Source organism: Protomyctophum parallelum, assembly GCF_964188405.1.
Source record: "Protomyctophum parallelum genome assembly, chromosome: 17".
Lineage (NCBI taxonomy): Eukaryota > Metazoa > Chordata > Actinopteri > Myctophiformes > Myctophidae > Protomyctophum > Protomyctophum parallelum.
In genome coordinates this window covers 15441281-15585459 of record NC_139719.1, presented here as the reverse complement: position 1 = coordinate 15585459, position 144179 = coordinate 15441281, and the positions used below count along the sequence as shown (strand labels likewise).

The 144179-nt window shown below is 43.8% G+C and overlaps 5 protein-coding genes and 1 pseudogene across 8 annotated transcripts; 4 read left to right on the top strand and 2 right to left on the bottom strand.

The window, feature by feature from the left end:
* Positions 1 to 33381: 33381 nt before the first annotated feature.
* hpdl (4-hydroxyphenylpyruvate dioxygenase-like) lies at positions 33382 to 37846 on the top strand (the record flags this gene model as incomplete). The annotated part of the gene is made up of 6 exons (XM_083786809.1): positions 33382 to 33808; positions 34407 to 34728; positions 35213 to 35379; positions 35610 to 35761; positions 36056 to 36189; positions 36771 to 37846. The coding sequence occupies 6 exons, from the start codon at positions 33382 to 33384 to the stop codon at positions 36973 to 36975; spliced, it is 1407 nt and encodes a 468-aa protein (XP_083642935.1). The 3' UTR covers positions 36976 to 37846.
* Positions 37847 to 44386: 6540 nt separating this feature from the next.
* Positions 44387 to 67971, top strand: fam53b (family with sequence similarity 53 member B). 2 transcript variants are annotated; one of them, XM_083786801.1, is made up of 5 exons: positions 44387 to 44643; positions 54014 to 54264; positions 55241 to 55295; positions 59876 to 60678; positions 66737 to 67971. In XM_083786801.1, the coding sequence occupies exons 2-5, from the start codon at positions 54175 to 54177 to the stop codon at positions 67121 to 67123; spliced, it is 1335 nt and encodes a 444-aa protein (XP_083642927.1). In that variant the 5' UTR covers positions 44387 to 44643; positions 54014 to 54174; the 3' UTR covers positions 67124 to 67971. The 2 variants fall into 2 exon arrangements, with proteins under 2 accessions (XP_083642927.1, XP_083642926.1); XM_083786800.1 differs by lacking the exon at positions 54014 to 54264.
* A 7198-nt stretch (positions 67972 to 75169) lies between these two features.
* lhpp (phospholysine phosphohistidine inorganic pyrophosphate phosphatase) lies at positions 75170 to 107767 on the bottom strand. Its single transcript, XM_083787152.1, has 7 exons — positions 107618 to 107767; positions 107279 to 107466; positions 104312 to 104465; positions 103414 to 103477; positions 103216 to 103308; positions 102866 to 102957; positions 75170 to 77190 (listed from the first exon to the last, which is right to left on the bottom strand). The coding sequence occupies exons 1-7, from the start codon at positions 107746 to 107748 to the stop codon at positions 77094 to 77096; spliced, it is 819 nt and encodes a 272-aa protein (XP_083643278.1). The 5' UTR covers positions 107749 to 107767; the 3' UTR covers positions 75170 to 77093.
* On the top strand, positions 90019 to 91104 carry LOC310874059 (large ribosomal subunit protein uL2m-like; annotated as a pseudogene). The gene is made up of 2 exons: positions 90019 to 90282; positions 90501 to 91104. The product of its transcript is annotated as a large ribosomal subunit protein uL2m-like (transcript).
* Positions 107768 to 109596: 1829 nt separating the features above from the next.
* oat (ornithine aminotransferase) lies at positions 109597 to 120408 on the top strand. 2 transcript variants are annotated; one of them, XR_014570580.1, is made up of 11 exons: positions 109597 to 109674; positions 114636 to 114871; positions 115618 to 115842; positions 116464 to 116559; positions 116690 to 116817; positions 116960 to 117082; positions 117233 to 117361; positions 117489 to 117602; positions 117882 to 118026; positions 118208 to 119604; positions 119982 to 120408. XR_014570580.1 is itself a non-coding variant. In XM_083787405.1 (10 exons), exons 2-10 carry the CDS (start codon positions 114655 to 114657, stop codon positions 118366 to 118368), a joined length of 1338 nt encoding a protein of 445 aa, XP_083643531.1. In that variant the 5' UTR covers positions 109597 to 109674; positions 114636 to 114654; the 3' UTR covers positions 118369 to 120408. The 2 variants fall into 2 exon arrangements, 1 of the variants encoding a protein (XP_083643531.1); XM_083787405.1 differs by having other exon boundaries at positions 118208 to 120408.
* A 1476-nt stretch (positions 120409 to 121884) lies between these two features.
* LOC310874462 (tripartite motif-containing protein 16-like) lies at positions 121885 to 123589 on the bottom strand. The gene has a single exon (XM_083787272.1). It carries the CDS (start codon positions 123472 to 123474, stop codon positions 121945 to 121947), a length of 1530 nt encoding a protein of 509 aa, XP_083643398.1. The 5' UTR covers positions 123475 to 123589; the 3' UTR covers positions 121885 to 121944.
* Positions 123590 to 144179: the final 20590 nt, after the last annotated feature.

Sequence of the window (144179 nt, the reverse complement as noted above, 5' to 3'; positions counted from 1 at the left end):
TTAGACTTATAGTTATAGCTCACTACAAGTGAGGTTTGAACTAACAACCTCAGCATTTCTCAGCAGTAAAATGCAGCATATCAGCCTTGGGAAATGCACGCTCCCTCTGTGGTTTTGAGGACAACTTGATTGGGCATAAGATCTCTGCTCCAGGTGAGGCTCAAACTCACAACCTCGGCATTGCCTAGCTGCAGGTTACTGTCATATAAATACCGCACGCTAACCGATTGCGCCACTGGAGCTTATATATACACTTTTCTAAATCAATAGACAATATTTAGACTTATAGTTATAGCTCACTACAAGTGAGGTTTGAACTAACAACCTCAGCATTTCTCAGCAGTAAAATGCAGCATATCAGCCTTGGGAAATGCACGCTCCCTCTGTGGTTTTGAGGACAACTTGATTGGGCATAAGATCTCTGCTCCAGGTGAGGCTCGAACTCACAACCTCGGCATTGCCTAGCTACAGGTTACGGTCATATAAGTACCTTGCGCTAACCGATTGCGCCACTGGAGCTTATATATACACTTTTCTAAATCAATAGACAATATTTAGACATATAGTTATAGCTCACTACAAGTGAGGTTTGAACTAACAACCTCAGCATTTCTCAGCAGTAAAATGCAGCATATCAGCCTTGGGAAATGCACGCTCCCTCTGTGGTTTTGAGGACAACTTGATTGGGCATAAGATCTCTGCTCCAGGTGAGGCTCGAACTCACAACCTCGGCATTGCCTAGCTGCAAGTTACTGTCATATAAGTACCGCGCGCTAACCGATTGCGCCACTGGAGCTTATATATAGACTTTTCTAAATCAATACACAATATTTAGACTTATAGTTATAGCTGACTACAAGAGGTTTGAACTAACAACCTCAGCCTTTCTCAGCAGTAAAATGCAGCATATCAGCCTTGGGAAATGCACGCTACCTCTGTGCATTTTGTCTGTGGTTTTGAGGACAACTTGATTGGGCATAAGATCTCTGCTCCAGGTGAGGCTCGAACTCAGAACCTCGGCATTGCCTAGCTGCAGGTTACTGTCATATAAGTACCGCGCGCTAACCGATTGCGCCACTGGAGCTTATATATAAATTTTTCTAAATCAATAGACAATATTTAGACTTATAGTTATAGCTCACTACAAGTGAGGTTTGAACTAACAACCTCAGCATTTCTCAGCAGTAAAATGCAGCATATCAGCCTTTGGAAATGCACGCTCCCTCTGTGCATTTCGTCTGTGGTTTTGAGGACAACTTGATTGGGCATAAGATCTCTGCTCCAGGTGAGGCTCGAACTCACAACCTCGGCATTGCCTAGCTGCAGGTTACTGTCATATAAGTACCGCGCGCTAACCGATTGCGCCACTGGAGCTTATATATACACTTTTCTAAATCAATAGACAATATTTAGACTTATAGTTATAGCTCACTACAAGTGAGGTTTGAACTAACAACCTCAGCATTTCTCAGCAGTAAAATGCAGCATATCAGCCTTTGGAAATGCACGCTCCCTCTGTGGTTTTGAGGACAACTTGATTGGGCATAAGATCTCTGCTCCAGGTGAGGCTCGAACTCACAACCTCGGCATTGCCTAGCTGCAGGTTACTGTCATATAAGTACCGCGCGCTAACCGATTGCGCCACTGGAGCTTATATATAAACTTTTCTAAATCAATAGACAATATTTAGACTTATAGTTATAGCTCACTACAAGTGAGGTTTGAACTAACAACCTCAGCATTTCTCAGCAGTATATCAGCCTTTGGAAATGCATGCTCCCTCTGTGCATTTCATCTGTGGTTTTGAGGACAACTTGATTGGGCATAAGATCTCTGCTCCAAGTGAGGCTCGAACTCACAACCTCGGCATTGCCTAGCTGCAGGTTACTGTCATATAAGTACCGCGCGCTAACCGATTGCGCCACTGGAGCTTATATATACACATTTCTAAATAAATAGACAATATTTTGACTTATAGTTATAGCTCACTACAAGTGAGGTTTGTACTAACAACCTCAGCATTTCTCAGCAGTAAAATGCAGCATATCAGCCTTGGGAAATGCACGCTCCCTCTTTGGTTTTGAGGACAACTTGATTGGGCATAAGAACTCTGCTCCAGGTGAGGCTCGAACTCACAACCTCGGCATTGCCTAGCTGCAGGTTACTGTCATATAAGTACCACGCGCTATCCGATTGCGCCACTGGAGCTTATATATACACTTTTCTAAATCAATAGACAATATTTAGACTTATAGTTATAGCGCACTACAAGTGAGGTTTGAACTAACAACCTCAGCATTTCTCAGCAGTAAAATGCAGCATATCAGCCTTGGGAAATGCACGCTCCCTCTGTGGTTTTGAGGACAACTTGATTGGGCATAAGATCTCTGCTCCAGGTGAGGCTCAAACTCACAACCTCGGCATTGCCTAGCTGCAGGTTACTGTCATATAAATACCGCACGCTAACCGATTGCGCCACTGGAGCTTATATATACACTTTTCTAAATCAATAGACAATATTTAGACTTATAGTTATAGCTCACTACAAGTGAGGTTTGAACTAACAACCTCAGCATTTCTCAGCAGTAAAATGCAGCATATCAGCCTTGGGAAATGCACGCTCCCTCTGTGGTTTTGAGGACAACTTGATTGGGCATAAGAACTCTGCTCCAGGTGAGGCTCGAACTCACAACCTCGGCATTGCCTAGCTGCAGGTTACTGTCATATAAGTACCACGCGCTATCCGATTGCGCCACTGGAGCTTATATATACACTTTTCTAAATCAATAGACAATATTTAGACTTATAGTTATAGCGCACTACAAGTGAGGTTTGAACTAACAACCTCAGCATTTCTCAGCAGTAAAATGCAGCATATCAGCCTTGGGAAATGCACGCTCCCTCTGTGGTTTTGAGGACAACTTGATTGGGCATAAGGCCTAAAAAAAAAAAACTTTGGTTTCCGGTTGCCGACCGACTCTATTAAATATGCGCGACTCATATTATTTTATTGGCATTTGGTGAAAAAAAAAAAAAAAAAACAGAATACGACCGAGTCAAGACCAAAAAGGTCTTTGATCATTAAAATTCTCTTTGATGAGACCATCGGGACACGCGACCTCATCCTACGTTATAAAAAATTAAATCCACGTAGGAATAGTTGTAGAACCACTATCGTTTGTAACAACACTGTCAACACAGCGCGCTGTGCGCCGCCATGTTGCTCAGCTCTGACCGGGGAGCGGAGCGCAGCCTCTAGACTAGAGCCGTTTAGAGACAGAGAGTGACGACAATGGACTGATCAATGACGCATGCAGCCCCACGAATAAGCAGTGAACGGAGATGTCGCAACTCTCTCAACTAAACCGCGCTGCCTCCGACAGAAATATTTAGGGGAACATGTTTTAACGTGACATGCAGACCCGGTTCAATGGGAAACACAAACACACATTGAATAACACACGCCGATATTGTTGTGTTTCTGTTGCGTGTGTGTTGTGGTGCCACTGCCACCGCACATTAAAATGCCACCAAAAAAAAGCCAAAAGCCAACCGCAGGGCAGCAGAAAATATCAGCAACCCTATTTTCTAAACCTGCTGCCTCTACTCCAGGTATATGTCACTGTGTAATGAAAACAATGTAAAGTTGTATTAACCATTAAAACTGCCACAGTTATTTCACATAGCCAAAATATGAAATATGTAGAAGCCTATCCATCATTGCCGTAGGATTTTTTTTTAAATCCTTGCTACCCATCCTTCCCACGAAAAAATAAATAAGTAAAATAAAATAAAATAAATTCCTTGCTACCCATCCTTCCCACGAAAAAATTAAATAAAAAATAAAATAAAATAAATTCCCTACCTACTCAGCACAAAAATGACAGCCAATCGGAAACCAACGTTTTTTTTTTTTAGGCCTAAGATCTCTGCTCCAGGTGAGGCTCAAACTCACAACCTCGGCATTGCCTAGCTGCAGGTTACTGTCATATAAATACCGCACGCTAACCGATTGCGCCACTGGAGCTTATATATACACTTTTCTAAATCAATAGACAATATTTAGACTTATAGTTATAGCTCACTACAAGTGAGGTTTGAACTAACAACCTCAGCATTTCTCAGCAGTAAAATGCAGCATATCAGCCTTGGGAAATGCACGCTCCCTCTGTGGTTTTGAGGACAACTTGATTGGGCATAAGATCTCTGCTCCAGGTGAGGCTCGAACTCACAACCTCGGCATTGCCTAGCTACAGGTTACGGTCATATAAGTACCTTGCGCTAACCGATTGCGCCACTGGAGCTTATATATACACTTTTCTAAATCAATAGACAATATTTAGACATATAGTTATAGCTCACTACAAGTGAGGTTTGAACTAACAACCTCAGCATTTCTCAGCAGTAAAATGCAGCATATCAGCCTTGGGAAATGCACGCTCCCTCTGTGGTTTTGAGGACAACTTGATTGGGCATAAGATCTCTGCTCCAGGTGAGGCTCGAACTCACAACCTCAGCATTGCCTAGCTGCAAGTTACTGTCATATAAGTACCGCGCGCTAACCGATTGCGCCACTGGAGCTTATATATAGACTTTTCTAAATCAATACACAATATTTAGACTTATAGTTATAGCTGACTACAAGAGGTTTGAACTAACAACCTCAGCCTTTCTCAGCAGTAAAATGCAGCATATCAGCCTTGGGAAATGCACGCTACCTCTGTGCATTTTGTCTGTGGTTTTGAGGACAACTTGATTGGGCATAAGATCTCTGCTCCAGGTGAGGCTCGAACTCAGAACCTCGGCATTGCCTAGCTGCAGGTTACTGTCATATAAGTACCGCGCGCTAACCGATTGCGCCACTGGAGCTTATATATAAATTTTTCTAAATCAATAGACAATATTTAGACTTATAGTTATAGCTCACTACAAGTGAGGTTTGAACTAACAACCTCAGCATTTCTCAGCAGTAAAATGCAGAATATCAGCCTTTGGAAATGCACGCTCCCTCTGTGCATTTCGTCTGTGGTTTTGAGGACAACTTGATTGGGCATAAGATCTCTGCTCCAGGTGAGGCTCGAACTCACAACCTCGGCATTGCCTAGCTGCAGGTTACTGTCATATAAGTACCGCGCGCTAACCGATTGCGCCACTGGAGCTTATATATACACTTTTCTAAATCAATAGACAATATTTAGACTTATAGTTATAGCTCACTACAAGTGAGGTTTGAACTAACAACCTCAGCATTTCTCAGCAGTAAAATGCAGCATATCAGCCTTTGGAAATGCACGCTCCCTCTGTGGTTTTGAGGACAACTTGATTGGGCATAAGATCTCTGCTCCAGGTGAGGCTCGAACTCAGAACCTCGGCATTGCCTAGCTGCAGGTTACTGTCATATAAGTACCGCGCGCTAACCGATTGCGCCACTGGAGCTTATATATAAACTTTTCTAAATCAATAGACAATATTTAGACTTATAGTTATAGCTCACTACAAGTGAGGTTTGAACTAACAACCTCAGCATTTCTCAGCAGTATATCAGCCTTTGGAAATGCATGCTCCCTCTGTGCATTTCATCTGTGGTTTTGAGGACAACTTGATTGGGCATAAGATCTCTGCTCCAGGTGAGGCTCGAACTCACAACCTCGGCATTGCCTAGCTGCAGGTTACTGTCATATAAGTACCGCGCGCTAACCGATTGCGCCACTGGAGCTTATATATACACATTTCTAAATAAATAGACAATATTTTGACTTATAGTTATAGCTCACTACAAGTGAGGTTTGTACTAACAACCTCAGCATTTCTCAGCAGTAAAATGCAGCATATCAGCCTTGGGAAATGCACGCTCCCTCTTTGGTTTTGAGGACAACTTGATTGGGCATAAGAACTCTGCTCCAGGTGAGGCTCGAACTCACAACCTCGGCATTGCCTAGCTGCAGGTTACTGTCATATAAGTACCGCGCGCTATCCGATTGCGCCACTGGAGCTTATATATACACTTTTCTAAATCAATAGACAATATTTAGACTCATAGTTATAGCTCACTACAAGTGAGGTTTGAACTAACAACCTCAGCATTTCTCAGCAGTAAAATGCAGCATATCAGCCTTGGGAAATGCACGCTCCCTCTGTGGTTTTGAGGACAACTTTATTGGGCATAAGATCTCTGCTCCAGGTGAGGCTCGAACTCACAACCTCGGCATTGCCTAGCTGCAGGTTACTGTCATATAAGTACCGCGCGCTAACCGATTGCGCCACTGGAGCTTATATATAGACTTTTCTAAATCAATACACAATATTTAGACTCATAGTTATAGCTGACTACAAGTGAGGTTTGAACTAACAACCTCAGCCTTTCTCAGCAGTAAAATGCAGCATATCAGCCTTGGGAAATGCACGCTACCTCTGTGCATTTTGTCTGTGGTTTTGAGGACAACTTGATTGGGCATAAGATCTCTGCTCCAGGTGAGGCTCGAACTCACAACCTCGGCATTGCCTAGCTGCAGGTTACTGTAATATAAGTACTGCGTGCTAACCGATTGCTCCACTGGAGCTTATATATAAACTTTTCTAAATAAATAGACAATATTTAGACTTATAGTTATAGCTCACAAAGTGAGGTTTGTACTAACAACCTCAGCCTTTCTCAGCAGTAAAATGCAGCATATCAGCCTTGGGAAATGCACGCTACCTCTGTGCATTTTGTCTGTGGTTTTGAGGACAACTTGATTGGGCATAAGATCTCTGCTCCAGGTGAGGCTCGAACTCAGAACCTCGGCATTGCCTAGCTGCAGGTTACTGTCATATAAGTACCGCGCGCTAACCGATTGCGCCACTGGAGCTTATATATAAAATTTTCTAAATCAATAGACAATATTTAGACTTATAGTTATAGCTCACTACAAGTGAGGTTTGAACTAACAACCTCAGCATTTCTCAGCAGTAAAATGCAGAATATCAGCCTTTGGAAATGCACGCTCCCTCTGTGCATTTCGTCTGTGGTTTTGAGGACAACTTGATTGGGCATAAGATCTCTGCTCCAGGTGAGGCTCGAACTCACAACCTCGGCATTGCCTAGCTGCAGGTTACTGTCATATAAGTACCGCGCGCTAACCGATTGCGCCACTGGAGCTTATATATACACTTTTCTAAATCAATAGACAATATTTAGACTCATAGTTATAGCTCACTACAAGTGAGGTTTGAACTAACAACCTCAGCATTTCTCAGCAGTAAAATGCAGCATATCAGCCTTGGGAAATGCACGCTCCCTCTGTGGTTTTGAGGACAACTTTATTGGGCATAAGATCTCTGCTCCAGGTGAGGCTCGAACTCACAACCTCGGCATTGCCTAGCTGCAGGTTACTGTCATATAAGTACCGCGCGCTAACCGATTGCGCCACTGGAGCTTATATATAGACTTTTCTAAATCAATACACAATATTTAGACTCATAGTTATAGCTGACTACAAGTGAGGTTTGAACTAACAACCTCAGCCTTTCTCAGCAGTAAAATGCAGCATATCAGCCTTGGGAAATGCACGCTACCTCTGTGCATTTTGTCTGTGGTTTTGAGGACAACTTGATTGGGCATAAGATCTCTGCTCCAGGTGAGGCTCGAACTCACAACCTCGGCATTGCCTAGCTGCAGGTTACTGTAATATAAGTACTGCGTGCTAACCGATTGCTCCACTGGAGTTTATATATAAACTTTTCTAAATAAATAGACAATATTTAGACTTATAGTTATAGCTCACAAAGTGAGGTTTGTACTAACAACCTCAGCCTTTCTCAGCAGTAAAATGCAGCATATCAGCCTTGGGAAATGCACGCTACCTCTGTGCATTTTGTCCGTGGTTTTGAGGACAACTTGATTGGGCATAAGATCTCTGCTCCAGGTGAGGCTCGAACTCAGAACCTCGGCATTGCCTAGCTGCAGGTTACTGTCATATAAGTACCGCGCGCTAACCGATTGCGCCACTGGAGCTTATATATAATTTTTTCTAAATCAATAGACAATATTTAGACTTATAGTTATAGCTCACTACAAGTGAGGTTTGAACTAACAACCTCAGCATTTCTCAGCAGTAAAATGCAGAATATCAGCCTTTGGAAATGCACGCTCCCTCTGTGCATTTCGTCTGTGGTTTTGAGGACAACTTGATTGGGCATAAGATCTCTGCTCCAGGTGAGGCTCGAACTCACAACCTCGGCATTGCCTAGCTGCAGGTTACTGTCATATAAGTACCGCGCGCTAACCGATTGCGCCACTGGAGCTTATATATACACATTTCTAAATAAATAGACAATATTTTGACTTATAGTTATAGCTCACTACAAGTGAGGTTTGTACTAACAACCTCAGCATTTCTCAGCAGTAAAATGCAGCATATCAGCCTTGGGAAATGCACGCTCCCTCTTTGGTTTTGAGGACAACTTGATTGGGCATAAGAACTCTGCTCCAGGTGAGGCTCGAACTCACAACCTCGGCATTGCCTAGCTGCAGGTTACTGTCATATAAGTACCGCGCGCTATCCGATTGCGCCACTGGAGCTTATATATACACTTTTCTAAATCAATAGACAATATTTAGACTCATAGTTATAGCTCACTACAAGTGAGGTTTGAACTAACAACCTCAGCATTTCTCAGCAGTAAAATGCAGCATATCAGCCTTGGGAAATGCACGCTCCCTCTTTGGTTTTGAGGACAACTTGATTGGGCATAAGAACTCTGCTCCAGGTGAGGCTCGAACTCACAACCTCGGCATTGCCTAGCTGCAGGTTACTGTCATATAAGTACCGCGCGCTATCCGATTGCGCCACTGGAGCTTATATATACACTTTTCTAAATCAATAGACAATATTTAGACTCATAGTTATAGCTCACTACAAGTGAGGTTTGTACTAACAACCTCAGCCTTTCTCAGCAGTAAAATGCAGCATATCAGCCTTGGGAAATGCACGCTACCTCTGTGCATTTTGTCTGTGGTTTTGAGGACAACTTGATTGGGCATAAGATCTCTGCTCCAGGTGAGGCTCGAACTCAGAACCTCGGCATTGCCTAGCTGCAGGTTACTGTCATATAAGTACCGCGCGCTAACCGATTGCGCCACTGGAGCTTATATATAATTTTTTCTAAATCAATAGACAATATTTAGACTTATAGTTATAGCTCACTACAAGTGAGGTTTGAACTAACAACCTCAGCATTTCTCAGCAGTAAAATGCAGAATATCAGCCTTTGGAAATGCACGCTCCCTCTGTGCATTTCGTCTGTGGTTTTGAGGACAACTTGATTGGGCATAAGATCTCTGCTCCAGGTGAGGCTCGAACTCACAACCTCGGCATTGCCTAGCTGCAGGTTACTGTCATATAAGTACCGCGCGCTAACCGATTGCGCCACTGGAGCTTATATATACACATTTCTAAATAAATAGACAATATTTTGACTTATAGTTATAGCTCACTACAAGTGAGGTTTGTACTAACAACCTCAGCATTTCTCAGCAGTAAAATGCAGCATATCAGCCTTGGGAAATGCACGCTCCCTCTTTGGTTTTGAGGACAACTTGATTGGGCATAAGAACTCTGCTCCAGGTGAGGCTCGAACTCACAACCTCGGCATTGCCTAGCTGCAGGTTACTGTCATATAAGTACCGCGCGCTATCCGATTGCGCCACTGGAGCTTATATATACACTTTTCTAAATCAATAGACAATATTTAGACTCATAGTTATAGCTCACTACAAGTGAGGTTTGAACTAACAACCTCAGCATTTCTCAGCAGTAAAATGCAGCATATCAGCCTTGGGAAATGCACGCTCCCTCTGTGGTTTTGAGGACAACTTTATTGGGCATAAGATCTCTGCTCCAGGTGAGGCTCGAACTCACAACCTCGGCATTGCCTAGCTGCAGGTTACTGTCATATAAGTACCGCGCGCTAACCGATTGCGCCACTGGAGCTTATATATAGACTTTTCTAAATCAATACACAATATTTAGACTCATAGTTATAGCTGACTACAAGTGAGGTTTGAACTAACAACCTCAGCCTTTCTCAGCAGTAAAATGCAGCATATCAGCCTTGGGAAATGCACGCTACCTCTGTGCATTTTGTCTGTGGTTTTGAGGACAACTTGATTGGGCATAAGATCTCTGCTCCAGGTGAGGCTCGAACTCACAACCTCGGCATTGCCTAGCTGCAGGTTACTGTAATATAAGTACTGCGCGCTAACCGATTGCGCCACTGGAGCTTATATATAAACTTTTCTAAATCAATAGACAATATTTAGACTTATAGTTATAGCTCACTAAAAGTGAGGTTTGTACTAACAACCTCAGCATTTCTCAGCAGTAAAATGCAGCATATCAGCCTTGGGAAATGCACGGTCCCTCTGTGGTTTTGAGGACAACTTTATTGGGCATAAGATCTCTGCTCCAGGTGAGGCTCGAACTCACAACCTCGGCATTGCCTAGCTGCAGGTTACTGTCATATAAGTACCGCGCACTAACCGATTGCGCCACTGGAGCTTATATATAGACTTTTCTAAATCAATACACAATATTTAGACTCATAGTTATAGCTGACTACAAGTGAGGTTTGAACTAACAACCTCAGCCTTTCTCAGCAGTAAAATGCAGCATATCAGCCTTGGGAAATGCACGCTACCTCTGTGCATTTTGTCTGTGGTTTTGAGGACAACTTGATTGGGCATAAGATCTCTGCTCCAGGTGAGGCTCGAACTCACAACCTCGGCATTGCCTAGCTGCAGGTTACTGTAATATAAGTACTGCGCGCTAACCGATTGCGCCACTGGAGCTTATATATAAACTTTTCTAAATCAATAGACAATATTTAGACTTATAGTTATAGCTCACTACAAGTGAGGTTTGAACTAACAACCTCAGCATTTCTCAGCAGTAAAATGCAGCATATCAGCCTTTGGAAATGCATGCTCCCTCTGTGCATTTCGTCTGTGGTTTTGAGGACAACTTGATTGGGCATAAGATCTCTGCTCCAGGTGAGGCTCGAACTCACAACCTCGGCATTGCCTAGCTGCAGGTTACTGTCATATAAGTACCGCGCTCTAACCGATTGCGCCACTGGAGCTTATATATACACATTTCTAAATAAATAGACAATATTTAGACTTATAGTTATAGCTCACTAAAAGTGAGGTTTGTACTAACAACCTCAGCATTTATCAGCAGTACAATGCAGCATATCAGCCTTGGGAAATGCACGCTCCCTCTGTGGTTTTGAGGACAACTTGATTGGGCATAAGATCTCTGCTCCAGGTGAGGCTCAAACTCACAACCTCGGCATTGCCTAGCTGCAGGTTACTGTCATATAAATACCGCACGCTAACCGATTGCGCCACTGGAGCTTATATATACACTTTTCTAAATCAATAGACAATATTTAGACTTATAGTTATAGCTCACTACAAGTGAGGTTTGAACTAACAACCTCAGCATTTCTCAGCAGTAAAATGCAGCATATCAGCCTTGGGAAATGCACGCTCCCTCTGTGGTTTTGAGGACAACTTGATTGGGCATAAGATCTCTGCTCCAGGTGAGGCTCGAACTCACAACCTCGGCATTGCCTAGCTACAGGTTACGGTCATATAAGTACCTTGCGCTAACCGATTGCGCCACTGGAGCTTATATATACACTTTTCTAAATCAATAGACAATATTTAGACATATAGTTATAGCTCACTACAAGTGAGGTTTGAACTAACAACCTCAGCATTTCTCAGCAGTAAAATGCAGCATATCAGCCTTGGGAAATGCACGCTCCCTCTGTGGTTTTGAGGACAACTTGATTGGGCATAAGATCTCTGCTCCAGGTGAGGCTCGAACTCACAACCTCGGCATTGCCTAGCTGCAAGTTACTGTCATATAAGTACCGCGCGCTAACCGATTGCGCCACTGGAGCTTATATATAGACTTTTCTAAATCAATACACAATATTTAGACTTATAGTTATAGCTGACTACGAGGTTTGAACTAACAACCTCAGCCTTTCTCAGCAGTAAAATGCAGCATATCAGCCTTGGGAAATGCACGCTACCTCTGTGCATTTTGTCTGTGGTTTTGAGGACAACTTGATTGGGCATAAGATCTCTGCTCCAGGTGAGGCTTGAACTCAGAACCTCGGCATTGCCTAGCTGCAGGTTACTGTCATATAAGTACCGCGCGCTAACCGATTGCGCCACTGGAGCTTATATATAAATTTTTCTAAATCAATAGACAATATTTAGACTTATAGTTATAGCTCACTACAAGTGAGGTTTGAACTAACAACCTCAGCATTTCTCAGCAGTAAAATGCAGAATATCAGCCTTTGGAAATGCACGCTCCCTCTGTGCATTTCGTCTGTGGTTTTGAGGACAACTTGATTGGGCATAAGATCTCTGCTCCAGGTGAGGCTCGAACTCACAACCTCGGCATTGCCTAGCTGCAGGTTACTGTCATATAAGTACCGCGCGCTAACCGATTGCGCCACTGGAGCTTATATATACACTTTTCTAAATCAATAGACAATATTTAGACTTATAGTTATAGCTCACTACAAGTGAGGTTTGAACTAACAACCTCAGCATTTCTCAGCAGTAAAATGCAGCATATCAGCCTTTGGAAATGCACGCTCCCTCTGTGGTTTTGAGGACAACTTGATTGGGCATAAGATCTCTGCTCCAGGTGAGGCTCGAACTCACAACCTCGGCATTGCCTAGCTGCAGGTTACTGTCATATAAGTACCGCGCGCTAACCGATTGCGCCACTGGAGCTTATATATAAACTTTTCTAAATCAATAGACAATATTTAGACTTATAGTTATAGCTCACTACAAGTGAGGTTTGAACTAACAACCTCAGCATTTCTCAGCAGTATATCAGCCTTTGGAAATGCATGCTCCCTCTGTGCATTTCATCTGTGGTTTTGAGGACAACTTGATTGGGCATAAGATCTCTGCTCCAGGTGAGGCTCGAACTCACAACCTCGGCATTGCCTAGCTGCAGGTTACTGTCATATAAGTACCGCGCGCTAACCGATTGCGCCACTGGAGCTTATATATACACATTTCTAAATAAATAGACAATATTTTGACTTATAGTTATAGCTCACTACAAGTGAGGTTTGTACTAACAACCTCAGCATTTCTCAGCAGTAAAATGCAGCATATCAGCCTTGGGAAATGCACGCTCCCTCTTTGGTTTTGAGGACAACTTGATTGGGCATAAGAACTCTGCTCCAGGTGAGGCTCGAACTCACAACCTCGGCATTGCCTAGCTGCAGGTTACTGTCATATAAGTACCGCGCGCTATCCGATTGCGCCACTGGAGCTTATATATACACTTTTCTAAATCAATAGACAATATTTAGACTCATAGTTATAGCTCACTACAAGTGAGGTTTGAACTAACAACCTCAGCATTTCTCAGCAGTAAAATGCAGCATATCAGCCTTGGGAAATGCACGGTCCCTCTGTGGTTTTGAGGACAACTTTATTGGGCATAAGATCTCTGCTCCAGGTGAGGCTCGAACTCACAACCTCGGCATTGCCTAGCTGCAGGTTACTGTCATATAAGTACCGCGCACTAACCGATTGCGCCACTGGAGCTTATATATAGACTTTTCTAAATCAATACACAATATTTAGACTCATAGTTATAGCTGACTACAAGTGAGGTTTGAACTAACAACCTCAGCCTTTCTCAGCAGTAAAATGCAGCATATCAGCCTTGGGAAATGCACGCTACCTCTGTGCATTTTGTCTGTGGTTTTGAGGACAACTTGATTGGGCATAAGATCTCTGCTCCAGGTGAGGCTCGAACTCACAACCTCGGCATTGCCTAGCTGCAGGTTACTGTAATATAAGTACTGCGCGCTAACCGATTGCGCCACTGGAGCTTATATATAAACTTTTCTAAATCAATAGACAATATTTAGACTTATAGTTATAGCTCACTACAAGTGAGGTTTGAACTAACAACCTCAGCATTTCTCAGCAGTAAAATGCAGCATATCAGCCTTTGGAAATGCATGCTCCCTCTGTGCATTTCGTCTGTGGTTTTGAGGACAACTTGATTGGGCATAAGATCTCTGCTCCAGGTGAGGCTCGAACTCACAACCTCGGCATTGCCTAGCTGCAGGTTACTGTCATATAAGTACCGCGCTCTAACCGATTGCGCCACTGGAGCTTATATATACACATTTCTAAATAAATAGACAATATTTAGACTTATAGTTATAGCTCACTAAAAGTGAGGTTTGTACTAACAACCTCAGCATTTATCAGCAGTACAATGCAGCATATCAGCCTTGGGAAATGCACGCTCCCTCTGTGGTTTTGAGGACAACTTGATTGGGCATAAGATCTCTGCTCCAGGTGAGGCTCAAACTCACAACCTCGGCATTGCCTAGCTGCAGGTTACTGTCATATAAATACCGCACGCTAACCGATTGCGCCACTGGAGCTTATATATACACTTTTCTAAATCAATAGACAATATTTAGACTTATAGTTATAGCTCACTACAAGTGAGGTTTGAACTAACAACCTCAGCATTTCTCAGCAGTAAAATGCAGCATATCAGCCTTGGGAAATGCACGCTCCCTCTGTGGTTTTGAGGACAACTTGATTGGGCATAAGATCTCTGCTCCAGGTGAGGCTCGAACTCACAACCTCGGCATTGCCTAGCTACAGGTTACGGTCATATAAGTACCTTGCGCTAACCGATTGCGCCACTGGAGCATATATATACACTTTTCTAAATCAATAGACAATATTTAGACATATAGTTATAGCTCACTACAAGTGAGGTTTGAACTAACAACCTCAGCATTTCTCAGCAGTAAAATGCAGCATATCAGCCTTGGGAAATGCACGCTCCCTCTGTGGTTTTGAGGACAACTTGATTGGGCATAAGATCTCTGCTCCAGGTGAGGCTCGAACTCACAACCTCGGCATTGCCTAGCTGCAAGTTACTGTCATATAAGTACCGCGCGCTAACCGATTGCGCCACTGGAGCTTATATATAGACTTTTCTAAATCAATACACAATATTTAGACTTATAGTTATAGCTGACTACAAGAGGTTTGAACTAACAACCTCAGCCTTTCTCAGCAGTAAAATGCAGCATATCAGCCTTGGGAAATGCACGCTACCTCTGTGCATTTTGTCTGTGGTTTTGAGGACAACTTGATTGGGCATAAGATCTCTGCTCCAGGTGAGGCTTGAACTCAGAACCTCGGCATTGCCTAGCTGCAGGTTACTGTCATATAAGTACCGCGCGCTAACCGATTGCGCCACTGGAGCTTATATATAAATTTTTCTAAATCAATAGACAATATTTAGACTTATAGTTATAGCTCACTACAAGTGAGGTTTGAACTAACAACCTCAGCATTTCTCAGCAGTAAAATGCAGAATATCAGCCTTTGGAAATGCACGCTCCCTCTGTGCATTTCGTCTGTGGTTTTGAGGACAACTTGATTGGGCATAAGATCTCTGCTCCAGGTGAGGCTCGAACTCACAACCTCGGCATTGCCTAGCTGCAGGTTACTGTCATATAAGTACCGCGCGCTAACCGATTGCGCCACTGGAGCTTATATATACACTTTTCTAAATCAATAGACAATATTTAGACTTATAGTTATAGCTCACTACAAGTGAGGTTTGAACTAACAACCTCAGCATTTCTCAGCAGTAAAATGCAGCATATCAGCCTTTGGAAATGCACGCTCCCTCTGTGGTTTTGAGGACAACTTGATTGGGCATAAGATCTCTGCTCCAGGTGAGGCTCGAACTCACAACCTCGGCATTGCCTAGCTGCAGGTTACTGTCATATAAGTACCGCGCGCTAACCGATTGCGCCACTGGAGCTTATATATAAACTTTTCTAAATCAATAGACAATATTTAGACTTATAGTTATAGCTCACTACAAGTGAGGTTTGAACTAACAACCTCAGCATTTCTCAGCAGTATATCAGCCTTTGGAAATGCATGCTCCCTCTGTGCATTTCATCTGTGGTTTTGAGGACAACTTGATTGGGCATAAGATCTCTGCTCCAGGTGAGGCTCGAACTCACAACCTCGGCATTGCCTAGCTGCAGGTTACTGTCATATAAGTACCGCGCGCTAACCGATTGCGCCACTGGAGCTTATATATACACATTTCTAAATAAATAGACAATATTTTGACTTATAGTTATAGCTCACTACAAGTGAGGTTTGTACTAACAACCTCAGCATTTCTCAGCAGTAAAATGCAGCATATCAGCCTTGGGAAATGCACGCTCCCTCTTTGGTTTTGAGGACAACTTGATTGGGCATAAGAACTCTGCTCCAGGTGAGGCTCGAACTCACAACCTCGGCATTGCCTAGCTGCAGGTTACTGTCATATAAGTACCGCGCGCTATCCGATTGCGCCACTGGAGCTTATATATACACTTTTCTAAATCAATAGACAATATTTAGACTCATAGTTATAGCTCACTACAAGTGAGGTTTGAACTAACAACCTCAGCATTTCTCAGCAGTAAAATGCAGCATATCAGCCTTGGGAAATGCACGCTCCCTCTGTGGTTTTGAGGACAACTTTATTGGGCATAAGATCTCTGCTCCAGGTGAGGCTCGAACTCACAACCTCGGCATTGCCTAGCTGCAGGTTACTGTCATATAAGTACCGCGCGCTAACCGATTGCGCCACTGGAGCTTATATATAGACTTTTCTAAATCAATACACAATATTTAGACTCATAGTTATAGCTGACTACAAGTGAGGTTTGAACTAACAACCTCAGCCTTTCTCAGCAGTAAAATGCAGCATATCAGCCTTGGGAAATGCACGCTACCTCTGTGCATTTTGTCTGTGGTTTTGAGGACAACTTGATTGGGCATAAGATCTCTGCTCCAGGTGAGGCTCGAACTCACAACCTCGGCATTGCCTAGCTGCAGGTTACTGTAATATAAGTACTGCGTGCTAACCGATTGCTCCACTGGAGCTTATATATAAACTTTTCTAAATAAATAGACAATATTTAGACTTATAGTTATAGCTCACAAAGTGAGGTTTGTACTAACAACCTCAGCCTTTCTCAGCAGTAAAATGCAGCATATCAGCCTTGGGAAATGCACGCTACCTCTGTGCATTTTGTCTGTGGTTTTGAGGACAACTTGATTGGGCATAAGATCTCTGCTCCAGGTGAGGCTCGAACTCAGAACCTCGGCATTGCCTAGCTGCAGGTTACTGTCATATAAGTACCGCGCGCTAACCGATTGCGCCACTGGAGCTTATATATAAATTTTTCTAAATCAATAGACAATATTTAGACTTATAGTTATAGCTCACTACAAGTGAGGTTTGAACTAACAACCTCAGCATTTCTCAGCAGTAAAATGCAGAATATCAGCCTTTGGAAATGCACGCTCCCTCTGTGCATTTCGTCTGTGGTTTTGAGGACAACTTGATTGGGCATAAGATCTCTGCTCCAGGTGAGGCTCGAACTCACAACCTCGGCATTGCCTAGCTGCAGGTTACTGTCATATAAGTACCGCGCGCTAACCGATTGCGCCACTGGAGCTTATATATACACTTTTCTAAATCAATAGACAATATTTAGACTCATAGTTATAGCTCACTACAAGTGAGGTTTGAACTAACAACCTCAGCATTTCTCAGCAGTAAAATGCAGCATATCAGCCTTGGGAAATGCACGCTCCCTCTGTGGTTTTGAGGACAACTTTATTGGGCATAAGATCTCTGCTCCAGGTGAGGCTCGAACTCACAACCTCGGCATTGCCTAGCTGCAGGTTACTGTCATATAAGTACCGCGCGCTAACCGATTGCGCCACTGGAGCTTATATATAGACTTTTCTAAATCAATACACAATATTTAGACTCATAGTTATAGCTGACTACAAGTGAGGTTTGAACTAACAACCTCAGCCTTTCTCAGCAGTAAAATGCAGCATATCAGCCTTGGGAAATGCACGCTACCTCTGTGCATTTTGTCTTTGGTTTTGAGGACAACTTGATTGGGCATAAGATCTCTGCTCCAGGTGAGGCTCGAACTCACAACCTCGGCATTGCCTAGCTGCAGGTTACTGTAATATAAGTACTGCGTGCTAACCGATTGCTCCACTGGAGTTTATATATAAACTTTTCTAAATAAATAGACAATATTTAGACTTATAGTTATAGCTCACAAAGTGAGGTTTGTACTAACAACCTCAGCCTTTCTCAGCAGTAAAATGCAGCATATCAGCCTTGGGAAATGCACGCTACCTCTGTGCATTTTGTCTGTGGTTTTGAGGACAACTTGATTGGGCATAAGATCTCTGCTCCAGGTGAGGCTCGAACTCAGAACCTCGGCATTGCCTAGCTGCAGGTTACTGTCATATAAGTACCGCGCGCTAACCGATTGCGCCACTGGAGCTTATATATAAATTTTTCTAAATCAATAGACAATATTTAGACTTATAGTTATAGCTCACTACAAGTGAGGTTTGAACTAACAACCTCAGCATTTCTCAGCAGTAAAATGCAGAATATCAGCCTTTGGAAATGCACGCTCCCTCTGTGCATTTCGTCTGTGGTTTTGAGGACAACTTGATTGGGCATAAGATCTCTGCTCCAGGTGAGGCTCGAACTCACAACCTCGGCATTGCCTAGCTGCAGGTTACTGTCATATAAGTACCGCGCGCTAACCGATTGCGCCACTGGAGCTTATATATACACATTTCTAAATAAATAGACAATATTTTGACTTATAGTTATAGCTCACTACAAGTGAGGTTTGTACTAACAACCTCAGCATTTCTCAGCAGTAAAATGCAGCATATCAGCCTTGGGAAATGCACGCTCCCTCTTTGGTTTTGAGGACAACTTGATTGGGCATAAGAACTCTGCTCCAGGTGAGGCTCGAACTCACAACCTCGGCATTGCCTAGCTGCAGGTTACTGTCATATAAGTACCGCGCGCTAACCGATTGCGCCACTGGAGCTTATATATAAATTTTTCTAAATCAATAGACAATATTTAGACTTATAGTTATAGCTCACTACAAGTGAGGTTTGAACTAACAACCTCAGCATTTCTCAGCAGTAAAATGCAGAATATCAGCCTTTGGAAATGCACGCTCCCTCTGTGCATTTTGTCTGTGGTTTTGAGGACAACTTGATTGGGCATAAGATCTCTGCTCCAGGTGAGGCTTGAACTCAGAACCTCGGCATTGCCTAGCTGCAGGTTACTGTCATATAAGTACCGCGCGCTAACCGATTGCGCCACTGGAGCTTATATATAAATTTTTCTAAATCAATAGACAATATTTAGACTTATAGTTATAGCTCACTACAAGTGAGGTTTGAACTAACAACCTCAGCATTTCTCAGCAGTAAAATGCAGAATATCAGCCTTTGGAAATGCACGCTCCCTCTGTGCATTTCGTCTGTGGTTTTGAGGACAACTTGATTGGGCATAAGATCTCTGCTCCAGGTGAGGCTCGAACTCACAACCTCGGCATTGCCTAGCTGCAGGTTACTGTCATATAAGTACCGCGCGCTAACCGATTGCGCCACTGGAGCTTATATATACACTTTTCTAAATCAATAGACAATATTTAGACTTATAGTTATAGCTCACTACAAGTGAGGTTTGAACTAACAACCTCAGCATTTCTCAGCAGTAAAATGCAGCATATCAGCCTTTGGAAATGCACGCTCCCTCTGTGGTTTTGAGGACAACTTGATTGGGCATAAGATCTCTGCTCCAGGTGAGGCTCGAACTCACAACCTCGGCATTGCCTAGCTGCAGGTTACTGTCATATAAGTACCGCGCGCTAACCGATTGCGCCACTGGAGCTTATATATAAACTTTTCTAAATCAATAGACAATATTTAGACTTATAGTTATAGCTCACTACAAGTGAGGTTTGAACTAACAACCTCAGCATTTCTCAGCAGTATATCAGCCTTTGGAAATGCATGCTCCCTCTGTGCATTTCATCTGTGGTTTTGAGGACAACTTGATTGGGCATAAGATCTCTGCTCCAGGTGAGGCTCGAACTCACAACCTCGGCATTGCCTAGCTGCAGGTTACTGTCATATAAGTACCGCGCGCTAACCGATTGCGCCACTGGAGCTTATATATACACATTTCTAAATAAATAGACAATATTTTGACTTATAGTTATAGCTCACTACAAGTGAGGTTTGTACTAACAACCTCAGCATTTCTCAGCAGTAAAATGCAGCATATCAGCCTTGGGAAATGCACGCTCCCTCTTTGGTTTTGAGGACAACTTGATTGGGCATAAGAACTCTGCTCCAGGTGAGGCTCGAACTCACAACCTCGGCATTGCCTAGCTGCAGGTTACTGTCATATAAGTACCGCGCGCTATCCGATTGCGCCACTGGAGCTTATATATACACTTTTCTAAATCAATAGACAATATTTAGACTCATAGTTATAGCTCACTACAAGTGAGGTTTGAACTAACAACCTCAGCATTTCTCAGCAGTAAAATGCAGCATATCAGCCTTGGGAAATGCACGCTCCCTCTGTGGTTTTGAGGACAACTTTATTGGGCATAAGATCTCTGCTCCAGGTGAGGCTCGAACTCACAACCTCGGCATTGCCTAGCTGCAGGTTACTGTCATATAAGTACCGCGCGCTAACCGATTGCGCCACTGGAGCTTATATATAGACTTTTCTAAATCAATACACAATATTTAGACTCATAGTTATAGCTGACTACAAGTGAGGTTTGAACTAACAACCTCAGCCTTTCTCAGCAGTAAAATGCAGCATATCAGCCTTGGGAAATGCACGCTACCTCTGTGCATTTTGTCTGTGGTTTTGAGGACAACTTGATTGGGCATAAGATCTCTGCTCCAGGTGAGGCTCGAACTCACAACCTCGGCATTGCCTAGCTGCAGGTTACTGTAATATAAGTACTGCGTGCTAACCGATTGCTCCACTGGAGCTTATATATAAACTTTTCTAAATAAATAGACAATATTTAGACTTATAGTTATAGCTCACAAAGTGAGGTTTGTACTAACAACCTCAGCCTTTCTCAGCAGTAAAATGCAGCATATCAGCCTTGGGAAATGCACGCTACCTCTGTGCATTTTGTCTGTGGTTTTGAGGACAACTTGATTGGGCATAAGATCTCTGCTCCAGGTGAGGCTCGAACTCAGAACCTCGGCATTGCCTAGCTGCAGGTTACTGTCATATAAGTACCGCGCGCTAACCGATTGCGCCACTGGAGCTTATATATAAATTTTTCTAAATCAATAGACAATATTTAGACTTATAGTTATAGCTCACTACAAGTGAGGTTTGAACTAACAACCTCAGCATTTCTCAGCAGTAAAATGCAGAATATCAGCCTTTGGAAATGCACGCTCCCTCTGTGCATTTCGTCTGTGGTTTTGAGGACAACTTGATTGGGCATAAGATCTCTGCTCCAGGTGAGGCTCGAACTCACAACCTCGGCATTGCCTAGCTGCAGGTTACTGTCATATAAGTACCGCGCGCTAACCGATTGCGCCACTGGAGCTTATATATACACTTTTCTAAATCAATAGACAATATTTAGACTCATAGTTATAGCTCACTACAAGTGAGGTTTGAACTAACAACCTCAGCATTTCTCAGCAGTAAAATGCAGCATATCAGCCTTGGGAAATGCACGCTCCCTCTGTGGTTTTGAGGACAACTTTATTGGGCATAAGATCTCTGCTCCAGGTGAGGCTCGAACTCACAACCTCGGCATTGCCTAGCTGCAGGTTACTGTCATATAAGTACCGCGCGCTAACCGATTGCGCCACTGGAGCTTATATATAGACTTTTCTAAATCAATACACAATATTTAGACTCATAGTTATAGCTGACTACAAGTGAGGTTTGAACTAACAACCTCAGCCTTTCTCAGCAGTAAAATGCAGCATATCAGCCTTGGGAAATGCACGCTACCTCTGTGCATTTTGTCTTTGGTTTTGAGGACAACTTGATTGGGCATAAGATCTCTGCTCCAGGTGAGGCTCGAACTCACAACCTCGGCATTGCCTAGCTGCAGGTTACTGTAATATAAGTACTGCGTGCTAACCGATTGCTCCACTGGAGTTTATATATAAACTTTTCTAAATAAATAGACAATATTTAGACTTATAGTTATAGCTCACAAAGTGAGGTTTGTACTAACAACCTCAGCCTTTCTCAGCAGTAAAATGCAGCATATCAGCCTTGGGAAATGCACGCTACCTCTGTGCATTTTGTCTGTGGTTTTGAGGACAACTTGATTGGGCATAAGATCTCTGCTCCAGGTGAGGCTCGAACTCAGAACCTCGGCATTGCCTAGCTGCAGGTTACTGTCATATAAGTACCGCGCGCTAACCGATTGCGCCACTGGAGCTTATATATAAATTTTTCTAAATCAATAGACAATATTTAGACTTATAGTTATAGCTCACTACAAGTGAGGTTTGAACTAACAACCTCAGCATTTCTCAGCAGTAAAATGCAGAATATCAGCCTTTGGAAATGCACGCTCCCTCTGTGCATTTCGTCTGTGGTTTTGAGGACAACTTGATTGGGCATAAGATCTCTGCTCCAGGTGAGGCTCGAACTCACAACCTCGGCATTGCCTAGCTGCAGGTTACTGTCATATAAGTACCGCGCGCTAACCGATTGCGCCACTGGAGCTTATATATACACATTTCTAAATAAATAGACAATATTTTGACTTATAGTTATAGCTCACTACAAGTGAGGTTTGTACTAACAACCTCAGCATTTCTCAGCAGTAAAATGCAGCATATCAGCCTTGGGAAATGCACGCTCCCTCTTTGGTTTTGAGGACAACTTGATTGGGCATAAGAACTCTGCTCCAGGTGAGGCTCGAACTCACAACCTCGGCATTGCCTAGCTGCAGGTTACTGTCATATAAGTACCGCGCGCTATCCGATTGCGCCACTGGAGCTTATATATACACTTTTCTAAATCAATAGACAATATTTAGACTCATAGTTATAGCTCACTACAAGTGAGGTTTGAACTAACAACCTCAGCATTTCTCAGCAGTAAAATGCAGCATATCAGCCTTGGGAAATGCACGCTCCCTCTGTGGTTTTGAGGACAACTTTATTGGGCATAAGATCTCTGCTCCAGGTGAGGCTCGAACTCACAACCTCGGCATTGCCTAGCTGCAGGTTACTGTCATATAAGTACCGCGCGCTAACAGATTGCGCCACTGGAGCTTATATATAGACTTTTCTAAATCAATACACAATATTTAGACTCATAGTTATAGCTGACTACAAGTGAGGTTTGAACTAACAACCTCAGCCTTTCTCAGCAGTAAAATGCAGCATATCAGCCTTGGGAAATGCACGCTACCTCTGTGCATTTTGTCTGTGGTTTTGAGGACAACTTGATTGGGCATAAGATCTCTGCTCCAGGTGAGGCTCGAACTCACAACCTCGGCATTGCCTAGCTGCAGGTTACTGTAATATAAGTACTGCGTGCTAACCGATTGCTCCACTGGAGCTTATATATAAACTTTTCTAAATAAATAGACAATATTTAGACTTATAGTTATAGCTCACAAAGTGAGGTTTGTACTAACAACCTCAGCATTTCTCAGCAGTAAAATGCAGCATATCAGCCTTGGGAAATGCACGCTCCCTCTGTGGTTTTGAGGACAACTTGATTGGGCATAAGATCTCTGCTCCAGGTGAGGCTTGAACTCACAACCTCGGCATTGCCTAGCTGCAGGTTACTGTCATATAAGTACCGCTCGCTAACCGATTGCGCCACTGGAGCTTATATATACACATTTCTAAATAAATAGACAATATTTTGACTTATAGTTATAGCTCACTACAAGTGAGGTTTGTACTAACAACCTCAGCATTTCTCAGCAGTAAAATGCAGCATATCAGCCTTGGGAAATGCACGCTCCCTCTTTGGTTTTGAGGACAACTTGATTGGGCATAAGAACTCTGCTCCAGGTGAGGCTCGAACTCACAACCTCGGCATTGCCTAGCTGCAGGTTACTGTCATATAAGTACCGCGCGCTATCCGATTGCGCCACTGGAGCTTATATATACACTTTTCTAAATCAATAGACAATATTTAGACTCATAGTTATAGCTCACTACAAGTGAGGTTTGAACTAACAACCTCAGCATTTCTCAGCAGTAAAATGCAGCATATCAGCCTTGGGAAATGCACGCTCCCTCTGTGGTTTTGAGGACAACTTTATTGGGCATAAGATCTCTGCTCCAGGTGAGGCTCGAACTCACAACCTCGGCATTGCCTAGCTGCAGGTTACTGTCATATAAGTACCGCGCGCTAACCGATTGCGCCACTGGAGCTTATATATAGACTTTTCTAAATCAATACACAATATTTAGACTCATAGTTATAGCTGACTACAAGTGAGGTTTGAACTAACAACCTCAGCCTTTCTCAGCAGTAAAATGCAGCATATCAGCCTTGGGAAATGCACGCTACCTCTGTGCATTTTGTCTGTGGTTTTGAGGACAACTTGATTGGGCATAAGATCTCTGCTCCAGGTGAGGCTCGAACTCACAACCTCGGCATTGCCTAGCTGCAGGTTACTGTAATATAAGTACTGCGCGCTAACCGATTGCGCCACTGGAGCTTATATATAAACTTTTCTAAATCAATAGACAATATTTAGACTTATAGTTATAGCTCACTAAAAGTGAGGTTTGTACTAACAACCTCAGCATTTCTCAGCAGTAAAATGCAGCATATCAGCCTTGGGAAATGCACGGTCCCTCTGTGGTTTTGAGGACAACTTTATTGGGCATAAGATCTCTGCTCCAGGTGAGGCTCGAACTCACAACCTCGGCATTGCCTAGCTGCAGGTTACTGTCATATAAGTACCGCGCACTAACCGATTGCGCCACTGGAGCTTATATATAGACTTTTCTAAATCAATACACAATATTTAGACTCATAGTTATAGCTGACTACAAGTGAGGTTTGAACTAACAACCTCAGCCTTTCTCAGCAGTAAAATGCAGCATATCAGCCTTGGGAAATGCACGCTACCTCTGTGCATTTTGTCTGTGGTTTTGAGGACAACTTGATTGGGCATAAGATCTCTGCTCCAGGTGAGGCTCGAACTCACAACCTCGGCATTGCCTAGCTGCAGGTTACTGTAATATAAGTACTGCGCGCTAACCAATTGCGCCACTGGAGCTTATATATAAACTTTTCTAAATCAATAGACAATATTTAGACTTATAGTTATAGCTCACTACAAGTGAGGTTTGAACTAACAACCTCAGCATTTCTCAGCAGTAAAATGCAGCATATCAGCCTTTGGAAATGCATGCTCCCTCTGTGCATTTCGTCTGTGGTTTTGAGGACAACTTGATTGGGCATAAGATCTCTGCTCCAGGTGAGGCTCGAACTCACAACCTCGGCATTGCCTAGCTGCAGGTTACTGTCATATAAGTACCGCGCTCTAACCGATTGCGCCACTGGAGCTTATATATACACATTTCTAAATAAATAGACAATATTTAGACTTATAGTTATAGCTCACTAAAAGTGAGGTTTGTACTAACAACCTCAGCATTTCTCAGCAGTACAATGCAGCATATCAGCCTTGGGAAATGCACGCTCCCTCTGTGGTTTTGAGGACAATTTGATTGGGCATAAGATCTCTGCTACAGGTGAGGCTCGAACTCACAACCTCGGCATTGCCTAGCTGCAGGTTACTGTCATATAAGTACCGCGCGCTAACCGATTGCGCCACTGGAGCTTATATATACACTTTTCTAAATCAATAGACAATATTTAGACTTATAGTTATAGCTCACTACAAGTGAGGTTTGAAATAACAACCTCAGCATTTCTCAGCAGTAAAATGCAGCATATCAGCCTTGGGAAATGCACGCTCCCTCTGTGGTTTTGAGGACAACTTTATTGGGCATAAGATCTCTGCTCCAGGTGAGACTCGAACTCACAACCTCGGCATTGCCTAGCTGCAGGTTACTGTCATATAAGTACCGCGCTCTAACCGATTGCGCCACTGGAGCTTATATATACACATTTCTAAATAAATAGACAATATTTAGACTTATAGTTATAGCTCACTAAAAGTGAGGTTTGTACTAACAACCTCAGCATTTCTCAGCAGTAAAATGCAGCATATCAGCCTTGGGAAATGCACGCTCCCTCTGTGGTTTTGAGGACAATTTGATTGGGCATAAGATCTCTGCTCCAGGTGAGGCTCGAACTCACAACCTCGGCATTGCCTAGCTGCAGGTTACTGTCATATAAGTACCGCGCGCTAACCGATTGCGCCACTGGAGCTTATATATACACTTTTCTAAATCAATAGACAATATTTAGACTTAAAGTTATAGCTCAGTACAAGTGAGGTTTGAACTAACAACCTCAGCATTTCTCAGCAATAAAATGCAGCATATCAGCCTTGGGAAATGCACGCTCCCTCTGTGGTTTTGAGGACAACTTTATTGGGCATAAGATCTCTGCTCCAGGTGAGGCTCGAACTCACAACCTCGGCATTGCCTAGCTGCAGGTTACTGTCATATAAGTAGCGCGCGCTAACCGATTGCGCCACTGGAGCTTATATATACACATTTCTAAATAAATAGACAATATTTAGACTTATAGTTATAGCTCACTACAAGTGAGGTTTGAAATAACAACCTCAGCATTTCTCAGCAGTAAAATGCAGCATATCGGCCTTGGGAAATGCACGCTCCCTCTGTGGTTTTGAGGACAACTTTATTGGGCATAAGATCTCTGCTCCAGGTGAGACTCGAACTCACATCCTCGGCATTGCCTAGCTGCAGGTTACTGTCATATAAGTACCGCGCTCTAACCGATTGCGCCACTGGAGCTTATATATACACATTTCTAAATAAATAGACAATATTTAGACTTATAGTTATAGCTCACTAAAAGTGAGGTTTGTACTAACAACCTCAGCATTTCTCAGCAGTACAATGCAGCATATCAGCCTTGGGAAATGCACGCTCCCTCTGTGGTTTTGAGGACAATTTGATTGGGCATAAGATCTCTGCTCCAGGTGAGGCTCGATCTCACAACCTCGGCATTGCCTAGCTGCAGGTTACTGTCATATAAGTACCGCGCGCTAACCGATTGCGCCACTGGAGCTTATATATACACATTTCTAAATAAATAGACAATATTTAGACTTATAGTTATAGCTCACTAAAAGTGAGGTTTGTACTAACAACCTCAGCATTTCTCAGCAGTACAATGCAGCATATCAGCCTTGGGAAATGCACGCTCCCTCTGTGGTTTTGAGGACAATTTGATTGGGCATAAGATCTCTGCTCCAGGTGAGGCTCGAACTCACAACCTCGGCATTGCCTAGCTGCAGGTTACTGTCATATAAGTACCGCGCGCTAACCGATTGCGCCACTGGAGCTTATATATACACTTTTCTAAATCAATGGACAATATTTAGACTTAAAGTTATAGCTCACTACAAGTGAGGTTTGAACTAACAACCTCAGCATTTCTCAGCAGTAAAATGCAGCATATCAGCCTTGGGAAATGCACGCTCCCTCTGTGGTTTTGAGGACAACTTTATTGGGCATAAGATCTCTGCTCCAGGTGAGGCTCGAACTCACAACCTCGGCATTGCCTAGCTGCAGGTTACTGTCATATAAGTACCGCGCGCTAACCGATTGCGCCACTGGAGCTTATATATACACTTTTCTAAATCAATAGACAATATTTAGACTTATAGTTATAGCTCACTAAAAGTGAGGTTTGTACTAACAACCTCAGCATTTCTCAGCAGTACAATGCAGCATATCAGCCTTGGGAAATGCACGCTCCCTCTGTGGTTTTGAGGACAATTTGATTGGGCATAAGATCTCTGCTCCAGGTGAGGCTCGAACTCACAACCTCGGCATTGCCTAGCTGCAGGTTACTGTCATATAAGTACCGCGCGCTAACCGATTGCGCCACTGGAGCTTATATATACACTTTTCTAAATCAATAGACAATATTTAGACTTATAGTTATAGCTCACTACAAGTGAGGTTTGAAATAACAACCTCAGCATTTCTCAGCAGTAAAATGCAGCATATCAGCCTTGGGAAATGCACGCTCCCTCTGTGGTTTTGAGGACAACTTTATTGGGCATAAGATCTCTGCTCCAGGTGAGACTCGAACTCACAACCTCGGCATTGCCTAGCTGCAGGTTACTGTCATATAAGTACCGCGCTCTAACCGATTGCGCCACTGGAGCTTATATATACACATTTCTAAATAAATAGACAATATTTAGACTTATAGTTATAGCTCACTAAAAGTGAGGTTTGTACTAACAACCTCAGCATTTCTCAGCAGTAAAATGCAGCATATCAGCCTTGGGAAATGCACGCTCCCTCTGTGGTTTTGAGGACAATTTGATTGGGCATAAGATCTCTGCTCCAGGTGAGGCTCGAACTCACAACCTCGGCATTGCCTAGCTGCAGGTTACTGTCATATAAGTACCGCGCGCTAACCGATTGCGCCACTGGAGCTTATATATACACTTTTCTAAATCAATAGACAATATTTAGACTTAAAGTTATAGCTCACTACAAGTGAGGTTTGAACTAACAACCTCAGCATTTCTCAGCAGTAAAATGCAGCATATCAGCCTTGGGAAATGCACGCTCCCTCTGTGGTTTTGAGGACAACTTTATTGGGCATAAGATCTCTGCTCCAGGTGAGGCTCGAACTCACAACCTCTGCATTGCCTAGCTGCAGGTTACTGTCATATAAGTACCGCGCGCTAACCGATTGCGCCACTGGAGCTTATATATACACTTTTCTAAATCAATAGACAATATTTAGACTTATAGTTATAGCTGACTACAAGTGAGGTTTGAACTAACAACCTCAGCCTTTCTCAGCAGTAAAATGCAGCATATCAGCCTTGGGAAATGCACTCTCCCTCTGTGCATTTCGTCTGTGGTTTTGAGGACAACTTGATTGGGCATAAGATCTCTGCTCCAGGTGAGGCTCGAACTCACAACCTCTGCATTGCCTATCTGCAGGTTACTGTCATATAAGTACCGCGCTCTAACCGATTGCGCCACTGGAGCTTATATATACACTTTTCTAAATCAATAGACAATATTTAGACTCATAGTTATAGCTCACTAAAAGTGAGGTTTGTACTAACAACCTCAGCATTTCTCAGCAGTAAAATGCAGCATATCAGCCTTGGGAAATGCACGCTCCCTCTGTGGTTTTGAGGACAATTTGATTGGGCATAAGACCTCTGCTCCAGGTGAGGGTCGAACTCACAACCTCGGCATTGCCTAGCTGCAGGTTACTGTCATATAAGTACCGGGGGCTAACCGATTGCGCCAATGGAGCTTATACACTTTTCTAAATCAATAGACAATATTTAGACTCATAGTTATAGCTCACTACAAGTGAGGTTTGTACTAACAACCTCAGCATTTCTCAGCAGTAAAATGCAGCATATCAGCCTTGGGAAATGCACGCTCCCTCTGTGGTTTTGAGGACAACTTGATTGGGCATAAGATCTCTGCTCCAGGTGAGGCTCGAACTCACAACCTCTGCATTGCCTAGCTGCAGGTTACTGTCATATAAGTACCGCGCGCTAACCGATTGCACCACTGGAGCTTATAGATACACTTTTCTAAATTAATAGACAATATTTAGACTTATAGTTATAGCTCACTACAAGTGAGGTTTGAACTAACAACCTCAGCATTTCTCAGCAGTAAAAAGCAGCATATCAGCCTTGGGAAATGCACGCTCCCTCTGTGCATTTTGTCTGTGGTTTTGAGGACAACTTGATTGGGCATAAGATCTCTGCTCCAGGTGAGGCTCGAACTCACAACCTCGGCATTGCCTAGCTGCAGGTTACTGTCATATAAGTACCGCGCTCAGACCGATTGCGCCACTGGAGCTTATACACTTTTATAAATTAATAGACAATATTTAGACTTATAGTTATAGCTCACTACAAGTGAGGTTTGAATTAACAACCTCAGCATTTCTCAGCAGTAAAATGCAGCAGCATATCAGCCTTGGGAAATGCACGCTCCCTCTGCAGTTTTGAGGACAACTTGATTGGGCATAAGATCTCTGCTCCAGGTGAGGCTCGAACTCACAACCTCGGCATTGCCTAGCTGCAGGTTACTGTCATATAAGTACTGCGCGCTAACCGATTGCGCCACTGGAGCTTATATATACACTTTTCTAAATCAATAGACAATATTTAGACTTGTAGTTATAGCTCACTACAAGTGAGGTTTGAACTAACAACCTCAGCATTTCTCAGCAGTAAAATGCAGCATATCAGCCTTGGGAAATGCACACTCCCTCTGTGGTTTTGAGGACAACTTTATTGGGCATAAGATCTCTGCTCCAGGTGAGGCTCGAACTCACAACCTCTGCATTGCCTAGCTGCAGGTTACTGTCATATAAGTACCGCGCGCTAACCGATTGCACCACAGGAGCTTATAGATACACTTTTCTAAATCAATAGACAATATTTAGACTTATAGTTATAGCTCACTACAAGTGAGGTTTGAACTAACAACCTCAGCATTTCTCAGCAGTAAAAAGCAGCATATCAGCCTTGGGAAATGCATGCTCCCTCTGTGCATTTTGTCTGTGGTTTTGAGGACAACTTGATTGGGCATAAGATCTCTGCTCCAGGTGAGGCTCGAACTCACAACCTCGGCATTGCCTAGCTGCAGGTTACTGTCATATAAGTACCGCGCGCTGACCAATTGCGCCACTGGAGCTTGTATATAGACTTTTCTAAATCAATAGACAATATTTAGACTTATAGTTATAGCTCACTAAAAGTGAGGTTTGAACTAACAACCTCAGCATTTCTCAGCAGTAAAATGCAGCATATCAGCCTTGGGAAATGAACGCTCCCTCTGTGCCTTTCGTCTGTGGTTTTGAGGACAACTTGATTGGGCATAAGATCTCTGCTCCAGGTGAGGCTCGAACTCACAACCTCGGCATTGCCTAGCTGCAGGTTACTGTCATATAAGTACCGCTCGCTAACCGATTGCGCCACTGGTGCTTAGCTTTTATATACACTTTTCTAAATCAATAGACAATATTTAGACTTATAGTTATAGCTGACTACAAGTGAGGTTTGAACTAACAACCTCAGCCTTTCTCAGCAGTAAAATGCAGCATATCAGCCTTGGGAAATGCACGCTCCCTCTGTGCATTTCGTCTGTGGTTTTGAGGACAACTTGATTGGGCATAAGATCTCTGCTCCAGGTGAGGCTCGAACTCACAACCTCGGCATTGCCTAGCTGCAGGTTACTGTCATATAAGTACCGTGCGCTAACCGATTGCGACACTGGAGCTTATATATATATACACTTTTCTAAATCAATAGACAATATTTAGACTTATAGTTATAGCTCACTACAAGTGAGGTTTTGAACTAACAACCTCAGCCTTTCTCAGCAGTAAAATGCAGCATATCAGCCTTGGGAAATGCACGCTCCCTCTGTGCATTTTGTCTGTGGTTTTGAGGACAACTTGATTGGGCATAAGATCTCTGCTCCAGGTGAGGCTCGAACTCACAACCTCGGCATTGCCTAGCTGCAGGTTACTGTCATATAAGTACCAGGCGCTAACCGATTGCGCCACTGGAGCTTAGATACACACTTTTTAAAGGCAATATTTACACTTATAGTTATAGCTCACTACAACTGAGGTTTGAACTAACAACCTTAGCATTGCTCAGAAATTGTAGCATAACTACACACATGAACGTTTTCACTGTCAACATTGCATGGTCATAAATGTACAGTCTGACATATTAGCAAAACAGGTAGCCTACAGGAAGCACACAAGCACGCACACACACTTAGAAGAGGACACAATTCAAACATAACATTAAAACACGAATAGTACAATATTAATAAATGTGACTAAAACATTTGGTATTTGAATAAATGTACTGGTGGTTATGCTTTTTAATAAGAAACTGAAGAAGGCATGCATAGTGTGTCTGGTTTAAATTAATGTATTTCCCAAACATTGAGCTATAGCCTACAAAGTTCATAATTGTGGCAAATGTACAGTATTGGTATACCAAAAGCCCCAATTTATAATTAGTTGTTGTTCAGGGGTCATCGCTATGCTGGTTTGTGGTGTTCATTTTTGTCAAGATTAAATGTTTGCCACAGACAATAGTAAACCAGCTCAGTGGCCTTGTGGTTGTGGTAGTGTCTGCCCTGAAACTGGGAGGTTGGGGTTCAATCCCCGGCCGACTCATAGGCTCCTGCCCTATGGGCCTCATGGCTCGGCAAGGCTACTTACAGACAATAGTCTGTAACTGAAAGTGTACACAGATGGAACCAAATGGAGTGGACCCATTTGTGCACACCATTTGAGCAGGGTTATGGCCGGGGTCATTGCAAATAAAACATTTGAGAACCACTAACAATTGTTGGACTCATAAGGTGCCACTATAGTAGTGTCATAGTCTAAGACTGATGATGTACAAACTTATTTAGTCGCCGAGAGGCTAAAGCGGGGGAAATGTTTACCTGTCAGACTCGCTGCTTGTAATGAAATCACTTCTCCAAGAAGATCCATGTGTTTCAGCGTTTTGTTCACTTTATTAAAGTTTAAAACACAACATCAGAATAAAGTGCGACGTGCAAATGACTTATAGTTAGCATAGCGTTGTATTTGCGTTCATAAAGAGATGCGGTCAACAAAGTAGGACTTCTCCCCGTTGGGGGTTCACCCCCTGCTGGTGAACAGCTGACTTTACTACCTGAACCCCAACACCACGTGACCTTATAGTGAATGACGTCACTTGACCATTAAAACCATAGCAACCCGTCGAGCTGTCTATAGGCTACCTAGTTGTCACATTCCGGCCCCTAATTATTACATAGGTGGTGTCATTCATATTTTGAAGAAAACATGGAGACAAAAAGTGACATTCAGTAACTGGGTATTTTTACTCTTTTATGATCAAAATAAGAACATCAATGTAGCTCTGGTCCACCATAGCCCTAATGCTTAACTCTGCCTTGCATTTAAGCATTAGGGCTATGGAGTATGGACCAGAGCTAAATATAATGGTGTGTAAAACAGAATCTAAAATTTGCCATGGACACATGATTTGTCATTTTGTCCGTGCACGGACAACGGACATATTGATGACCCCTGTTGTTAATTATAAGTATACAAGCAACAAACAATGTATTCAAGTTTGTTTATACACATTTTCCCCCTGGCTGTCTGTCACGTCGAGGCCCCGCCCCCATGTCAAATGACGTCACAGACAAAGATGGCAGCCTACTTGCGCCGGGTGCATCACATAGCGATCCACGTTTCAAACGTGGACAAAATAGCCCACGAGCTGGTCTCCAAGTTCAAGTTCAACTTGATCGCGGAGAGACTCACGGACGAGTCGAGGCAGCTGGCGTTCAGGAAAGGAGGCGCGGTGTTCGTGGTAAACGAGAGGTCAACGAGGCAGACTGATCATGAGAGATTGAATGAAAACATCAACACACTACTGACCACCACCGCGACCCACAGACGACACGGGACCAGACAGCAGCAGACAACAACATGCGACAGTAACAACAAGGTTGATGATGATTATATGAAATGCCACTATGATGTCACCCCGCGGTACCCCGTGGACACGGCGTGCAACGTCTGCTTCGAGGTCGAGGATGTGGAAAGGTCGTTCAGTGCTCTTCGCAATCACGGTCAGTGAAGTGGGTGTGTATTATGTATGTAACGTGAACTAAGTACATTTACTCGAGTACTACTGTCTGTGAATGCCCTCCCCGACCACCTGAGAGCACCACAGTCCGTGGACGCTTTTAGAAGGGGACTATATAAAGACCTTCCTTTTTAACAAGGCATTTGCCTAGTTGGACTTTTAAGATGCCCTGTGTTTATTTTTAACCTTTTAGCTGTTTAGGTGATCACAGATCAGATCACAGAATAAAATATTCTTTAGTTTTTGGTCCGAGAGTCTAAATCTCATCGAATGGTGGTCCGTGGCTCAAATGCAGAATAAATAATGGCCCTTGAAATAATATGTATTAACAGTTTGCAGAATTACAGTACATTTCAAGCACAAACTCAATTCTGTTAACTGTGAGTGGACGACCCAATTAAGCATTACACTTGTTTACAAGAGGGTCCACCATGTTAAATTCATCAAAACATTTAGAGACATACAAAATAAATAGACATTTCTATATATTCTTGAAGAAAAAAGTTGAAAACCACAGACTACTACTACTTTTACTTGAGTAAAACATTTGACTGATTTGAGTACTTTTCCCACCACCACAGGTTGTGATTTCCTTGTGCCCCCCACAGTAGTGCGTGATGACAAGGGGCTGGTCACCTACTCTGTGGTCAGATCCATTGTGGGGAACGTGTGTCACACTCTGATGGACAGAAGTCGCTACGACGGGGGGTTCCTGCCTGGGTTTGATGATGTTGTTGACAGCCACCACACAGAGCCCTCCTTGGGAGAGAGCAACGGAACTTCATCTTCTTGTCCAATCACACATTTTGATCACATAACCTACGCTTGTCCAAAACAGACGACTGCACAAGTCATGCGGTGGTACGAGAAGCTTTTCGGGTTTCAGAGGTTTTACATCGATCGGTAAGGAAATTGAATTAATCATTCTTATGAAATACATTAACCATTTAAATTAAATTGACATGATCTTTATTATTTCCTTGTGACATACAGTATAGAGGGTATGCACGTGACATCATCATCATACCCGGAAGTTACGCAGTTATGCAGCAAAAAACTACTTTCTGGCCTTGACAGCCCATATATCCAAACTGAAAAGTCTTATCTGATTGTATTATATGTTTAACTCACTTTGCCACTCGATTTGCCATTGACTTGATGCGAGCGCATACCCTTATTAGTTGTTACATGTTATTTTCCCCCTGAGCAGTGATGAAGACGCATACCCTCTATATTAGTTGTTACATGTTATTTTCCCCCTGAGCAGTGATGAAGAGCATACCCTCTATATTAGTTGTTACATGTTATTTTCCCCCTGAGCAGTGATGAAGACGTGTTATTTTCCCCCTGAGCAGTGATGAAGACGTGTTATTTTCCCCCTGAGCAGTGATGAAGACGTGGACGAAGGCTACGTCCTAAACGGGGATGGCATTGGACTACGCCTTACTGCAATGGAGTACTGGAAATGCAGTGAAGTGGGCATTTCACTTCCCTTCACGGATAAAAAAGAGCCAGACTGCAAGTTTGTCATGGCCGAATCGCTACCTGAACAAGGTAAATGCTAGAAGGCTTTTCCCCTCAACCTGGTCCTGGCGTCCCTATTTTGTGCATGTAAATAATAAAATGATTTTCAAAACAGTAAAAAAAAAAAAAGCCTACAAAGTTTAGGCATAAGGGGTAAGATATTGGGCCCTTACGTGTTAAATGTCTGTGCGGTTTTCCACTTCTTGCCATCATTATTTTATCTTCTCACCACCCAGTCTTATCGTTATCCTAAATCTCAGGCAGGAACCAGGTCGACACTTTCTTGGAGCAACACAGGGGTCCGGGCATCCAGCACATTGGACTGTACACGGACAACATCGTCTCCACAGCACAGACCATGGCTAACGGCGGTGTGCATTTCTTCAGTCCTCCACCCACCTACTACACAGAGGTCTGTCTGGCCCACCCTCCCACCACACGTATACGTTTTTCAGAATATACTTGTTAGGATTTAGAAGAATTTGTAGAATCGGCCTCAGGGCTTAATAGGTTAATCATGCCCAGCGTTTTTATATCATCAGTTTGTGCTATGACCTTTTGACACCCCGCAAACAAATGGTTACATTAGTTATACAACCACCCCCATACCTTGATGAATACAAGCAGTATTTGGAAAACATGTTTGTTCTGCCACCAGCCGTGTTTTAGTGACCCTGCTTACCTTATTTCCTGTGTATTGCGACAGGTGGGCAAACAGCAGGAGATTGAAGATGCAGGTTACAGCCCCCAGATGCTGGCACAGCATGGCATTCTTCTGGACACAGACCTGCGCCAACGCGGTTCATCCACAGAGGGCAACATATCCGGCGAAAACAGAAGGTGAAGGAAAACATGCATACTGAATGCTGAATGTGCATAGTAGTGTAACACCCTTGCCTATTTTTAACCTGAGCCTCTTTGTCTTGAAATCTGACACATCTCACGCTACAACTATCTATTATTTTCGTAAAAACGAATCTACGTTTTCTCCAACTTTCTCGATTCGTCGAAAAATCTAATATGTTTTTTATATAACAAGAAATTGACACGAAAGTATTATAATTGATGCTTTTCGTTCATCGATTAAATTATTCCAAATTACTGTTGCAGCCATATGACTTTATTGTCCATTTAACAACATAGGATGTATGTATATTGAATGTCATCTGTAGATGCTGTATCACAAGCCTAGAATTAATTATTTATATTCTGACACACACAAAATAAATCCCCCATATGTTTAATAATGAACAAGCACCTGAAAAAGTTAAATTTCTCCAGAAGCCATTGAATACGGCATGGAAGACCGTCAACAACATTAAGATTGGGGTTAAACATTGGTGTCAAATAAAACCACAGCTCGAGGTGCGTCTTTTGAAGACAAAACCGTTTTCTTGTTCTCTGTACCTCTTGTTTTTTAGATTCCTCCTCCAAGTTTTCACCAAGCCCATCTTCGCCGAGGAAACCTTCTTCCTTGAGCTGATCGAACGGAGAGGGGCGACGGGTTTCGGCGAGGGGAACATCAGGGCGTTGTGGAGGTCCGTACAGGCATACATGGAGATTGAGACAGGCTTGTCCCAAGGAGACAGTACCGCTGAAAAGAATCTGCAAAAAGCCCAACATTAACCCTGTTAGATTTTTTTTTTTTTTTTACCAGTCCTCAATGAAATTATTTATGGCATATTGTTGTATGTGTGGACAATCATGGCACTTCTTTTGTGTGGGACATATGCAACGTAAATATGTCTATTGAATGTTTACCTTTCACTGTGCCGCTTTCGATTCACATTGTACTATATTACTGTACTGTATTGCTGTATTGAATTTCAAAAGTTACGCATTCACGGAAAGAACAAAAAAATTTAACCCATTGGGCGGGAACCCCTTTTGGTGTTAGCATTATGTTATGCTTCTACTGAAAAATAGCAGATCTATGTCTGCTATTTTTGAAAAATCTGATCTCAGGTCAAAATGGGTTAAGGTACAGTATATACATGTATATACATATATATTATGTCGTCTTAACTGACAGAACATTCATAACCCACGTATATTAATGTGTCCAGGGCATTGAGAATGCTTTTACTGTTGGTCTAAATATTGCTGTTCAGCATGCTCTATTTATTATACACCTTTGTTAGTTTGGACATGTCAAGACAAGACTGTACATAATAAAGGTGTATTTAATATAAATGTAAGAGTTTCTTGCTATCTGTCTTGGCTTGAATATCACTTTACTAACGACTTAAGCCCTATACTCAATCAAGCAATCTACAAGCTGCATCATCCGCCATTTTCGTTTCTTTAAAACATTTTTGGGAAACAAATTAAATCTTTGAACATTTAGCCTAAAAGGGACGCCAGAATTAATGTGGTTAAGACACAATTGTTTCAGTCAACTGACCTTATTTTCTATTTCTACATTTTCTAACAAGTTGTTCATGGTTGGGTGGTACCTCTAATCTTACTACAAGAAAGTCCTTATGTCTCCATTGGATCAAAGCAAATCCTCATAATAACCAGCTGTATATCCCCAGGCCAACTGTTCTTGAATATTAATCTGTCAGTCACACTACACCCTGAAGATCATTTTATGTTTCTGTATAGAAGATCGGAGCTTGTTGATCGGCTATTTTCAGCATGTGGCCAAGTGTAAAATCAGCCATTACGATGCCATCAATTCCTGACAAAATAAATGTTTGTTCACAAAATCAACTATATTTAGTCGACTAAAATCTTATGTTTAGTCGACTGAAACAAGACTAAATCTGAAACATTTCAGATGACTAAAACTAAATGACATTCTATTCAAAAGACTAAATCAAAATGAACACGGATCTCTGTGTGTCCCTGAGTGTGGGTGGGCCTCAGCCCCGTGACCCCCTGAAAACCAGTTTGACTCCGAATCACACAAAGTTTATGTGATCCTTTATTCTGTTGTGTTGTCCATGAAGTGGTGATAAATCACTCGTATGGGAGCGTTATTGTTTCACTTGATTCCTTTTATTCTGCTCTTCGACCTCATCCTGAGAAACTGCACATTCAGGACTTGGTTGTATTGATCACGGATCTGAAGAGCATAGGAGTAGTGATCTAGGATTGATAGCCATTTCACACGTACCATACAAACGTCTCTGTGACTTATTATATGAGAAGAACTTGGTTCGGCCCGGGGTGCCCTGTGAGCTTGTAAATCTGCTTGGTGCGCGACAAAGTTGCTCCGATACCAATATCGGAAAAGCTGCCGATACTGCCTAAATTGCTGGTATCGGTGAGTATGCCAGTCTATCCCATTCCCATACTACATAATTTATCACAGGATGATGTGTCATTTACAGTCATCACTTATTCTGTATTTTGAATGCTTTCAGTTGATGTTGCACTACTGTTTTATATATTTCTTAATTTATATGTATTCCCAGATCAGTGGATCTCAAACCTTTTAATTTCAAGGACCTTCATAACTGTCAGGGTTACAGACCAGTAAGGGTCCATTTGGAACCGGATCGGTACTCGGTATCGACCGATACACCAGTTATCTGAATCTGTATCGGGAAGGGAAAGATGGTATTGGTTGTAGTGCGCGACACGTACAGCACGCAACCAAGTATAACTCAGGCTTTATAGCTTTCCTGGTCCAAAAGGCTTCGCTCGTGCGGCCTTGCTCAAACATTCTGGGATAAAGAATCACCCACAGGCTGTTATTGACGGAACAGCTGCACTTCTTTCAAATGCTTGTGAGCCATCAGGACTTAGTGATGTACACAGTTCGCCAGAAAAGATGACAATAGACCCTCTCAGAGGGGGATCTCAAAATCCACTGAGACTTGCCAGTTCAATTAACTTGGATATTAACACTATGGCCTGCGATTAGTTGGATAAATATGTGGCAATATGGTGAAATTCAGATGTCCTTTTGATGTTCTCACTACACATTAGTGTCAAAAGGCACTCCAGACAACATTGAAGTCTGATGAGTATAATTCTATTTAAATAACAGCAAGCCATGGTTTGTAAGTGTACTTCTGCATTATGTCAACTGGTGTCACTATTTGACTTAAACTTATGGATGTCAGTTCATGGCTACAACAATGAATTTAAAAGACTGGGCAGGCAAACAGTGGATGTGTGTACATTAATGAAAGGCGTGTGAATTGTATGAATAGCAAATAATGAATGGTTTTGCAAAGTGTTCACAGCACAAACAATATATTTTAAACGTTATATCAACAACCTTAACCAAAATAAAACGTATATCCATACATGCAAGACAAACATGCCAATGCTGTGTAATATTCGATTACGTTAAGGTTAGAGAGAATTAAATGTTCATGAAGTTGAAATGTGTTGGCTCCTGTAACAAAAGTCCTCTAGCCATCTGTTTGTGGCTAGTGCGAAACACAGATGGTTTACAGAATCCTGCATGGGGTCTTTGGAATTGGACTTGGAAGCTTGCTTCCTATCTACAGTTAACCATATGGTAACTGTCGACTACATTTGATCAAAGGATGAATGGCAGAAACAAGTAGACTCATTATCCCCTGAAGATACATCAATTATATATAAATCTATTACAACTTTGTGTACCTGTTTGTTTGATTGGTCAATACTGCCCTCTATGGTTTAATTAAACGCAACACAAGACAGTCATACATTCACTCTTGTCAGTAGCAATAGTATTTTTACATCCGTTTTTGAATTAGTGACAAGTCATATGTAACATGTCTTTTAGAGATAATGGAACACGCAGCAGGCAGTGTTTGCCATCTCACATTTTGTAAACGAGGTCTGCGTGGTTGGCAAACCTTTTGTGTTGGCACAGAAAACATGTCAAGACCACTCAGGGTCTTGTTTATTAACAAGCCTGTCCACCACACTGTAGCCTACTGAGTGGTGGAAAGTAACTTAGTACTAATTTACTTAAGTACTGTACGTAAGTCCAATTTTGAGGTATTTGTACTTTACTTGAGTATTTCCAATGTCCAATACTTTTACTATAATTCTCCACTACATCTCAGAGGTACTTATTGTACTTTTACTACACTAGAATTATTTGAAAACTTGAGTTACTTCCTTGTAGATTGTTATTACAAAACATATTACCCACTTCAGCTCTATACATTTAGACCATTTGATAATAGCCGATCTACAATCTCACAATCTCAAGTATAGTTTATATTCTGGACTTTCACTTGTAACGGAGTATATCTCTATATTGCAGTATTGATACTTTTACTTAAGTCAAACATGTGAGTAGCCTACTTTTTTTCACCACTGACCCCTGCCCTAGCTATACCTAGAAGGGGAGACAAATCCTGGGTGCCCTTTAACTCAAGGGGCAGACAGTCTGAACCTTTTGAGGCGGACAGTCTGCCCTGCTGGACGAGATTAGTGGCATGCAACAGATGTTACGCATTGATTAACAATAGTGCCTGTCTGCCAGGGGTGAGTCCCACCCAGCTATCCCCTCCCTGCCATAGGGCCTCACGTCGGGGGCGTTACGTATTAGCTTCAATCCTCACAAAGGTGACCGAATATTACACACGACGTGACAGTGTTGAAAATTAAATAACCACATGAAGTAAGCAAGTATAAGTACCAGTAAATGTTATTTGTGTTATAGCACTTTTCACAGAGAGAACTCACAAGGTGCTTACATACAACAGAAATAAGAAAAACATTCAAATGATTAGAAACAGCAAAACAAAAAACACACACAAACTGCAATGAATGCATCTCAGTATAACTAAATGGCAGACACATTTCACACCTGGAGGAGAAGCTCAATGACATTCCCCAAATGCTTGTTGAAACAGTAGTGTCTAGGTGGTTCTTAAAAATGTCTCTGGGGCTGACATTCAGTGAAAATAGCAGAGCCGCAATCTCACAGTTATGATGCAACGTTGTGAGCTTGTAGGTCAGCTGTTTTCAGCGAAGAGCTTTGGTGTAGAAGAGTTACGATATTGAGGGGGCAGAAACCGAGCGCTCGAGCACCGTTCATGCAGCCTGGAGAGGGACAAGCTGGAGTTTGAAATACATTGTTTTCAACGAGGGCGGCGCAAATAAGAGCAATTTTAGGCATGTGTGCAACATGCCAACTGTTTTAAGTATTGTACAGTAACAAGTCTCTGTAATGTTTATGTTGTACGATTACTACAAAACAATCTAAAATAAAGGGATTTAAGATCATTAAAGCTGGGCTGTTGCCTGGGTCCAATGCATTTCTGCCTACTTCCGGTTCAACCCATTTTGTTGTCCCCATTCTCAATAGAAGTCTATGTAGAAGAGCCGCCATTGGACTGGCCCCATGAAGTGAACAGAGTTTGCGTAACTCTGTCTTACTCTATGGCTCTGGTGTAGACAGGGGACAAAATAAAGTAGTGGACCAAGTACAGACCCATGGGAGACCCCGGTCAACAAAGTATATTGGGGTTAAGACGAGTGGTTAGAAAAAAGAAACAAGTTTGCTGTTAAACCACTTGGTTGACTGGAGTCCCCAGGGCACTCCTTGGTATAGTATGGTATGGACCTATTCTTTTACTCAAGTAAATCTTGAGCACATGACTTTTACTTGTAACTGTGTTTCTACATTGCAGTATTGCTATTTTTACGTAAGTTAAAAAAAGGTGAGTACTTCTTCTACCATTGCGTGAGAGGAATTTTACCTCCGGACCTGCCTGTCACATGTCATCAACATGCTCCCTACCCACATTTTACTGTCTCACGCCACCGTGTCATCATAATAAAGCAGAAACATGTTTTAAAGGCCTTTTTAGACATCAGCCAGACATCAGTCTGGTAAACAGCTCTCTCCCAACCGCTCATAAATCATGACCGTCTGAGCAGACATCAGCTGGGTGAAGCTGAAACAGAGTTTCCCCTTGTATTGGAGGATTAATAAGAAGGGCCTCCCTGTCCCAAGATATTAAAAACCACACAATTCAGCCTGGTTTGAAAACAGACAACCGTTTTCTTCAAGTAGCCTACACATTCGCAGTGGTGTAAACTGTAAAGTAAAACTTCATGTACTCAATTTTGTGGTATATATATATACCACTGGAGTATTTTCAATACTTTTACTTTCTACTACATCTCAGAGACAAATATTGTACTTTTTACTCCACTACAATTATTTGAAAACATTAGTGGCTATATAGTTACTTAGTTAGCCTACTTAGAACATTTCGAATATTATTACCATGCAGTAAGACACCCTGAGGGCGAGAAGCGACGTCGCGCTGAAACAACAGAGCTTCTTCATACGGCCCAGTTGAGAAGCAGGAGTTAAACTATTAATCTGGTGTTTGCTCAGACACATAAGACATAACTTATCCTTTCATTGTCAATGGCATTTAATGTTTGTGTTGACACAATAAGCCGATTTATTCAGACACATATGACGTAAATTCTGCTCTCATTGTCAATGGTAAATGTGACATGAGTTATGACGAAAAAGGAGGGGCTAGCACCCCTCAAAAACAGGTATGGCCAGGGTTCATGGCCATATATAGCGTGTCTTGAGTGTAGAGGGTTTGATTATGTCAGATCGACATCGTCATGATCTCCATATATGGAGACGATATGGTCTGGAGCGTGTTACGAGGCGTGACGGACTGACAACCCTCAGGACCACGTCACGAGGCGTCGCGATCTCCATATAGACAGCCATATATGGAGCGTGTCACGAGTTGTGATGTCACGAGGCGTGATGGATTGACAACCATATGGAGGCATGAGTGACGGAGAGACGGGCAGATTTTTCATAGTAATCTGCAACCTAAGGTCACAACAAAACAATCTAATTAACAAACTAACCACTTCAATACTGTTTACTATTTGAAAATAACCGTTCTACAAGCTCAAAATATTCAAAATATTTTTATGTTTTAGACATATGAAACGGGACATTCTGCATAATGAGTATAATTACTTAAAGTACATTTTCATGTCAATACTTTTGTATACCTTTACTCAAGTAAATTTGGAATACTGGACTTTAACTTGTAAAAGAGTATTTCTACCTGATGGTATTGACACTTTTACTTAAGTAAAAAAGTATACTTCTTACACCACTGCACCTTCGCCTGGGATCACATGTTCATCCTTATGGCCGTGCCACGGTGCTATAGGCCCGGATTGGCAACCAGTCACTGTAATAACTAAGTATGGTTCATGCAGGGTCCCAATTTGCGGAGAGTTCATCCCTAATAGTGAATAACTGCCTCGTTTTAGCAGAGGAGTCCATATGGCATCCTACAGTACGCAACACTTTCTTTATGGTCTGGGATGAAGAACATCTGTTTGTAATAAATGTGTTTATTTAGCAGCCCCTTATAATTTGAATGCTGGAATTCATTTTGTGGAGAGGAGTTATGTCTCTGACTCTCACGCACGCAGGCATGCGCACGTGTGCGCGCACGGCACGCACGCACACACACACACACACACACACACACACACACACACACACACACACACACACACACAGTTGTATATTTTGACAGGTTCCTTGTCTATACATACTTACAAAGCACAAAACTGTGATTACTTTTCAGGACTGCAGTTGGAGTCATACCATGGGGGACTATAGTGAAGTAGGCTAATGCATTTTTGTAATATTTGTAATATTTATAATTATAACTTACTCTTACTTAGCCTACTCCCTAATGAGAATAACATAAAAATAGCCTTTAAGTATCCACTAAAAACAGAAGGTATAGCTATATAAACTGTTATAAAGTATAGCCTAACTGAACTGTATAACAAATTATGCTGTTACATTACAAATTCTGAGAGTGTAGGCCTACAAATAGAACCTTAATGGACTCGTTGGTTCCAATTGAAAATTGCACACTCTCAGCAGAGTTAAATTAACAGATGATCTCTGTGTTCTTTAACCACCCCCACGTGACACAGTGGTACGTCCTCCTAATAGTCTAATGTTGTCACAGAGCGTCATTAGCGTGCAAACTTCTTGGACACTAGTAGTCGTGCACTCACTGACTCACTGGGCAGCAGACGTGCTGTAGTTGTGGAGCTGGGCTGGCTGCATGCATGCGCATGCACGCACACACAACACACACACTCATCATCACATCACTGCACACACTCACACACGTACAGCAGCGCAATAAGTTACACACAGAGGAGCGTCTGGCTCGCAGGCAGGCAGCAGCAACGCAGGCGGCTCACGCCTTGTTTTGCTTTCGTGCACAAGAATCTGAAGATGGTTACAGTGTGTCCGACAGTCGCTGCTGGATCCAGCTCCTCGAGATGTTGACCAGCCTGATGCTTGTGAGTGATTATAAGCAAGTCATGGTTCTGTTGTCGTTTACGTAGAATACGAATTATAGTGTTTATTATATCTGTGCCATTACATAGGAACTGGGCATAACTTTGTAAAGCGTGAAGCACTTATAATGTCCAGCTCTAAACTAGATTTGAGAGTGTGAACTTATAACAGCGACTATACTTGTGTGATGTTGTGAAAGTGGCGTGATTCGCGTACACATGCAACAATGCGGTTGATGATTAGTGACTGGAAATAGTGAAATAACAGACAGACATGCACGATAGTAGGGCTATAACGGGGAAAAGTGCACAGCGTTCGTTGTGATAAAGTTGTAATAGCACTCACTTTAGCTTTAGCAACTTTCACCATGTTTCCATTGCCTTTGTCCCCTTTTGTCTTGCATGGGTTAACGTTAGCTTCCTCAGTTTGCAGCATGGGAGTTTAGTTTTTCCCCTTTCTTTCTTTCTTTCTTTCTTTACTCTGTCTCATGTTTTGGATTACAGTAACATGTAGGCTAGGGTGAAATATGAATGAAGATACAGCTATTGCCAGACAGTGAAAGTAGTCTATAGCAACAATGATATGGGTGGATATAGTTTATTAACAGATAGCAACAGTATATGAATGAATGAATGAATGTACTACAGTAGTTTCTCTCTATTTGTAAAATTGTTGTCAAAATGTGTGTATTATACAGTAACACAATACAGCTGTGAAAATACGTTTTTTTACAAAAAAACAACACGAGGAGATTCTGAATATTTTAACCAGAGAGAAGTATGCCTGACTGTAAAGGCATCAGTCAAATTAGTAATAAAAGTGTGGGAGTGGTTTTTATTGTTGAGTCAACTCCATCAAACAGATAAGAGAAAACTTACATACTGTACTGTGAAAACATGAATATAATCTATAATGTACGTCTTTCGCCAGTAAGCATATGAATGAATAATAACATACAGTGAGTGCAGGTGGAAATATATGCAGTCTATCAACACTGAGTAGTATATGAATTAATGTACCGTCTATGAATGAATGAATATGAATTCCTATTTGGACAGACTATCAACAGTGACTGCAATACCGGATAATATCCATTCTATACACATATATTGTGTGTATAGTCTATTAACAGTGACTGTATGAATGAATATACTTGTGTATGCTTTCTGTTAACACTTCAGCAGTATCTGGGTGAATAGTCTCTCAACAGTTATCCTCAATATAACTTAACTTATTATGTGAAAGTAGATTATCAATTATTTTCAACATGTTGCTTCATGAGAATCCCTCCACCTTTCAGAAGCATTTCTTGTTAATGGTCTGACCTTTATAGTACAAGCTGTCTGGTCTGAACTTGGGTTGGTATAGTCCCTTTAAGTCTTGTATTACAATCCACTAGCAGCCAGATGGGTTACCACTATCAGGGTAGTCATGTTAGCTGTGGAAAAGCTATAGCCTTCCATTCATGTCTCCATACCTGACTGTACTTGACCTTGTTATTTGGGCTATTTAGTTGCTCTAGGTTTTTTTTGGTACAGTTGTTGTTGCTGCTGTTTAAAAGGAATGCTGTCATCTTATCTCCATCTAACCAGCTTTGCCTCAGGTATGAAGACAGTCAAGGCTGACATAGAATCCAACAGTTTGTTCGGTACTCACTCAAGAGCACAAAAGAAAAAGGGCTCACTAAAGGGCCCGCGGCCAGCGGCCATCATGATAATCTCTTGGTAGAAGTTTCATGAAGCTAGGTGCAGTGTTTCGGGGAAAGTAGTCTTATAGAAGGCTATACAATTAGATGCATACCGAGGTGTTTGTTGTCACATGTACACGTACAATGCAGCCAGACCAGCAGCAGCATGGCTGGCAGGCAGGCAGTGTGATTCCTGGTACATACAGTGGACATGCCAAATGAACGTACTTCTTGTGCAAGCATGGTGATTCATATTTTTGCCATCAGTGGAGTTTGTGGCCTTTTTCTTGAGTTCAAAATCCTGTTTGCTCTGTAGCCTGTGTGTAACATTCTGTGAGCTCCCGTCACACCAATTTGCTTGCCAAACTCATTTCCCTTTCATGAGGGATTTTGGAAAAGGGGTTTAAGGGACTGTTTGTACTGCAGGTTACTTGGTGCTATCTGTGTTTTCAGGGCAGCTTTATTCCAGAAACGGAGTGGCCTCCCATTTGGCAAATTAGTCAGCAAAAAAAAAGAAAGAAAAAACTGCGTAAAGGGACGCAATCAGAATACAGATGATTCTTCCCTCGTCATTCTTTCCCTCATATGATGAACATATTTAGAGAGCTTTCTTTGACTTTGAAACATGAGATCTGATGTATCGCATTGCCAAACGTATGTGGTTAATTACAAACCTTTAACCATGCTCTATTGCTCTGATATTGTTTGCGGGTTTTTATTATACATTTTTGAAAAAGTTAACCTATAATGACATGCGCAAAACAGGGATGCCAAGTTGGCAGTGATTCTTTTTTTTTGTTTGGTTTTTAGATTAGTTTTTGTAAAGTTCCTATGTGTGAGGTTAGTGGAAGCACCATGCGGGGGATGGGATGCAGTCTTTCCTCATTGAATCCTTCACGTTGATCAGATGCCAATAGGCCTATAATATCCCATCCCAGGAGGTGTCTTTATTCCTATTCTAGGCCTATTAACGTGCAACAGATATTTCTGCCGGGGACGTGTCCTCTCAGACCCCTATTGTAATTAAGAGACTTTTTGTTCGATTTTGCATTCAGCTGGACAACATTTCTCTCCTAGCTCTGAGACGGATTCACTCAAAGCACATGTTTACAGACCTCGACGGAACCTCTTGTCCCGAACAAATGTATACAGTGCAAGTGATTATGTATGAGATAATTAAACAGTGGGGCATCTTAAAAAAAAAAAAAAAAAAGGGCTCCTTGGCCGCCACGCATAGGCCTCGCTAGGCCTTTGTGTTTATGGTAAGTGGGCAGCTGCATGCCTCTGAGACTGTGGCTCCGTACCAAAACCCTCAACCCAAGCTTGGTTACCATTATTGAGCCTCCCAGCCCCATGCTCATTTTTCACTATTCACACACTGCTTTAAATGTAGAGTATGCCTTCCCTTTTGACATAGCCTCATTTTTTTTGGGTGAACTGAAAACACATGCAGCTGTGTGCCGGGGCCTACACCCACCCTATAATGAGCTTCATGCATTTCTTTTCACTTAGTCAGCCAGCCAGCCAGCCGCGGAACTCAAGATGGCGTCTGATCCCCCCCCCCCCCCCCCCTTTATGGAAGGACACTAATTGATGACACCGCTAACAAAGACATGTTCGAGTGTCAAAAAGGGAACACCTCTCACGTCTCGTCGGTTTCAGTGGCGTTGATGATGATGTGCATCTGCTCTGTGGGAGGGGGGAAAAGCAGAACCCGTTGGCTGTCTCATCTCGGTGGCTCTTCACACACCCACGCATGCAGCGTCCTGCACTTTATGATTGACTCTGTCAACAACATCAAACAACCGCCATGACGTGGGAAACAGCTTGTGTGCAGGAGTCCAGAAATGGATCATTAACCACTTTTAAAGCTTTGAAAATAGAAGATCTACAAGCTCACGATGCATCACAATGTGACACGTTGTGAGCTGGTAGAGCTGCTATTTTTATATATATGTAACGCCCGGGAATCATGTTACCTATATATATTTTGTTGAACATTTACACCTGTAACGAGATGCCTAAAATAGGGATGCAAGCTAGGTTAAAATGGTTAACATGCCTTGACTGACTACTCAAAGTATATATATATATATATATATATATACAGTATAATTATACAGTAGGCCACAAGTGCAAATAGCTTTGAGACAACTTTCCAGGAACTTTCCAGGTGCATCCCTTTTCTCGCCTGGGGATTGTTTTTTTTCCTCCTTTGTTTTGAGCATGAGTTTTCACCCGGGCATTCTTCTCTGAATCATCCCAGTGATGGAGAAGAAGAAGAGGGGTTTTGGGTTAGGCCATCTCAGGTGCATGGTCAGCAGATGGGTTTCGGGTTAGGCCATCTCAGGTGCCTGGTCAGCAGTTGGGTTAGGCCATCTCAGGTGCCTGGTCAGCAGTTGGGTTAGGCCATCTCAGGTGCCTGGTCAGCAGATGGAGTTAGGCCATCTCAGGTGCCTGGTCAGCAGATGGAGTTAGGCCATCTCAGGTGCCTGGTCAGCAGTTGGGTTAGGCCATCTCAGGTGCCTGGTCAGCAGATGGAGTTAGGCCATCTCAGGTGCCTGGTCAGCAGATGGAGTTAGGCCATCTCAGGTGCCTGGTCAGCAGTTGGGTTAGGCCATCTCAGGTGCCTGGTCAGCAGATGGAGTTAGGCCATCTCAGGTGCCTGGTCAGCAGATGGAGTTAGGCCATCTCAGGTGCCTGGTCAGCAGATGGAGTTAGGCCATCTCAGGTGCCTGGTCAGCAGATGGAGTTAGGCCATCTCAGGTGGCTGGTCAGCAGTTGGGTTAGGCCATCTCAGGTGCCTGGTCAGCAGATGGAGTTAGGCCATCTCAGGTGCCTGGTCAGCAGATGGAGTTAGGCCATCTCAGGTGCATGGTCAGCAGTTGGAGTTAGGACATCTCAGGTGCCTGGTCAGCAGATGTTAGGCTTAGGCCATCTCAGGTGCCTGGTCAGCAGATGGGTTTCGGGTTAGGCCATCTCAGGTGCCTGGTCAGCAGATGGGTTTCGGGTTAGGCCATCTCAGGTGCCTGGTCAGCAGATGTTAGGGTTAGGCCATCTCAGGTGCCTGGTCAGCAGATGGGTTTCGGCTTAGGCCATCTCAGGTGCCTGGTCAGCAGATGGGTTTCGGGTATAGGCCATCTCAGGTGCCTGGTCAGCAGATGCTCAGATTACGGAGAAGTTCACAATCCTGAGATTGTTCAGAGCCACGGAGAAAAATCCAACTGTCATACAGTTGCAGGAATGTCGATGGAGAAAAAAAATGTAAACCTTCCTTTTATGTCTCTAATCTGGAATACTGACGATGAAAGACTTATAAGGAAGGAATAAGGAATAAGTAAGTAAGCCTTGCCGAGCCATGAGGCCCATATAGGGCAGGAGCCTATCTCCTGTTTCTGTAGCGTGAGGCAGCTTGATGTACAAGTACACCCCCTGGAGATAATGTACAAGTACACCCCCTGGACATGACGCTAGTATGTCACAGGGACTTACCCCAATCCAACCCTTAATTGATGCTGAGTGCCAAGCAGGGAGGCATTGGGTCCCATCTTTCCAGTCTTTGGTATGACCCGGCCGAGGATCGAATCCCAACCTCCCAGTTACAGGGCGGACACTGTAACCACAAGACCACTGAGCTGGTCATATGGAATAAGCCAATGCATTATCTACACAAGTACAGTATGTTAGGGTGTCTTTGCAAATAGGCCTATAGTCTTTCTCGGCACCCTACTTTTGAACTTGTAGAACATGATGTCAACGTTGTTTACCACTAGCTCACATAAGTGCCATAAGATGGATTAGTATTGGCTGTAATTGTCAGAGTCAGACTCAAAGCTGCCAGAGCTTTATGTAATGTAGTCCTAACCCAAGGGATTAACAGTCTGTGCCAACGTATAGAAAAGCTGCTCTAATTGGACAATTGCATTTTAAAGCTTTTAGGGGTTGAATGCAATTTAGGAGCCTGGTGCGATGTCTAGTTTCAAAGCCTGTACACTTTCTAGACGTTGCACCTCCCCGCCTCACCATGCTGGGTCATCAAGGCTATTTGACATTACAGTGCTATACGTCTGTTGAATCGAGACGATACAGTAGGAAAAAACCCCCATCTGTTTGAATTATTGCATGTACATGTAAAGTAGGTCCTATACACTCACTGTGTTTATTCCAATCACCTCTCTGACTATCATGGCTTGCTGTTGCAACTTTTTTTACATTCCAAAACATGCATTGTAGCCTCGCAGAGGAAGCTCTGGACTAAGATGGCAGCGATGCCTCACACTCACTGTCACATCTGAGGTCACACAGCACAGGCTGTTCTTTTTCGTGTGGCGCAGCAGAGTCCCGATCTCAGAGAACGGCAGCACCACAGCCCTCTTCCCCTACGCAAAGATTAGGCTTCTCAGCTTTCACGGTGGCTGCTGCCCTGACCCAGATAAAGAGCTATCAGCCTGTAAAAGATGCACGGTTCTCACTGATTCCAGATAAGGTGCAGCGTGGTTACGGGCTGTGGCTGAATGATGTGACAGCAGAAAAGGGTGGAAATGACCCTTTGGCAGAAACAGATAATCATCTGGCGTGAGCTAGCTAGACCAGTGGTTCTGAACGTCTTCGGAGCTCTGTCTGGACAACTAGATATTTCAAACAATCCACCTCCCCTCCCTCCCTCCAACAATATATTAATTAGTTGGCATTTAATAATGCATTACACAGCCATTTCTAATTTATCAAGCCCTATCAAGACCTTAACAGTCAATATTTCAAGCTCCCCCTATTAGTTTAAGAAAATCAATGGACTTTTGAAATATTTAAACCTATGTGTTATACATAAAAAAATCACACCTGTGTGAACTGAGTGGTGCAACTCCCCTCTCCCCCTGCCCCTCTCTCTCTCTCTCTCTCTCTCTCTCTCTCTCTCTCTGTAATTAGCAGGCAACAGTGCAAAACTATCTCTCTCTCTCTGTTTCTGGCACAACAGCGCCACTTTTGCCCCTACTGGTACTCATAGTCAGATAGCCACACACAGCCACATAGTCACATAGGTTAACACAGCCATTGCTGTTCCTTGGAGTGGTTGCACCACAAAAAAAAAAACAACATTTTAACTTTTAGTCCCTTGACTACCTGTACGTAAAGTAATTAGGCCATGGGCAACTTGTGGTCTGTGGACCACTGGTTGAGAAACAGAAACAGTGAGCTAGACAGTACACTGCATGGTTAGTTGACTTGTGGGTAATTCTCCCCAGCACCATCCAACGAACTCAACAGTGTGGTATGAACTATGAAGCAAGAGCTCTGGGGTTGTAAACCACCGGGCAGCCCAAGGAGCATGTCTCGGTATGTCTCGCTCGCGTGTGTTTTTTTTGCCGTGCAGTACAGTTTCGCCCGTGTGTGCATGAGAGAGCATTAGGCCTCTGCCAAACCCCAAGGAGTGTTTCTCAACACACACAGTTTTCCATTCATAAACTGCCACGCGAGTTTGAATGGGTTTCAAAAGCATGTACGCTTATGGGGCGGCCTAGGTTAGCGGTGTGCTAATTCTGCGTTGTTTGGATTGTGTCACACAATCTGGGGAGCGTCTATAATTCATGTTCTCCTCTCAGCCTCTCTCACTGAAGCTTGTGGTTCAAGTTTGGGGAATGGTGAAAAAAAAAAGAAAGAAATGTGGTCACCTTAGATTGATGGCAATGAGAAAAATAGGTTGGACCGTCCCGGAAACAAAAGGGGGATGAAAAGAGGTCAGAGCAGAACAACAAGACTGTGCATTGTCACTGGACGGCGTGATAATGCTTTGCGTAATGCAATTGAAATAATAGTGTGTGCGTGTGGAGGGGGGGGGGGGGGGGGTCACATCTGTGTCACATCTGTGTCATTTTATATTTTTGCTTTGGTTATTCAAAAATAGCAGATATACAAGCTCACAGCACGCCACTTCCTGCCGTGCTGCGAGCTTGTACATCTGCCATTTTTGGAAATAATAATCTTGAACTACTGATTTAGAAGGAATTTGTAGAATGGGCCTCAGGTCTTAATGGGTTAAAGAGGGCTAATTTGACCATTTCCTCCACTCCAGTATGTCTATTAGTTACCCATGATTGAGAAGAACACAGTGCTGTGTTTAATGTTCACACATAGTTTAGGCTTTGCACTACCCTTTGATCTGTCGCATTGTATTCACAGAGGCCACAAGTTAGTTAAGGCACTTACTGGTGTCCCTGAACTGTATGGTCAGTCAGTCAGTCAGCCAGCCAGTCAGTCAGTCCACCAGCCAGTCAACAGCCAGTCAGTCAGTCAGCCAGCCAGTCAGTCAGTCCGCCAGCCAGTCAACAGCCAGTCAGCCAGCCAGCCAGTCAGCCAGCCAGCCAGTCAACAGCCAGTCAGTCAACCAGCCAGTCCGTACGTCCGTCACCCACTCAGGGTCTTGTGATTTTCTTTCACCCCTCTCTGATGTCACCTCTTTTGTTTCCCACGGTGTCTCATCATCTGTACACTGCACCCTTTTGTTCTGCAGACATCGTCTGTTCTTTCTAGTTCTCTCATTGTTTTCTTTTTTTTTCACTCCCCCCTCTCCCTCTCACTGCAGTTGTTCTGTCATTTAGCCCCGGACGGTCGCCAGGCAGCCCCTCCCGACTCCTCTCTGATCCTAGTTAGTACCACCCAAAAAAGAAAACGTTCCATCGTCCGCCCTGGCCCCCATGGGCTGTTCTTACCTGACCGTGTGAGCCTAATCTGTCAGGTGCTAGTGTAATCATCTACACAGCGATTATGCTCCAGAGATTCACATCTGTGGCTAATCAGCTGTTTTACTGCAATCGGCGCGGCACTAATGCGAAGAGGGTTGTTTTGATAACCGCAAGGTCACGCATGCTATTCCCAGCCAGCCCCTGAGGATTCAATTACACAACTTTGACTTTGCTCGGCTACGCGCTCCCAGCACGGGGGAGCAGCGCTTTGAGGAAACTCGGGCGGACGTTAATCCGTCCCCGAGTGGATGGGTGAGAGGAAACCCCCCCCCCAAAAAAATCCCAAGGTTTTGAGTACCACATTCGGCGACAACAACACAGGGAAGTGAGATCTCGCAGTTTATCCCAGTTCATCTTCCACGCCTATTGATGCCGCGCCGATGATGACAGCCTGCGGTCACACACTGTCACACTGACTGACTGTATATTTTTATTTATTTTTCACACTCTTGCGGGGAGCATTTTGCTCGCCCACTTGAGAATTAAAGGATCTTCTTGTCAAACCACGGACCTCCCTTGACTTTTCCACTTTCCTCTTCAGACGCACACTTTGGTAGCTGCTCAAGAGTTTAGCAAATGCTGGTGGTATAGAGGGAAGAGTAGACCTCAAATGCTCAGACACTGAGGTATCTGTGTGTGTGTGTGTGTGTGTGTGTGTGTGTGTGTGTGTGTGTGTGTGTGTGTGTGTGTGTGTGTGTGTGTGTGTGCGCGCGCGTGCGTGCGTGCGTGCATGCTGGCTGAGCCCAAGGACATAAGAGAACCTTGGTTCTCTAGGCCTGCCCTGCCTTGGCGCTGTGTTTGTGTAGCCAGACCACCCCCAGGAACCATTTCCCCCACAATGCTATGCTAGTAGACCCACGCTTTCCTTACATGGAAAACTTAAATGAATTCGACAGAAACGTCCTAAAGTATAATTTCTCTTGTCTTTTACTTTCGTCTGCGCAGGACTAGGCCTGTGGAGTGAAGCACATTCCTGGAAGAGCCAAAGGCACGCGAGCGTGTGTGTGTGTGTGTGTGTGTGTGTGTGTGTGTGTGTGAGAGAGAGTAATGCCCGTCGAGATGGCCTCCAAACTCGTTCGCCCACACTGGAATGGCTTGTGGCAAAGATGTGTGTTGCCATGGTGATCATTTACAAGAAAACACTGGAAAAGAAGGGTGTCGACGATGTAGCGTCCAAGCGGCTGGCTTTGGGCCCGGTGAGATGTTTTTTCTCTTCCTCATGTATGAACTGTGTCGGGTTTTGTGTTCAATGTCTGATTGCATGTTTACGCATCCTTCTGCCAGCAGGCCTCAACTATGTTGTCAAGGGGTTTGGGACACAACCTGCTGCTGTTTTGCATTAAGAAAAAGACACATTCATCATTCCACAGCAGTTTTATGACCGTATAATGTATTGTCCCATTTTTGGCAAAGACAGAATTTGACTACAATTACAGAAACTGCCTTTGATGGCGTACTGTAAGCCTTCCACTAATCGACTTAATTTCTCGCAAGAAGTCAAATTTGCTGGGAAACCCATATAAAGCAACGGCTTATTAAAAAAATCCCTGGAAGTCCTGTTAAGGCGAATAACATTACTTGGACATTACGTACTTGACAATGAAGATGTTTATTAGTCATGATTGCATTGTGATAGCTCCCACTTGTCATCGCTGCGGTGTGTCATCTGGTTTGAATCCTCCATGCTTTCCACACACTATGCTCAAGAAAACAACGGAGCATTTCAGAGTTTCACCAGGAACGGGCAACTATGACTCACTTTATACAATCAGGATTGCACACCGTTAGAAACCTCTGCTTAGCGTTTTGTGCAAGACCTTTTCCCCCCCAAAGTAACGTGGACTGCGTTTGCCCTCGCAGCCACGTGAAATGAAGTCACCATGCTTGGGCCTGAGAGTCAGAGGTTATTGTTCTGCTGTAGCTCTCTCTCTCTCCATGTTGTCCTAGTCCTTGGCACACATCAGCTCACAGGGCACATTTACTGTATGTATAGTCTATGACTCAATTTCAAAATGTGGTTTATAGACTCTACGTTTGTGTGACTATGTTCTTGTTAACACAGCATTGCTGGTTGACGCCAGAACCTCCGTTCCTGTATATACATTGTGTGCAAACCCTGACCGTATATATTGTGTTTTGTTGACAATGCGTGCTTTTCTGCTCTTTCCACAGTTCCAGGCACAGACCATGAGCCAGGGGACTACCCTCTTCTCCTGCGGACTCATGGGTAAGAGAGAGAGTCTATGACCCCTGATGATTCAATTATCAACCCAGAATTTCTTCCCCAGCTTTAACCCGCAACTGTTAGGACAAGTTACAGATCCGTCAGCATAAAAGCTTAATTTATAGACGGTCCATCTCGTGACATTGTTGCTTGCCAAACAGAACAGCAAGCTGTACTATAGAGTAGATCTGTTCTTTTTGTAAAGCAACACCGAACGTACTACTGACTATAAATTGGGTTAATTCATCATCATTCGGTACTTTTTTTTCCTGACTAATATACAGTATTAAAGGATGGTAATATACTATACTCGATCTCCATTTCACAGCATGGTCTTCGGGAATGTAAATTGCCTTTTTTTCCACTCTTCATGAAATGGAGATTGAGTGTTATTGCTTGAATATCCATCAACAGTGTTCATATTGTGTTTGTGATATCTGTCAGCGGTTGGCGGAGGCCTACAGAAGCCAGGCGTATGGCGAGTAGCGACAGCGCTACCCCAGTCAGTAGCGGAAGAAATACAGATATTTTGCTTAAGTAAAAGTAGAAATGCCCCAATATAAAAATACTGTTATATACTTGTAACAGTAAAGTAAAAAAAAAAAGCCTGTATTCAAACGTTTACTTAAAGGACCACTTCACCACTTTTCAACCTATCTTCATATAATAGGTCCTCACTAATAATCATGATATATATGATAATATTTAAATAATAATAAAGATTATGTCACTGGTGGACGGGTTTCTGAACTGCCCACAGCCCTCCTATGAGACACAGACTGAGTAGAGAAAAATGGTGGCATTTTATCATGATTATTAGTGAGGACCAGTTATATGAAGATAAGTTGAAAAGTGGTGAAGTGGTCCTTTAAGTAAAAGTATTGACATCAAATTATACGTACAGTACCACAGTAATAGTACTAAAATAATCTAAAATAGCGGACCAACTATTTCCAAATAGCCTAAGTATATAAAATAGGACTTAAGTGGTTAAATTTGGTTTTATAATAATAATTGAAATCTGAAAAATAAGTAGTGACTAAAGCTGTTAGTGTAGTAAAAAGTTCAAGATGTAGTGGTATAAAGTATAAGCAAAATGAATAAATACTCAAAGTAAAGCAAACGTACCTCAAACTTGCCCTTAAAAGTGCAGTACTTTTTGGGCGGGAACCCCTACTTTTATACTGTTATACTTTAGCTATTGAAAAATAGCAGATCTACAAGCTACAAGCACAGAGTGCCGCGCTACGAGCTTGTAGGTCTGCTATTTCTGAAAAATCGTGAAAATGTGGCACAAATCTTTGCATATTTATTCTTTCACAGTGAATGTTTTTAACTCAAATCTTTGCTTCTGGGAAGGTCCCTGGAACAACATATTTTCAGATGGGGGTCAGCGGCCAATTACATATAATCTTGGGGGTCCTTGACATGAAAATGTTTGAGAACCACTGACATATAGAAACATGTGTTTTTTCAGAAAACTGTCAGAATTTAGAAGACATTTGTAGAATCGTTCTCAGGTCAAAATGGGTTAAGTAAATCTATTTACTTACTCTCCACCACTGGTGGCAGTGTCACCTATTCAGACCCATTCCATTTCCTGTCTCTCCCCGCTGTGTCTGGTCCTGGGCCAGGCATGTTATTATGCCAAACATGTCTAACAGGTGCTCCCATCAAGATTAATGTGCATTATCGTATTAATTAACAGCTTAGAATTAGTCACGGCGCTCCTGCGGGAGGTGTCGGCATGTCGTCACCTTGTTACCGAATGCCCTTTTAACTGCCACGAACCCGCCGTCGCTATTTTGGGCATGTACGGTAGTTAACCCATTTACAGTAGGCCTGAGGCCAATTCTAAAATAATGTCTTTTCTGAAAAACCTGTGTTTCTGTGACAGTGGTGCTCAACCTTTTTCATCTCAAGGACCCCCAGAATCATCTGTATTCGGCTGCGGACCCCCCATCAGAAAACATGTTGTTCCAGGGACCCCCCCGGGAGCAAAGATTTTAGTTAAAAACATTAGCTCTGAAAGAATATATATTCAAAAATGTGCGCCACATTTTCACGGTTTCTCAAAAATAGCAGATCTATAAGCTCGTAGCGCGGCACTCTGTGTCGCACTATGAGCTTGTAGATCTGCTATTTTTCAGTATAAATAACATAATGCTTAAAACACCAAAAAGGGGTTCCCGTCCTGAGTGGAGAAAATGCTTGGCTACTTTCTCTATTTGTCGTATGACGTGGGGTGGAAATTTACTACAAATCGGATGAATGTTTACTTTACTGGAGTATTCCCAATTTTAAATACTGTTACTTGTACATCTCAGGGGCAAATATTGTGATTTTACTTTGTAGATTGTTATTATTACAAAACCATGCATAAACCACTTTGTCGCCATATACTTCTGCTATTTGATCAGCTATACAATTTTTTTAAAGATATTCTTTTATACATTTACTTTTATTTTTGGTACTTTAAGTACATTCTGATGCCAATACTTTTGTACTTTTACCCAAGTACATTTTGAATACCGGACCTGTACAATTTCTGCATTGCAGTATTAATTATTTTACTTAAGTGGTTAGTGAATTTAATTATTATTCCGCCTCCGCATTCTGTCAGTTGTAGACGTTTTAAGAGTCACCAATCTTAGAACTTGACACTCGTTGTGGCTCGTTGTGAGATAAATGGCGTTTTGCGTAGGCTGGACCTTGGCACGGACACTGGCAAGGTCCTCTCTCCAAGCACACACACCCCATCGTTAACACAGTAGGTGTTGATCAGACCGGCTTTGTTCTCCGCCATGCCCATGTCGATGGCATTTGGAGCCAGGGATTTTTATCACAAGGGGAGAAGAATAGACCTTTTGCATGCCAGGAGTGGGCCGTGGCCTTGTGGAGGATCTGACAACTGACAGCTGAATACAGGGGTGGTTCTTGCTAACAGGCCAGAGTGATTAATGAGTGTTTTATTTGTCTCTCACTCATATACAGCTAGGTACAAGTAGTGAAATATTTGCGTGTCAGATTGTCAGTGACCGAGTTGGTTGGCAAGAGAGACCCACGCAGGGAGACTTGAGTATTTCTTCAGTTTATCGAAACAAATTATAGGTCAACACAAAATAACTCAAACGGAAACCAACTGAATAGCACAGCCGACCTAACCAAAATGAGATATGAGTGTGACGATCACTCCACTCTTTAACACAAAGTGGGATAGACGAAGATTTAAACAAGTGACTACAGATAACATTACACACCACACCAGCAACCAATAATTAACGCATGAAAATACAATACAACTGAACTATGACAAAAACAAATTCCTTCAAAAACCTAAATATACATTTCTTTTAAACTAATAAAGCCCTGCCCCTCCTGTCGTTGTGCAGAAGGAACACGGCGCGGTCCAATTTCACCATTAGCTCTTTACGAGTATAAGCAGATCTTAAGCAGCTGGTGGACTTTACTTGGCTAACCCAACACCTCCAGCAGCACCCCACAGAACGACTTAATGTGGAGCTGCTGATGTGGCAGCACACAGATAATGATAATGCTGTTTGTAATTAGAGAGAGAGAGAGAGAGAGAGAGAGAGAGAATAAGTATTAAAAAGAATAAGATAATAAATAAGGCATGATATCCAATCCATGGTGCTGGTAGAGTGTTCGGTTACTGGCAAATAGATAACCCAGTTACCTGGAGAAGTCTCTGATAAAGGCCTTGTATAAACAGACGTACGTGCCCACTGACACCACACACACACACACACACACACACACACACACACACACACACACACACACACACACACACACACACACACACACACACACACACACACACACACACACACACACACACACACACACACACACACACACACACAGTATTTATCATTGCCATAACATAGGGCTGAAATGGAGTCCCATTCCCTCTCCCCAATCATATCAGCTGTGGTGGTGACTGTGAGACTGCTGGTCTGTAGTGTGCAGCTACTTGGTTCCAGCAGAGGAGGAGGATTTTTATTTATTCTTGTCCTGGATGCCCTCTCCTCTCCTCTCCAGGTGCAGACAGAGTGCACAATGCCACGCACGCTGTGCCAATGAAAAAGGACACCGGCGCTCTGACCGAAAACCACAGCAGTCTGTCTTTGTGTAATGGCCGTTCCGATGCCTCTATCTGCTGGAGCAGAAGTGCAGTCAGTGGGCCTTCTCCAGGTCCTGTAGCTGCAGCACAGTGGTTCTCTCACCCCCAAAACTAATCGTATTTGATAATAATCCGTATTGGAACATTAGCATGCAGGGATTTGCTGCATGTGCACCTTCATGCTCCATTGAGGATGAACCCTACTGCCTTTGGTGACCCCATTCCTCTAGAATCTCCCGGCCTTATAGGACACAATTTCCCCTTTCCACAAACTCTTAAAGCATAAAATGCTTCCGCCTTTGGTTATCTGTCAGATGTGTCCCTTAACAAAAATTGTGACTATGCAGCTTTCACTTGTAAATGAGTAAATTGAGTACTTTGTCCAGCACAGTTGTTCATTCCATTAAATGGCCTGTACGTGACTTGTTGCTTCCAGAGACGAGTCGTTGGCCTGAGGTGCGTCGAGGCTGTGCCCTGCAGCAGCAGAGGCCAGTGGGGGCCAGCCTGGAGAGTCTGTGGGACGTCCTGCCCTGTACCGAGGTCCACCACCAGAGCCCCGCCAGGGCCCACTGGGGCCTGGAGACGGCGGCTATGGTGCCACCAGGAGCCATCACCACCTTGCTGCAGGACCTCAGTCTGGCCGAGGCGGCGGCCGCGTCGCCCTCCACCGCCCCGCCCAGCAAGCGTCAGTGTCGCTCCCTGTCGTGCTCGGACGAGCTGGGCGGCTGCCGCTCCTCCGCCTGGCGGCCCCAGGGCTCGCGGGTGTGGACGGCGGTGGAGAAGAGGCGGTGTCACAGCGGCGGCAGCGTGCAGCGCGGCGGCCCCGGGGGCCCGCCGGTGGGATTCCCCGCCATGCAGCGGAGCTCCAGCTTCAGCCTGCCCGCCCGCTCCAACGCCCTGGAGCTGCCTTGCTTCGGCCAGCGTCCCTCCGCCTGCCCCGCCGCCTCCTCCTCCGCCTTCACCAGCCTGACCGCCTCCTCCATGGTGTCCCTGTTCCCCTCGGAGCCCCCCGCCGCGCAGACCCTCTACCTCTCGCACGAACAGATCTGCCTCCCGTCGCCCGCCAGCTCTCCCGACTCCACCCCGGAGCTGGAGCGCCGTGGCGGACATGAGGGAGGTTTGGCCCGGAGCCGCTCGCAGCCCTGCGTCCTCAACGACAAGAAGATCGGCATGAAGCGCAGAAGACCGGCCGACACGCACAAGCAGCGGCCGTCCCTGGACCTGGCAAAGATGACCCAGGTTGGTATTTATCTTGTGTTTGTTGCTTTTATACATCAAGCAGCAGTGGTTTTCAATCCTTTTCATATCAAGGCCCATTATTTATTCAGCACTTGAGCCACGGGCCACCATTTGATGGGACTTAGCCTTGCAGACCCGGCCAAAACTAAAGAATATATAGGCCGACACATTTCCATGCTTGATGTTGGTACCATAGGAGAGATAGCAAATTAACTTAAGTAATGCAGATGTTTTCATTTTACACTCTCCAGAGTTAAAGATCTATACAGTATAAGGGTCAATATGGACGGTTACCTATTCAATATACCTGAAGGACAACTTGAAATATCCGTGATAAACCATGAGCGAGATCAATAAACTAAACTAAACAAGTAGATGATCATGAGGCGAAATATGAATCATATCCATTCCACCATGCCACTGACTGCATGGTCATTAAGTTTAATACATGTATTTAGCCTACAGTGATGTGGATAATTGTCTCCCTCGGTTCCCTTAAAAGTTTAACAGTATATTATACTGTATTATGCTGTGAATCCCCTTTAGCATCATGTGATGAGTGATGAGTTCCGTTTGAGGCGCCACTACACTGTATTTAATGCTGTAACTTAGCAATAAGCATGTTATATAATTCACCACATGTGTCTGTCTTGACTCTTCTGGCCCACATTTCACGTGTCATTTTCCATGACATGTGATAATGTAGTCGTATAGTTCCATATCTCGTGGTCGTGGATTATCGTGTAGCCGCGGCCGGCCAGACCCATCTCGGGTCACTAGTGGCAGCTTGCAGGGAAACGTGTTGTTTTTGTCGACTAAAACTAAGGCGAAAAATGTTCCTCGACTTTTTTCACTGACTAAAACTAAATGGAAACTAAATGAAAGCTAAGCTATGGTGACTGAAACTAAGACTAAATGTATTGACAATTTCATCAACAGCTTAAAACTAGGAAGGGGACAAGAGATCTAGTGGACAAGAGATCCAGTATAAGTAATTTTACACTTGGTTGCATGCTGAAAATAGCAGATCTACAAGCTCACAGCACGTCTGTGACACGTTGTCATTACGACAACATCAAGGCACCGCCAAAATACATTTTAGTCTACTAAACTGTAGATTTAGTCGACTAAAATCTCATGACATTTAGACGACTAAAACTAGACTAACACCAACACATTCCAGGTGACTAAAATGTGACTAAAACCAAACGAAAACTATTCAAGAGACTACGAGACTACTGCCAAAAACAACACTGCGTCCATCCATGCATGTGCTGGACACGCCGGTACCTCAATCAGTCTCGCTCGCCAGAGCTGGTTTGTGGCAATTTGTTCCTTCCGTGTTGGATAAACAAACAAACGCGACAAAAGGTCACACATATTGTGTCACAACCCGCACGCATCCCACCCACCCCACCCCCCCTTTCCCACACCCTCAAAGTGTTTCTGCAGGCGCTATCATTAAATTAATGTGATCTGTCATGCAGGCCATTTCTGGGTCACATTCCTTTATGCGGGTGTGTGTGTGTGTGTGTGTGTGTGTTTACACTTGCCGAATAGGAGAGAAAGAGAGAGGGAGGGGTAAAGCATGCCCTTCAATGATTTGTGTTGCTGGAGCAACTAATGGTTTATTGAGATCCACAGTGTCAGCAGAGGGCTCGGTTAACGTTACGCGACGGATGAGTTCCGTTCACAAAGGGACGGTGCTGTGGGGATTGGCTCAGAATATTGCACTTGATCTTCCCCCTTGTACTTTTCACCAAGCCAGGGAACTTCAGTCGAGTCCGGTCCACATTTTGAAGTGAACCCCATCTTTCAAACACGGCAAACCTCAAACCTGTCCTGGCTGCACATCCTGGCAGGCTTGTGTCTGTTCTGCCTCATAAGCGCACACACACACACACACACACACCGACACAGTAATGTTTCACACGTTCACTGACTGGGTCATAAACACACGGCTGGACTTGGCCCTCCTGTTAAAGTCGCCCAGAGTTCAGCGACGTCTTAACAGTGTTGGCGTGACACATCGAGCAGCAACGCGCACGCACGCACGCACACACACACCAAAATAGGGAGGAGGTCAGCGTGAAGACACAGGCTTTTTCGATGTGGCAACGTCAATATTTTCACAGAGGAAACCTCTTTCGGGGTCTTTGAGTTTGTTAGCTCTGGTTCCATCCTGCCTGCTGTTCCACCATCACAGTGCTTCAGATCCCCGTGGCGCTGCGGCGGGCGGAGACTCCTGCCTTTGAAACCAAGATGGCGTTTGTATTTAGTAGTACATTTGAAATATTCTGATTTGCCTTTAGTTAGTAGACCTCAGGCCCCGCTTTGTATTGTCCGAAAGACCCCCCCCCATTCAATTCCCTTCAAGTGGGTCTGGTTTTGAGGCAAGCTGTGGGGAAAATGACTCGCCAAGGTCCTCCTGGCCCAAATAGTGGCCAAACCAAAGGGGGATTTCTGGCCTGACGGTTGAACGACTGTACCATGCTTGGCTTTTAGCGAGCCCAGGAAGTTTAAAAGTACAGAACTGTAAAGCATTCACCCGCAACACAGTTCAGAGGGAGCCAGCAGTGGACCAAGATCAGTGGACTACTCAAATATTAGACCACCATTTCTTTGTCCGGCAGCTGTTCGCCACCTTGAGCCAAAAATAGCCGATCTACAAGCTCACCATGTGTCGCCAACGCGACGCACTAAATGGTAAATGGTGCATTTATATAGTGCCTTTATCCAAGGCGCTTTACATAGATTGTGCATTACATTCATTCATCCATTCACACACACACATTCATACACCGATGGCGACGGAAACCATGCAAGGCACCAAGCAGAGTTGCCTGTTGGCTTATAGATCAGCTATCCTTGGCGGCACGATGCTCGCGCACAACTATACGTATATAAATGAGGCACGAGCACAAGGAAGTGCCGCATCGTGCTTCCCACTTCTCCCCCAAAGTCACCCCCTCTGTTCAAAGATTGATCACACTGCTGAGTCTCGTCTCTAAAGTGTCCTCCTGTCCACACCAATGACACGGCGAAGTGCCGATACGTTGCCCCGTGGCGGTGTACTTTTACCCAGGGACGAAACCGCTACCCTGCGTGTGGCCCGCTGTGGCTCTCTGAATGTCAGGAAGTGGAGCAGCTGTGGTGGGGGGGGGGGGAATTATGGATCGCAGCGCAGGGGGGACGGGGGGGGGGGGGATGTGTGTAGGGTAAAGAGATATTGATTTCTGTAAATTCAGCTCGCTGGGGTGGATTGCCGCCACAACTGTGGCCTCATGAGCTATTGATAAGCTTTTTATTGACGTGAGCGTCAAGGTCGTTATGGTTGAGGTGCCTTTCAGCCGGGCTCTCCGTTTCACCGTGCTACGCTAGGAGGAACACAGATCTGTAAACCTCCGTTTCACCGTGCTACACTAGGAGGAAGGGGATCAGAGGTGCCACAGATCTGTAAACCTCCGTTTCACCTTGCTAGTTGCTACACTAGGAGGAAGGGGATCATAGGTGCCACAGAGCTGTAAACCTGCAGCACTACTCCTTTAACACCCCAAACGCCCGGGGTTATTTAGGGTTAGGTTTAGTTTTAGTGAGGCTAGGCTAATGGTTAGGGTTACGTTTAGGCATAGTTAAAAAAAAAAAAAGAGAACTGTCAATCACAGCGGGGTTTGCCTAGAGCTGCAGTGGGATCCATAATGACACACCACAGACGACTGACGTCATAGATACAGTAAATTACGTCACGGGCTGGCCGACACGAAGTCACGGCGTTCCCACGAGGATCCCGTGTCCCCGACATCCACCTGATTTCATTTACGTATTCAGTTTATCCAATCCGAACACATTTTTCTGGTGACATTATTGTTTCTGTTAAAGCCAGACCATTCATGGACTTCATCAAGTTGGGGCTCCCAGGGTGTGTGTGACTCTCTCTCTCTCTCTCTCTGTGGAGGAGTCATTGGAGTGGGTGACTCTCTCTCTCTCTCTCTCTCTGTGGAGCCTAGGAGTCATTGGACTGGGTCAGCCAGTGGCGTTGGCTGTGCGCTGCTTGCACAGCGCTGATGAATGTGCCCGCTTTGCGTCGTGCCAAGGACAACAGCTGGGCTCCTTTGATCTGCAGCCCCGATGCAGAGGCCCTTTCTGACTGCTGGGGGGGGGGGGGGGGGGGGGTTGTTTCCACTGTCCCCTCTCCCCTTATCCTTGCTTATATAGTTTAGCGAGCTCTGTAGTCATCTCGGGGGTGTGTGTGGGAAAGGGTGCACATCTACAGATCAAGCCCCAAACCCCCCCCCCCCCCCCCCCCCCCCCGGTTGATGTATAGGGGGGGGGGGGCTTGATCTGTAGATGACCAATAACGCACATGTACGCTATGTTGAGTGTATCAGTGTTCCCTCAGCCCTACGTTCCTTCAACACTAACCCTGAGCTGAGTGAACACAGTGCTAGTGACCCCCCTTGAAGTAAAAGTCTGGAATTCTTACGTACTTGAGGAAAAGTGCAAACGAATTGGCATAAAAATGTACTTAAAGTGTACTTAAAAGTTAAAAAGTACTCATTATGCAAGACAAGACAAGTTTTCAAATACAGAGAAATCTTTTGAAAACAGCAAATCCACAAGCTCACAATGAGTCTATGGCCGAAATATATACTGTATACACAGGGCTATACAGTGTATGTTTTGTAATAATAATCAAAAAAGTTTCTTTGAAAAACAAGTTTCTGACACTGTCAGAAACTTTCCATTTTTTTTTCTCTTTGGGCTATAAAGAGCAACATTTTTGGCAAGTTTCTTTTTCTTTTTTAAGTATATGCTTTATTGCCCTACGCACCTGTCACTAGCCTTCTGAGGTGTGCATCGGCCTTTTGCTAAAAAGTTTGTAATAATAATCAAAATCTACAAAGTCTAAAAGTACAATATTTGCCTCTGAGATGTAGTGGAGTAGAAGAAAAAGTACTGGAAATTGAACATACTCAAGTAAAGTACAAATACCTCAAAATTGTGCTTTAACTACAGCAAAATTGTACATGCACTACTTATAGTTACTTTACACCATACTCCTGTTCATGTTGGGCTGCTGCTGCAGCCCATGTGAACTCCCATCACTCCCCCGTTACTAAGGTGTTGCATAAGAGCCGTCCATCGTGGAGGCTTTTATAGAGGCTCTATTCTCCACAGAGTGCAGCGGTCAGGCATGCATGGGTGACAGCTGCTGCTGCTGCTGCGTCTATTCCACGAATGCACGGCCCTGCTGGTCTCCGTAACACAGGCACAGCCTCATGTCCGGCCAGAGTCCAGCTGTCGCGGTTGCCTCGATTCACGCCTGCTGCTGCAGGCCGGCCGCGCCGGGCACATGTGGATTTGCCGGAGGGGGGGAGGAGGGGGGTTATACTGCTACTCGGGCTTCCCCCCAGATGTATGGCGTCCATTGTGCGGCAGGCGGTGGCCGGCCCCGGCAGGCCCGACGAGGTTTGACATGAGTGATGTTCCGTCCTCTGGATATCTGCCCACAGGGCCACTCGGGTTCCCTCTGAAGACCACGGTTATTCTGTACACTTTGTTCAGATGGCCTCTCTCGTCCTCACGACCAACAGTTGTTCCAGTGTGTAATGACAGGCTAAATTTGTACTGTTCTTCGTTCCTTCATGTGTGTGTGTGTGTGTGTGTGTGGACATGCGTGCTCTGCTGTGTATTCAGTATACTGCTTTCTCATATACAGTACTACGAGCACAGTAGAGCAATTGTATTAAAAAAAGATGGCCGTGTGGTTAGCCGTGGACTCTGTCCCAGTGAGGAGGACGTGATGTCACTGGCAACAATCTAGACGGAGGAACAAATATGTATTTTATGTCCAAATGTTTCGTCACCATGGACACCATTAGTAGAAACTGCCAACAGACACAATAGGGACTGGGAAAGGCTGCTCACTGTACTCGTGTACTTAGTGTTGGGTCATCAACGGAACGTTTCGCCCGTCTCTTCCCGGGGAAGCACGTGAAAACGCTTAAATCTGATCCGCCTGTCCTTTGTGTCTCTCTCTCTCTCTCTCTCTCCGCAGAAACTGAGGAGTTTCCACAGCCTCAGCTGTCCCGGGATCACGGACGGCGAAGACGGCGGTCTTCCATCGAGCCAGGCCACGCACACTCTCAGGAGCGCCGGCGGCCAATGCGAGACTTCGGACTTCTCGTCCGTGAGCGAGCAGGGAGCCGAGGACGTCGTCCTGCCCCCCAGCAGCGGCGGCACCAAAGACGACGACGAGGTCGCCACGGAGGACCTCACCATCGAGGAGCTGGACGACTGGGGCTCGTCCGTGGGCGACACCTCGGCCGTGTCATCGTCCAATGGGAAGGCACACGAGCCCCTGTGGGCGGGGCTGTGCAGCACCCGGAAAGAAATGTATCAGCTGGGAGGCGAGCTGGACATCGAGCAGATCGAGAGAAACTGAGCTGACCCCGTCCTCCTCCTCTCTGGTGGGGGGACGGGACGGAGGGGACTGGACTGTGAAAGTCGATCGCTATAGGGCGGTTACAGTAGGTAAAACCACGCTTAAGAGTCTGGAGGGGGGGGGGAAAAGGACAAAGCAAGTAGATAGCTAATGCGGGATTGCCCCAGCACTTGCCTCGACTTTGTCTGAAGGAGAGACTGATAAGGAGCTTTTGTGGGCCCCTCTCCCCTCCCACCCCAGGGGCCCCACTGGGGACTTACTGTAGTTTGGAAGCTACCAACACCCCCCCACCCCCCCACCCCTTACCCCTGTGCCGTATGTCGGCCTCATCTCAGGAGAACAGGGAAGTTGAGTGTTTCGGGGGGAGGGAGTGAAGGAACTGTACGCCGGCCGGGGGGTCTTGAAGCATTTCTCTGTTCTAGCCTGACTACCTGACTTTGTACTATAGGTATATGGAGAGAATACACAGCAGGCTTGTATAAATTCTCTGCACTAGGAATAATAGTGAATGTTTCGCTGACGTTCTTCAGTATAGTACATGATGGGTAACATGATGACACAAATGGAGACTTCTTTGAGAGTTACTGTCCATTAGAGCCCCTTGTTTGGCTCTTAACCGACGGGCGGCGGCGTGTGCACGGTCGCAGAGCATATTGACGAGCTAAAACATTTCACACAATAACACCGGGGCTTGTCGAGAGATCTACTCTCCCTCTGTTGTTCGAGAGAAAAACCTTAGCAATGCTAATAGCGTTAATATTCTTTCTTTTTACAATTTATAACTACAAAAAGCTATGTATAAGAACATGAACATATTTCTATACAAATAAAACACAGTTTTAAATGTGTCCGTTTGCAATCTATCCCATTATTTATGCGTCTCTCGTCGTCAGCACAATTTGGGGGTGCCTGCCGAGTGTATGGGCCTTGGGCATAATGTGTGTATTGAGGATAAACAGCAAGGTCATTGTGAGTGATGTCCCCGGTACAACAATGCACGCTGACCCAATTAGGCCGCCAGGAAAAGACAACCACAAACAGTAGTAGCAGTGACATGGTGAGGGCCCCTGACGGACACACTCTGACGGCCCTGTGTTTGTGTGCTGAAGCAGGGACGACAGCAGGCCCCGAGTTGGGAAGTCCGGTCCACGCTTTACCCCCCCCCCCCCCCCCCCCCCTAATTCTCCCCCCTTTCTTTTCTCTTTCTTTCTTTTTTTCTTCTTCTTAGTGGCGGGTGGAATGGCGGAGTTTGAGCGGCGCTTCACCCCTAGAGACCTCCCTCTCTCTCTCTCTCCCCGGGCTCGGGGGAAAACAAAAGGGTCTTTTTTTTCCTCCTGTGGAGGAGCACACAGTGACGTGGGAGGCGGCTGTGAATGTGGGCCATGTGTCAGTGCTGTTGCCGCCGCCGTCGCTGCTGCTAGTGGTGCGGTGGCGCTCAGTTTCCCTGGCTCCCCTCCACCACGGCCTGTTGTGTGAACAGGCGGTTTTACATTGTCTTCGGGTGTGTGTGTGTGTGTGCGCCCCCACCGTTCCAGTATAGCTTTAATATCGCAAAAAAGGGCTTTCTAGGGGCGTTTTGAACCACGGCGGCGGTTCAGACTTGCAGCCATGTCAGTCATTCTTCTGCGTGCGTGAGGTGCCAGCAAAGGAGAGAAAGAAAGTCCCCCTCATTAAGAGACCGGCAGCGTAATTTGAGGATCGGGGCTGACACAGTACACCCGGGGCTCAAATACCACACAAAGCAATAATTGTGGGCTTAAACTTGCCTAAAAGGCCAATGTATTCTTGTAATGGATTGGATTATGCCATCGTCTTTGGGTTATCTGTATGGTCGCACACACACACACACACACACACACACACACACACACACAGTGAGGTCCCTCTCTGCACTGTCACAGAGCGGCCTAGTATATAGTTCACACAAGGAGGCTCTTTTCAGCGGATAAACCGCGTTCGGTTAATGAGTTGAGAAGAAACCGGGTAAACAGCACCCTTGTAAACGTGCTGCTGTAGAGAGAGAGAGAGAGAGGCAGACAGAGAGAGAGAGACCCCCCACCCATCCATCCACCCACCCTTCAAGCAGCAGTGACAGAAATGAAAGGGCGCTAGTGTTCTCTGAGAAGATAGGCGCTGAACGGGAGGGGGCATGTCACGCTCTGTTGTGCAGCACGCCTGTCTGTCTGTCTGTCTAGCGTCGCTGCTACGCAGCACGCTGACGTGCTGCCGGTCACCCTCGCTGTGCTCCCTGGCCATGCCCTGCGTCAGTCAGTGGTTCTCAAACTTTTTTTTGTAAAAGGTCAAGAGGCCCCACTTTCATTATGCGTCAGACGACCACGTACAGACCTCTGTTTGACACCATCTCTGGGACTCCAATAGTCTCTGTGCACACATACACCATTTTGGAAATAACTCGTCCTACTTCCGGGGCCTCATTCAGACTTCCTTCACAGGTGTTACCCATGATGCTAATTAAGGTTCTGTTCCAGTTTTTAATTGCAAGGACCCCCATAACAGTACTGTACACTCAGAGTTACGCACCCAACCCCTTAGGAGCCATTTGGAACACACCCGACCCGTAGGGGCCATTTGGAGACTTTGAGACCCACTGGTGTAGCAGAGTGTTTACAGCGAGCCAACATGCACAATAACAGCACCCTGACTCTGTTTGGCCAGAATGGAACAGAGCCTTCATTAGTATCATCAGTAATACCCGAGAATGTGGAGGAAGTCGGAAGAGTCCCGGAAAGTAGGAAGAGTTATTTCCAAAATTGTTATATGTGCATAGAGCCTATTGTTAGGTCCTGACTCCCAGAGTGTACACATGGAGACAAAGGGTCCCTAACCCACTTTGAGGACCACTGCACTTCCATAACATCCCGTCTCACTAAATACTTTACATCACACCCAACGTGAAGATGTCTTGATGATCATGAACATTATCTTCCCTTATCACAAGCCGATCACGACAACTTTCTGTGTCACGGTAACAAACAAAACCAGATCAAACAGCAGCGTGACATATGAAACGGAATGCAAGAGGCCTTTGGTTAGTCCCTATAAGTGCTAGCTAGCTGTGGTTAGGCCCCGACCGGTAGCTCTCATGTGGTCGATGTGAAAAACACTCCACCAGCACACTAACCCGGCCACAAAACATTTCCAGTCGAGCGAGTGTCGTGTGAGCCCCTTTTTTTTCTTTTTCTAGGAACCACGGAGCTGCAATGTTAGCCGTTTCCATGGGTTACCATGGGCCTGGTTGCACAACGGCCTACTTCACCTTAAGCTTCTCTGAAAGTCTGCACGAAGAGCTCAATGTGTGATATTCTACACTGTAACTCTGCACACTGTAGGTGGGTGCTAAAACACAGACCGGCCCGATTGTTCTCTCTCACATTGTACACCTCCCCACCCCACCCCACCCCACCCTCTCTCTCTCTCTGCACGACATTTCTTCCTGCATGACAAAAATGTGACACAACTCATTTTGAAAGGTTCAGCCGGTGTCATGTCTGGGCAGCTGCATGCCTCACACCCCGGCAGCATGAAATGTGTCAAGGTGTAGAACTCCTCAAGCCCTTAGTAGTTAAACAGACACATGCTCAGTTGAGTTCAGACTGGGGGGTGGAGGGGGGTCCCTGCAGCGTGGGGATTATAGGATCTGGAGTGTGAGTGCTCTGACTGGCTGGTTTCACAAAAGGCAACAGAACACCTTCACAAGAGAGAGAGAGAGAGAGAGAGAGAGAGAGCACCCAGCCCCCACTGTATTAGGCAGGGCGTCAGATCTCAGGCCAGCTCTGCTCCAGACATAAGCCTCCCCAACCTGTTGCAGACAGTCTTTTCTCTCCCCTGGACAGATAGTATACACTAAATGGAGACATATGACCACCCAGTCACCCTAAACTATACACACACGCACACACACACACTCGGGGATGACATCACAGGGTCACGGTTCTGTGTCTTGGGGGCATAAAGCCTCCCAGGCTTCAGTGGACAGTTGTGCAGGGGTCGCGTCCCCCGAGGGGTGTTCTGTGACGCTCGAGTTCATGTTAGCGAGAGTACAGAGCGCTCTCTGTGAGAACTGAGACAGATTGCTTGTATAGACACTGAGGGGGAAGGGGGGGTGGGGATGGAGTGGGAAGCAGAGAAGGGCGGAGAGAATCGGAGGGGAGGGGGGGGGGGGGGGGGGGGGTCTGCTCTCCAGCCCAAAACCGAAGCATTTTCGGAGAATCCTCCTCCTGCCGCTGTAGACTTGCGTGCCCTTCACGTCAAAGCCGCCACATGAGGGAAGGACAGTGATGAAACGGAGGTGGAATCGAGTGACTAATGCTTCCACCATGGACCATTATTGCTCCACACACACACAAAAGGGAGGGGTGGTGCCCCGACCGGCGCAAATAACGCGTCGCTGCAATCAAAACAAAAAGTGCGTGTTCCCACAGATAGCGGTGGAATCCGAGACGCAGGTGTGCAGCCAGCGGGTGGGTGGGTGGTTGGGTGGGTGTCTGGTCAGCTGACACGCCATTTCCTTTGGAACAGGAAGAGCCCAGGCTGGGCGGAGATGACAGCTCAAGGTGAAGTGCAGCGTAGCGCAGCGCGCGGCAGCTGGCGGCCGTTGAGGTGTGTAAACGCAGGTGCGCTACAAGAGCAGCAGTGTGTGCACGCGGTGTAACAAGAACCCAAATGCAAACAGATGACATCATGAACATACTGTATGTACATGGCGGTTGGCTCCGAGACACACTGCAGGGGCCTCGACTTCCCACTCCTCAGACACGCCTGGGGCATAAGGGGCCTAATTTGTAAAAGAAATGTTGACTTTATCCACGTTTATATATCATTAATTCATTGAAGAGAAAGAAAAGCATGCCGGTATAGAAACAAATTAAAATTCCACAACCGTGGAATTCATGCTGTGAAAAACATCATATTGGCTTTGGATTTGTATTCAAGTATGTCTTGTAAAATAAACCAATATAAGGCACATTCAAGTTGACTTTTCTATACAGTAAGGTACAGCTTTGCTGTGTGGGAAAACACCAATTTTAAACACATTTGAAACCCTACATACTTTGTTGTACATCAAACGCATCTAAAAACCAAAATAGATCTACTACAAAGTGCAGATCAGCTATTGTGAGCTGCAAAGTGTTTCCAGCTTGTCGAATTGTTATTTTAGCCTTAATGTTCACCTCATGCCCAGTATAGGGTCGCTGAGGTTCATGTGCGAGGAACTAATAATACAGAAAATGACAACTCGGTACGAGCATGCTAGGACCGTACGATATCGACAGACATGTCAGTGAGCTACATCCCCTCCTGTGTGACAGGATTCAGTGTCCCTGAGGTGTCAATCAACATGATGTGGAATAATGAACTCCTCGGCTTAGTGACGTCAGGTTGGAGAGGAAGGGAGAGAGGCACTTTCTCAAACACTCATAACAATGTTATGCTCAGACTGTAGCAGTAGATACATGAATACTGTAAGTGTACCTCAACTCAGCGGTTCCCAACCATGAGGGCCAGGAGGACATACAGTAGCGTATGCAAGTGGGGCCCCAAATAATTGGCAAACACCAAGATTAAAGGAGAATTTCGGACTAGAAGGCTTTCTTACCCTTATTTGTAGTTACGTCCCCACCAAAGAGGTCCAAAAGCACATTATTGGCTATTTCCCCTGCCATAAGCCCTCAATGGGGCGTTGGGTTTTAGTGCCAATTCGCTTATTTCCATCGAAATAAGTAGTGAAGTGTGCCGCTTGGGATGCTATTTACATCATGAAGAGAGGATATATACAAAGAAAATAATTTATGAGCGATGGAAATAAGCGAATTGGCACTAAACAACTAAACAACCCAACCCCAGGCTTATGGTAGGAGAAATAGCCAATAATGCGCTTTTGCACAAAACACCTGGACCTCTTTGGTGGGGATGTAACTACAAATACATTTACTGTAAGAAAGCTTTCTTTAATTCTCTTTTAAACGTGGCACTTCGGTGCAAACAAATTTCCGGGATTTTCAAAGTGGGCCATGATCCAGAAAAAGGTAGGGATTGGAACCTCCGCCCCAACGCACCGGAAATAACATTTCAAAGGCGAGCGCACGATATTGGTTCTTTGAGAGCTTTCACTGTGACATTGAACATTAGCTATGGTAAGAAATTAATCCAAAAGGCTGCTGCTTTGTGTAAGTTCTTGCATACAGGCCTTTCATTGTGTTCTGCCCACCAAAGAAACTCCGATGACCTTGAATGACACGATTCTGTACATCAACACACAGCAGTGTAGGGAGGGCGGCAACGCCCACTTGCTGTTTCTCAACATCGAGTTCGGGCGGTCCAAATGGGACCCGTATCTGTAAATGGACTATTTGTAACCTCTCAGAGTTAAATAAGCACTAGATTATTTGAGTGTACAGTGTAGAATGTGGTCCCAGAATAAATGCTATTATCTGTGGCATATCAAAGTGGGGGTCCTTGAAATGAAAAGGGTTGAGAATCCCTGGACACAGTGGTGTTGATAAAAGGTGATAAACATGTGAGTTCACTTTGACCAGGCGGACAGCCTTGCTTGAGAGCATTGAGGTCATACATAACATGTCCAGACTTGTCTGCTGAAATGAGGTCATCTTTGTTATTTGAAAGGCAACCCTCTCCCTTCAGTCTCCGGCTGCACTAATCAATTTCTAGCACTTAAAGAGAGAATAATAGCAACTGAAGCAGTTCACCTGGCTGTCCGGAAGAAGTCTTCGGAAACAGATACACGTCGTGGACGCCAACAAGAGTACAGCGGTTACCGGTTAGCTAACCTGGCTTCCCTAGTTTTGGCATATTATACCTGTGGGTTTTTTCTAAAATTGTTGTGCCCTATATAGACAGCAGGCACACCAATAAGCAAGTCAAAAGGCCACGGTACCCCTGTATACGTAGCGAAAACAGCCGATCTGCAAGCTCACGACACACTGTGAACTTGTAGATCTGCCAAGCAGTTGTTCTAAAAATGGCTCAAAATTGTATGATTAAAAGTTAACATTTTCACATATGACATGCCCCAAATCCGGATGCCAGGTTGAAAGTGGTAAAATATGTAAAAAATAGCAAAATAGTAAATACTGGCAGTAATTTGTACTTGCTCTTGTGTGAAATGGGTGGATGACCTTGAATCCAGTCCAAGAGGTGGGTGTGTGTGTGTGTGTCAGTCATCGAGCCCTGGGGTGTGTTTATGTGTGCATGTCTGTCTAACAACCAGCTGATTGAACTAGCTGTGTTTAGTGAAGGTGTGCCTATATACTATAGTATACATGTTGAAAGCAGCGACCTAGTTCAGCCACTGTGCCCCAACATGAACTGGAAAAACAACACGGTTCTGATTCAAGCAGGGCTGACTGATTGCATGTGTAGCTGCACTGTCATGCATCACCATCGATGTCCAATAACATAATGGATGAAAACATGGGTCAAACTAGGTGGAAGCCCTTCGACTGGTGGACACCACAGTGATTAACAGCTGCTAGCGCTTTGCTGCATGCATTAATATTTATTTCACAATCAGAAAGTGGGAGTGGTACTCCGGGATTACGACTGGACCCAGCAGAGAGACTGTTTCATAACACACTGTAGCATTTCATTAAGTTTAATTGGCCAATAAAATTCATGCTTGTGTCAGCTAATGGTGAGTTGAACCAGAAAGGCCCCAATAAATCACTTGGCAATGTTCTTTTGTTCTGGGCGAATCCATTTGGTACAATGAAAAACCTTGGGGGCAACAGTGGAGCAGGGCTTGTTGTTCTGCCCCAGTTCCAGGGGCAGTAACAAGCCAACTGGCATGGACTAATAGCATTCAATCAAGGCATTCATTTAGTGTCGTCACTTTATTGAACTTCACAGTCAATAGTCAATAGCGTAGCACTTTCTAATAATTCATTAGCAATTACACAAGAAATAAACTGTTAATTCATCAAAAATCCTAAACTACCTTCACTACAAGTGGATCAGATAAAGTGGAGACTGGAGAGTGTTGTAGATTTATGACACCACAGCCAGGTGATAAAGAGAACTCGTTTTATTCTTGTAATGTTTGTTTTCAGAGCTCAAGGAGCAGAGTAAATCATCACACCATCGATGAGCTCCGCTTACTTCCCATTTTCCAATAACTTGTTTCAGCAAAAGGAGCAGCTGTTCACATATTCATCAGTATGTGGGCCAAGGCTGTGTTTAACTCAAAGCTTGGAGACAATAAGCCCTTCAAAAAAACAAAAATAAAACAAACAATGCCTCTAACCAGGTTAAAACAAGGGTTTAGCTAAACAAATCTACTAAGAGGAGACAAAGGTTGTTAAAGTAGCTCGCATGCCAATCAATAATGCATTATTCTCTGCTTCTAATACTCTACAAATATGGTTAGGCAAGTGCTTGCAGCTTGAGTGCTTACCTAAACGTCTCCAGCCACTAACTGTGTACTAAGGTTGAGCATGCTCTTACTTGCTTATTACCGTATTAAAGATTGCACATTATAGTGAGTCACAAAATAGACAGCTACATTTAATTTATCTGTGCATTCCTAGATTCAGATGGGAGAGACAGGATTGCCGACTGATGCAGTATAATACGGTACCTCCTAGGGGTGCAACAGAATCAAACACATCAATGTAAACGATTATATATAAATAAAAATTGATAATCGAAATACAGAAAATAGCAGACCTAGATCGGCTATTTCCTGTATTTTTGTGCGACGGCATTGACAAAGACAATAGGACTTAAGTTGTTAATCAAATTGATCGATTTAGTCGATTATAATAAAGAAAATCACTGAGCATTGTTTTTGTTCATTTGTTTCTATGAATATTTTGTATTATAAAAAAGCGCTTCTGTGATTAATCAAAAAAAGTAATCGATAGAATAATCTCTAAGAAAATGATTGATGGTTGCAGCCCAAACAAACAAGTTGACACATAAGGATGCACTCGATCCCGACACCTCCATTCTTCTCTCCTTTTGAATGTCCGCCCACACAAGGTCATGGTATTAGTCGCATTTCGTGTAAACATGAACTTCATGAAGTATGTTATTTGATGAGGTCTATTATTTTCAGACAGAAAAAGCACTGTACGATTCTATAGCGTTCAAGAAGATTCTATATCCTTTCTTTCAGAAAAAGGATCTATTTCCATACCAAGGGAATAGCATGTCATTATTGCTCTTGGGCAGAAACATTGTCCTATTTTATACATTGTCATACGACAGTGTGACACAAAAGCACCAAAAATAGCTTATCTGCCAGGTCATAACACAGCACAATGCCATGTATTGTGAGCTTGTAGATTTAACTTTTTTTAATACGACGTGCCCAAAAACTGGCTAGAGTCATGACATACTGCCAGTGTCCACACAATAATTTTAGATTTAGTTTTTACATATTATATAAAGACCCAATTACCGAATGTCAGTCTCCAGGTTTTGTTCAGAATATGTATATGACTCTGATTTACTATGACACTATGGCACATTAGGAGTCTGCCAGTACAGTGGTTTTCAAGGACCCCCATAACTCTCAGAGTGTAAACCTCTCAGAGTTAGACCTGTGATGGTCCATTTGGACCACCCAAGGAACCCCCGAAGGTCCCGCTGCCCAGAGGCATAGAAAGGTAGACGCCTCATTCGTCCGCCACAATTCATTGGAGCGACCAGTGTTGCACAGAGGGGCGGAAGTGTGCCGTTATATGGCGCATCCCCAGCATCCGGTCACGCGACTCAGGTCCCTTCCGTTCACCGTTCCTTGGCACCAACGCAGGAGGCTTGCCCTCACTTGAGAGCATCTACGAGGCGTCTACCTTTCTATGTCTACGCATCAACCCACTGTGAGGACCACGGCACTCGTTCTATACATTTAGGGCTAGCTCGGTTTCTGTTAATATTCGTTATGTCAAAAAATGACCAGCGTAAGCCCGTAAGGCATGTCGACGCGTCCTCAGTGTCCTCTCTGGCTGAGGAGGAGGTCCACGGCCTGGGCCAGGTCGTCCACGGTGCCGTCGGCGGTCACCGTGGGGTGTCGGTCGTCGCTGGGCCTGCAGGAGAGCAAAGCCAAACACCACCAGCAGCCAGCCACACACACACACACACACACACAGCTGTAAACAACAGTGTTGTTTTTGGCAGCAAATTTCTATTTTAGTCATAGTCTTTGGAATGAAACTTCATTTAGTTTTAGTCACATTTTAGTCACTTGGAATGTGCCTAGTTTTAGTCGACTAAATATCTTAAGATTTTAGTAAACTAAATCTAGTTGATTTAGTCGACTAAAATGTATTTTGGCAGGCCTTGATGCCGTCGTAATGACTGATTTTACACTATTTTCAGCATGAAACAAAGTGTAAAATGACTTGTCTTTTATTTATACTGGATCTCTTGTCCACTAGTCCCTTCCTAACATTTTAGTCTAGTTTTTATTTGTTGATGAAATTGTCAATATATTTAGTCTTACTTTTAGTCATCATAGCTTGTTTTCATTTAGTTTCCATTTAGTTTTCGCCAGTGAAAAAAGGTCGACGAACATTTTCGTCTTAGTATTAGTCGACGGAAACACTGGTAAACAAGAGGGCAGAGCATACTGTCTCGCTCAGACAACGGGAAGTCGCACGCCAGTCGAACACTGTAATTTGGAGGCAGATGGGAGGGAATTTAAATAATCGGGCTGGGAATCATAATCAGTATTATATAGGTATAGGTAGTGTGTGATACAATGATACAAAAATTGTATCTATATATCTATGAGACTAGATATCGATATTGCAATACGATGTGGCATGCATGCATTAAGTGTTTCTATTCCTGGTCACTTAATTCTTATTTTATAAAGGCTACAGTATGTCATACCAGCTATGTACGATAGTCACAATATCTTGAGACATCTGGTCAAAAGTATGGTTATATTTTGGCCATATTGCTCAGCCCTAGGGAGTCGGGACTAGACAGTATACAACACACTGTAAAATCCTTAAGCGTTCATGGAACTCAGTGTGTACGAATGCAACCTTTACCTTTATTTACCTTTTCCACTAAGTTGCATATGCACACTCTCTAGACACTTTATAGTTCAGTTGCCATAGCAGCAACGCAGTAAACATGAACACACAGTCCATACGGGTGGAGTAGAGCCAAACCTTTTCATGTCAAGGATCCCATTTGAGATGATATGCCAGGGACCCCCATAAGAAGATTCTTATGGCTCTAGCAGTGATTCTCAACCCGATTAATTTCAAGGACCGCCACTCCCCCAGTTTGACATGCAATAGTCTACAGACCTCCCATTTAATTGCATTTCTATCTCTCCCAATCTATAATTGTAAAATCAATATTAATTTAACCCTGAGAGTGTACAAATGCGGGTCCATTTGGTTCTATTTGAATTTGTACAAAAGACTATGACTAAAACTAAAATAGTTTTAGTCTATAGCAGAAGACTACTAAAAGAGTACTACAAGTAAAAGTACTCATTAGGCAGAACGTCTAAAGACAAAAATCGCATTGTGAGCTTCAATACCCAAAATCTAAAGTAACTCGTAACTAAAGTTTTCAAATAATAATTGTAGTGGAGTAAAAGTAAAAATGTTGGCTCTGAGATGTAGTGGAGTAGAAGTAAAAGTATTGGAAATCGGAAATACTCAAGTAAAGTACAAATACCTCAAAAGTAGTACAGTACTTAAGTAAATGTATTTAGCTTATTTCCCCCACTGAGATTGGGACCAGCATGTGTGTGTGTGTGTGCGTGTGCGTGTGTGTGTGTGAGAGAGAGCGTGTGGGGGGAAAGTCCTGCTAATGGCTGCCGTCTGAGAAAGTTTCACGCTGAATGATTATAATAGCTCCCGTTAGATCAACAGAGAGCAAAACAGCCTCTCGCTAAAACAGTTTGGGTTTCCTCCTGTAATTTCTACCCCCCCCCCCCCCCTCCAATGACATCGCCACTCTTAAAACCGGATTCATACTTCAGCCACACGGCAGTGTTGCGCGTCGAAAATAGCAGACCTACAAGCTCACAGCGCATCGCATCCACGGCACGTCGTGAGCTTGTTGTTCTGTTATTTTTGGCGCACGGGGCACCGCTGTGCGACGAAGCATAACGCAGGCATTAAAGAGGTGTCTGTGCTACTGCCTGCATCTGTTTCCAATCTCCGTCGCCAACACTTGTTCCTCACAGCAACGTCCAGGATGTTAATGTAACTCTTTGAGGTGTCGAAATGGACCCGTAATGGTACTGTGACGTGTTCTTTTCAACAGCAACCACTTAGCGTCCATATTCTGGCCTGGACACGCCATAATGGGCGAATATTCCACAAAGATCTGTGAACATTCTTAAAAAACAGCCAACATATACAAGGTCACGACAACGGGTCACAAAGCAATGTGGTGTTGGCTTATAGATTTGGTGTCGAGGTAAAAGAGGAGGGGGCCCCTGTATAGGCCCCTGGGGGACCCCCGGTTAACAAAGCACTGTGTAGGTTTTAAATGGGCACTTAAAGCACTTCAGCCGTTTTATCTTCATATAATTGGGCCTCGCTAATGCTCATTAGAAGATGGCAGATCGTGGCACCGTTTCCGTCTACTCGCACTGTGTCTGATTGGACAGTTCAGAAACCTGATTGATCATTGAAGGAGATTCCAAGCTAATAGAAACTACAGCCTTTTCTCTTAATGGAAAGTTTGAAAACTTAAACAGAAGTTATTGTTTTTGCATCAATAAAATACAAATAAAAATTGAAATCTTTGAAATGACCAAACTGTCCACAGCCCATGAACTTACATGAAGAAAAACTTCTAATCTAAACATTTCAGAAACTTTTGGCGAACATTCGACTATAATGACATAGGGTCACTAGATAGAACGTGGTTAAAAAAAACAAACAATTACTAATAATACTACTATAAAAAATATAGCCAAATAAGAATTTTGAAATGTTATATAGACTCTGATCAAGAGATGTTTTTTCTCCGAGCGTTGGTGAGGCTATGTGAGTATGTGTGTGACAGGCATCAGGCGGCAGGCCTACAGACAGTATCTCCCCCCTGGCGGCTGCCATTGTTTGGCTCGGGCCCCAGTGATGGACGCAGATACGGCTGTTTAATCAGCTGGCAGGGGAAATGCCATGCGTCTGGCATGGCACCAATAATTCCATGGCCAGCCGTGCAGGACCCTCTTCCTCCCAATCAGATCCTAAAAGACGGAGACGCCCCACTCCCATTCATGGGAGCAAAGGGGGGGCTGCGCGGGACCCCGGCTCGTTTATGAAATGGGGGCCCAGACCGACCCCCCCCCCCCGGCCCCCCAGACCCCCAATCCCTGACCGGGGCCCTGCCTGCGTGCCGCCTCTGTTCCCCGGTCACGGGCCGTGAGCGGGGGGCCTCCCCCCGACACAAGAGGAACTCCAGATGGGACGGCTTTGTGTGGCCCTGGGCGTGCGGCACGCAGCGCCATTAATCCTGGCCCTCTGTGGGCCTGTATGCATCATGGGGCCATGGCAAATATTTGTGAGCCGCCCAAGTGTAGAAAGGAAGAAAAAAAGGTGGCTATGAGAGGTGGGGGAGGGGGGGGGGGGGGGGGGGGGGGCTAGAGGCGCAAGAGGGCGCAGTGAGGTGTTGAATGCTAAGGTGAATATGGAGCAGCTGTATAAAGCTTAACCACTTAAGCCCTAGGCCTAGGCTATACAATTCCTCGTACGATGGATAGCAAACAAAGCCTGTTTGAGGCAATGTGCTGCTTACAGATCGGCTATTTTCACGAACTTTTAGAATTATTAAAGTGTTTCAAGTTCTTTGAACGATTTCGCCCTTTATAAAAAGTCATGGCCAAAATAGGGATGCTGGCTGGGTAGAACGTTGAAAGTTAATTTACACTAAGTTGTGTGACGGCCTCGCTCGCCCAAAATGACCCATTTTTCCAAGGTGAAGAATGGAGGCTGTGGCGGCCCCAGTGTGGTGTTTATGCATGTCTGTCAGCCGCCTGGGCTCAGGGGGTTATGTGAGCCACTCCGTTAATAATGGTCACGGTGTTCTGTCTCTGTGCTGGGTTACTCCCCGCTCCCTTCTCTCTCTCTCAATCCACGGACGCATTGAGTTCACACACACACACACACACACACACACACACACACACACACACACACACACACACACACACACACACACACACGATGGTCAGCAAGCTATCATGTTTCAAACGGTACAATCACACCGGCTCGCTCCATCTCAGGTCGTTAGACGGGGGCCTGATGCGCCTCAAAATCTGCCAGTTTTTAGATATGCATGCATGCCCGTGTGTGAGCGCGGGCAGGCGGGAGGGTGCGTGCATTCATTTTGCCGCTTTTCTCCCCTTTCCATGAATAATGAAGGACTAAACCAGGTCAATGTGACCATGCAAAATTCAGCACAATGCAGCTAGTGTTACCGATGAGGTAATGCCGCTGCGGCTCTCTCTGCAGGTCCTTCAGGTCAATGCAATATCAATACACGTGAACAGATAGGGCTTGGTCCCAGAGCCTGAGTAATTGACACAACACAGACTCACTGTCTACGCTCTGATGCATGCAGGGATGAAGTCAAGTGTGAGGTAAGGTACGGATGACCTTACACTGCAACGCGGACCCCTTTCACGGTTTCATTTTGTACACCCTCAAGAGCGCCATCAACACTCGAGATTTAACCGTGCAGATACACATCTCGACCTTGAAGGGATATTCAATTTCTGCGTCTGTTCATTTTCTGCATGCGGTGGGGAGCAATATGTTAAGGGTCAAGTGTCCTTGCTCAGGATCACTTAGCAGATTGTGGAGTCGTTTACCATACCGATACTAGTATCGGTATTGGCAAGTATACGTTAGTCGAAGTAGAATTCATCACATGATATTTCATTTACAGTTCCATTTTGATTGCTTCAGTTGATGTTGCACAACTGTTTTATACTCTTACTGTACTATTTACATGATAATTTTACTAACTTGTAGCTGCACGTAGATTAACAATTATGAATGATTATTTGTATAATGTATTCCTAGATCAGTGGTTATCAAACATTTTAATTTCAATGGCCCCCATAACTCGGAGAGTGTACAAATGGAACCAAATGGACCTGTGATGGGTTAGTTACAGACCTGTAAGGGTCCATTTGGAACCCCTGAGAGTCCCTGGAGTCACCCCACTTTGAGGTACATTGTTCTAGATCTGTTTAAATGACACACTGGTATCGGATCGGTACTCTGCACAGACCACTACGCAAGTTATGGGTATCGAAATCGGCATCGGGAAAGAAACCATTTTAAATCGGTCGGTACATCTCTATTAGATTGGCAAGCAGAGGGCTCAAACCACCTCTCTACAAACTCAGCCCCGAATGCTCTCTACTAGACGGTGTCTAGTATCGTATGGGCAAATGTGTTTGGCCTCTGTTACAAGTATCCTTATTCTGACCCTGATGTGCAATGTGGTTATCAGCTTTTGGGTCATCTTGACAGTTTTCGGGTTGTTTGTTCCATCTATACTGGGAAATTCTAAATTTCACAATTCACTCTTAACCAATCAGGTCAGGCCAATGTCTAATAGCGCAGGAAATTACCCAATCACCTAAAAGACGACCTTGTCTTCATTCATTATGCAATTTTGCTCATGAGGAGCAGCCACATATACTGTACGCCCATAATGGTTTGTAATTGCTATGATATGTCGTTGGGGTGAAACAGTTATGCCACCTCCGGCCTAGGGGGAAATGAGATGTGTAAAACTGCTGCAAAACTACAGTGGCTTATGCCAGTACTTATACTATACTTCGTTGCACACTGGTGTCGTGCAACCAAATAGGAAACGGCTGATCTACAAAACTCAATCTACGAGTTGTGCGAGCCTGTTAGATTGATTCATTGATTGGATACTTAATAGCAGTTTTACAGGGGGAAAAAAGCACAGGGAAGCAGATTTCAATACAATGTCTGCTTAGTGCTAAGAGGATGTAAAGACTTGTTTCCACTGGGGTCCTTCCTCATGTACTCAATTCATCGAAACAATTCTGATGGCAGCCTCTGTAGACATTGTTAAAGCACAGCTCAAGACCTACTTCTACACTCTTGCTTTTAAATTCCTTGTTATTCATGTCCTCACAGTATTGCATTACTGCTATAATTATTTTTTATGCTTTTCTTTTCTTTTCTTTTTCTCCATTGCTCTGTAAAGCACTTTGAGCTGCATTTCATGTCATGAAAGGTCATCATATAAAGTAAAAAGAAAACAATATATATATATATATCGATTTAGATATTTCCGGTGCACGACAAATCGGGGCTTTAGGGGGGGGCGCCGAAGGGGCCCAGACACATACTGTGCAGCGGGGCTCTACATAAAAACGCAGACCTTGCATTTCAATGAGGAGCAAACCGTGCATTCTTTGAATGGAAGTGCATATGAATGCCCTCTATACAGTAAAGTGTGCAAGTGTGCAGGCCAGCTGTGTCTCTGTCTGAGCATCTGCTGGTAGGCGGGGGGGGGGGATGAGAGACGAGAGGGAAGACAGGCAGGCAGTTTGCGCCGGCGTGTGGGACACAGAGAGAGAGAGCGGCGGGGCGCTGGCCATTCAACCTGGTGTGACTCGAGGCTAGGGCTGCTTTTGTTTTGCTCAGTAAGTGATATTATTCAGTTGTATTGTCAAGGTGGCTGACCGCAGGGTGAGAAGGCACGACAGCCCTCGCTCGCTCGGCTTATCTGTTAATGCTTAACGCGCATGCAAACGCTCGTGCAAGGCAGCACACACCCAAATAACAAATCCTCCATTTTGTATCGTTACCATGAATCATACTGAAAGCAAAAACACATCCACCACATCAGTTCCCTTTGCTTACTTGTTGCAGGAAGGGTATAAGAGCATCGTCACCTCTTTATCTGAGAAGTATTTATACTGAAGCACAATATTCCACCGATTATGAAATAACTCTCCTCGACTACAGTGTACCGTGTAGCGCCGTGTACCGCACTGCTGCATACGGTGGTGGTGTGTGTTATTCGTACCAGACCAATGAATGACCACACTTAGCCAAAACACTGCCTTTTCTCACACGCTGGGCTGAGCCTTGGCAGAGGGTGTGAGATACCGTCTAGAGCCCAATGAGCTATGATGAGCAAACTAACCATAACAACACAGAAGGTGAACACTGTGTGTGTGTGTGTGTGTGTGTGTGTGTGTGTGTGTGTGTGTGTGTGTGTGTGTGTGTGTGTGTGTAGGTGATGGATGGAGCCTTTAACCGAGTTGACCAGAGTCCCCCAGGGCTTGTCATCTGATGTTCAGCCCACAAGGGTTCATATTAATGTGGTTAAGTTCACCTGAGCATTGGGGACATGAGACACTAAGCGTCGTAGCGCGAGACAAAAGACATCCACCACTCTCCTCCACCCCTGGCCCGCGGGGAGCAGTGATGTGTGTGTGTGTGTGTGTGTGTGTGTGTGTGTGTGCATCTCCACTGTGTCGGCACAGAGTCTTGGCCTTGAGGGTGAGAATGTGATCTCGGCTGGATAAATAAAAACCACTGAAGAGACTGATAGAGTATCGTGGTCCTCGGAGGGTGTGGGAGTAGTAAACACCAGCCGCTAAAGATGTTCCAGCCTGTTTTTTATCATTAATCCTCGTCATCCTTGCCCTCAGTGCAGCCTATTATTAACCACATGGACCCCGGGCGTCCCTACTCTGGGGGTGACGTTGTGAGCTTTATAGCTCGGCCATTTTCAGCTAAATAATACTATATTTGCAGCCTCTTGAAAACTAGAATGCAAGGGAGCAACAACAACTATTTGTTCTTTGCCATAGTGTTGTCGGGATTAGTTTTAACTAAGGCTTTGACAACAACAGCAGATGTCAAGCTGGGGCTTTGGCAGAGTTGAGTCAATTTGCACCCACTCAGTAGTCGTTATGACTCTGCTCTGACAAAACAGTCAGTATGACGTTCAGTCACAGCCAGAGAACAGCTGCGCTCCGGTTTTCACGCTGTAGACAGATAACGGATCTTTACAATCGAACAGGATGAGGAGGAGGGGATTCCCCGCCGGTGGCAGAAAATTGAATCTATCGAGTTTTAGTTGCCTTTTCTCCATTCTGCTGCGCTCTCAGTCTCCCATGAGCATGAGAGAAGTGTGTGTGTGTGTGTGTGTGTGTGTGTGTGTGTGTGCGCGGCACGTGCGTGCACGTGCATGAGCTGATCTGTCATAACCACCTCCTGGAAACTTTCAAACCACAGATGCATACGAGATTGTCTGATCTGTCTGCAAAACGCAACATTTGCTTTTTCTTGTTTATAATAATTGTTCCCGACACAGAAGAGCCAGATGTAGAAGTGATAGCACCTTTGTTAGTTTGTTGTGTGGTCGTCCCCGCCACCTGGGCTCCTCTCTATATGCAGAGACCCGTGTGACCTAGAGGTAACCACGCTCCTTTAAGCACAATGTTATTGTGGGGGGCTGTCGAGGGCCTGCTCTGTGTGTTTCTTCTGTTTGTAAAGAGTGTAGGGCTCATGGAATGCTGAGTCACTGAGTAAGTAACACACACACACACACACACATAAGCATGCACGCACGGCAGGTGAACTAAATGGGCCCCTGCTGAGGCCAAGAACCTCGATACAACCCCGCCCTTCCCCCCACCAGTCAAGGGGCCTGTCCTAAATTGGTAATTACGAGAGGAATTGTATCCCTTTTGAAACGGCAGGCCAGTGTCGGTGCATTTACGAGGTACTAGTGCTATGTTTCAGCCTGCCATCTGTGGGCTTCAGTTCTCTCTTCCTCCCTGCATGGTCTTTCTTTCTTTCTTTCTCTTTCTCTCGGGAGTGGAAAAGTACCGTCGCAGGGGCTCAGTGGCTGAGGCCCGGCCTGCCTCCTTTTGTCTCTGTGCTGTGGGAGTCTGGTCTCCCAGTGAAAAAAAGAGGCTCCTGTTAATTATTAATATATCTCATTGACTTATAAACGTGCGGCAAAGCTTTTGGAGTAAGCCTAGAGGCAGGTGAAGATGTCACCCAGGGGTGGCAAGGGTTATGGCACGCACGCACACACACACACAAAGCTGTCATAGTGCTCGGATGAGTTGGCACCGTGTCTGACTCCCAGATCGTTATCACTTATCAGAGTCAGCATTGGTGAATTATGTAACATATTAAACCAGCATAGACTAGAGGAACTGAATGGTAAACGAGGTGGTGCACTGACAAATAAACACAGTGGATATTGACTATGTGTACACTAAAGGGAGCATTTGGAAATGCTATGCTAATAACTAGCAGATAGTGACAGATCTGTTGTAAGAGAACTATGATTCACTAGCTATAACAGCCCAGCTAGTATGTATCAGTGATTGATCACACATTCAGAATGTCGTGTTCACACTGAGGTGAACAATAGTTGGAGAGACATTCTGTATAGCCGGATGGAAAAATCCCCACTAGTGGTTCCCGTCCAGAAGGGTTAGAACACCAAAAGGGGTTCAGGTTCAGAATGGGTTAAAAGTAATTCAAATGTAACTTAAAAATGTGCAGATACCCTGTATACACTCGTTTATACTGTACTGTATGTTGGTTTGTTTACCGTTGAGTGAATTTAAGCTAATCATCTGGTGACACCACAGAATAATTTGGGGCCCCTCCGAGTTTGAGAACCACTGCTTTTAATCAACAGTTTGCCCTCATAGCTGCGTTCTAATCTAGAGATTCACGGGTTAAAATGCAAAAGAGAAAAGAAAGAAAAAAAGAAAGAAAGAGCGAGGGACTAAATAGGAGGCTGTGTTTGGGTCTCATGGCCATAATAGGGGGCTGTCTGCTCTGGATGAGAGAGTCATGGCCCTTAATTGATTGTGTTTATATTCGGCACAGAGCTGCCAATTCCAATCCATGGGACGGGGCGAGAACATAGATGGGATTGTACGCAAGTTAATTAGTAGGCACCGAGTGTGGGGGGCAGTATGGGGATCAATGAATGACATCCTAAACTACTACGCTTGGCCTTATCTAGAATGAGTATAATTGCTTTTTATCTAGATATAAATGGACATCTGTTAGATCACACGTTGGATCAGATTACAGAACATTTACTTCTTCTTTAACCCATTCTGAACAGGCACCCATTTTGGTGTTGGCATCATGTCATGCTTTACCTATTGAAAAATAGCAGATCTACAAGCTCATATCGCGCCACCGAGTGGCGCGATACGAGCTTGTAGGTCTGCTATTTTTGAAAAATCGAAGAACGACTTTTTTTTTTTTTTTAATCTGATCTCAGGTCAGATTGGGTTAATCAGACCAGTGTGTGCAGTGGAAACCGCATATGAATCTGATCTCAGGTCAGAATGGGTTAATAATATTCTTCTTCTCGGTGCACGAATGCCTCTGCTAAGTCGACCCACTCTATGCATATAGAGACGATATCAGATAGGGATATCATCAGGTACTTTTACATAAAGAGTTGTTAAACACACTATAATCTCGCATCCGGCAACGCAATCTCCAAGCGATAGTATAGAAACGCATGGAACAAACCCACGACCGTGGAAGGAAGGAAGTGGTGGAAGAAGTACTCACATTTTATACTTTAATAATGCAATATGGAAATACTCTGTTACAAGTAAAAGTCCGGAATTACACATTTACTTGAGTAAAAGTACAAAAGTATTGGCATCAAAATGTACTTAAAGGAGAATTGCGCAGTAGCCATTTTTTTCTTACCGAATTCTGTGGATAATGTGTATGTGAACCACTGTTAGATGCGGGAAAGAAATAATAAAAAAAAAAAAAAAAATATATATATATATATATATATATATATATAGGGCGCTCACATCTGGATCCGATACCATATACCCATTGTACTCATCTGTCTGTGTCCCTTTTGTGGAGCCCATAATGTGGAGATCGCTAATGTCAACAGTATATGGAGTACCAAAATATCCTTGAGCGTCAACATATGTGTTACGTGATAGCGGCCGCCATACTTCTGTTGTTTGTTTACATTGAGCGACTATCCTGTGTGCTAGTATACCGGGGTACGTTCTTTTTTTAAACTGACATCTCACAATGGTGCAGACTTGCTCAGTAGTTACAGTGCCACAGCAGGTCACATCGAGGGAATGAGCCAGAAAACGGAATTAGATTTTTCAGCTTTCCAGCATGGAGACAGCATCAAGGAACGCAGATTGACGAGTTGACAAAGAGACGTATGATGGCTTGGATCTCGGTTGTACAGACAGTATGGCGCAGAGACATAACGTTCAACAAAGTATTTATTGCACATCCGGGGTTTGTTCACGACATTTTCCTTGTCCTTGTAAGGTATGTCGAGCAGGACGTTCTTTCTATCCATCCTGGTGTTGGTTCACTATGTTGTCGCCAAGAACGAGCTCAATTTTTACAAAAACAGACCGTCACTCTATTCTGAGTCATGTGGGCTAGAGTTTAAATGACAGAAACATGGCGCCATTAGCTTTTCAGAGGCCGCCCTCCTCTTGGTGACGTACACGTTTTTACCAGGGGGGCAGTCAGCCAGATATTTCGTGAAGCCTCATTTGAAATCGGTAGTTCATATAATGGCCTGTTGTGGCGCTGGACCGGACCCAAAAAGCCCCATAGCTCCATAGAGGCCCATGTATTTTGGCCCAACTTCACCTAGACTGTATTACCTTAATAAACATGGTCATGAATACTTTCTTCTTCCAGTCACTAGTTTAAAGTCTCATTTCTAATGTCATAATATTCTTTTTGGAAAATTATGGTCCCATTAATTAAAAAAATGACCATAAAGAAAAAAAACCATCGCGTATGTTCTGAGGGGCGTGGCTACCATTATAGTCTATGATCGGGATTCCCCTCCCACTCGAGTCAAAATAAAAACCAACGGAGAAGAAGGGGGGAAGTCCCGCCTCGTTGTCTGGGCAGCCAATGACCAGCTGGTATACAAAACGGAGCCAGCCAATGGCCAGCTGGTACCAAAGATGGCGACTTACATCAGGAATTAGCATATTATTACAGGCTTCATTTTACGTTCATGTTAGACCCGGGGAACGCTTTGTCCATATTTTTTACAGTCTATGGTTTTTACACTCTAATACTCTATATGCTCCATAATCCATATTTGGGCGTAGCTGCATTGGGAACTCCTTATATGGTTACGCTCCAGTGTGGCCAATATGAACGCAGGTGCTTCCTATTGTGATGTCACGCATGAGCTGCGATTGGTCTTCTTTTGAGGGGACAGCAGACATATACATATAGATGGATATACAGACAGACAAATCATGTGCCTGTCTGAATTGACTGGTGTAGTAAGGCAGTGGTTCTCAACCTTCAATAATTTGAACTGGGGACCCCCCCTACCCCACCCTCATAAGCACTTGGAAATGTACGAGTTGAATTGTCCAGTTCCCAAAGAAAGGCAAAGTAACACTGTCGTGTCAAAGTCCTATGCTCTGGCACTACTGTTTGCCGACGGCTAGGGATTGAGGTTCAGACGTGTGCTCAACAACCGATGTCCAATACGTTTCCCTAGAGTTGGTAATAAATCATAGTTATTCTCTGTCCAAAGTCCTATACTTCTAGATACAAAATAAATACAATAAACAAATATAAACGGCCAAACGCATACAGACCACCGAGCCTAACAAACACGGTCGAAACACTGTTTGCCTCAAATCAGCAACGCCTGCAGCTTAATCAGGGACAGGGGTTAAATACCCTGTGTAACCCTGGCAACCTTGACCATGCCCTGCGATGATGTCATCAATTAGCAGAACGACAGAAAGTCATAACGGCTCTTACAAACCGGGTTAAAGGACTGGAGACCTGTTGTTGTTGTTACACTCGCACAGTATTATAAACGGTTATGGTGACCTTGCGATGGCGGTGTCTTCTCTAACTGGAGCTCTGCGGACGACACTGTCTCTGTCCCGGACGGCTCTGCTGTCAGGTGCTGGGACAGACTCTGCTGTCCTCACAGGCGCTGGGACAGGCTGGGCACAGAACTCACAGCATCTTCACTACCCAGTCACGGGTAGCTGTCCTCGGCACTTCACCACCACCATGCAGAGGGTTCCTCACAGCAGCCACGTTGGACCAGAACCGCGAGATTGGAAGGAGACGCAGAAGGCGGGGAAATACACAGTCAGACCCGTCGGGATGAGAAAGACGGGGGGCAAAGCAAAGCAAAGTTCTTTGTTTACCCGGGAAGTGGACTAAGCTTGAGATGCTTGTTTACAGCCACACCCTGCTCATAGAACATTTCATGGTAGGGGTTCAATGCCTTGCTCAAGGGCACTTCAGCTGTAGTAATTGTAACGTGCCGGTCCGGGGATTCGAACTGGCGACCTTCCGGTATCAAGACCGCTCCGCAAACCGTTCGGCCACCGCTGCCTCACCGCTGCAGAGATCACTCGGGAAGGATACGGACACATGGCATCGGTGGCGGACACAAGCAGTTATATTGCTGGATAGACATCCATCGACTTCCCCTAGAACCAGACAAGGACATGGAGGTCTTTGAAGAGAAGGTGGTTGAAGTCAGTTATGACCCGTGCAGATCTGCGGATATTGCTCTAGTAGTCGGGTCGCGAAAAGAAACGATGGCTCATTGCTACAGAGAACATGCAGACTGGAGACATCATCAAAACATCTTCAGTCATTGGACGCATGGCAGTTTCAGCCAATGAGCGTGATGCCTACGCCCTCGGAGCACTTTCCGTGGGAACATTGGTGAACAGCCTGGAGATGTGCCCAGGAGGAGGAGCCAAATATGTACGCGCTGCAGGCACGTGCGGCGGACTGCGCCTTAAAGTCAACGGAACCGCCATTATTCAGCTCCCTTCGAAACGTCAGGTTCAGGTACCGGAGACCTGCATGGCGACCGCGGGCCGTGTTTCCGACGTCGACCACAACAAGAGGATCATTGGCAAAGCGGGTCGTAACCGGTGGCAAAAAATGGACTGACTCTTTTAAATTGAGGTATTAAAAAGGTCTTAAAAGTCCTTAAATTGTCACTTAACCCGGGACCCCCCCCCCCCCCCGCCAAAATAAAATCCTGTGTGGACCCCCTGGGGGTCCCGACCCACAGGTTGAGGACCACTATAGTAAGGGGCCTCTGGGGTCAGGCAGACTTCTGACACACAAATAGATGTTGTGCTAACGTGCAGAACATCAGCCCACAGCAACGTCGACCGGGGGAAGAAAACAGAGCAACAAATGAGATAAGTTCTGTCTTCCTGCCCACACAGACATAACTAATGTGTCAACAGTGGTTAACAGGACAGGGCGTGGGGCGAATGCCAAGCTAAGCGTAAAATGCTTAACCCATTCAATATCAGACTCAGATAGCAGACTTGTAGCTACGAGCGTGTAGATCTGCTATTATTTTCGCAAATCTTTGAAAATATATATTTTTTAAAGCTAACATTTTTAACTCCAATATTTGATTCTGGAACAAAATACTTTTAGATGGGGGTCGGTGGCCTATTACATATAATTTTGGGGGGGGGGTCCTTGACATGAAAATGTTTGAGCAGCATCGATATAGCAGCATACACTAAAACTGAAGAATTTAGTAGAATCGTCCTCAGGTCTTAATGGGTTAAATTGCACATTGTACAATAGGTTGGACCTCAGCCACAACAGAGAGAGAGAGAGAGACATCTCACCAAAGGTCACGGTGAAGTGCACAAACAAAAATTATTCGAGGGAAGAGAGTGCTTAACACACCCAAGCTTTTCAATAACTTTTAGTCAAGCATAATCTGCTCTTGCACAACAAGAAAACCAAAATCCAGTTCTACAGAAATGAGACGGGGGGGGGGGGGGGGGGAGCCATAATCACAGGCCTGGCAAGAGGTTTCATAATTGTGTGGGTCGTAAAAAGTCACAAGGCCTCCCGAGTATGTCACTTACATTCCCCCCCCAAGACAAATAGTCCACGTCTAACAGGCACACCTGAAACCGTGTACATTATGATAGGCATTGGGGCTATAAGACACCGGTGGAAAAGCTGCAAGATAAGCTCAGGCCTGAAATACAGTATGTACCGCCAGCCATCCCAGGGGCAGTGCTCGGCTTGTTAGAGAGATTAAGCTACAACAGCAGCCAACGGTGCATGCACAGAATACATGGCCGCCCGTCAAGGTTCAGTGTCACAGAATCTCCGAAGGACAAAGCACCTCCATAAACCCAACACTAACGGCGCTCTGTGTGTGTGTGTGTGTGTGTGTGTGTGTGTGCGTGCGTGCGTGTGCGCACCGCACACCAACTGGTGTCTGTTTGGTTAAAAAAAAAGGAGAGAGGCGATATATTGATAGCGTGTTTGTGTCAGAAAAGGGAGAGCATCATCTTTCTTCATGAGCAGTGGGGATAATATAGCGAAATGCTTATAGCATTCCATGAAGTAGGCTAATTGCACTGCATTGTTTACCCTTTTTGATATAATGGCTGGTGCTTACAGCCAAATGGCTTATTTGTTCACATTTTACAGGGAGGAAACAGAAAACAAAACAAGGACTTTGGTTACTTGCGATGAGAAAAGATTGACGCAGATAAAAGCCCTGTGTGTTGACACAACGTCGTTTCGGCAATTACGGCTTTATTATTAAACGCCTACAAAAGAGCAACATGACATAACGTCAAGCCGACAAACCCTGCTAAAGACCCTTTCACTGAGCGACTCCCTACCCAGCCCAGCCCTCTTCTCCCATGTTAGAATGTGTTTACAGGGTCGGATGGGACATTTACTTTCCTAATGAGGCATCCCTTCCTTCTATGCCGTGCACAGATAATGCCTTTATTTGGGGGGGGACGGGGGGGGGACAGTGGCGATCTACTGTACTCAGGAAATCCTGCCTTATCACAGCCTGCATAGCGTGTCACTCACCCACTCAGGTTGTGGGCTGTGGTCGGGAGGGGGAACTCAACCCATCCTGTGGAGACTAGTGCAGGCCTGGCCATCGACTGATGGGAGTACCACCACCACCAGACCATTATGTGGGGGTGGGGAGGGGGGGGGGGGATCATATTAAGAGGTGATTGGGGGCTTGTAAAAGCGGCCTAGAAATATGTGCTGCAATATCTGTTCGTTGCAGTACACAGTTACACACGTTTATTTCTCATGCGCCTTTTTAGTGTCAGAGACGTACAGTGTATCTTCTCGTAGACACTGTCCTATAAGCGTGATTGGAAGAGGCTTCACCCGACAGCTGTCTCTTTGTATTAGTCGTACACAACTACACACTGTAATTAACGCAGTCAAAACCACATCCTTTCACACGCATTCCACACAGACAATGCTTAAGTTCTTTATTGTATAGGGTGTTTCATGAACGTGGCGTTTACACAAGGAGTTACACCAAATGACTCTCAGCCTTTGCATACTTATCATTTTGATGGGAGCCAGTTGTGTGTGCAGAATTTCAGCATTCAAATTGACAAGGCGTGTCCTTATAACTGCCACACTTTTACTCTGCAGTGTGCATGCTTGTGCAGGCCAGTTTCACACCACAAGTCACGAAACCGAGAGCACACACACACACACACACACACACACACACACACACACACACACACACACACACACACACACAACTGCTCCAAGGACTCAATGCATCACCAGTTAATTGAACGTGGCGTGACAGCGTCCTTGCAAGGCGCAGCACTGCAACAGTGATCTAGTCAATGTTTGCTTTTCTCAGCTGTGTCGAGTTTGGGGAGGCGGTACTGTGTGACCCAGCCGCCCCGCGGAGCGGCGAAAGGAGGAAGAGGATAATCAGCTCGATGATCACATGCCTGCTGACCCTCGACATGAGGGTCACTTCCTTCCTGCGTCCACAGTCAGTCTGCCTGACCATAGATGGACCGGGGGACTTAAGATTCTTAGAACCCAGGGTGGTGCTTCCAGCTAGAAGCAGTTTGGTCCCAGCGGGGACTCCTCATCTCTGGAGACTCACTCTGGCCCCAGCAATCTGTTTGGAGCCAGAAAGTCCATTCCTCCCCCTTAACGTTAGCAGTCAAGTGTCGGCCAGGGGAGGAAGCTTGCAAAGTAAACCATTCTGAAGATGGCTCCTGCTGCTATGCTATGAGGCTTGTGTAGAGAAATGTTTGCAGTGTGCTTATTTCTGCCAGCATCTAACAGGAATCTGACGAGAGCTTGAACTTCCTCTAATTCCTCGTTGGCACTCCGCTCCGGCAGATAACAGCCGAGAAAGGTTTTCCTAAACCGAGCCAAAACCTGAATTATGGGATCTTCAAAGGGACTCGTCAATATTGTGATCGTATATGAAACATCACCACGCTAAGCACTGTAGCACCGCGTGAGTTGCCAATGAAGAGGAGACATTCCCCAGCAGAATTAGATACGCCAATAGCTATAGCTGCATCCAAAAAAGCTTGTCCTTCTTTGATCATAAAAAAAAAGAAATCACAGAGTGCATTTGCATGGAAGGAGACGGCATTAAAAGACGAAAAGGTCTTACAAACCGATGCCTTTGCCAAGTAACAATTGAACTGGTGGGACAAAAAAAGAACCCGGTGCACACATGGAGGAGCAGCATGCCTTCACCTTGCTTTCAACTTTCAAGAGGCTTCAAAGCATGGCCTGCTACGGTATGTGTACAGAGCCGTGCCAACACAGGCCATTGAAGATAAGACGACAGAGGGACCAGAGCAGGAGGCCAGTCATTTTTCAGGCCTTTCATGAAGAGGAGATGGCTATTTACAAACAGGGCACATGCACATGCGGATACTCACGCACGCACGCACTATTTCCCATCAGCTTGTAAACTGCATCCTTTCTACGGTCTAGAATGAACAACAAACTGACACTTTCTGTGTACTTAATATTGCCATTATATCTAAATATGCCCCATAAATTGGCCATAATGTGCACATTTGTTTTTATATGATCATATTATTTGAGACACATATTTGAGTGCATTGTCTTGGAGGTGCAAAACGCCACATGCGTATGTCAGCATTGCGTTTTACACAGATCGTATACCCTTAGAACTATGGTTATTTATTGACGTTCAGGGTCCAGCAACAACCACCATCTTATGAAACCCGAATATGGAATGTCTAAATATTTATTTTTCAAGCTCCTGAGCCATGAAAAGTAGCCAAATCCACCTTTGTTTGCATCCTAACACATTCTTGTGTGACGTTGATTCCATTCCTCAATTCGCACATACTGTACTAGGGCTTAACATCACCGTACCTAAAAGCATCACCAGAATTTCATTGCAAAAGCCCTTTCATGAACGTTAAAAAAAGGAGCAAACTGTGGATGTGATATATATAAAGCACAAAAGACAGTACAAAACATGACCAGCACGAAAAATGTTAAAGGCAACTCCTGGTTGAATGGCAAAATGCTGTGGGGGCGAATAAACTGCATCCTGGTCCAGTCATTTGACTAGCCGGCACTATGCACTGGCAACAACCGAACCATGAAGATAAAGCAGCCTCAGCACCGTCACGGTGTGGCCCAAAAACACAGCAGTGAAGTTGAAAAGGTTGAGCTATAGTAGGGGTTGGAGGAGAGTTAGGCGGTGGATTGTTCCCATGCTATAAGTTGATTCACATCAGCAGGTTAGATCTCCAACAAACTGCTGCTAGTGCCCGTTTTTTTCCAAGCTCCGTTTGTTTGGTGGAGCTTCCCCCCACCCCTGCAAACCTGTTCTAAATTAAAAGGAGCAAAGGGTTCTCCAGCTTCCCCCAAAGGGAAACCGTGCTTAGGCCTCACTCGTTATTTCAGAAGAGGGAACAGTCGTCGTCTGCTCGCGGGACAATCTTAATCGGCTACACAGCTACACCCACCTATTAGGAGGCCCCGGCAGTGTGTGAGAACCATTAAGCTTAATGTATATATGCTCAATGGCTCAAGGGTGTCACGCGTCAAAACGAACAGATCTACAAGCTAACAAACAACTCCCATCTATATGGGTGAACGTACACACTAAATGCCGTGTATGTTGTTTGTGTAGTCCATTAGATGCATGCAGAATAGATCTGGGAAGAATTTACCATTTGTATTTTGTTTTGGCAGGCTCCACTTGCGTCTAATGCCCTTGTATGGGATGCAGCACATGCACGACTTCTGCACAGAGGGCCGTTTCACATTTTTATGCATCTGGAGTACAGTACAATACATACTGTAGGCCTTTACTCAGACTTTAGTCAAAGGCAACGCACCACCACGCCCTGGCCCTATATCACGCTAATACATCACTGTAACTTAACGTGTACATGCATGAATGTGCTGTACATTAGATGGGGAAAGTGTAGCGTGGGTGCGTTGGTGAATAATCCTCTGAGTCCTCCTGACATGGTTATGACAATATAGACATACATTAAGGATAGTCGGACATCAGCGCTTGCCATTCATGCTAAGCTCCGTCTTAACAGTAGCAACTAAAATGACAAATCATATCACGTGTGCGATGACTAAAGTTGAACACGCCTGTGTTCCATCTAAAGGCACGTCTCCGACATTAAAAAAAGCACAAGAGAAGTAGTCTATAGGGTGTCAAAAAAGTAAACGGGTTATAAAACTGTCTTATTGCCTAAGTAGAAAACATTTATGAGTGCAGACAGTGTACAAACGAATGTAAATTTGCACACAGGCATGTTTGTTGAGATTTGCTTAGATTTATTGACTCCGCTGAGAGTTCACCATGCAGATGGTGAGAGAGGAGCCTACGAGAGAATGCAACAAGATAAAAAACTCTTTCATCTGTCAGACCTTTTAATTTCATAAAATAACTTGAGAATTCCATGTCCATGTTTCATGTTTCATGTGGCATTTTACTGCTACAAGCAGTGAGCACAACTAGTCGAGAGCCTTTTAATATCGCGTGATGCGATTGGATTTGTTTGCGTATCTTTGTATCTTGCTCCCTTTCCTGTGTTCTCGCTGGGCCTGAGTATTTAAAGCAGCCATTTCCCCCATGCAGCCCGTGGCAGGCTGGAGGTCTGCACAGCATCTGGGTGACTTGGAAACAGCTGTGTTTTCACAGATCCGACTGAGGTTTATGGCTGCTCCGAGCCTGCCTAGGTTCAGCAGGCCTACTCGGCTAAACAATGTCCAATCTCACGTCGACCCCTCACTCGCAGCTCCTAAAACAATGCCATCTCCGTCACTGTGTCTCAGGACCTGTGGACACACAGCCTATAAGTTCTGGAAGCAGTGAAAGGAGTGAAGTCAGGTGGCTCTGTAGCGCTGATCACTTCTGAGCTGAAGTTAGGTCGCATCTGCTTTAAAGCAAGTTAGTTTTTCCTGGAATTAAACTTGTTGAATCTTACGTTACCAGCCCTCCAGCTATGATGACATGCTCTGCAACAGAACTGAGGTCAGAACTCAGAAGATGAAAATATACTCTATAGAATAAGTTACACAACATTATTCAAGTTCAATACTTTAGATTGTGTGCTCCTGCAATACTAGGCTTACTTAAAGAAAACCTCATATAAGCAATTACTTCATGAAACAGTAACACTAAAGATGTATGCATTAACTCCTTGACCCCGTTATTAAGGTTAACGTTATTAAGGTTAACAAAGGTTAACCAGAGTCTCCAGGTAACATGCAAACTTCACACATTAGCAATTCTCCATCTTGCGGTTAATAATTCCCAACTTGTCTTCTAAACATGCATGGAAGAGGAGCAGTGAATTAACCTGGGTTACTGTACGTTGTCCATCCTAAACACAGTACAGTTCAGGTTGTTTCTCATGCTCTCGGGGCTAAACTGGGACTCAAATGATCCAGCAGGGGCTGAGGGTGATGTCATACGCTCCAAGCCAGATGGCCGCTACAGTATACTCAAGTCCCCTGAGGAGCTGTGTATTGGACTCGCGCACACACACCAAGGACATAGCAGAGTGTGCACATGCACAAGAGCGCTCACAGACACACACACGGGCGCATGCATGCACACACACACACAACACACGATAGGATTTAGGAGCGTACAGTAGGCCAGTGTGCTCTCTGTGATGGGATTAGAGCTGAGTGATGCTCAAAAGGGATTACTCAGCATTCTCTGGTCACGTGATCCAGGCCCAACATGAAAGGCGCTCAAACAGTGGAGCACCTGGGCTCCTGCATAGTACTAACATTACCTATAGACTAGACCGGGGGTGGGTCACCGGCCCAGAATGTGTTCAGAATTTATTGAGAGGATTGAGAGCACCTTGAGATGCAGCTCATCTCATTTTAGAGGGGGTCCAAACCATGACACAGATAAAATGTTGCAATACAAATACACAGTACAAAATAAATACACAATACACATGTAGAGATACAGTTGGCTTGCTCGTCCTCTCCCACCCACACCTTCAGTGAGCCCTCAACTCATTTTAGACAAACAAAAGGGGGGAATACAGTACAATGGCTTGTATAAACGTCTGAAATAAACAGTAGTACGAGCACTGTTCATAGCATGAACAGGTTGTTTCGAGGTTTGAATATAAGTAGGTCCTGAAGCGGCCAACAGAGGTAACAAATCAGAGAGAAGATTGTTCCCGTCAAATGGAGCTTTGTAGTGGAATCATGACCTGCTTCCAGCTTCAGAAAATATTATTTTTGGAACAGTGAAGCAGGGATGCTGTGTGGATATGGGGGATGTATATGGTTCCAGGGACTGTTTCAAATATGGAGGGCAGCAATGGAGCATTATGGGGCTCCTGCAGTGCATGCTTTGGGTACTCAGAAAAGCGCTATATAAGTTTGAGATATTATTATTATTATACTAACACTACCTAGACTAGACTAGGGCTACCCTACAGGCTCTGAGGGGGTCACCGCTCCCAACCCCAATGGAGCATTATTGTGTACCGCAAGATACTAAAACTACGCAAGAGAGAAGAGGAGACTGACCAATTAGGTTAACACCAAAACAGCGTGAGTTCTGTTCAATGTTTCAATCACAAATCTTCACGATTTCAGACTCCTCCGTACGCACACGACCAAAAACGTCCCCGAAATGTTTCACTACTACTGTAATATGAACGTGCATTTACACAGGCCTTACTCGGGTCCTTGAACACACATTAGACTGTAATATAACTTATAGTTCCCATAACAGTCTCTCTACAGGCCCTCTCTCTCTCTCTGTCTCCACGTCCCGCCTCTCGTTTTTACAGCCAAAATCGCCTCATTTTTCATCTTAAATAAGTGACCATATGTTTCTGTAATTACAACATAACGGCACTCCAGTAATCTGCTGAGACAGGGCCATAAATCCTTCTGCAGCCTTGTGAGAGACCAGCATTCAACATGTGGATGAAATGAAGCTATTTTCAGTGTATTCTAATTCAAACAAACATCTCACAGGCAGAGAGAGAGAGAGAGAGAGAGAGAGAGAGAGAGGGAGGAATGGGGCAGTCTGAGTCGGCTCACTTTCATTCAAAGTTCTTGTCTTTGGCTGCCCTCTTGTGGCAGCTTTATGAACCGATGTTCTTTCTGCACGTACAGTTTTTGCCAAAATAATCTACAGTGGGGGTACTCAAAGTGGGGTCGGGATCAGGGACACTCAGGGTTCCTTGGTTCAAAATGGACCCTTACGCTGCTCGTTTGCACAGTGCTTCACTACCAATGCATGCAAGTTATTCTAAATCACTTGAGAGTAAACCACAGGAAAAGCTTTTGTTTTTGTTTAGGTTAGCAGACATCATAGTTAGTTCACTTCACGCAAATGGACATTGGATGTAAAAAAAATTGTACCATTAGCTAATGCTACAACATTATCTTGCACAATGTTCAGCCAGAAACCAAATCCCTGGGGAAGTGCCAGGGTGGTAAAACATAAGGCTGGGCAGACCAGGAGTCTTAATCTTAAATTCTTTCACTATTACTAACACTTCATGGCTATATATTACTGAGATCTGCAGCCAATCATATCAAACATTTCACATTATGCTGTAGGCTGATTATAGAGCAGCTTATGAAAGGCTTACAGTAAATACAACAAGTACTACTGGGTGAAATCCAGCAGCAGCCTATTTAATTGGCAATAAGCTAAATAATGTCATGCTTCATTTACATTTAGATTTTCATTATCCTGGACCTGTTCATAGGCACAAAACCAGTTGACCTGCCAAATTTCACGCATGTCTTTCTTCCCACTCTGTGGCCAAGTATGAGTATGAGCTAGCAACAACCGAAAACATTTTAATGTTTAGTTTTCTTGGGTTAGGTATGTTACTGCTAGAAGCACGACGAGTCAAGAGCCTTTTAAAGCAGCCATTTCCCCCCAGCCTGTGGTGGCGGGCTGGAGGTCTGCACAGCATCTGGTTGACAGTCAACTTGTAACACTCCAAAATAAATCAATAATACGGCTGAGAAGCAGCATGCAGCACAATATGAAGCCACGTACAGTACAGTACACGTCTTTTGGTTTGCCATTTGTAATAAAGGGAACCATTTTCATATCAAGGCCCATTCTTTTTTGGGCATTCGACCCACGGACCACCATTTGATGAGATTTAGCCTTGCAGATCCAAAACTAAAGAATGTTGCTATCGTTCACAATTCCATGCTGTATTGATGTTGGTACCAACAGGCAAATGTTGATCAAAATAACAATTCTTCTACATTCTCAAATTGTAGACTTCTTGTAAATTAAGTACCGGTAATGCAGATGTTTAACAATAATGTAACTCTTGAGAGCGTTAGAGAGTTAGAGTTCTAATAAGGGTCCATTGGTTACCAACTCAACCACTCAAAACTCAAAGAGTTTTGAATAGAAGTCCGATAATATAGTCTTACACTAGTCTTATACTTACACACTGACGATAGATGATAGAAGTATACAAAAATGGCTACAGAAGTGCCGTAAATGTGTAGTCTGAATAATTATTAGGAGTTTTAACCACTAAGTTAACCACTTAAACCCTACAGTATATACTTTGTTGACCCGGGTCCCCCAGTGGCCTGTACTTGGGCCTCCCTCTACACATCACTCTACTGAAAATACTCAACCTACATTACACAAAAAGTAAAGTAAAGTTCACAACCTGTTATGTGAGCTTGTGGATTTGCCATTTTCTCAGAATGTTCACCTATTATGACATGCCCAGTATAGGGTTCGTGTGGTTAATAGGTTCCGTGTTGCACCCGATCCATTTCTCACGCTAATATTGAATGTGACACCGGGACAAAGCAGAAACAAACATTTGACTTGCAAATTGCGCAATTTACGCCGGGTAAACAGACAGGCGCATCCCCCCATCTCTCTCCCGTTTCCTGTCAGCCTACTATCTGTCCCTTAAAAAAAAAAACAGACAGGCGCATGCAACCAAACGTACTGAGTATCAGTTGAGCTTGCATTTCATGGAGTACTGTAGGCTCTGCTCTGTTGGATTCAAGGCTCCTCACATCAATAAATAATAGGATAGGATCAGTTGGATGCAGCTCACAAAAAAGAGGGCAGCACTTGTTGACCACTTAGTATTTGGCGTACTGGGTTATCTATCTACCTATCTTAACTATAGACTTTCAATACCTGTACTGTGATACACAAATGGATTGGCTCCATGTCCATTCAAACGGGCATCACTCTTTCACTTTGAGAAGGCTGCCACCCCAAAAACATGTTATGCATGTTTCATTAAAAATGCTTATATAAGTTTATATGTCTACACATTTTATTACATTACAAGTTAGACATGGACTCAGGCATGATCTACGCTTTCTTTTTTTTTCTGTACGTGGTTCCAAGACACATTATGGATTGTGCTTAATTAATGGTCTGGCTACAACAGCGGCCTCCAGTCCCCCAACCCATTCAGGACCGCAGTCAATTCCAATCTGCTGCCATAACCAGAAAGTCCATTTCTCTCATGAAACTTTATCCATCGTATTTCTACATTTGCAACTACAATAATAATCAGCTTGGTGTTATTGTTGAAAATGTTTACATGCATCTTATTTAAACAAGGCCGCAAGGTCTTTCTTTGGTGAAATCCTTTTTTGGACAAAAATGCCTGACTGTACATTGTGCTGTTTGAATATTTTATTAGGCAACATATAAATGCAATCAATCAATCTTATCTTGCTGCATGTGTTGTTCCAAGTACAGCTCTGGAAAAGAGCAACAGCTCAATGCTTAAAAATTAAAGTGTAATGTAATGTTTTGAGCAACTCTTGTTGCACGAAAAACAATGGTGTAGCCTATTGTCAACTGAAAAGATGTCAAACAACACCGATAGTGTACTACATAACTACTTCGCTGACTGGAGTCCCCGAGGGATCTATATTGGGTCCCCTCCTTGTTTCCCTCTACGTAAAATATTTTTGGCCAAATCTACAAGCTCACAACGTGGCACAGCGCGATCATGTGAGCTTGTAGAGATAGGCTATTTTAAAGCCAAATGTTGACCTATTACGATACCCAAAATATGCTAATCATTTCATCCATTGACCACGCACGAGCATATAGCCTATAAGTGAAGTGAGCATGGAATAATTATGGTATACAGTCTGAAAAAAACCTAGGCTACAGCACTGACCAAACCTAACCTTATTCCTAAACTTAACCTCAGTAAAACTATGCCTAACCCTAAACCTATTTCTAACCTTAACCTCAGTAAAACTAATACAATGATACTAAGAACTGCTAGGGGCAATCGGCCCGCGTATGATTTGGGGACAAGCGTTCCGGGTTACCATTAAAAGTTCTGCCAGCCGTACAGATTCAGATTACATTATCTCCACTGACCTGTATTTACCAGTCCTAACTTGAACACCCTTCATTCCAGAGTGTTGGGCCCCGCCTACATCATTCACCAGATCATCTCCAATCATCAGTGCCTGAGAAAAGACAGTGAAGACATGTCATGTATGCTCAATTATACGAATAATAATTAATTTGTGTATAGCACTTTTGGGAGGTAGATTTGATTAAATGCCTTACAGGAGATTAAAAGTAAACGGAAAAAAGATTTAATTAAATAGCAATAGAAAAACTAAGGCAATGGTTTTGTGACCAAGGCACACCACAAAAAACCGCATCAGTCTGCAAGGACCTTAAGTCTGTATTCCATATGCATGGAACATATTTTGGACTACCTCGTGTGGTTGAATCCCCATGTCATTGAGGACGCTCTGGAAAAACATAGTGGATGGTTTGCCGATGACTTCCGCCTCTACATCACAGGCATACTGTTGAATAAATGCATTGACGTACATATAAGATGTTAATAGATAATTAGTCACGTAATATAATATAGTGAATGTCATATATAGTATGTCAAAGAGAGCACATACCTCCAAAGCCTTCATGAAGGCTCCAACATCCAGTTTAAGACCATCCGTCTCTTTATAGTACCTCCTGAGGGAAAGATTTGATCATATCACACATAAGTAATTTGTAACTGTATTCCAGGTGTGTTATAGTTATATTGGTGTAGGTAAATGTGCTGTACATGAAAAATGGTAAATGTGCATTACATTCACACACATTCTTACACCGATGGTGGAGGAAACCATGTAAGGCACCAACCTGCACATTGGGAGCAATTAGGGGTTCAGACTTCAGAGTCTTGCTCAAGGACACTTCGACACCAACTCTGGGGGAGCCGGGGATCGAACTGGGCCAATCCGGCTGCTCTACAGGCCACTCTACCCCTAAACCTAAGGTAAATCTCTATCTTCCAATAGTAATCATATCTATTAGTGTCACTGTTTGTTCAGTAACAGGGGTCTCCCCACCTGTCCAGCTCTTTAGAAAACAGAATACACATTTTCAAGTGGGTTACACATTCCATCCAATCAGGAGAGAGAAAAATAATTCATCACCTTAAATTCTAGTTACAATATTAGTCTCTTAAATGTGTTTTAATACTTCCAATTTGAAGCTGAATATCCCTGTGGGACAATAAAGACAATTAATCATTTCACTTGTTTATCCTGCATGAGCTCTCTCTGCTGATTTGAAACTGATGAAACTGGTATATCGCAAACAGAAAATGGATCATCTTTTAACTAAAGAGCTGGAGAGACAGCGAGCACAGAATCTGTAAATGACTGCTAAAATATAGAGCTATTTAACACTTATTTTAACAAAGAAATATCACTCACACACCGACTTTAATGACATAACGTCTACTCTACACAATCGACCGGCTGTTAAAACACATTGTATTCTTTCCATGAATATCCTTACCCTTTGCCCAGAGAGAACAGCACAGGCTTTTCCAGGCCTATGAGAACCTGGAAGGCGTCATTCAGGTTCTGGTAGGAGAACTTCTCTGCCGCGTCTCCGATGACCACACAGTTTGGGTCGGTCTTGTCAACACTGTCAAACTCCGGGACAACACCTGCAGTGAAAAAGAAAACGATTCACAATTCAATGTGAAAACAGACAGAACTTCAACACAGCTATCGCAGACACATAATATTGGAAAAAGATGGCTTATCCTTCAATACGATTTTCCCCCAAATGTCGTCATATTTTGCTAACTTTTCATCAAATACAGTAGCAACCTAAAGCATACACTTTTAACCAAAATATTTCAAATATTTCAAAATTACATTTCAGCCTGTTCTCAATTGGTGCTGGCTGGTTCCAGGGGTTCCCCAGCTAAACGAATGATAGTTAAGAAACAAATGGACCCTGGTCTGTAACTCCAAGAGAGTGTACAAAGGACCTGGCCGTAAGGGTCCATTTGGTTGCATTTGTTTTGTACACACTCAAGAGTTAAAATGGGGGTACTTGGCCTAAATTAATAATGCATATCAAAATTAGCCTGGTAAAGCCCTCCCCCAAAGACATTTTATTTGTCTTCAAGGGGGACGCGTTTACCCGGCTATATCAAAATAGGGGTCCTTGAAATGATAAAGGTTAAGAATCAGTGGTCTAGACTAGAGTCCCCAGCTAAATGAACACTTTAAACACTAAAGCGGCTATAGTTGCATCATTTAATTTTTCGACCATTTGAAAATAACCGACTTGTAGGTCGACAGACAAAGACAGACGTATCAGTTTGGGGGGGTTAGTTCACATGAAAAGGTTTGAGAACCATTGCTTCTCAAACTTTTACTTTTACAGTACAGGACAGGTTGACAGACAGTTTGGACTAACTCTGGAAAAGACTTAGGTTTGATCAACACATTACATCAATCCATTGTTCACACTTTCCGCAAAGACTCCATGTAATCCATAAGTTAAGATCAGATCATTATCTGTTGCAGCTCCTCATCTGCTGTTATTATTGTACAAAAGCATTATTCAACCTGTTCTGTTGTACTGTTCCGCATGTGTCTACAACATACGGTACTGTCCATGCCTACCCGTATTGCTTCCAAGATCCTCGGACTCCCACACCTACACTTTCTTATGAATAATAAGGCCATCACATGACAATGATCATCCCCTGTATCGCATTTTCAACATCATGCCAAAGATACAGAACCTTGCCATGGAAAAAGGTCTGTTTTAGTAGGAATTGTGTCGCCTCAGCCATCGCGGCATTAAACAAATTGCTCCGCTGATAGGATGGTTCCGTTCTGTATACAGTGGCGACCTCATGTTTTTAGGGATGCTCCGATCAGGTTTTTTGGGACCGATCCCGATCACTGATTGTTTTCTCATTGTTTTCTCAATACCGGTCTTGTGTGTATGGGGCAAATTTGAATATTTACAAAATTATTATATGTCAAAACCCACGTCAAAACGGTTCCTGTGTGTGGGGAGGAAGGGGAGAATGTTTAGGCCTGTCAGAATGATGATATTATACTATATATCTGATTGACATGTATACAACTTAAATGGTGTAAAAGATCGGTTTCCCCAGATAGGGTGAATTGCCGATCACCGGAGCATTTCTAGGTGTAATGTTTTCTAATATGTATCGTTTTCTTTTCTTCTTTTTTTTTTTTTAAAGAACCCCGGGTTAGCAGACATTACAGGAGAGGGAAACAACAATGATATATACGATACGTATAACAAAATACATGTTTCTTTTTCTAACAAAACAAATATGATGGAAACCAAAACAAAACAATGGATGGATCAGACTTTGAGTACAAGTATTCTACCTAACGGAGTCCTGATTTAACCTTCTGTGCCGCTGTGAGTAGGGCTTGGATGGAATCTGTCCTTGCTCCCTGTGCTCGAGCACTGGAAGCCTCCAAACTCAAGACGTCATAGAAGGATAACTTCCAACGGTGGATATTGAGGTTATGGGGCGGTTTCCATCTCATTACCAGCATCTTTTTTGCAGCTGTTAAACCAGCAAATAGCACTCTCTTCTTGTGAAGTGTTGGGCTTAGAGATGAATCGTCATTTAGTAACAGAATGTGTGGTAAACACGGTATGTTTGTCTCGAGTATATCGGACAGGAATAATGCTACCTTTGCCCAAAAGGCTAATACTCCTGGGCATTCCCACATCATGTGTAAGAATGTGCTGATGGGTTTTTGCGGACATAGTGAGCATAGAGGACTTTGTAGTATTTTAATTTGTCAGTTTCCTGGGTGTTAAAATCAATTTGTAATGGGTTAGTTGATTGTTATAATTACGAGATGTTCTGCCAATTTATTCTGATATTGTAATCCTTTAGATCTATGTTCCATAATGTATCGTTTTCTAATCTGTACTATGTGTTGTTTTGTTGTGGGTGTTGAACAGACCTGTGAGGACGAATATCCTTCGGGACAATAAAGATTAAAGATGGAGTGATACGATTTTTTTCATTGGCCCGTTTGACTGTCGAGGGTTCAGCCTCCAGGAAGAAACCCTAAAATACACCATTGCACATAAAAACGACTCCACGGTGTCTAATGAAGTACTGTCACCTCATAGACACATGAGAAACTGGAAAAATACAAAAATTGTGGCACTCCCTCTTATATTATTATTAATATTATTATTCTCAAACTTTTAGCCCCAAAATGTGTGTATCAATACACTATACTAGAGGAGTGGTTTTCAACCAGTGGTCCGGGGACCATCAGTGGTCCTTGAGGCGGTTCCAGGTGGTCCCCAGCTAAATGATGGAGTTTGTAACCAAATAGACCCTTTAACTCTAGAGAGCATATCATTAAACCAGATGGACCCGTACGGCCCGGGACCCCGGGTGCATTATGAATCATGAAACTGTAGAACTGTAAAGGACAAGTAGGGCACTACCATCATACACCAGCAGGTGGGGACGTAAGCCTCTCTCCTTGAGGACAGCTGCTGCTGCAGGAGCAGGAGAGAACACCTCGGACACGCTGATGTCAAAGCCCATGTTCTGCAGCTTGGCGACAAACTTCTCCCTAGTGGACTGGGTCTCATTGGTGCAGAAGCGCAGCTGCAGGTCTGATGCCTTGAGCCTGCGTGCATGGGGAGTATAGGACATGTGAAATGGAATGTAAGTGTGACTCTAGTCTCTAATAACTCGACTATGTGTAGACTACTTTGAATGGCAGCTCAACGACCGAAGAATGCAAAGAGAGATTTGAACGCTTCTCTTTTACGACTCACTTTTTTACAGCTTCAACCGAGCCAGGAATGGGAACCCCGCCGTCCGCTCCGCTGTCATATAAAACACCACACATGTCTAGAACGACACCTTTCAGGTGTTTCGCAGACTTGGCCCAGCTGTCAGCGGCCATGATTCAGAGTCCAACAACGTTGTTTGAGGCTCAGATATTGAGCGCATGCGCAGAAAACACTAAACACGTGCTACTGCCGCTGTAATTACGTCACCGATATAGCCACGCCCCTTCTCGTGGAAGGCGTTCCTTTTATATATCTATCTAGACTTTAACTAGACTTTAACTCAGGCAGGAGAAATAAAGACATCATGATGAAAGTAACTCATGATGTCAGCTGAAGTACAAGTTCCTTAAACCACAACCTTAAAGTACAACCTTAAACCATGAACAGGTTTTTATGAGTAAAACTTATTTTTGTTTGGCTTCCATACAGACAATGCAGCAGCATGGATAGCATAACATACAAAACACAGCAAACAAAGGAATAAAATAAGTGCAAGAAAGAGCATTCAAAGAGTAGAAAATAAAATAAAAATAATAGTAACATATGTGCATGTTTTCCCTGTTGTCTCAACAACCACTCTATATTCATATAGTAATCACTAATCAGTATTCAAAAAGCAACAACTGGTAATCAAGGTCAAGGGGACAAGAATGGGGGTCCTTCGACTCCTCCTCCCGAAACATTTTAACAGAGTAATGTCATTCCTTTGTTCTGGTGGATTTTTGTGAGTTTGATACTTTTATCCATAGATATATGCTTTTACCAGGCTATTGGAAATGGGTACAATTGCATCCATTTAAAGCAAAGAGTAGGCCTACAGAACCTTTTCTCTTCTTTTTTTTTTTTACATTTATAACATATTAATACCAAATCATCAAGGATAAATTACAATCCAGCCTCTTGCAGCCATAGGATCCAGGAGGGTTGCCCTCGGCTCACCTGTATCCTCGAACCTGAACGACACATCCTTGGAAATCTGTCAGACAGCTGAGCTGAGGAATGGAACCTATAGCCAGTGGTGTGCACAGATAGACACTAGGGGGTGCTAGAGCACCCCCTGCCCTTTTTTTAAGTTTTTTTTTTATTTTATTTTATTTGTAGTGTGTGGACCATGGTGACATTGATCAAATCTTGATAAAAAAACGCGTCTACTATATTATTTAGGCCCAGTCAGTGTCAGTGGTTCTTCGATAAATAAAAAATAGCAGACCTACAAGCTATGAGCTTGTAGATCTGCTATTTTTCAATAGCTAAAGCACCAAAATGGGTTCCCAACTTCCCGCCCCAAAATGCGCTGCACAAGGTGCCCTTTTTTCACTTGAGCACCTGCCCCTCTAAATGTCTGTGCACGCCACTGCCTATAGCTCCATTTCCCAAAATAAGCTAGTAGTAATGAGCCATGAGCACATTATGAGCAGGGGTTATAGAGTTCTAGTGTGACCTGACCAATTTGATAAGTTTGATATTATATAAGTAGGTCACCGTTTGAAAACAATGCAACACACATAACGTTCTGCAATGTCCTTAAAAGTTGCAACATGTGTCTGATCTGAACCATCTGAACTGAATGTGTGGGTGTTGGTCGTGACGCATATGACACGTTATGCGTCATAGTTGAGCAATTTGCCCCATAGCCGGGAGGGCAGTGGTGCTGCCTGTCATTGGTTAGTTGGTTGCCAAGCAACCACTGTAAACTCTGCATTTGACAGACATTTACATGCATTTTCATTCTGTAGCTCGGTCTGCTCGGAGATGCAGAATGAGCGTAGGGACTGAGGGAACATATTGGGGCTAGATTGTAGATAAACATACATCTGGGAAAGGGAAATAAAAGTTATAAAACGCTGTCAAGTCGCGTCAGTGGTTGCCTGACAACCAGCCACCCACTCACAACACACACAAGACTTTACTGTTACTCCCACTACCAGGCTATGGGATCGTCACTGTACTTCCCAGGCTGTGCGTATAGTGAGGCTGGTCTGTCGGCTGTACCAACTGAATACACATCAAGAGGAGGATATCGCACTACGCATTTTGTGGTACGGCTTCAATTCTTGATCTGTTTTAAAATAGAAGCGTGATCGCTTGGTTTGTAAATAATAGCTGAAATCTGTGTTATAACTTATAACTGTGTTATTTGCTAACAGTAACAGGCTAGCTATCATTGGTTAACTATGGCATCGTTACCGGCTATTTAAATGACTTGTAATTTCCCCACACCATATGGCAGGTTGGCATAGGCTACAGCAGAGTTGTTAGTTAGTTGTTAGTTAGATTTTTGAAGATGAATAGATAGCTAAGATAAGTTAACTTAACTCGTTTAGCTAAAGCTAGTTATTACTAAGTAATAGTTAGCCACCATTTACTGTATCACTGGTAGGCAAAACAATATATAATTAGGCCTATAAAAAATAAAATAATAATAATAATCAGAGACAGTGTGAACAAAACAAATAGCATTATGCCAGAGGGTCAGGCAGGTCCATATCATCATAGACTCTTCCCCAGGTCAAAGCATCACCATAGTTTTGACCTGGGTGACCATGATGATAGCCGACATCATAGCTTTTATAGGTAACAGGAAATGCTTGCACCAAAACAGTCTGGGCACTGTTGGTAGCCTTGTATCAAGACTATCATAGATGTATTTTATCGAGTCTGACATTTGTTTTTAGCTATGAAAGTAAAATACATCTATGATAGTCTTGATCCAAGGCTAGAGTCGGGACTAGGAAAATGTGGCCACCTGGAAGAGTGGGCACTTTGGGGTGAGAAGAGTGGACAGTGCACACTAGGGAAATCTCTGCATCAAAACAGAGTGGGCACCGGGAAAACTGGGCACTAAGGAAATGTGGGCACCAACACTATGTGTTGGTGCCCACATACTGCGTCAAAACAGGAATTCTTTGAAGTCTTATACAGGTAGGTTCCTGTCCACAGAACAGGTTTTGCACCGGTCTGGCATGTGTATTACTGGAATGCAACTACATTTTCAGATGATCCCCCCCGTCCAGAACATTTTATGGCAAATGTTATATTAGATTAAGGTTAAGGTTAGGCATAGTTATGTGAGGTTAAGATTAGGTTTAGGCATATAGTTTTACTGAGGTTAGGGGTTAAGCTTAGCTTTACGCATCATTTTATTGAGGTTAGGATTAAGTTTAGGGTTAGGCATAGATTTACAAAAAGGTTCTCTAAATGCCCACTTTTCCTGGTACCCACTCTTCTCTAGTGCCGAACTCCCCCCCCCCGGTGAGAAGAGTGGGCACTAGTAACAGGAAAGGTGGGTGTAACGCCCAGGATTTGAACTCGGGTCTCCCGCGTGAAAGTCCAATATCTTGACCACTAGACCAAACGGATATCCCTATGGACCAGGGGAGATATTAGACTTGTGAGGCCATTCGGCTGAGGCTCTGAACCTACATGGGCACCAAAACATTCTAGGCACTAGGGAAAACGGGGAAAAGTGACTAATTTCAACTACAAATGCACATGAACACCATCTCTGTTCAGACAATGGATGTGTGTACTGTGGATATCTGCCATGGCAACAAGTGTCATAGAATCTTCTAAAAAAGTATGCTGAATCTATGGAAGAATTACTGTACACTTATTTAAATTATTATCCATTCATTATTCTATGGGACATATTTACAACTCAACAAAAGTAACCTATTACATATTACTAGAACACATCATTGTAGGCTAAGCAATACCATACATGCTATTATGACTTCTATCACAAGCAGCTCAGCATTATTATTATTTTTTGTACAAATACCGTATACCCTGGTGAAATGTGTCAGGGAGGTATGAAAAAAGAAATACCACGCAAGCAAGCCTATAAACTTTAAATAACAGTTTTCATGCAGCTCAAAGTGGTGTATAATATGCAGCTTTACTGCTGCTTACTAACTCCCAGCCTTCCGTCCTGGTGGAGATAATAAAAATGGGATAGGACGATTATATAGTAGTAAATCCAAATCGCATGAAAGATTTATGTTATGTACAGTTTAGGCACTATTTGTTGAATACAAAGATGAAGAATGCTGACACGGAAGGATGCAAATTGACAAATGGTAACTAAAATAATAGCATAGGTATATAACCAATATAGGTGGGAATGTTAAACCATAAAAACAAAAATAACGACAATAGTAGACTGGCTATTTTACCTATTGGTCAGTGAAGTATTATAGGGCTTAAGTGGTTATGGATAATAGCAGTCGCACGTTGTTGTAGACTGTAGAGTGTGTTCCTCCTAGTACGCAGCTGACGTGAACTCGTGTGTCTGGCCTTAATTTAGCTCCTGGCTGTGATGTCAAGGGGGTGTGCTTGGGGAGTTACCTCCACAGCAACCTATCATCTTCCATGACCAAGTTTGACGGTGTCTCTCTGTCAGGGGGGACAAATCAAACATTTCCTCCAGGTCACCCACCACTGTAATTTCTGCTGTGGTCCAGGTGCTCTCTGTTTGCAGTGTGTATTTATTCACCACGGTAGATTATTGATTGTTCCAGCAGGGGACCAGGGGGAAGGCCATGCAGCACTGCTGGTTGTCTCTCCCGGCAGCCTTCCTACGGTATTCCCCTCATATGTTAAAAATGTCCCACTCTTTTCTAAAACGAGTGTGATCTCAACTCTGTTATTTACTTGCAGGTAGAATTTGAATGTATATACATGCACAATGCAATAATGAAACCACCAAAGCTGAGAGGATTGCCAAAAAGACTGGTGATTGACATTATTAAGATTTACTATACATATAAACACATTTTCCTAAACTAAGTCCCCAGTAACTCCCCAAGATCTAATGATACTAGTACTTGACAGAGCATGTCTGGGAAAAAAAACTCAGCCATTATTATGACATTTTAATTCTTCATGACAATTGATTTTAGCATCAGCTGGTTTGGATGGAAGGGATTTAAATAATCAGATATCAATGTCTGAAAACCATATCGTGTATGTCAACACAAGAGACAGTTTAATAGTTAATAGCTAGCCAAGTTACCCTTAAATTATTTGTCTTCTGTAAATTGAAACCCCATGCACTTTATCATGACTATGTGATGTTCCTGTGTCCCTGACCCGTGGACAACATGGCCTGGATGCTGTGGGATTAGTTCATGTGGGTCCAGGAGGGGTTAACCAAGGTCAACTTGGTCCTCCTCGTTCTTTTGTGCTGAATATGAAAGAGAAGTGTGTTTCAGCAGGCTTGTAAAGCCAGCGGTGCGCTGAGTCCATGAATTGTCAAACTGCGAAAGGCTTTGGTGCATTATTGACTATATATATATATATATATTATAGGGCTGCAATTATTGATTGTTTTCTTAGTGATTATTCTGAATATCAGACGACTCGCCCCTTTACCAACTCGACCCCGCAAAATGTGTTAATTTAGTTAACAGTTAATTTAGTATTTCCCTCCCTCTCTGAAATGATCTTGTATACAGATGTATTTGATTGTATAGTAGTTGATCTCTATACTCTGTATAGAGATTAATTTAGGGCCTTCTAGCAGTTAATTTTGTTTTATTAAACACATTTCTTCTATGTAGCCCATGTTTTGTAATGGCATCATCATGCTATTATGTCCGTGGATATACAGACTACAGAGTGACCTTAACAATGATAAATTAATATGATAATACCTTTTATATAATCACCAACATGAATTATGTTTGTTATTTACAGCTAGGTAGAGTAGTGGGGCAAGATGGAAAAGGGGCGACCGTACCTGTTACCATTATTCTATCGATAAGAGTTTTGATTAATCGATTAATTTTGAAGTGTGCTTAGTTATATTTTATACATTCTTATCAAATCAAAATCAATCATCATCATTCATTTGTATAGCACATTTCCACCGACCGAGGTCGAACCAAGTGCTTCACATCACAGAGCATAAAAACATACATTGAGGCAAAAGAGGATAGGATAGGATAGGAAAGCAAAAAATAAAAGGAAGGAAAAGCATTATATAAAAAATGTCAGAACAGAACAATATATCAAAAACAAAAGGCAATTCCATAAGTGCATGGGAACATAGTGCATAGGTAGGCTATAAAGGCCACGGTAAACTTAATTAGGGAACACGATTGAAAAGAAATGAGTCTTTAGCAAGGATTTTAATGTCGCCAATGACCGAGATGAGCGAACATGAAACGGCAGGGCTGTACGGTATGTACAGTATTCAAAAATGTAAAAATGTTGAAGCTGCTATATAAATATATATAGTTTTTCGGAAACCTTAGGTCAGGATTTAGAGGCGTTTTTAGAATCGGCCTCAGGCCTCTCTTTGTACATTTGTTTTAATAATTGCACTGTCATTTTCTGCCATAAGCAATTAAGGGGCTGGTGTAAGAGCCATACGATGTCTCGGCCTCAGGCCTAAATGGGTTCCAGGGCTTGATTCTGATTCTTGATTTTGTCGTCAATCGTCATGGACGTGACTCCATATTTGGGCACACCACACAATATATAGAACTACACATAGTTGGGCATAACTGATAGAGATCTCCATATTTGTTGCATGAATGACTCAGTCGTGAGTGACTCATCATGGTGACAAGAGAGCAAACGCTGCCAGACGGTCACGGATATATAAGCACTAAGCAGCGCATTCAAAGAACTTGATCTACTGTACACATCTATATATTTCTGCTGAGTAAGCTCTTGACACACTACAGCAGACCTATAATACTCCATCCCTGTCCCTCAAAGACAAACCCTTGTTTTGGATCACGGTTAGATATCGCTGGTTAAGTAAGTTATGATCTGGTCACCAAGTGGTTATTCAAGACTACTAGATTGAGTCGATTATACAATAAATTAGAAATGTGTTCCCGTCAATTCCTCCCCACCACAAAAAAACAACGACAACACGCTTCTCAATTATTAAACTAATAAAAAAGAATTAAAGCGCTAGAATAATCACATAAGAAAATAATCAACAGTTGTTAAGTTTCTCATAATGAATTTGCATTTCTCCCCTCAGACTGTGTAGGCGTAGTGCAATGGAAGGGTTAATCTCCAAGCTGAGCCGGAGCCTGAGGGGCGCGGCCCCCATGCTCGCTCGCGGCGTTCACTCTGGAACGCGTCCCGCCTCCACCGCCACCTCCAACAAGAGGAAGGAGCAGAGTCGCCTCACCGCGGAGGAGGTGTACGCCCGGGAAGACAAGTACGGCGCCCACAACTATCACCCCCTCCCCGTGGCGCTGGAGAGGGCAGAGGGTGAGTGCAGTGGTGTTGTCATGTCATGGAAACCATATCCATGCATTAAAGTGTTCTCAGTCCCCACTACTGATTTCAGTCATTTGGATTCCATATAGAAGCCAGCACGTCTTCTATGAAAGCATAGAGATCTACAAGTTCACAACGGCTAGATCGGCTATAGTTCTCCCTTATGTTTCACGATTTGAGTGTTTGAAGTCATGGTCAAACTAGTAATAGAATACATGTTCAGAAGAATCTTCTATGCCATAGAAATATCCAATAGAATCTATGGGATATTTCATAAAAGTCAAAGGTTTTAATTAAAGCCTCAATCTGTGATTTCCTCACCTATTTTGCTGTATATGTAGAACAGCAGGAACAATATTACCAAAACATCATAATTCTACATTTTCTAATTGTTATTTTGGGCGGGAACCCCTTTTGGTGTTAGCATTATGTTATGCTTTAACTATTGAAAGATAGCAGATCTACAAGCTCATAGCGTGCCACCGAGTGGCTACGAGCTTGTACGTCTGCTATTTTTGAAAAATCGAAGAACGACTGACATAGAAACATAGGTTTTTCAGAAAACTGTCAGGATGTAGAAGACATTTTTAGAATCTGATCTCAGGTCAAAATGGGTTAGGAAAAAATTGAGTGCTAGTGTGATGGGGCAGATTAGGACTTCGCCTGCCAAAATGTTCAATCATTGTTTGGCCTTTTGGCAAATTGTATCTAATTGTATCCTCGCTGCCTCCCTCCAGGCCTCTATGTGTGGGACGTGGACGGCAACAGATTCTTTGACTTCCTGAGTGCCTACAGTGCAGTGAACCAGGGCCACTGCCACCCAAAGATCGTGGCGGCGCTGAACGCCCAGGCCTCGAAGCTCACCCTCACCTCCCGGGCCTTCTACAATGACGTGCTGGGAGAGTACGAGGAGTTCATCACCAAAATGTTCGGCTACGACAAAGTCCTGCCCATGAATACCGGTAGGAGAGAAAGAAGCACCAGCCAATAAGAGCGCCGAAGTCCTGACGTCACTCGCTCATCCCCTGATTCCAAGGGGGGTCGCGGAAGTTTTTCCTCTATGGAGAATAACATGTCGGCTCATATAAGAATTGTGGTCCAAAAATAAGCAAACTGTCCGGGCGATGTTGTCGGGGAGGTGTCTCTGTGTCATTTACGACAGTAGTCAGTCACTTATATTTGATACAATCTGTTTCTAGCGAAAATGTAACTAATTTGGCAGCAGTAACATGAGCGTTTTTCTCTCAGTCAGTTGATTCTTCATATCCATAATGAGAAACGGCTGGGATGATTTGTTTGTATTTCAAACAGTTCTTATATGAGGCGAGCTAAAATCCCCGGATTATAATACAAATTATAATATAAAAGTACACGAACCCGTGGACTTAGCGCCCTCTAGCGATATTGACGTCAGACTTCGGTGCTCTATAATGCGCGTATATGTATGTTAAGTCATTGTGCAGCATACAATGTCTGTGTACGGTATATGTCAGCAGTCTTTTTCCATGTGTACCTATTGCAATACATTCACTGGGTCAACACAGAGAGGTATCTGATTTCTATCTTTCATTCTTTTAAACCAGGTGTTGAAGGTGGTGAGACTGCATGCAAGCTGGCCCGCAAGTGGGCCTATAATGTCAAGGGCGTTCCCAAGAACCAGGCCAAAATAATCTTTGCAGGTAAGTCACGTCACGTCAAGAGTAGGACACATCTTAATGTCTTATAAAGCAGCTTGCATAAAATGCAAAGGAGAAAGCAATGTAGTCCAGGAACAATGTTTAAATCTGTGTTGTTTATTCCCTCGAATAGATGGAAACTTCTGGGGTCGCACCATGGCCGCCATCTCAAGCTCCACCGACCCCAGCAGCTACGAGGGTTTCGGTCCCTTCATGCCCGGCTTTGAGCTCGTCCCTTACAATGACATTCCTTCACTAGAGGTGCACATTTTGTTTTGTTTTCTAATCTTCAATAATAATGTTATGTAATATCTTATCGCCTTTGGCTTTCTATGTGAGCTAATCCTAGGCTCATGTTCAAGTGGTTTATTTATTCATGTTTTCTACCGGATGTTTCTCTCAGAAAGCCCTTCAGGACCCAAACGTTGCAGCCTTCATGGTGGAGCCCATCCAGGGGGAGGCCGGCGTGGTGGTACCCGACCAGGGCTACCTGACCAAAGTCAGAGAACTTTGCACCAAATACAATGTGAGTTGTTACTTTGTCTTCCGCAAATTAAGGGGGAAAAAAAAGGAGTTACAACTATTACAATGTTTCTCTGTGATGCTGTTTTCTTTGACGCTCTTCCACAAAATACGAAATAATTCAAATGTACCGATCTCTCTGGTTTGCTTCCAGGTGTTGTGGATCGCTGATGAGGTGCAGACGGGCTTGGCGCGTACGGGCCGGAGGCTGGCCGTGGACCACGAGAACGCCCGTCCAGATGTGGTGATTCTGGGTAAAGCACTGTCTGGAGGAATCTACCCTGTAAGTTATCACCCACATGTAACCTCCTCGAATCTGACATTTAGGTTCATCATAGAAGGCTGTATTTATCCATATCTTTTATTTGAGTTGTAGTGTGATAATGTGTGTTTCTGTACCTTCTCCCCAGGTGTCTGCGGTGTTGTGTGATGACGAGGTGATGTTGACCATTAAGCCGGGGGAGCATGGATCCACGTACGGAGGCAACCCGCTGGCCTGCCGCGTCGCTATCGCAGCTCTAGAGGTCAGTGATCGTCTGGCCTGCCGCCTGACCGTTGTCTTTGCACCTTCTATCTTCAACCGTTCAATATAGTCTCGTCCTTTTGCTCTCATCGACGTGCTGAGAAATACAGATTTCTTTGATGATTTTTGTCTTTTCAAATGGCTCACAGCAATCGGTTATTGCTTAGCCTACGTGGCTACTGATATGGTAGATATGGTAATTTTAGTTTTTCTTTAGTTTTTGTTTTTATACACCACTAAGCTGTATTCGGTTTTCCTGTTTCTGTCTGACTGCATGCAGGTCATGGAGGACGAGAAGTTGGCAGAGAATGCAGAGAAAATGGGCAAGTTGCTCAGGTCTGAGCTGAGAAAGCTGCCAAAAGACATCGTCTCCCTGGTCCGTGGGAAGGGCCTGCTCAATGCCATTGTCATCAAGGAGACCAAAGGTACAGTTAGCACCACTTCCACCACTGCACAACTCTTACACATCAGCACACTGAGCACACATACCATTATTGTTTGTCCAAACGCAGAATAAACACATCGACCAGTCAATATTATGTCACCCTCCAGACGAATACTTTGACCTATGATAACGCGACCCCTCCTCCTCATCCTTTACCACAGACTATGACGCCTGGAAAGTGTGCTTGCGTCTGCGCGACAATGGACTGCTGGCCAAGCCCACCCACGGTGACATCATCCGCCTGGCCCCTCCCCTCATCATCAAAGAGGACGAGGTGCGCGAGAGCGTCAGCATCATCCACAGAACCATCGCATCCTTCTAAAGCGATCTCGCTCTCCAAACGCGCAGGAACCACTTTCGACCGGCTTCTTCTGCCCACCGCACTCTAATGAACTGTCCAATTTTTCGAGTTGCTCTTAATCATTTACCATTTGAAGAAATGGTTGTTGTTGGTTGTTCTTTTCTCCCCCCCCACACACACATTTGAGCCTTTAGCTACAATGTTACTGTTTTCAATCTCGTTTTAGCAATGCCCTGCTATACTATATATACATACTATATATAGTATTTCTCGGTTTTAAATGCTGCCAGCGACTCAGATGGGTTCAGAAAAGGCGTATGAGGTATTTTTATCCCCAAAATAACTGGACCTTTCACACATTTTATTTGCCCTAAATAAGATTTTATATATATTTTTTAATTTACATTGTTACAAATGAAAAGGAGTAACTTCTTCTGCAGTGGAGAAGGCACTGTTACTGGCATGGGGTTAGCAGGTATACCGTGGCAGAATGACCAATTGAAAGTTCTTTAATGAGGAACAGCGGGTGTACAGGATACAGGCTGGCATGAAACTAGGAACATAGAAGCTCTGGAACACTGGAACCATTGACGAGACCAAACACTGGAAACATAAGACGAACAACGTCACAGCGACACACAAAGACACTCCCAAACATAACCTGTTCCATAAAAAACAAACTGAAATCACTCCAATAATGAATCAAAGACAAAGAAATCCAACAGAGCTTCGCACAGAGTGTGGTAAAGTCAAAGTCCAGACTGAGCAAGACTACAGTATGTGCAGTGAGTGAGGACCTCTGGTGAACTGCAGGATAAGCACCTTTTTTTCCCCCCACCAAATATTCACAGCCCCAAAAAACACCAAATCCAGGACAGAAGAACCATGGCGGTCAAACATGCCTTTAATCAAAATCCTTTGGTTCTGAAATGAGATCAGTGGTGTTGTACTGATTTTATACGAGCGTAGAATCTACATTCTACAGTGTTACTATTTCAGTGTTACAGTGTGAGACAAAGCAGGGTAAAGATTTGTCACACTTTTTGTTATTGATGGACGCGGAGGTACTTTGTATAACCTGGGAATTGTATTAATGTGAATGTACCACTTAATCAAGTGAAATGTTGACTACTGTACTACTGGCCTTTCCACTAAAACCCATGTATTCATAAAGCTTTTACATTCTGCCATGACCTAGGTCCTAGGCCTAGGGTAACCAGAACGCTCGCCCCAAAGCACACTAGCTCGCCCCCATCGGTTCTTGTATTTGTCTTTGTATTTGTAAGGTTAGGAATACATTTTTAGGTTTAGGCATAGTTTTACTGAGGTTAAGTTTAGGAACAAGGGTAGGCTCCAGCATAGTTTTACTGACGTTACGATTAGGAATAAGGTTAGGTTCAGGCATAGTTTTACTGAGGTTAAGTTTAGGAACAAGGGGAGGCTCCAGCATAGTTTTACTGAGGTTACGATTAGGAATAAGGTTAGGTTCAGGCATAGTTTTACTGAGGTTAAGTTTAGGAACAAGGGGAGGCTCCAGCATAGTTTTACTGAGGTTACGATTAGGAATAAGGTTAGGTTCAGGCAGTGTTTTACTGAGGTTACGTTTAGGTATACCTGGTGGCGACTGTTCCGAGGTCGCCGGATTTGACCCGGGGCGAGTGCTATTGTACTCCGAACGAGTAAAAAATGTATGTGCATTTAGAATATCATCCACTGTTATTTCATATAACTGAATTGTTATGAGGAAGAATAATGCGTTTGCATCGCTGAGGTTTCAACAGTTCCAGTGGAACAGTGAGGGCAGAATCTATAGCTTTTTACGCTGTATAATTTTGGAATTGGGACATATTATTTCTGCCAGGAGACGTATATCAGAGGGATGAAGTGTGTTCTTATACTGTAGCTATACCGCCCCATTGGGCCTCAAGCTATTTATCTGTATAGTGTTTGTTTGGTGTTGCAATTGAATGTTAAATCTTATTAAAGAAAAGAGAGTGATGAGAGACTATTGCTAGTTGAATGTTTCAGATCTATACCACATAATAAATAATTTACATCTCATTTGCCATATGCCTTGTCTTTATCCGATATCAAGAGGTGGACTTCATTTTTTAATGTCAAAGACATTTAATATTCAACCACAGTAAATTCCCCAGTGTTCATTTAATGAATTTGTGACTCAGAGTCTGTGTGTGAAATGTGAATAGGTATGTGAAAGGGTGCCTTTGATAAAGGGTCTATGGGGCTATGGCATTGTTTAACATTATTATATATATTTACATTTAACCAAAACAACATTTTGGTTACATGTGTAGCTGTCAGAGTTCCCAGCACAGAATCCCTGCTTGATTATTACATTTCAACCACTAGATGGCGGTGTGCACATGCTCAAACTCAATCAGTGATTTACACTGCCACTGCTGGTGATGTCCATGATAATGTTCCAGAAAGAACACATTTGTTTATTACTTGGCAGCTGTCAACATGATTGATTTAGAAGTTTTGGCCCTTTATGTTTGAATTCATTAAATATAATGGTGTCATCTGTCATTTTTACTCCATCACAAAAACATAGCTGTTGAGCATGTGTGAACGAGCATATTTTCAGCTAGGTCCTGGCTATGTGCCTGAAGCAAAGATAAAAGACAGCATTTAACCTGTCAGACCACAAAGTGTAAATCTGACTGAACAGCACTGCTGCAGCCTGACCAGCCAGTCAGTCAGTCAAGTCAGTCAGTCAGTCAATCAGCCAGCCAGTCAGCCAGCCAGCCAGTCAGTCAGTCACTCCAGAGTACAGTCTCTGCTCTCCCTCATAAAGAGTTGATCAATATCTGTAGTCTGTATCTGTGTGTGTGTGTGTGTGTGTGTGTGTGTGTGTGTGTGTGTGTGTGTGTGTGTGTGTGTGTTCACAGGTCATCACAGATAGGTATATACCTTGCAAAACAAAAGACGCCTTATATGCAGCCCACATCTATAATACTGTTATGCATGCAGCATGAAGCCATAATGTTGGAAAAGATCTGCCATTTTCACTACTTTTGTGTGACACTCTTGTATGGTGAAGTTGGCCATTAAATTAATTGAAAGTTCACTTGAAACAATGACAACAATATAACAGAACATAATACAGCCGGTTAAAATAATGAGACACAATACACATACATTCATACACACATTTATTATCATGGTGGTTAGACATTTATTACATTCAATAGAATAGAATAATTTAATTTGAAAAGGTCTGTACATGCATTTGTAAGGTCTTTTCGGATATTACATGAAAACATGAATCACTATCATTACATCATGTCAATTTTGGAGTACCAAACCCACAAAATAAAATGACTTTGTCAGACACAAAATGTAAAATCAAATAAAATGCTGACATAAATTGGATATGAATATGAGAATGGATTAACAAATTATACAATAGAAAAGAAAAAAAATTAACAAATGAAATGACCATGAACAAAGCTTTTTTTTTCCTTTCCTTTTTTTTAAATGAACAAAACAGTTACATTTTTGACACTGAGAAAGTTGATGAATTGAATTCTAAATACATCTTGGAGTCATGACGAGACAAACACGACGTCTGATCTACTTGAGGTCACACAACTCAGCAGAGTTTCCATCACCCTGAACCCAGAATCCAACATGAAGGGGTTGGGTGAATGTGGTGTGGACTCTGTGGAGGAGAGTCATAGTGGCAGTAGCCTCGGAAACCCAGAAGTTTTTATTTACCCTGTAGAAGGCCAGAGTACCTGCACTGTGATCCAGATACACCCCTACTCTGGAGGACACGCGTGTGCCTGGGATTTTAGTAACAATGTCTTTGTGTCTGAAAACATAACATCCTGAGTGACAAAATAAACACCAAGATTTGTCATTGGATCCAAATGCACTTCCTTTATAATCTCCAGTTCTGCTGATGTCTTCATAGGCGATTGCTATATCAACATTGTCTCCACTCCTCGCTACCTCCACGTAACAGCGTCCAGTCAGAGCCTCTGTACTCAGAACCTGATACTGTGTCGTGAATCTCTCTCGGTGAGGACCATATGATTGTTTTTTGTGCATCCATGTTACTTTTCGGTTCCCTTTAGACAGAGACAGTAGTTGATGGGCTGTGTTTGGATCCAGTGTGATTGGACATGAATGTTGTAAGAACTCAGCTCTGGTCTTGTGTTCTGGATGGGTTGAGAGTAAAACATCAACTCTATCCACTATCTCTGAGACATGTGTCCCTTCCTCATTAAGCATGTCCTCTAGTTTGTCCCTCGTCTTTGACACAGCCAGGGTCACATCTTCAAAGTATCTCAGAGGACGGACATTGCTGCTGACTGGGGGGACTGTGGATTCACTGATCCTTGAGAGGGAGAGGTAACTGTGTAGAAAATGGATGTGATCCTCTGTATTTGAGATCTGCTCCAGCTCAGCACTTCTCGTCCTCAGTTCAGTGACCTCCTGCTCCACGCGCTTCCTCAGTTCTTCAACACGGTTCACGTCATATTGCTGCTGGTCTCTGATCAGCTCCCTCAACGCAGATTGTCTTCTCTCAATGGAAGAGATCATCTCCTTAAAGATGGTGTCACTGTTCGTCACTGCTCCATCAGCACACTGATTGATGGACTCCACCTCCTGGTGAAGCGCCTTCGCGTCTTTCTCTCTCTCCCGGATTCTCTGCTTTATGTTTTTCTGACTCGTATCAAGCTCTTTCTGTCTCTTGGTCCTTTCTGCTGCGACTGGGACAATATCGTGACGTTTGTGTTCTACCACGGAGCACAGATAACAGATACACTGGTGATCAGTACGACAGAAAAGCTTCCTCACCTCTTCCTCGTGACGAGAGCAGATGTTCTCCTGAAGCCTGCTGGAGGCTTTGACCAGCTTGTGTTTCTTAAAGGCAGGAGATTGATAGTGAGGCTGGAGGTGAGTGTCACAGTAAGAGACCAGACATTGAAGACAAGTCTTCACAGCTTTACATTTTCTCCCAGTGCAGACATCACAGGCCACATCTCCAGGTCCAGCATAGCAGTGATCAGGAGGAACATCTTGGAGTCCTGTTTCCTTCGGTGTATCCATCATGTCAGCCAACATGGTGTTTTTCTTCAGAACAGGTCTGTGCATGAACGTGACACTGCATTGTGGACAGCTGAATAGCCCTCTTTGATCATCCTGACTCCAGTATCCCTCGAGACACGTACTGCAGTAGCTGTGTCCACAGGGAACAGTCACTGGATCCTTCAGTAGATCCACACAGATAGAACAGAACTGATCCTGATCCACAACTGCTGCAGCTTGTGCCATTTTACAACTGACTGTCTGAATCTTCTGAAAAACAGACAGAGTTCACTTCGGTTTCACTTTCCCAAAACAGACAAAGTTCAGTTAGGTTCCACTTTCCCAGAAATCAAATGACATGGGGGAGGTTCTTCCTGCACGTGTGTGTGTGTGTGTGTGTAGGAGGAGGAGTGTGTACATAGGCAGACTCTGGTTCAGTGTGAGTGTGATTCACTGGTAGAACTATTCACCCAAAAAATGACTCCGTGGTTTTCCTTGTGTTTCCTCTGTCTCTCTCTCCCTGTCTCTCTCCCTGTCTGTCTCTCTCTATAAAGTTCCAATAATCTACTTGAAGTGTGTGAGACTGTGAGTTCTGAGGGACTTCCCTGCAGTCTAATCATATGAAGCCAGTGAGTGAGGACTCTGGCACTATGCTCATTGCTCCCTTTATGTAAGTCTCCATAGTGTTACAGCGTTAAATAGGTTATGTATTTGTGATTGTCACCCATCGTTACTCGTTAGTGATAGAGGGTAATAAAAATAAAGAATCATACTCCTACAAAATGGTCAGCTGATGCAATAGACTGTGCCTTCACTCACACTGAACAAGGCTCACGTGTCCCACGAATGGGTGGATCAAAGGACAAGTTCCCAGCTCAACTGTTTTTTAGGAATATTGTTTTTAACAATACCCACATTTTTCACAGATTCTGATGCTTTTTAATAATACGATATCTGTTTCTCGTTTGTTGTTTTTTTTGTGCAATTTCATATTAAAAATAAATATTAAAGAAGGGTACCTTTGCCATGCATTGTTGTATATTTTGTTTTGTTTTTGAAAAATATATTTTATGGAATTTATTATAAAATATACCAAATGTATATTGTATAGTGATGGTGTGACAATTTACAACATTAGTGTTGAAGGGTTAAGAAAAAGTAGTAGCTATAAAAGGAAGATGATGATGCAGGTCTAATTAGTTTACTAGTATTAGTCATGTAGTTATATAAGTCTTTATTCTGCATGGTTTGATGTTTTGAAAGTTTACCAGCATGAAGGTTAATTGTTCTTCATTAACCACTTCAAGAAGCACTTTGTCAATTTTCAACCTTATGTTCATGTTATGTTCCTCTCTAATGCTCATTGTTGTGTTCTCTAAACTGGACCCTCGTCTGGTTCTGACAGAATGGTGTGTGCGGGCTGGGTGGTGTGTGATACTCCGGTTGAAGTATTCCTTTGGTACGGCGACTGCGGCGGCGGGCCCGGGAGAACAAATAACGAGACACGAGGCAGTATCACAGTTCACAAAGTTTATTACACAACAGGAAACATATATAGTGCTGGATCATAATGACGATAAGATATGAGACAAAGTATCGTGGCTAATGCAGCAAGGCTGACCTTGCTGGCGCTGAGATGTCTCTCATAGCCTATCTATAAAGTATGCTACAGTACAGGCAGTACACAATACATGTTCAAGTACACTGTATCTCAAGTTCAAGTACACATACTTTTGATGTACATGGGCAACACTCATTATAGCACTACTTTTTGTCTACTTCCTCTGCATCTGATATATTGCTGATGGTGTTGCTTATGGACTGTTCAGAAACCTATACCAATCACATCACAAGATTCTGGCTTCTATTTCAGCATGCTAACTTTATAGAAAGACAAAGGCTGTGTTTTCCACTGGCATGTAATCCCCACAAATGATGTCAACATGGTAGGCAGGTTTCTCAAGAAGTTCTGTCATGCCAAAAATAGGGATACCAGATTGAAAGTTGTCAACCCATTTAGGCAGGAGGCCGATTCTAAAAACGCCTCTAAATCCTGACCTAAGTTTTCTGAAAACTTCAAATATTGATATAGCAGCATCAATCTTTTTACATTTTTGAATACTGTACATACTGTACAGAACCCCAGAATGGGTTCCCGGCCTGAGGGGGTAAAACACCAAAAGGGGTTCCCGCCCAGAATGGGTTTCCAGTCAAAACAGGAGACCTGTGGTTGGGAGGAAAGGTGCAGAACAGGTCATTATTTCATGTGAACCGGTCGGTATACAGCTGCCGGGATACGTGAGCGCAGTGAATGCGACCCAGAGTTTGCCTGTGAAATATGAGGGGAATTCTTCTTGGCAGGAGAAGTGAGGGTTATCACCGAGTGACACGGAGAAATGTGCTCGAGTTCTCTCGTAGACTTTGATCGCACCACAGAGGGGGACCCCGCATCCCACTCCTCCGCGATGGGAGAGGCCACACCGTATTCCAACAAATGAGCTCCAGATTTGGCGTGGCGGTGACAGGCCACCGCTCCTGTGAGGTATCGGGGGAACCCTGGGGGCCAGTAACTGTCGGGCCGTGGCGGCGGCGGGGCATTTTGACATCGCTGACTGATGCCAAATCTATAGCGTTTGTTCCACCTGTATAGCCTATGGCTGCTTGCTTTCCACACACACACACACACACACACACACACACACACACACACACACACACACACACACACACACACACACACACACACACACACACACACACACACACACACACACACACACACACAAACAACAGAACCTGGCCCATTCAAAGGCTGTGGAGGAGGAAGAGGACTGGCATCACAGACAGGAGGTTCCAATCTCTAGTGGCAACCAGGCAGCAATTTGGGATCCATTCCTCTGTAATTGTCTTTACCAAGTAGTGCCTATATAGCTCACATGGACAGGAGTGGCTTATTCATGAACAGATGGATCTCTGTCAGCTCTTTGAATATTTCTGCACTCCTGCCTTTTCCGTCTGTCTGTCTCTCTCGGCCCAGCTAGCTCTCCGTTGGTCTATCTAGTTTATGTGACTTTCTCTCTCTCTCTCTCTCATCTGTCTTGTCTTGTTTTGCCATGCAGTACCACCTCCCTTTCTCTCTCTCTCTCTCTCTCTCTCTGTACCTATTTATGTGCCTTTCTCTCTCTGTCTTCTGTCTTCTCTCGCCCAGCCTGCCTATCCATTATTTATCCATTTGTCCAGAATCCATTTCTTATGAAATCAACAAAACACTCTGAGACACTTAGAGGAGCCGTCAATACTAACTTGCCTAGAATAATTAAATTCAGATGAAGCAGAGAGTTAAGGAGAGGATGACTGCTAAAACTCCAAATCCATGAGGTCGGTGGAGTCCTATAGGCTGCCAGGTGAAGAATTATGACTGTTGCTGCTGCAGCAAGATAGGAAGCCATCCAATTTTCCTCCATCTCGACAGATAAACCAAGAGGGATTATTGGGCCCTCCCGCCTGCGTCTATCGTTAATGTGCCTTTTTGCATTAAAGTCCGTTCAATTTATGGCATTTGAGTGGTGCACTGATCAAATGCAGGGGTCATCGTGAAGGGTCAAGCTTGATTTATACTTGCGGTTGCTCGCTGTATCGCATACGCAAAATAGCAGACCTGCAAGGTCACACGTGGCAGCGCATCACATCATCATCACCTTTATTTATACACAGGAGTACAGGAGAAAGCCCTCATTTCCAAAGTAGCCATGGTTGCAAAATAGAAAAATAAGATACAATCCAAATCCATTATTACATCCATTTACATTACATTTTCTAATATAGGCGTGAATCGATATGGCCAATATGCCGATACCGATGTTTAAAATACCGTAGGCTAACAATTTAGCCGATAGCCGATATTGAAACCGATATTTGTTTATTTTGTTTTTGGCGTTATTATTTCGCCCATTTGTGCCAGGGAAACAAATAAATCTTCAACACACACACACACACACACACACACACACACACACACACACACACACACACACACACAACACACACACACACACACACACACACACACACACACACACACACACACACACACACACACACACACACACACACACACACACACACACACACACACACACACACACTTCATTTTTCAGTTCATTTAATTAGTCTAATTAGTCTTTATATCTATCCTTATTTTTCAAATAAATGTTCAACTCCCTATGGGCTGAGATGGTTAAACTTGCTTGAAATGTGTTATTTATAGGCCATTATGTATTTATATTTAGTGCCACCCCCCCCCCCCCCCCAACACTCCCCATGGAGTAACAGCCATAGTTGTAGCCTATATAAACGGTAACAACGCACCAGTCAACATTCAGCCAGTAGATGGCGCACTACGACTCGCCCAGGTCGCCCTCCACAGCACTGCACTCAAGAGGTTAGCACTAGAGTCCAGTTCATTGCACAACCTGCATATTTCGTGGTCGAGTGGAGCCAGACCAGTCAGACAGAGAGACTCAGTCATGTCTCAAGTGATTAATATTTCGCGGTAGATTGATGAATTAATTCACTTTGCAGCTAGGGTAATAAAACTCCAGCCATTATTCCACGCTGAGCGGCTGACTGACAATCACTGAAACTCCTGTTCGTTGGACACACTACTAGAGCCAATGTTCATTTTTGGACCTGTCAAAGGTTTTAACTTTTAATATAATGTCTTTGGGGAAATATTCTAAAAGCCACATGCACTACTTATATCTATGCTACTATAATATCATTTTCAGTGCATGTTAATGCTGTGATATAGGCCTAGGCTATGATGCTGCTCAATTGTCTCACCTGCACATGAAACTTGTCTGTATACAAGATGTCTACAAGAAGTGCAAGCAGAGAAACATTTGCAGCAGACATACAGTATACTTTTATGCAGTGTTGGAAAGTAACTAATTAAGTAATTATTATGCAGTATGTATGGTTTACATTTCAAACAAAAGCACAAGTCAATACAAAAACTGCTATGATGATGAAACCCAGAAGAAGACTTGTTTACACCAGGGTCCTCCATTTACAATTAATCAGAAAATGGTAGACTGGGTTGGGATGGAGCTGCTTTGCATTCTGCTGATCCGTCTGGATCTAGACTGTATATGGATACAGAAACGATGCTCACGTGTGAATTATCGGATGCGGAAGGGTGGGCCTTAAACCGTCCGGGAACAAACTAAATGCAAGGGTTTAGGTTCTGAACACTTATTTGTAACAACATTTAAACGTGTCACAGTGTTTAGATTATGAACAGAAGAACATGTTTAATCGTTTATTTATGTGTTTAGGTATACAATCAAAAGTCAGTCATATACGTGTTTAGAAGTAGAACACTAAACAGTTTGAGGTGTTATTTATAATTTAAAACTACTTTTCAGCTCTATTAGTCAGACATTAGTCCTGTTAGTCTGGAAGGGTCTTGTATCATGTATAGTGGCGGGGCCGACATATTTAAGTGTTATAACCAGTGTTGCATTGCTGATTTTGTAAACCTTTATTTGTTGAGGTGCAAAATTAGGTTGTTTGTTATGGATGGATGTGTGTGTGTGTGTGTGTGTGTGTGTGTGTGTGGGGGGGGGGGTACAGCGTGCAACACTGGTGTTAACCTAAATACATTTTATTAGATTGTCTAGTCGCTGCACGCCCCGGGGGCCCCGGCGGTAGATAAGAGCCCATGGGCACTGGTCCCATTGGCCCGGTCCATAATCTGTCCATGGTACCGCGGCGTAAAGCTAAATTAGGCTCTAGTGATCATGCCCAAAATAGCAATGGATCACAGCAGACATTATCTGAATGATGGATGCTTCTCCTGCATGGATGCTGTGGTATACAGAATGCAGAATAGCTGGGGATGAATCATGTTCCCGTTCTGTTCAGCTTCAAATTCACTGAATTCCGTCGTCCACAGACAGAGGTTTGTTTGAGGAAACGATTGTCTGGGGGATCTTCAAGGGGCACAATTAGTTAAAAAAGAATAGTTTGTATAGATAAGATGGGCTATTTTAAAATTATCTATTTTTTTGAAAACCTTTAATCAAATCGAACTGTTCCCAAAATTGATTGCATTTGAAAAAAAAATATATATATACAGTAGGTCAAAACATCAGTAAGCTGTGGGCTGGGACTGTTTGGGCTGAGCGTGAATGTAAACCAGTAGAGCTTGTATGTAATAAATGAACCAGTATAACTTGCAATGAAGGAAATAGATGACCATAACTAAGGTCACAGTCTGTTGGCAGAGAGGGCCGATTCAAATGAGTTTCAAATGAAGTTGGAGAGCATCAGAATTCTGAACATAAGCCTACTGTATACTATACACCGAGGATAATTGATAAGAAGATGCGAAAGTATCATATGCCACTGAAAGCAACGTGAATTTGGACTTGAATTACCAATACCTACACACTTACTCAAAGTGAGAATGCATCAATATAGTTGCTTGTGTAGATAGAAATGTTTCAAAACTCCACCTGGGAGGCATTCATACAGTACATGGATGGACATTTCTTAACCACTTTCAACCTGTGTGTCCTTCTTTTGAGCCATGTCATTATAGGAGAAAAAAATCACACCTGTGTGAACCGAGTGGTGCAACCTCTCTCTCTCTCTCTCTCTCTCTCTCTCTCTCTCTCTCTCTCTCTCTCTCTCTCTCTCTCTCTCTCTCTCTCTCTCTCTCTCTCTCTCTCTCTCTCTCTCTCTCTCTCTCTCTCTCTGCTCAGTCAGATTAGCTTTATTATGGATATCAATGAACCTAGACAGTCACAAGTTGGATCTGCATCCAGCAGGTGGCAGCCATGTCACATACTTCTCTCGTTCCAATTTCACGCATGCGCACACCACTCGTGCTCTTGACTGATACACACATGATACACACGGACATTCCTGGTTGTAGGAGTGGTTGCACCACTCAAAAATAGGAGATCTACAAGCTTATAGATTGGCTATTTCCACTGTGCAACACAGTCAGTCATCACAACAATATAAATCAAGCTTATAGTGGTTAAAGTGAAGGGGAGGACGGCCATAGAGCTGTTGCAATAGCACACTTTAAAACTCAATTTACTTTGGGTAAAGTGAGTTTAAAAAAAGTCTGGTCACAGTGTCACATGCACCCTGCACCGCCCTCCCGTCCCTCCCAAGCAAGCATGGAGGGCATGGGATGTAACCACACAGACGACAACTCTCCACCGCACTGCCTCCCCTTGTCTGGTCCGGTCAACCAGAATGGCCGTCCATCAACTCTGAAGGGCACACGCGGGCCAATGCTCCGCAGGGACTGTGCTGTATACGCGTCTCTCTGACCGCAACAGCTGCAGACAAAGCCTCAGTGTGTATACCATGCTTATACTGTAGCTCAACACCATCAGTGGTGGGGAAGAAAGTACTCACCATTTTTTACGTCTTTAAAAAAATTAAAATAATTGTGAATGTACTTAAAAGTACTCATTATGCAGGATGTCCTGTTTCATGTTTTCATCTTTTGAAAATAGAAGATCTACAAGGAGAGGAAGAGTGGAGTGGAGTGGAGTAGAGTGGAGTGGAGTGGAGTGGAGTGGAGTGGAGAGGAGAGGAGAGGAGAGGAGAGGAGAGGAGAGGAGAGGAGAGGAGAGGAGAGGAACAACAACAGTGGGACGTAGGCCTCGCCTCGCATGCTGCAGGAGAAGAAAAATGACCAGTGGAAATGGGACTATAATGGCGCCCACAGGAATTCGGACTTCAGGCCCCAAAACGTCCGCGCAAGCCATTCCGCCATGCTCCTTGGAGAGGAGAGCACACACTTTACACAAGGAAGTTGTGGTGGCGGGGGAGGGAGAGGGAGAGGGAGAGGGAGAGGGAGAGGGAGAGGAGAGGGAGAGGGAGAGGGAGAGGGAGAGAGAGAGAGAGAGCATGCAGTGTGGGAGGAAGAACAAGGGATGTGGACAAGGTAAGGAGAGGAGGAAGGATATGGAGAGACTGTTGATTTAGTCGACTAAAACTATGACGAAGAATGTATGTCGACTACCTTTTTTCACTGACGAAAACTAAATAAAAACTAAGCTATGATGACTAAATACTAATATACTGACAATTTCATGAACAAATAAAAAAACTGGACTAAAATGTTAGGGAGGGACTAACGAGGAAGAGTCATTTTATGCTTGGATGTGTGTGGGAACGGGTGTCACGCTCCGATCTGCATGCTCACGTTGTAGATCTGCTATTTTCGTGGCACACACGACTAAGTATGAACTGTAGATTTACTCGTCAACTGTATATTTAAGATGACTATAGAATAAGACTAAAACTAAAGGGAATTTTATTCAAAAGACTATGAACCAAAACCAAATAAAAATGTACTGTACTCTAAACTGATGATTGGCACAATGGAGAGGAAGGATATGGAGGGACTGAGAGAGAGAGAGAGAGAGAGAGAGAGAGAGAGAGAGGCGAGGGGGTGAAGGACGGCTATAGTTCGGCCAGTTTCCTGTAAAGCGTGACACTTTATCTATCAGCGTTGGTCTAGGATGGATGCAGACGGTGCACAGTACACCGTACACCGTGCACAGTGCACCGCTCCCATCCAGCGTTGGTCTGGGATGGATGCAGACAGTGCACAGAACACCGCTCCCATCCAAAGTGGTGAAACGGATGGAAAACGTCTGTCTGTGGCTTATGTGTGTCTATCAGTCTGTCTCTTTTCCTGTGCGAGTGTGTAATGGAGCAGGGAGCTGGGGGGGGGGGGGTCCCAGGAAGATCAGGTGCCTGTATATACTATATCACATTGAGACTGCATGGTACTGACAAGGTGAGTAGAGAAATGCGGGGCTGGTCGTGCCCCCCCCCCCCACGCGTGGTAAAAGTATTAATCACAACATTAACCGTCACTGATGCAGCACTATTGCTTTGTGAAAAACAGACCATGACAAAAAAATGTATACATTTATTTTTTATACTCAGCGTTTTCTATCAGTGATAACCAGCTGTGCTACAGATGTGCCACATAATTCACGGCACAGAGACATATCTTTCACTGTGTTACCTGCTGGTGTCCATGCATGCATGGCCGGCCGCATGGTGCAACACTGTGCAAGACAGCAGAGCGAGAACAAAAGCTGCCCACTTGTCCTTGCTACCAAGGGCAGAAGGACCCTCCCCTCATTATGGGGCTGGAGCGAAGTGAATCAGCAACATGACTCTCGTCCCTCCCTGGGTCACGACACGGGTGTGACAAATTAATTACTAATGAAGGATGTCAGACTTCGTGTGTTTTCCGTCCAGCCATGTCCAAGTGCAGCGGAATCCGTGCAGGTAATCTGGTTGATTACACCGGGGGGGACAGTTACTCATTCTTTTCATCAGCCAGCCCTGAGCCAATTCAATAACAACCAGCAAAGCAAAGCAAAGAACCCATGGTCATCTTGTGATTGATATTTCATTGCGTGTTTGTTCAAATGAAACGCGAGGAACCTACTTTATATTTTGACACTGCACGTCACATTATTCACTGAGCTAATATTGTGACACAATTACTGCTATACACACACGTTGGGTTTGATACTGATTAGAAGGTGGATCCTGTGGACTCCGGAGGAGGAGGTCATTCCCACATCTGCCAGAACATCAATTCCCCACCACGTATATTGGAAGAAGAATGGCGGTGTCTGCTCCAGCAGAGAGACAAATAGTCAATAGACACCTTAATCAAAGATGTGTGCCTTTTCTTCACAACCAATTCTTCCCTACACAATTACCCGTGACGGGAATGCAGCACACGTACACGCACTACGACTAGTACTAGAGCAATTGACACGCAAATGGCATTGAACCTCAACCTCAATCTGTCAAAACATGGCAAATTGTTTCAACATTCCTAAAGGGCTTGATATATGCTTTGTTGCGCGCAGTGACACGCAACGAAAACAGCAGATCTACAAGCTCACAGCGTGTCGGCGCTGCGACGTGTTGTGAACTTGTAGATCAGCTACTTTCGGAGTACAACACACCGGCATGCAACTATAGGTATGAATTAGGCTGAGTTGTTTTTTTAAAAACACTTGCCGTGGGCTGTGGGGGTGTGTGCTGTTTTTGAAAAGATCTGCCGTGGGCTGTGGGGTGTGTGTGTGTGTGTGTGTGGGGGGGGGGGGGGGGGGGGGGGGGGCACTGGGGCGTGGAGGTGCTGGCTCCTTTCTCAGACAGTATAGCACGTTCACACACGGAGCTGACATTTTGATTTCTATCACCTGTTCTTTTTCCAATTGCTTCAGACAGAAGTTTATCCTCCTCCTGCTGGGAATCCCCAACAAACCAGATCACGTCGTAGAGAGTAGACGCTTAGAGAGCTCTGTGGTTACAACTCGCACGCACATTCAACCTACAAGTTTGTAGGAAAGAAATCAAAATAGTTAACTTCCACCCAGCTTTGATCTTTTTGTGTCATTTGCTGTCTTTTCCGTCTCTGCTCATGTGGTAGCAGCAGCACAGCAGTTCACTGTCCACTGGGAAAATGTAAAGCAAACTCCCTCTTTGCTTGCCACAGCTTCATATCGGCCCGGGGCTATCGTCACTCCAGCGCTGACAGCCCAGCACTAGACCCAGGGACGTAACAGCCAGGAGGTGTTAATATCACAATATCCACCTGTCTATATGCAAGATGCCTGGGGTGGGATTACCCTCTCTCTATGCAGAGGGCCAAACTCTACTGGGCTGATGATGCCTGCGCTCCCTATACTTTTAAAACAGTGCACTTCTGCCGGGCCATCCGTTAACCACCACAAGACCGTTGTTTCCCAGAGTCCCATAATGGTTATGCGCTAGTACGGGGGAGAACACGTTCAGCTCCAAATCACTGACCTTATTGTTAACAGCAACCTAATGGGGTGATTAGGGCCACTTCGCTTCATTCTCAGCGCATACATCCATCTTACCAAAGTGTTGACATTGCAATAACCTTGCCTTTCAGTAGGGCCATTCGCAGTGTCTGCACGCCGCAGGCAGTAACCAGCGGACCGCCCCAAACAAGCACCCCCTTGATACTTTTTGCATGCCTTTTTTTATGAAATCCATAAATTCAGAGTATTTATGTCTCGGACTGACTTGGCACACATACTGTAATAGGAATCGTGAAAAGTCTGTCTGGGCAGTACCTACAACCTTGCTGACCAAAGGAAAACCACATGCTGGCCATTCAGTGGCTGATGTCACACAATGGCCTTCACCATGGGTTAGTTCTTTCCACTGGCCTCATATAACTACTCAATGAAAATGTCACTTCGAGACATAAAAACCTCTATACAGAACAAGGAGTAAACTGTGGCGTCTCCGCTTCGCCTTTGTGCGTTGCAGCATCCAGGGTCAAATCCTATAGAGAACTATATAGAGAGCCAGCGGGGAAAGGTCTCAGGGGCAACCTATCAGTGAGTCTGACACCGGCCGCAGTAATAAGCAATCAGGCTCCTTTGTGAGAGGCTAACTAGAATGCACATCGACATCGTGCTGGTCACCTCCCGCCCACGTATACACACTCGGTGGTCAACCTTTCTGACGCGCAGTTCAGCGGCTTGCTTCGTGGACAGACGGGGGAGCCTCTGTAATGTTTCATAATCAACCTCACCCACCCAGGCGTGGAGAGCGGCCGGACTGGCCTGATATTAGTATGCCAGTGGTGTCGCGCGGTGACAGAAGCCTGCATGCTCTCGCTGCATGGTGTCAGAGTCAGACGGAGAATTCTACGTGACACAGGGTGAAATGAAACATGCTGGCTCTCTCTCCAAAACACCTGTGATTGGATGGTGCTCAGAGCGCTGATGAAAATAACCGGTCCACGCAACAAGCAACATACCTGTTTATATTTTAATTTTGGAATACTGTTTGACTGTTCAGACTGCTTGTTTGTCGATGCAAATGTTATTTGCCTGAGGGGGAATATTGCACAATATCGCAAGCCACCGTACAGTTTATGAAAATAACAGAGTGCCATGCCAGAGGAAAATGTCTTCTATGGCCTCCAAAAGTGACTTGTGAAACGCCTTCAGTGTGCAGTTTGTCTGCAATCTGACACGCAGTGATACAAATCAACTTTGGCATTTGGATTGCCTTACCTGAAGCATCTCTCCTTCCCTGCCTAACTGACAGATGTTGCAATTAGGCAGATAGCGACGATCGCCAACAGGGGACTTTGTTTGTTATGCTTGTTGCTCACTCACCCGTCTCTTTTTTCAAGCATATCGAACCAATATCTTATCTGGACACCCAATTTCCACCCGGGAATAGCCAATCAGAGGAGCTGCTCAGGCACAGACTGCCATTCTCACCCAAAGGGGGGCAAGACATGACACTGGAGCCGTTCTTTATCAAAGGCTCCACAGGTAAAGGAATTGATTGTGTGTGTGTGTGTGTGTGTGTGTGTGTGTGTGTGTGTGTGTGTGTGTGTGTGTGTGTGTGTGTCTTTGTTCTAAATTCCACAAAACTAAGTAGTCAACAATCTTACAGTAATCACAAAAATAACATAATGAAAATATGACGTATTTTGCTTTCACAAAAACTGACCATAGAATAATATAGAGAATACACTAACAAAACATTACTTTCATGCTTCCTTTATTGCCAATAAATGTCTGTAGTGAACTGTGTACAACAGTGAATTTACAATGGATTTGCTGGACACGAGTCACACGACACATGTACTATAAATATCTTATTACACAGCTTCGTTGAATGCTTGATTCTGATTGGTCAATCACCAAATTCAGCGGTCTGTTATTTCTGGATAATGACCGCCCCGCTCTACAACAGACCGATGCCTAATCAAACCCTCGGAGCATCTGCTGTGCCCCGCTGATTTACGGCTGTTTCCAACATGACAGCCATGTAAACACACAATGTCATTTACAGCTAAACATTGCTCTCAAAACATTTTTTGAACACATTTGAGCGAGGAATAGACGACTCCGTACCCGAAAATGGATTCTATTTGATCAACTCACTTCCCTGTTTTCCGACTGTGCTGCAGCTGGGCAGACAGCGACACTTATGGAATACAAGCAGAAAATGCCTCGTTTTGTTGTGTTTTGGGTCAATTTATTCATTTATGTATTAAAGTAGCCGTGTAATATGCTGAGTGGTCATTGTTTATATATAAATCACCTTCAGGCTGCTAACCACCAACGTGTAGTTAATCAGCCTGTCTGTGATTTATCTATAAACAATGACCACTCAGCATGCATACATTATCCTTTACATAAGTTAGCTGATGAAGCCCACAGGAAAGGAAAAGTGTCTGCAATGCTTAACATAAAAAGTATATATTTCCTATAGCTGACTTGTTGCTGTATATTCAAATAGACACATTGTTTTATCACCAACATAGCTTTTTTGTGACTTTGATAAAAGTACAATGTTAACTTTGTTTTAGCACTTTAAAAGTACCTCATTCCAGTGTATTATAATTAACATGATATTAACACATTAACTCAATATTACTTTTTAAAGCTCTATATTCCGATATCAACCATTGGGTGTTTGTTCAGTAATAGGGGTCTCGCCGTCTTTTCAAAAACAGAAAATACATTTTCAAGAGAGAGAACCACACAGTTTTACAGTGTTCCATTTTTTGTTTTATTTTTTTATCTCATCATTTCCAATTTCACATGTTTATATCCTGTATCCTGAGTTCTCTCTCCTGATTGGATAAAATACGTAACCTGAACTGAAAATGTATTTTCTGTTTAAGAGAGACACAGAGACTCCTGTTTACTGAACAATCACTCAGCGTGCACCTGGAATAATACAGAGCTATTTATCACTTAAACCCCACTTTATTGCTGTGCCACTATAACTACCGGTATACTGCCCAAACTTTAATCACAATTTAAAATCACAACTGTTCAAGTACTTAAACAGTGTTGTATATAAAATCACCGATGTGTGTGTCGTCCGCACAGGGAGTGAAGAAGAAAGGCAGGACAAAGGTTCTCCAGATCTCAGCGTTTATTTGGTAAAACACAAGAGATTCAGTCGCTACAAAGCAAGCATGTCACAAAGGTACATGCAGTTCGTCTGTTCCAACCAGCCTAGTAAGAGCCAAATGAAGACTCGTTACTTAGCATGCGATACAAACACATTTCAATACATTTGTAAAGGCATTATGAGGCTATTATAAAACTCATTAGAGAGAGTATAGGTTTGTCTTTCAAAAGCATGATATAATTTTAGATTAGCAATCTGAGACCTTCCTTCTTTATTATGCTAAAGTAGGTCCGCTTAAATGTTTTATTTGAGCCATTATATATCCAGGGACGTTTTGCTGGCCTTATGTGGCCTTTTTACGGCAATGCTCTACTTACATTTGTCCCAGTACACCCGGAGTCGTCTACTGAACCCCACTGGACCAACAAGGGGTCAAGTACATTGCTTAAGGGCACCTTGAAACTCTGCGTTGGAGGGCAGAGAGCTATGGCCAGTCAGGGAATTACACTCCACCCACCCACTGTGGTTTACACAGTGTGATTACCTAACACATTAATATTGATGAAGGGTTTTGATATTTTAGAAATAAGGGGTTCCAGTGTCCTCGCTCACCCTTTGAAAATTGATAATTAGTCTTTATTATACGGTTCCTGCAAATATAATGTGGAAGAAAACTAAAACTAAACAAAAGTGCTGCTCTCTTTGAAGTGATTGTCTGAAAGTTATACTCGATATAAAACTAATCATAATTATAATAAGTCATTTTTCACAATGACAACTGTTTTCCTCAGACAAGTTGAGACAACTATTCCATTTATGCACTGGTAAATGTGCACTTTCACCCTTCGAAACCCCCAGAAACTCACTGCGATATGTATGTAGGCTACTATGTGGCATGTTATAACCATTTTCCAAAAGCAGGTAATATGACATTTCTACAGTTCACCATTCATAAACGCACACAGGCAAACATTGGTGACACAACATTTGAACTAATTTCAACCTGGCGTCCGTATTTTGGGCCGTCTTTCATTTCATTTTGAAAAAATTGATCTACAAAGCTCCCATTTTCACTTTCACTTAATTTGTATAGGTTGGGAATTTTCGCTATTTTCGTTGCAACGCCATCCTAAGAACTTCAGTGGTTAAGAGGTTTTTTATGTGGAATATTACTGTAAATTTACAAGAACTTTTAACGGAACCGGCACCAGCACAAGAACAAACTTGCCATTGTGCTCGCCACAAAGCCCCACTTTCAAGTTGATACAGTGAGTCTGAGCACGTTCCCAAGCGCAGAGGGAAACACACTTGAGCAGAAGGTTACCACACAGTGGAAAGGCCTTTTCCTTTTTTCCACCCCCGCTCTTGTTCATCCATTAATGGTGAATTCATCGCTTGCCAAGTCTGGGTCTGGCTCTGAACCCCCCGGATAGATAACAGGTAATGCTATCCACCTTGACATTTCCCCGGCAAAATGTAATCTGTGGAATTTAAGCTACAGTTCTTCCACCCACTGTATAGGGCTTTCCCCCCCAGAAGACCATCTTCCTGCCCTATTTTTCCTGCTCTCCTTTATCCGTTTAAAAGAAAAAGGAACATAAAAGCCCGCTCGCTCGAAAGCACGATGAATGAGGCAATAACAGCATCCCAGAAACATGGTTTTTCAAAAGCCTTTGTTTTTCCTTTAAAGAAAACAACAACAAAAAAACAATGTAGCTTGTGGTATCTTCAAAGCCCCCACCCACGCCATACTGCATTTAACTTTCTTTCCATCTCACTTCAACATTATATTTATGTGTTTGTGTGAGAGGGGGGTGAGGGGGGTGGGGGTGGGTGCAAAGCCAAAGCTTTGATTTCTGGACAGGATGGGGTCAGCGACTCAGCGATGATGATCATTATGGTCTGCAGTGTACTGTGTCGAGTTGTGGAAAACTGGGAATGGAACGAAATAATGACTGGTGCCTTTGCTATCTATCGCACAGCTTTTCCCTTTTCCCACACACATGTGTGTGTGTGTCCGTCGAGACGGGCGTCACGCGGTCAGAGAGCCAGCCGGGGGTGTCGTGTCGAGGACGAACAGCCAACCGGAGTCACACAAACAAGGCATGAGGAACGAGTTCCACGCATTCCTCTGGTTTTTGTAATTCTGATGTTGTCTGGGTGATGAACCGCAGTATAGTCTACACAAAAAAGATATGATTGGTTCTTCAGTGGTTCTTTGGGGTGGTTGAGGTGCTACTGTATATAACACCGCTGCTGTACATAGAACATGTTAAGCCCCTGTATGGTTCTATAGGGTGTAAAAACGTGTACGTCACCAAGAGGGGCGCGGCGTCTGAAAAGCTAGCGGCGCCATTCTTGTGGGCTTTAAATTCTAGCTTACATCACTCAGAATAGAGTGCCGCGGTGGTATGTTTTTGTAAATATTGAGCTCGTTCTTGGCGACAACATAGTGAACCAACACCAGGATGGATAGAAAGAACGTCGGGCCCAAATACATTACAAGGACAAGGAAAATGTTGTGAACAAACACGGCTGTGCTTAGATACTTTGAACGTTATGTCTCTGCGCCCGTGCACCGTACAGCCAAGATCCAAGCCATTCTAGTCCAGTCTTTTTGTAAACTCGTCAATCTGGGTTCCTTGTAGCCCAAACATTTAGATTCTCGTAGAGGTTTTTTTTCGATTCTGACGAATCTCTCTACGAGAGTCTAAAAGATAACACCACCCCTAACGTCGAAAGTTGAACGTTTGTGCCTCAAAATCACTCTTACCTTGTACAAATGCAAAATCTAAGCTGCTTTAAATGTTGCCCCACTTGTTTGTGAGGTGTTCGCAATCAGATTAACACCGCACATGCTTATTTTTCAATAAAAAAGGTATTTTAATCCACTCTGTTTCTGAATCCTCCATTGTAAATGCGGTAAACGGCGCAACAGAATATTGCCCGCGCCCTAGCGGCCAGGGTTCTCTTGCGCATTTACAATGGAGAGAAAAGCAAGATGGCCGCCAGATTCCGAGACAGAGTTGATTAAAATACTCTTTTTATTGAAAAATAAGCATGTTCCGTTTTCTGTATCATTCCCTCGACGTGACCTGCTGTGGCACTTATTTACTGAGCAAGTCGTTTAGTTTAACAGTTCCTATATAGTGGTTCTACAGTGCTAGAATTCTCTGTGAATGTCGTGTGTCCGCTGTCTGTGACTGTGTGTATATTCTCAGGCCATCGCATCACGGAAAGGGAAACCACGGAGCTGGGTTGAAAACGCAGGGGTATAGGGTCGGTGACGTATCGCGGCCGCGGAGCACGGCATGGCTGAGGGAAGTAGGGGTGCTGGGGGGGCTGGAGCACCCCCTCCCCCCAGGCACAGCCCCCCTCGGATCGGAGGGGAAAAATAATAACAGATTTCTGTTACTAGGCCTAATAAATATGCTGTATCACAGTATCGGCGCCTTATCCATGGTTAATTGTGTTATTTTGCTCATGCGTGTGGAGAGGGAAAGTTTAAGCCACTTTTCCGTGTGAAAATGCACGAAAATTTGCATGCACGAGGCGCGCGCTAACGCACCCCCTACTGAACATTCAGCAAAGCATGTGGAAGCGCCAAACATTCAGCAAAGCATGCGGAAGCACCGCTATGACTTTCCCAACTGAATTGCGCACAAAATGTGTGCTCACAACTTGTTACGGTCTCAAATGTAATAATAGATATAGGCTGTATAGAACCATTTGATGAAGGTGCTACACTACAGTATATGGGATGTTTAAAAGAGAGGGCTGATCATGAGTCACAAAGGCGAAAAAGCTAAATTTATAAAAAATACGAAGCCTAAGAACAATTTGTTTTTAGAGATGTGTCGCATTTGACTCTAGACTAGAGTGTAAACAATGGACAGATTTAAAAACGACAGCCAGGATTGTGCGGTGTATCGGCAGTGTACTGCAGAGTTTAGTTACATTGCACAATAAAGTCCAGGACTGCGTTGTGGTCCTCCTCGCTTTCTGTTGAACCTTACTCGTCTTTCCTTTTATAACTTCAAGTAAACAAAAACTAAAACAGAAACATCAGGGTAAAAAAAACAGAAAGACAGACTTTCCAGAAGTACAAAAGGACTCGTCAAAAGCACTCGCAGCAGGAGACGGAGAAGAAAGCTGTCAGGCTTGAGTAGTCAGGCAGCAGTACGCTATGGCACTATACAGCAGTGGTATTCTAAAGTAACTAAGTAGCTGTACAAAATAAACTTTGGTCATTTTATCGTCTACTCCAGCTTATGTGAACGCCGCAGACAGTGTTTAAGTTGCTCAATTCAGTATTTAGATATTGGACATTCATTTTAGCTGCCCCGCCCCCTTCCTATACAAACCCATTGTAACTTCAAACTCCATGTTAACATGATAGATTCATCGAAAAACACCCGTTCTTTTTTCTGGTGACTGATATTGTCCTTCTAATACGTGTTTTTTTCATTCACCGTTTTCATTTATTTTTTAATATTCTTTCCGGAAAGGCTCCTCCACCAGGAGTCCATGCAGGAGATAAAAACATCTAAAATAATTATTAAAAAAAGAAAAGAAAACAGTAAATGAAAAACCATGGCCCCTCACGAATTAGAAGGACACCATCAGTCACCAGAAAAAAAGGACGGGTCTTTTCAATGAATCTAACATGGTTAAAATTGAGTTATTCTATAGGAAGGGCTTTTTCCATCAAGTCAGGCTTGAGTAGACAGCAGTTAGGTTAGGCCACCATGCAGCCCTGCATGGCTGGTGGGGCCGGGGGAGGTGGGGGTGGTGCATGAGGGGCGGAGCCACGCTATAGGCAGCACCCCCAGACTCTTTTGTTGGAACGGACGAGAGACGTACAATACCACTACTGTGTGCTGCTGGGGGGGCAGGACTCAGCCACGCTGGTCTCGCTTTCCAGCACAACTACAACATCCAGACACATTCACCCTGTCTTTCTTTTCTATAATCTTTCTGCCTATATAGTGCTTTCTCTCACAGACATTTCTCCTTTTGTATTCCTATTATCCCTCTGTCCACGGCTCCACGCCACCCCACCCCCCGCCTTCCCACCACCAGACCATTTCAGAGATCACACCTTCCACATGATTCATCACGTTTCCCTCTGCGGCTCGCCATCACCATCCCACACTCTGCGCTGCCCCCCATGTCATCGACCCATCATTCATCTGTCAATGCTATAATGGTTTCTACTACATCCTACTAGGAGTGTTGTATGGATGTTATATTGCACCTGATGGGGTTAACACCATTTTGAGCAAACAAAAATAACAGGCTGTGGAGAAGTGCTTATCTGTAGAAACCCAGAAATGCTGCAAAGCTGAGGGCAATGGCCAAAAAAACCCCCAAAAAACAACACTCCCAGTCCAGAGTATACTCACTATGACATGCATGGACTTACTTTTATTGTTGATGTTTTTGTTGTTTATTTTCTTTGTTCATCATGTATGTATATATATATATATATATATATATATATATATATATATAATTATTTCCCCCCCATCTGTATAACATGTCTATTAAAGTTAGTGCTCATTCACTCCCTGTTTTTGAAGGCTAAAGGCCGAGCCAGAAATATTGGCGCAATTGCAGGTAATTTCCCTTGATTATAGTAATTATGGATTTCAGATCAAATATTTCATAGCCACATAAATTAATCATCTCAAACATGTAAGAATTGGAGGATACATGTCCAAACAAGACTTAAGAGAAATGTATTGACATGACTTTATATCCAGCAGGTTTGATTTGAGGTCTTCTCTCTGCAGACAGCTAAGTGAGTGCTGGAGTAGAACTATAGAAAGATGAATTACAATTTCACCTCAGATCTCTGGAATGACTTCCAGTGACACGTAGAATTTATTTGAAGATATTGGTTTAATTTCGTTTTTTTAAAGCGTGGCGAGCAATCCGTGGCTTTCAACCCCTTTCATATCAAGGCCCATTGTGCATTTGAGCTATACAGACCACCATTTGATGATATTTAGCCTCTCAGGCCCATGCAAAACTTTGAACATTTTGTTCACAACAGGCAAACGTTGCTGAAAATAACAATTCTTCTAGATTGACTAATTGTGTAGACTTCTTGGAAATTAAGTAATGCCGATTTCAAACAATAATTTAACTCTTGAGAGCGTAAAATGAAACCAAATGGACCCGTATGGGTCCATTTGAGTTAAATTGAAATTTGAGTCCAGAGTTAAAGATCTATAAGGGTCCATTTGGTTACCAACTCTCCATCATTTAGCTGGGGACCACCTGGAACCCCCGCAAGGACCACTGGTTGAAAACTGTCAGTCCACAGCTAATCTTGCATGAAAACCACCAGACAGATCAGCACATTATTTTTTGTGCATTCTACCAGTAGGACAAGGAAATTAACCCCCTTATTATTATTCACATAATATTGTAAATTCATGAACTTCAGACGCACCAAACCTCCATCCCTCCATATTTGGGCAAGAACATCATCATCAATACCATATGACATCATTAACGTGACACAATACAGTAAGTGATCTACAGGAAAGCCACAGCGTTATTATACCACATCTATCTATAAATGCTTGTGTAATGTTTGTAGTACGTCTGTCTGTACGTGTGTACGGCTGTAATGCACGTAACTCGAGAACGTTCGCCCTGCGACTTCAATTTCGACACAGCGTTCTACACCCCCACAGGGAGTGCAGTGCCCGGTGTCAAGTCGATCGGACCCACGGTTGTCCAGAACCGCCACAAAAGGCCTTTGCCCG

Coding starts and splice junctions, on each gene's coding strand:
- lhpp (XM_083787152.1), bottom strand. CDS start 107,748: ATGGCCGCTGACAGCTGGGCCAAGTCTGCGAAACACCTGAAAGGTGTC. Junction 107,467..107,617: donor TCGGTTGAAGCTGTAAAAAA/GTGAGTCGTAAA, acceptor CCATGCACGCAG/GCTCAAGGCATCAGACCTGC. Junction 103,309..103,413: donor CCTTCATGAAGGCTTTGGAG/GTATGTGCTCTC, acceptor TTTATTCAACAG/TATGCCTGTGATGTAGAGGC.
- oat (XM_083787405.1), top strand. CDS start 114,655: ATGGAAGGGTTAATCTCCAAGCTGAGCCGGAGCCTGAGGGGCGCGGCC. Junction 117,083..117,232: donor AACTTTGCACCAAATACAAT/GTGAGTTGTTAC, acceptor GTTTGCTTCCAG/GTGTTGTGGATCGCTGATGA. Junction 117,603..117,881: donor TCGCTATCGCAGCTCTAGAG/GTCAGTGATCGT, acceptor GACTGCATGCAG/GTCATGGAGGACGAGAAGTT.
- LOC310874462 (XM_083787272.1), bottom strand. CDS start 123,474: ATGCACAGACCTGTTCTGAAGAAAAACACCATGTTGGCTGACATGATG.
- fam53b (XM_083786800.1), top strand. CDS start 44,404: ATGCGCATGCACGCACACACAACACACACACTCATCATCACATCACTG. Junction 44,644..55,240: donor TGTTGACCAGCCTGATGCTT/GTGAGTGATTAT, acceptor CTCTTTCCACAG/TTCCAGGCACAGACCATGAG. Junction 55,296..59,875: donor CTTCTCCTGCGGACTCATGG/GTAAGAGAGAGA, acceptor TGTTGCTTCCAG/AGACGAGTCGTTGGCCTGAG.